The sequence below is a fragment of the Dendropsophus ebraccatus genome, chromosome 4, assembly GCF_027789765.1.
Source record: "Dendropsophus ebraccatus isolate aDenEbr1 chromosome 4, aDenEbr1.pat, whole genome shotgun sequence".
In the NCBI taxonomy this organism is placed as follows: domain Eukaryota; kingdom Metazoa; phylum Chordata; class Amphibia; order Anura; family Hylidae; genus Dendropsophus; species Dendropsophus ebraccatus.
The window spans coordinates 99,959,831-100,104,009 of NC_091457.1; the positions used below are offsets into that span (position 1 = coordinate 99,959,831).

Below are 144,179 nucleotides of genomic sequence, written 5' to 3' on the forward strand. Positions count from 1 at the left end.
GAAAAGATAGGGAAGGGGGGCAAATAGGTGATTGAATCATATTACAAAGTTTTATAACTTTGTAATGTGTTTCAATTACTGGGAAAAAGCTTTTCGCTGGAGTACCCCTTTAATTTTTATGCTAACCCTGGTGAATTTCCTTACAGGCTGTAGTCCCCTCAGAGGATGTTACTCCTGCTACAGTTGCGCTCACCAACTGATTAACTTCCTGTGTCAATTGCCTTTTGAGGGGAGCTCATTATAATAGCTCCGCCCTCTTTCTGGACCTTTCTCCTAGCTAGTGTTGTAGGAGGCAGTTGGTGTTGCTATGGTAACTCCATAAGTGTGGTGTGTAGATGAATAGCTATAATGACAGATCTGTAGCACGGCTCCGCTCTATAACACAATAAAGAACAACGAATATATTAACAAATCTATATCAATGCAATATAGGCTCCATTCTCTGCCCAACCTTAGGGAAACACCCAACTCCTGTATACTGCAACTCCTGCATATTAGGAAAATGGTTGAACAAAATGGTGTAAGTAATACACTGATCAGTTCAGCATTTCTGCCACTAGTTTATGCTGCCCTCATTTAAGGTGGCATAAACCTAGTGACAGATTCCCTTTAACCCTTTGATGACCATCCACTGCCTTTTGACAGGAGGCTGTTCAGGTCCTCAGTCTGCAGTGACATCTTTGGGCCCTATTCCACAGTAACGATAATCGGCCGAATCGGCCCCATTTGGACGATCGGCTGATCGTTCATTTAGGGCCAGACCTAAAATCATCGTTCCCCCACCGCTCATCGCTACGGTTGAATAGCGGTGCGCGGCGGGCAACCGACGATTTCAGAAGCGCAGCATCATACATTACCTGCAGGTCTTCTTCTCTGCGCGGTCTTCATCCCCGGGTCCCACGCGCTCTATCTTCCGAATGGCCGGTCAGCTGACGGAGCGCTCAGCCAATAACAGGCCGGGACCGCCGCGGCCTGTGATTGGCTGAGTGTGGCCTTTCAGCTGACCGGCCATTCGGAAGATAGAGCGCGCGGGACCCGGGGATGAAGACAGCGCAGAGAAGCCTGGACAGGTAATGTATGATGCTGCAAGGGCTGCAAGGACATCGGTAACGATGTCCCTGCAGCCCTCACTCAGCGATCATCGGGCCGTGGAATAGGCCCAGTAAACGAGCGGCGACCTAGCAGATCGCCGCTCGTTTACATCGTTGATCGGGCCCTCCTCGGCCCGTGGAATAGGACCCTTTGGTGTTATTGCAGCAAAGGGTTTGTGGCTCTGGGGCTGATCCTACTCTCCGCACACCCCGCCACAGATGCCAGCAGCCCTGGCACACCCCGGAAACTTGCTTTCTTCGGCGGTGCTCTAGGACGGCTGAACGTCTGTGGAGGAAATTACAAATTCACCCTCAAATCTTATTACTCTGCCCTTCACCTTGCCAATCTTATTTCACCTCCCTCATCTCTTCACTGTCAAAAAATCCAAAACGCCTTTTCGACACCTTTAATTCTCTTCTCAAGCCCAAAGCTCAGTCACCCATCACTGACCTCTGCGCTGAAGATTTGGCCTCCTACTTCAAATCCAAAATTGACCATCCGTTCTGACATCACCTCCCAGCCCCAAAGCCCCATAGATCCCATCCCCTCTCCCACCTTCTTTTCACTCTCTGCTTTTGATCCAGCGACAGAGGAAGAAGTCTCCAAGCTACTCGCCTCCTCTCATCCTACTACCTGCCCTAGTGACCCTATTCCCTCACACCTCCTCCAGTCCCTCTCTCCTGCTGTCACTACTCACCTCACCAAAATATTCAACCTCTCCCTCTCCTCTGGTATCTTTCCCTCCTCATTCAAGCACTCTGTAATTACCCCGCTACTGAAAAAAACATCTCTAGACCCATCCTGTGCAGCCAACTATCGACCTGTCTCCAATCTCCCCTTCATCTCTAAGCTCCTGGAACGTCTTGTCTACTCTCGCCTTACTCGCTATCTCTCTGATAACTCTCTTCTTGACCCTCTACAGTCCGGCTTCCGACCCCTTCACTTCACTGAAACTGCTCTCACCAAGGTTTCAAACGATCTGCTGAAGGCCAAGTCACAAGGAAACTACTCCTTACTGATTCTCCTGGATCTCTCAGCAGCATTTGACACTGTGGATCACCAGCTTCTCCTCTCCATGCTCCGCTCTCTCTCTTGGTTCTCTTCCTACCTCTCCTTCAGTGTATCCTTCTCGGGCTCTACTTCTTCTCCCTTACCTCTCTCTGTTGGGGTTCCCCAGGGATCAGTCCTGGGTCCTCTCCTCTTCTCCCTCTATACAGCCCCCATCAGACAGACCATCAGCAGGTTTGGCCTGCAATACCATCTTTATGCTGATGATACCCAGTTATATACCTCCTCCCGCGACATCTCCCCTGCCTTCCTGCAAAATATAAGTGACTGCCTATCTGCTCTCTCTAACACTATGGCCTCTCTGTTCCTCAAACTTAATCTCTCTAAAACTGAACTTCTTGTATTTCCTCCCTCTAACAAACCTAAACCCGACATCTCACTCTCAGTCTGTGGTACTAACATAACTCCTGTGCATCAGGCTCGATGTCTGGGGGTCATGCTAGACTCCGATCTATCCTTCACTTCCTATATCCAAGCTCTTACACGCTCCTGTCATCTTCATCTCAAAAACATCTCCAGAATCCGTCCATTTCTCACCACTGATACTGCTCAGACTCTGACTGTCGCCCTGATCCATTCCCATCTTGACTACTGTAACTCCCTACTAATCGGTCTTCCTTTCTCCAAGCTCTCCCCTCTCCAGTCTATCCTGAACGCAGCAGCCAGGCTAATCTTCCTCTCCAGCCGCTATACCGACGTCTCCCTTCTGTGCCAGTCACTGCACTGGTTACCCATTAAATATAGAACACAGTTCAAACTCCTCACCCTCACCAATAAAGCTCTCCACAACTCTGCCCCTCCATACATCTCCTCCCTCATCTCCACCTACCATCCTTCCCGTGCTCTGCGTTCTGCTAATGACCTTACACTAACCTCTTCTTTAATCAGAACTTCTCATTCCCGCCTCCAAGACGTCTCTCGTGCTGCACCAGTTCTCTGGAACTCCCTACCCAAAGAGCTCAGACTTATTTCCAACATCCCCAGTTTCAAGCGTGCCCTGAAGACCCATCTCTTCAGGCGTGCTTATAACATTTCGTAATCTCGTCTCCCTCTGCTATCCCCTCTCCATCCTCTCTATAACTTCTTTGGTGCTAGTTACACTATCCTTGTTATCTGAGCTTAGAAAATGGCTTGTTACTGGCTTGCCCAGCCGCCTATAGGCACTTAGAGAATCCATGTACAATGACTGGAACATTGACAAATAAAGCACTTGTTGCCTCTCGTGTTACTCCCAGTCATCATAGTCTGTAAGCTCTTGAGAGCAGGTCTCTAATTTGGTATTTTAATTTATTCATTGTATAATTTAATATATAACCTGTAATGTATTTATATATTTAAATAAGCGCTGCGGAATCTGTTGGCGCTATACAAATAAATATTATTATTATTATCCTATACTAAGAACCACATGTGATTGGATCTTTTGTGATTGTGATTGGATCTTTTGTGCTGCAAATAAAATCATCTTTAATGGCCATACATTGCCCTTTGTGAACTGGTTAACAGTGATGCATTTACTAGACTGCAAGAGTGGTTGTGCAGCCTGGCCACATGGCTGATCAGACACTGTATACAAGCCTGATCAGCAAGATCAGCACTTGTTATCAGCTTCCCGCCCGCGTGAAAGGGCCTGAGGCCTTATGCACACCTTCAGTATTTTTTTCATGTCCATAGATTCTTCCCCTACAATCTGCAAAAAATTACGGATTGGGCATATGTAGTGCATCCGTAATGCATCCGCATTTCTTTAAATCCTTTTTTTTTCAACATGTCAATTATAACCGTATTTTTTTAAACGGAAATATGGATGCCAAATAGGTTACAATCCGTAATATATAGCAAAATCCCATTGATTTCTATGAGAGGATCCTTAAATAAAAACAAGGTTTGCACTAGGACATGTCTTTTTTTTTTTCAGCATTGGTTTGTGTCCTTGTAATTTACTGATCGTGTGAACAGCCCAATAGACAACAATGTGCAATCTAAAAGATCCGTAGATTACGGGACGTATGAAAAAGGCCTTAAACCTTGACACCCCAACATGTGAATAAGGCCTTAGACCTTGACTTCCCAACTTTAGCAATTCAAGAAGTTTGCTACTAATGGAACAAACAAGAAAATTATGGAAACTTGATGATCAGAAACCTATGTTTGAAGGTGGCAAAGAAACATTGTTGAACAGCAAAAGAACTTCATGCTTAGCTGGAGATCTGGAGTGATCGTTGCAGTACCAGCCACTCCACACCCTGAACAAAACAGGGCATTACATCTCCCAATGCAATAGGTGCAGGGCAACTTCTGCCATGAAGCCAAATGAGTTTATTTCTCAGGCAGCAGATTTGTAGTATCTGAAAAGCGGCATGTTCCATCCAGGTGCCCCTGCATCCCAATTCACCGCTGCACAGAATGGAGCGTATGGCCACACAGGTTTTCTGTGTCCACTATTCATTGAATGTCAGTTTTTCGTGCGGTTGGATGGAATCCCAGCCGGGGCATATACTATGAGGGGGGGGGGGGGATTTACGAAGACCGGCGTACAAGTATATTGAGCCCCGCCCTCTTTTCCCCGGCAGGATACACTAAGAGGGGTATTCGGGCGCCAGCTGGCCGGGCGCCCGAATCTGCGCCCAGTGTACCAAATCTACACCTATTTCCAGCATTTGGGTAAAACCATGATAAATGATTATCACCCCCCCCCTGCAAGCTCCGCCAGCCAGCCCATCAGGCGACCCATGTGTAAGGGTGGCGTACGCCAGGGGGAAGGGGTGAATCTGCACCTTTGATAAATGTCCCCCTATGTGTATACGCTCCAGCCGGGATTCCATTCATTCCAATACAATGTATGTTTAGCATAATTCACAGAAAATATAATGAACACACTCCACAATAGTTTCTTTTTAACTGCTTAAGACTTCATTTTCTTTTTTCTTTCACATTGTTAGCATAATTCACGGCCATTGTTGCAAATTGCAACAACGGCTGTGATTTATGCTAAAGATACGTTGTGTGAACATGGTCCAAGTCATCACTACCCGTTTAGATGGAGTACAATGTGTAATGGCAGTATGACCATGAAAAAGATCACCATTAGTAGTTACAATGCATTGACTCTTTCAACTCAGGCAGGTGACATGCAGCTGATGCCTGAAGTGTGCCACTAAAAAGTTCAACTTGACCCACAAACACTAAGCGCTCATGCAGCTCTACTAATCACAAAAAAAATGTTTTGGAAGGCAAGGAGGGAAAAAATTAAAATCACGTTTCCAGTAAGGGGTTAAATTTCATTCATTGAAGCTATATATTTTTTTTAAGCCTATACCAGTTATGTATACACCAATCCCCCTTAAACCTACTAACAGATTGTGCCACCCTAAGCAGTAAGAACTGCAGTCAAACATTTGTAATAGCTTTATTAATGATAGTTATTGAGCATGAACTGCCAATTTAAATGGGCACTGTTAGGCTGCATTCCTACGTTCCGTGTTCCGCAAAGGATCACGGACGTGGAATGCCTGTAATGGGTTTCCCCCGCTTGGGCAGCATCTGTAATTAGATGCTGGGAGCGGGGGAACTGCACAGATATGCGCCGCGCTGTAATGAATCAGCCGTGCGGTGCTGTCATTACAGCGCGGCGCATATCTGTACAATTCCCCCGCTCTCAGCATTTAATTACAGATGCTGCCCGAGCGGGGGACAGTCCACTACAGGCATTCTTCGTCCGTGTTCCGTGAAGAACACGGAACGTGTGAATGCAGCCTTACTTTTATAAACCTTTGACGTGCCCTAGAGACATATCAAAGTTTTTGACTGGATGAGGTCTGATTGTCTAGACCCCCACTGATTGCCAGGAGAGGTGCTCAGTTAAAGGGGTTATCCACATAACAGCAAAAATTTTTATCCTAGCTGGTCTTACTCACCAAGTCCCCCTGAGTATTTTGATCTGTCTCCTTTCTTTCTAGCTGCTGCCCTGTGTGCAGCACCTCTAACTTTACACCCCAAAAGCTGACCCTGTACAGGACCCATCATGATCACCCAAATGTAAGGGCAGGATCTCTGGTGGGATGAGATCACAAAGCTATTATTACCAAATGACATTGATACAACTGTGCCCCCAGACCCTAGCACTATACTTCACTCTGTACCCCAAATTATCCCCCAACACCTGCTCTGTACCCCTCCCCCCCAGTTACTCCCCAGAATTGGCGGTGCTATAGGTCTCCATTGTAAGCTGTTGGGCGGGGTTGTGACAGTGGGATGCTGCCAGCCCAAGCTATGAAGCCGCAGCAGGGGGCGCGGTACCGCATCTACATGGAGTCCTGTTTAACCAGAATAATCTGGAGGGCAGAGCAGGTTGCGCGGAGTCACGTGCTTCTCCTCCATGGAGACGCTGATGACGTGCACTGTATAGCTTGACAACCATGGCGGAGACAGACGGGGAAAGCGTGAGGACCGAGTCCCAGGCCGGCGAGGAGCTGTACGTGTCTGAACTGAGCCCAGAGCAGCTGCGGGCACTTATCCGGGACACCAGGTACAGCACATATAAGAGCCTGTATACGTCCCCCTGTATGTAACTGTATGCCTGACCCCTAGAGGTCCCTCATAGCATCCTCACAGAACGTCCCCAGTTATAGTGCACGCTCCTGGGCGCCCCCTTGTGTTCACTCTGGGGTCTGCTGTCTTGCAGCAATGGCCTCAGCACACTCAAGGCTGAGACTGAGATGTTTGAGAAGTTCTACAAGCGACTGGATCCGAAGGAGCTGACCCCGGCCGCCCCATCCGAAGCCGCAGCGTCTCCTCTGGACTTCAGCCAGGTACAGCGCCCCCTCCAGCAGCAGCTCTCACTACCTTAGACCTCACAACTTTTTGGCCATCCAAAGGGATACATTCGCAAGTTCCATTCACTCTTCAGTAACCCTGTCTGTTAATAAGGACCCGCAACTGCGGACCGGATTACTATGTGTTTCAGTAACTGTCCGCATTTTCAGGGACCGTCGGACGCACAATGGCTTAAACATTTTTGTCATAGAACATGTCCCCAAAATGCATCCGTAACACCTACAGATGTGTATATGGGGTCATATAAACTGCATGTGTAAAATGATGTGTGTGAAAGGGGCCATACTGTCACATGATTCATCTGGATAGAACAATGTTTAGGCTCCAACATGCACCACATAATGGAATAATCTGCACTTTGGCCCTATTATACAGTATATAGAAAGTTTATTCATTCAGATCTAAGGACCCTATTCCACCGGACGATTATCATTTGCATAATCGTTAACGATTAACGATCTCAAACGACCACCTGAAAACGTTCACTCATTTCCATGGAACGATAATCGTTACTTATGATCGTAATTACAATCGGTTTTCTGCGCTATTTATTCGCTATTGCGTTCGTATCTATTGTGAACGACCGAACAATGTCTTATTCAATGCGAATGATTTGCGAACGAGCAATGATAAAAATAGGTCCAGGTCTTAAAAAGCGATCAACGATTTCTCGTTCGGTCGTTAATGGTTAACTGCATTTTAACCGAACGATTATCGTTTAGATTCGAACAATTTAACGATAATCTGAACGATAATCGTCCGGTGGAATAGGGCCCTTAAACAGCAATCAACAATTTCTCGTTCGGTCGTTAATGGTTAACTGCATTTCAACCGAACGATTATCGTTTAGATTCGGATTCGAACGATTTAACGATAATCGTCCGGTGGAATAGGGCCCTAAAAGAGGGATATGTAAGGGGGCAAAGAGGGACATGGTTCAAAAGTAGGGACACTTGGAAGGTATGCTACTGGGCCATGTTCACACACGTAAAAATAAGGGTAAAATACGGCGGTATTTGGATACATATGGCCTGAAATAATGATTATTTTTACATTGTGTGAACTAAGCGTTGTACTGGTTACCTCCCAAGTGTCCCTCTTTTGTAGGGACAGTCCTTACTTTAGACCCACGTCCCTCTGACCCTCTTTACCCCTTACATGTCCCTCTTTTTGACCTAGAAATGAGAATTGGCATTATGAAACTTTTTGTGTTGCTTGAGAAAGTGTCTAGTTACTTGTTGTATAATAGACCCAAACTTGCATATTATTCTATCATGTGGTGCAAATTGGATCCTAAAACTTGTTATATTCAGATGAATCATGTGACGTTATGGCCCCTGTCACACATGAAGACTCATTCAGTTTTATGGCCCCATACACACATCTGTAAATGTTACACATCTATTTTGGTGACATGATCCCTGCCGCAAGAGGGGAAAAAAATCATTACGGGCAGGGGGTAGGAGCAAAATAAAAAAAGACACTGTGACTACCTGTGCCCACTCCCACATTGTGCTGCATCACTGGATTTCTGTATCCCACCGGGTCTCATCTTCTCCTGGAAGATGACGCTGTTGTTATAACTTTCAGGGTATAAACCCACGCACCGTATACACAGCGTATTTACTGCTGCGATACGCAGCGAATACGCAGCAAAAACGCAACAAATACGCAACAAAAACGCAGCAGATTAGATCTAAATAACTGAACTCAGCATTAAATCTTCACCATCAAACTGCTGCGTATTTGTTGCGTATTTGTTGCGTATACGGTGTGTGGGTTTGTACCCTCAAAATGTTTATCAACACTAGATGATAGGCAGGGCTGTATTAACAGCTGCTGCTGCCCTAGGCACTAAACCTGAAGACGCCCCATCTTCACGCACCTATTGGCGATACCAGACCTGACCAATACCACCATACCCCCCACCCTCCTGGAAAAGACACCAGATTTACTGGCAAGTCTGAACAGGAGGAGGGAAACTAAAAAAATAAAAACAAAAAAAATTGTTTTTTCTGTCCTCCTGCTCCCTGGTGCTGCCCCCCTGCAAGGTGCTGCCCTAGGCATCGGACCACGGGTGCCTAGTGGTAAATACGGCCCTGATTATAGGTGATATAAAGCAGGTTTGCAACTTACATAATTTTTTTGTCATTTTTTAGTTCCTGTGTTTTTTTTGTTTTTCAAAGAGACTAAACACAGGACGTCCTGTGTTTCCCAGGTGATCTGTGCTCATTGAGCAGGCAGTCATGTGATCGACGGACGCAGTGAGCCGTGACTCTCTGTACTGGTCGTGACTTCATGCGTTTAGTCTCTCTCTTTTTTTTTTTTTCTTTTTTTTTTTTTTAACCACCACAAGACTAAAAATCTGGCTTCAGGAGACTGGACCTGGAATTCAGATCAGTACAGCTCTGTTTTACAGCATGATAAAAATAATAATAATGAATGTGAATTGCAAACTTGCTTTATTTTACATCCCTTGTTGATTTACATTTTGAAAGTTATAAAGACAGTGAGTGAAGCACCTTCACTGGTATAATTTAGGGTGTAAAGAGTAGAGGAGGAACTGTGTAGTCCACCCATGCCTGTGCATTCTCTCACTCCCCACTCAGGCTCTCCTGGCTCCTTCATAAAGACCTATAATCCTCCATCCTCCCCCTGAGTAATGACCTCTTTACTTATTAAAGGGGTTGGCCACTTCGTAGTAAAATAGTTCAGTGTACAGTATTAGTAGGAGTACTCACTGTATATACTGACAGCAGCTCCCTGTGTACCTCATAGAGCTAATATCAGATTCCCCTCCTCCAGGCTGTGCTGCCCTGCTCTGATGCGTTTCTGTCCATGAGATGGCTGACATGGAGGACCATGTGACCATGCCCCGCCCCCCAATGTCCACCATAGGCATATACAGGCTCAGTGGTGGTCACATGCCCCTCCATGTCAGCCATTTCATGAACAGAATCACCACAGAGCAGGGCAGCCAAGCCTGGAGGAGGGGAGTCTGATTTTAGCTCCATGAGGTACACAGGAGCTGCTGTCAGTACATACAGTGAGTACACTTACTAATACTGTACACTGAACTATATTACTGTAAAGTGGCCAACCCCTTTTAACCTCTAAGGGCAGTAAGGAATACATCTACATCTGCAATAGTGTTGGACTTTGCATGAAAGTGGTATTCATAGGTCAGAGAGGTCAGTGCTGACTGTCAGAGGAGATAGCCGGTGATGTAGCTATAAATTAACTCTTTGTTGTCCTGTTTTGGTGCCTCATCTCCCTCCACCCCTCTCCATAGAGAACAATGAAGACAGGGGGAGAGCTTTAAAGGGGTTATCCAGCGCTACAAAAACATGGCCACTTTTCCCCTACTGTTGTCTCCAGTTCAGGTGCGGTTTGCAATTAAGCTCCATTTACTTCAATGGAACCTAGTTTCAAAACCCCACCCAAACTGGAGACAACAGTAGGGGGAAAACGGCCATGTTTTTGTAGCGCTGGATAACCCCTTTAAACTGCTTTTTCATAATAAAAATGCATTTTTTCGGCTAATAAACCCAGTTTCTTAAAATCGCCTGTACTATAGATATCTCCCAAAAAAATTTAAACAACAGTGACACTTTAAGTTATCAGCTACCAAGGGGGGGGGGGGGGGGGGGGGGGGGTCAGCCTGAATCCATCTAGAAGCAATTGTATTTATTGCCAGATAGAGGACCCTCTGGATACTCAATGTGTGGTATAGTCATTCAGTTGTCTGTCTTCCAATAACCGTTATATGCAGTGTTTAGGAAAGAGCTCTAGGGTAATACCAAACACCTGCTTTATTAATTTCACTATAGTTTTCCAATAATCCTTAAAGAGGATGTACCACCAGGTACATCCTCTTTAATCTGAACTAACGGATCGAGCGGCGCCGTCACGGGGAAGCCGGTGTCGCGGTCGGTTTTTCGGACTGCGGCCTGGTTCCCGTGCACACCGCCGTTCTATGCACTGGAACCAGCCGGTGCTCAAGCACTGGAGGTAGGCCGGGCCGCCCCCAGTGGGAGGGAATTCCCTCCCCTGTATGACGCGGCTCCATTAGAATGAAAAATGGACCACGGCACCGGCTTCCCCGTGATGGCGCCGATCGATCCGTCGGTTCAGATTAAAGAGGATGTACCTGGTGTTACATCCTCTTTAACCCACATCTCGGACAGTTGGAGTCTTTCCTTTACCCTTATGCACTACGTGTGGAGACATATACCCAACGTATTAGAAAAAGTTGTGGCATTTTTGGCCTTTAGAGCCTTTATAGATTTTTGTCCTTCTTGTGTAGATGCGTAGTCGGCGTCGCTCTAAGTCACGCAGCACCATCACTGAGCGTCTGCTGAGCCTGAGTGTGGATCAGAAGTGTGATCTGGTGCAGCGGGAGCTGGAGGAATCCAGGGAGGAGGCACAGAGAGACCGCGACAACACAGAGCGTATTCTTCAGAGCTACAAGGTAAATGAGGCACGTTTATACCGAGGGCGACCACAGGCACTCACTCATCTTCCACATAGGTTATGTTTCTACAAACACATGTGGCTCTACAGAGGCACTGCTTATCTCTTCCTGCAGTGGCAGTTTCACACATACCTCAGCTGCTGCAGAACATCATACATGCCTTGGCTGCTACAGAAGGGGAGGTCTCATATCAGTTAATGGTCTTGGTTCTGGTTTCCGATTTCTTAACATTTTAAAGATCTCTGCTTGCTGTCAGTGACTGTTTGCATGTTAAAATTAAAAACTAGTTTGAAAAATATTTAAGTCAAGTGACTACCCCTGAGGGAACTGTGATGCCATATTAATTATCAATCAGCTTTCCCAGGGACTGATATAAGCCAGATTCATACATCTGTGATATACCATCTGTAAGCTGGCTGTATATTGAGAATGAGCAGTTGTTTGTGTTGTGGGTGTAATATTGATGTACCCTCTGATTACCACCACCAGACCCCCTTCCACCTCCACACACACTTGCCCTGACCTGTTTCTCACTCTCTCTGATTGTACAGGCCACCATTGAAGAAGCCGAGATCCGCAGCTCTGAAATTAAAAAGGCCAAGTATGAGTTTGATCGAGACATCGGCAGAGCTGCAGTGAGCAACAAAAAGGGTCAAGGGGTGAACCCAGAAAAGGTTCTCCGCTACATGGAAGAAAAGACACTGGCAAGGGTCAGTCCCTGGATATTCACTCTATAAGCTGTAGGACTAGTGATGTAAAGGCACACATGACAGTACTAATATACTGGAAAGCAGGGTAAATATGGAGAGGAACATACCACATAAATAATATATTGTGGGGACCAGGATATGGAGAGACACATATAACGGAGAGAATATATTAGTGGCCAGAGCAGATAAACATGACATAGATAATATTTTGTGTAGTATGGTGGGATGTACAGAGGTGCACATTACATTGAAAACATAATAGGAAGTAGGACATGATATGGAAATGTCAACAATATATATAATATATTGGGGAGCAGGGTGGACAGGCACATGACATAGATAATGTATTAGAGAACTGGGTGGTATATAGAATAAAGAGTATATATAGGCACACATGACAGATATTATACTGGGTTACAGGCTGGTATACAAGAGGCGTCTATTATGCAGATAATACTTATTAGAGTACACCATGGTATATATTGCATATAAAGCGTGTAATCCAACTCTATCTTGGCCAGGACAGTCTGGTGGATAAGCTCCGTTTAAAGAATGCAGCGCTGAAAATTCAAAAGAAGAAGTTGCAGATGCAGCTGAAGCAGGTACCACACCTTACAGTGATTCTGATATCAGCAGCTGTAATCATGTCAGCAGATGACAATCCGCTCTTCACTACCTCATGTATCTATAAACTCTGCAACTGCAGACTGACGCTGTGCACTGCATGTGTGACTGTGTCCATTGCTTGGCTTCACATACCACTTAATGGGACACTTCCAAAACTTAAAGTGCCACTGTCATTTCATTTTTTTTTTTTTTTTTTTGCAGAAATCAATAGTCCAGGCGATTTTAAGAAACTTTGTAATTGGGTTTATTAGGCAAATATGCCATTAAATGCATTCAAAAATCCTTTCCCCAGGTGCCCCCTCCCTCCTCTCTTTCATCCACTGCTCATTATCAGGAAATCTAGACTCTTTTACAAAGTCGGGCCCTGTGTAACCTATGGAGAGGGGAGGAAGGAGATTAGTTGCCAGCAGAGAACAAAGGATTACACATTGGGAGCTGCATGAAAGCGGTATTCAGAGGTCAGAGAGGTCAGTGCTGACTGTCAGAGGAAATAGCCGGTAGCTGTAAATTAACTCTTCGTTGTCCTATTTTGGTGCCTCATCTCCCTTAACCCCTCCCCTCTCCATAATGAACAATGAAGACAGGGGGAGAGCTTCAACCTGCTTTTCCATGATAAAAATGCATTTTTTTTCGGCTGATAAACCCAGTTAAAAGTTTCTTAAAATCGCCTGTACTATAGATATCTGCAAAAAAAAATTTAAACGAGAGTGACACTTTAAGTTATCAGTAGATTATACATCAGTAGAGTATACAACGCTGATTATAAATCTGCAGGTTTTATCTTTCTATGTTCTTGCATTCCTTTGCTATAAGCCACAAATGAAGGAGTCTAAGTAGTCCTCTCCATTATACTCTTGAGCTAAGTAGTCCTCTCTATGCAACAACATGCCCAGTTTGTTGGCTTACAGCGGTGAAATACAGAGGAGTAGAAAGCTACAAATTACATATTTGGAATCAGCATCCCTTATGCTACGTTTACACAAAGCGATAATTCGTTTATTCGTTTAGACGAATAAATCGTTAGAAAATTCGTAAGAAAATTCGTAAAAAAAATTGTTAATGCAATCGTTTTTAAGATCGCTTAAGCCCATCTTTTACATAGGGTGAATCTTTGAAAGACTGTTTACACGAAACGATCTGCGAATTTTTAGCAAACGATGATCGACGATTTGAGAACATGTTGAAAGATCAAAATGAACGATTTTTCACTCATCGCTTGATCGTTTGCTGTGTTTACATGGAACGATTATCACTCAAATGCGATCGTTATTGCGAAAATTCGAACGATAATCGTTCCGTGTAAACGCAGCATTATCCTACTTACAGATGACTTTAGTTTAGGGTTTTAAGGAGGGTCAATTGGAGGTGACAGAGTCCCTTTCAGGTTTCCAATTATATCACATTGTTTTAACATCAGATATTGAATAAGACAATAGAAACCTCCCCCTACACTTACGACCCGTTCACACTAGGGAATCAGCACAGAGATTCAGCTCGGAACCCCCGCCTGTGGACTCCGTGCCGAATTCTGCCTGCTATGTCTTTCAATGTGAGGTCTCGCTCACCTCCGCTCTTCGCGTCTCTCCACTCAAAGAATTGACATGTCAATTCTTTGAGAGGAAAGGTGCGTAGAGTGGATGCGCGCAGTTCGCAGGCGGGGGGTACCGAGCGGAATCTCTACACCGAATCCAGAGTGTGAATAGGTCCTTAAAAGGGAAACTATCAGCAGGTTTGAGGCATCTGAGGATGAAGTAAGTGTAACTGTCATTTAAATTTTTATTGCAGAAATCAATAGAACAAGCGATTTTTAACCCCGTCATGACCCAGCCCAAAATTACCTAAATAACGCCAATTTTTTATTTTCGTTTTTCCCTCCTTGCCTTCTAAAAACTCTAGCACTTTCGTTTGTCTATCTACAGGGCCATGTAAGGACTTGTTTTTTTTCAGGAACAAACGTACTTTTTTATGGAACAAAATCCAGTAAAGTAAAGGAGAAACTGCAGCAACTCACCGTTCTGTAGCAAATTCTTCTTTATTGATGGAACAGTCTTGTACAAAAAGGCATCAGGGGGGTGAATGGGAGGATGTACACACGGACATACAGTAGGTAGCGACGATCGTTTCGTGTGGACTAGCCACACTTCATCTGGCGTAAACTGTCTACGTAATGCACTTTACAGTAAAAAGTGACATAACGATATGCAAGTTTACACAGATTCTCTAATATATTATTATTATTTTTTATAAAAGCTTTTTTTTTTTTTTTTTGCAAATAATTATTATTAAAATGGCCCTATAATGGCTCTTACAATGGTTTTATTTTTTCACCTATGGGGCTGTATGTGGTGTCATTTGATCTCAGGTTTTTATTAGTAGTCTATAGGGATGTCACGATACCAGAACTTTGAGTTCGATGCTGATATTAGCTTTTTTTTATTTCGATACTCGATACTAATTCGATACAGATATAATTCCCGCACCTATGTACCACATTTTTATTTATGTGAGTTTTTGATCACTTTTTTGTTACATTCTATAGTTTGGAAGTTGAGCTTTTAGTTTTTTTGTGTTTAAGTTTTAAAAATACTTTTTTTTTACACTTTTTAATTCCCAGGGACCTTTTTAAATCAATTATTAGTCTGATCTATTGATCTATGCTATATAGTATTGCTATAGCATTGCATAAGGCACCCTTCACACCTCCGTGTCAGTTTTCACTGTCAGGAAATCCTGATCAGGAGGCTTCAGGAAACCATCAGGAAATTCCTTTAAGTGACACTGTCGGCCCCTTTTTGCATTCTGACTTCTCTACACAGGTGTAATAGGTAAATTTAGCAGTTTTCATACCTTATTTTATATCATACGTCATGGTGCTTGTTCAAGTAAAAGTGATCTTTTATCAACTGCAGATTGTGCTAAATGGGCGGGGCTTCACAGCAACAGCGCCACTTAGCCCTGCCCACGGCATCACCATTGGTCCGTGAGGGGGTGGGGCCTATGTGCCTATGATGTCATGGAGGGCGGGGCCAACTGTGGTGCAGTGGACGGTCCAAGCTGTTGCCGTCTCCCCAGTAGCACAATCTGCAGTTGATAAAAGATCACTTTTTACTTGAACAAGAACCATGTTGTATGATTTAAAATAAAGTATGAAAACTGCTAAATTTACCTTTTACACCTGTGTAGAGAAGTCAGAATGCAAAAAGGTTTTCCTGAGACATGGCAATATTGATCACACTCGCATACCAGTAGCTAGTATACCATATGCACAACAACTCCCAGCATACCTCCTTGTGCACAACAAATCCCAGCATACCTCCTTGTATGTTAATTGTCAGTTATTTGGAGTTGGTCCTGCTGTGGCCAAGATAAGTAGGTGACGCTAGGGCGTAGGGAGTGGCACACAGAGAACATGGCTGGCGCTCAGCTAGCCACCAGTTGTGTTCTCTGCACTTTACTTTATGGTAAGCTGCGATATTATTCTGCAGCACGATCAGGGCAGCCTGTCATCAGTGAGGGCCTGGTTACGTCCCAGCCCGTACCGATACATCCAAGGTCGTCTAGGGGTTATTTGCTCATTATCAGGCAAAGCCGTCTTCATTACAGAGGAGCAAAGTAATGTGAAGATGGATTTGCTGAGTCCATTATGACCTATGGAGGGGGAGGGGCCAAGGGGGATGAGTGAGCAGGAAAAGGATACAAGCAGCATTACAGTTTGCAGACTGTCTGGGCACATAAAATGCTGGATTTAAGTTCAGAAAGGTCAGTGCTTATCTAGGAGCTTGGTGCAAGAAGATCTCAGGATGTGTGTTTTGCAGGGCTGCCTTTTCTCCTCTCTGTTCTCACTCATCCCCATTGATCCCTTCCCTCTCCATGGAGCATAATAGACACGGAAACACTGCCTCTGAAGGGGGGGGAGGCAAAAGGCTTTTTAAATACAGACAAACCATTTTGCTTAATAAAACCTTTTACCGAGTTTCTTAAAATTGCTTGTACTGAAAAATGACATTTAAATGACAGTTACACTTTAAAGCGACTCTGTACCCATAATCTGACCCCCCAAACCACTTGTACCTTCGGATAGCAGCTTTTAATCCAAGATCTGTCCTTGGGTCCATTCGGCAGGTGATGCAGTTATTGTCCTAAAAAACAACTTTTAAACTTGCAGCCCTGTGTCCAACGGCCGTGACCTAGATTGTGTATGCATTAGGCTGGCACAACCTCTGTCCCTCCTCCCCGCCCTCCTCATTATTAGGAATGCTCCAGGCAGATTGTCTCCTATTCGTCAGCTGTGTGAATACTGAACATGGGCTGAATCGTTAAGGCACCTGTGCAATGTTCAGCATAGAGAAAATGTTCCAGTGGTATTCCTAATGGTGAAGAGGGTGGGGAGGAGGGACGGAGGGGTGGTGCAAAGTTAGGACATAGATATTCTAAGCCACGCTCGTTGGGCACGGGGGTTCAAGTTTAAAAGTTGTTTTTTAGGACAATAACTGCATCACCTGCCAAATGGACCCAAGGACAGATCTTGGATTAAAAGCTGCTATCCGAAGGTACAAGTGGTTTGGAGGGGGGGTCAGATTGTGGGTACAGAGTCGCTTTAAAGTGTAACTGTCATTTAAATGTCATTTTTCAGTACAAGCGATTTTAAGAAACTCGGTAAAAGGTTTTATTAAGCAAAATGGTTTGTCTGTATTCAAAAAGCCTTTTGCCTCCCCCCCTTCAGAGGCAATGTTTGGATTAAACAGATTTTGGATTAAAAGCAGCTATCCGATGGTACAAGCGGTTTGAGGTGGGGGGGTCAGATTGTGGGTACAGAGTTACTTAAAGTCTCTCACTTTGATCTTTGGTGACGTTTCTATAATATTAGCAGTTTATATATGTTAATGAGGTGTTCTGGTACACTGTGCACTGTTTCACCTCTGGCTACTACCACCCCCCTGGCAGGCCCGTTCTGCTGGTATTCATTAGGAGAGGTGGGTAAGCCGAGGGCAAATCAGTGCACTGGGGGGGAGGTAGTCCTACATGCAGTGCTTGAAAACGCTACATTAGCATATGGAATAAACTGCTAATATCACTGAAACAGCACAGAGGATGAAGGTAAGAAATGCACCATCATCCTCAGCACCCTGTGCACTATAGGAATATATCAGCAGGTTAGGTGCTTCACTTATATTCAGCTTTTTCAGGTACTGAGACAACAGATCTCCTCTTCATTATTTGTGACGTCTATGCTGGATCTGCAATAGATAAGAGTGTGTGTTGTCTATAGAGCTTTATTTCTGACTCCTCCATCCATTGAACATTCACCACATGGCTCTCCTTTTCACATTCTCATACTTCTTCACAGTCCATGATATTAAGTTTTATCATATACATCATATAACAAGGGATGCAGGTTGCTTCCTCGATGTAACTTTTCCTGTTCACCATTTACAGAAGGAGGAGATGGGTGAAGTGCTGAATGAAGTGGATTTCCAACAACTAAAAATTGAAAATGCTCAATTTCTAGAACGAATTGATGAACGGAACCAGGATCTTCTGCAGCTAAAACTAACCACTGGCGATACTCTTCAAGTGCTCAACTCCTACAAGGTAACTACAGCGAAAATCTGAGAGTTGTGTTCCTATGGGCCAGGATTTATCGGCTCAGGGTGGGTTCATGCTGTATATATGGAGGGTTGGTACTGTGGCTTTGGATGCATTAAAGAGGTACTCTGGGCAACAGTGAAAAATTGTTTTGTCACAGCCCCACAGAAACTACCCACTCAGCCAGTCAATGACTGCAGTGGTGTCCCGCCTCAGTCACTGATTGGCTGAGCGGGCATTTTTGAGCTGAGGCCCTGACGTTTTGGGACTGGGCGCAGTGACTGCAATGTGGGGGTTTAGGGATGATTTAGTAGGACTTCTTAATTAAGTTCCCCCTCACACCTTTGCTGTATTTTTCCACTTTCCCGGAGTACCCCTTTAAATGGGTTATCCATGACTAAAAGCAGGGCTAGTTTCTTGCAAAAACAGTACCCCACCTGTCCTCAGTTTTGTGTGTTATTACAATTCCGCTGCATTTACTTTAATAAAACTAACCTGCAAAGTCTGGTGGGTTGAGGCTGTGTGTATGGAGGGTGAGGAATGCTTTTCAGGATCATGTTGTGGCTGTACATGTAGACTACAGCTCTGGATGGGTTGTGGCTATGTTTATGGAGGTTTAAGACTATGGCACTGGATGGAGTCTTGATTTCCTTTATAGAAGAGGCTACAGACCACCATGGTGGAGTCGGTTCATCTGGCCAAAGAGATTTCAGTGCGTAATGAGATCCTGCAGAAAATTGAGCTGGAAACAGGACAGGTGGAGCAGGTAACACAGATGCTATGGGTGGCAATTGTTCCAGGCTGTAAGCTTTATGGTTAGGGTCTTTGGTTTATGTTCCTGGTTACTTTTTCAGGAACGAGCAAAAGCTGAAAGTCTTAACAAGAAGCTGAGAAAACAATTGAGTGACTATCGGGTCCCAGACGTTTTGGAGTATGTACAGGAGAAAATGGATCAGGAGGAGCTGGAGAAGAATGTGCGAGCCTGGGAGAGGAAAGTAGAGATCGCTGAGGTACATTGGGCACATATCAGGCATTAGTACATTATAGAGAATGCTGTCAGATGTATCTGTGGTGCTGGTGGGAAGCATGTTCACACGTAGATGGAGACGCCCACTCTATAGGCTTTGGATACCTAAAATGCTTTTTTTTTTTTTTTTTTTTTATTCTTGCTTTATACATATTGTGGTACAAAAACATTTTCCTTTGGTTGTTCTAAAAAAAATTGTCACTTTTGCCTCTACAGCCTATGTAGCTTGCTATCTTTGCAAGTTGCTATCTTTGAAAATAGCAAATAGCCTATATAATTCCTCCCTGCAAACTACCTTTTGAGTGCTGTCTTCATTATGTACAGCCTGTCTGAGCTGTCCTCTCCAATGCTGTGTTTACACAGACAGATTTATCTGACAGATTTCTTAAGCCAAAACCAGGAACTATAAACTATAAACAGAGAACAGGTCATAAAGGAAAGACTGATTTATCCTCTTTTCAGATCCATTCCTGGCTTTGGCTTCAAGAATCTGTCAGATAAATCTGTCTGTGTAAATGCACCATTAGTCTTTGCTGCTGTGTAACTCAATCCCCCCAGCTACTACCTATAACATGGAAAGAGCAGAAAGTCCTCAAGTCCTTCTGACAGAGTTTTAATGAAGGCTGTCTTCAAGATTGCTGTATTTTGCATCCAGGAGACAGACAAGCTGCAGAGCGCCGCCTCAATATTTATAAGACACCAAATTTCCCAGTTTGCATAATATTTAAGGTGATGATTTAACAAAAACAGGGCTGAGGATGAAGGTAAGAAAGGTAAGGTAAGAAAAGCAAGAAGTTGCTTTGTATAGGTGTATTCTTTCTTATAATAAAATATCTAGCAGGGGCCCAATTTTTAAGAGGGGAAGCCCCTGTCAGTTGAGCTTACTTAAAAGAATATTATTCTAACACTTATTTCTACATATTACTAAATAAGCTAACAGACTGTTAGCCCAGCTCACACGTCCATATTGCTGTCTGTGGACAGCACTATGGATGGGAATCTGTAGCTGTCTGCAATAGCATGGATGCAGGTAAGTGGTGCTGGCTGCAATTGCAATCTGTACTAGAGCCTCCCAGCATTTTTCGCAGCACAGATCACCGCCCCATCACAGGTGTGTAAATGGAGCCCATAGAAATAAATGGGTCCATAATCTGTCCGCAGTTGCAGATGTGTGAACACAAGTCAGGGACGCATTGAGAGCCCAGAATCATGTATTTTTCAGGTGGTAACCATGAGGTCACATGAGCCAAATGCAGGAACGGATTCCAAGAATTTTCAGATATAAAGAAATAATTAAGTTTCTAGCTGCATAATACTTATTAACAAACAATAGCTTCTTTAAGAGTGCTTCTTTAGGGTACAAACCCACACACCGTATAAACAGCAGATACGCAACAAATACGCAGCAAATTCGCAGCAGATTTGTTGGTACAGATTTGATGCTGTGTTGTTATTTAGATATAATTTGCTGCGTATTTGCTGCGTATTTGCTGCGTATCGCAGCAGTAAATACGCTGCTTATACAGTGTGTGGGTTTATACCCTTAAGGCAAATAATTACAACAATCCATTCTGATGATGTGGATGATTTCTGATCGTGTCTCTCCTGGCTCCACAGCTTTCTCTGAAGACTCAGCGCAGGAAGTGGGAGCAGATAAAGGCAGCCAGTCTGATGCCAGAATATACACAGCTACATGGAGAACAGTGACAGAAAAAAACAGATATGGGGACATTCAGTACTTGAGGATAATCAAAGTAGGGGCAGCATCTTCAGCTTCTAGGCATTGTGGAAGCTCCTATAATACTTCAGTGTGACTGTTTGTTACCTGACTTGGGTTTTTACTGAATCCATTTTTTCAATGGTTTCCATAAAGGAAGAATAATAAAATACCAGAGCTGTCACATGACTTGGTTCATTGTTAAAGCTTCTTTGGGGACTCTCCATGTGTTCCACTTTACACACATGGCTGCAACAGAGGTGTATTATGGTGCTTTTAATATAAATCCAGAAGAAAAAATAGTGACACGCTCTATTGAACTTCTTCTTGAGAAAAATGTCTCCAGTATACAATGTCCCACAGTGCTTGCAGCCAGTGTTGCATGGTACAGAACCATAGGTTCCCTTTGTCCCACAATCATCTCTCCTAGCATCCCCTACACATGAATGGTTGGTATGATAAAAAAGGTGGTCATTAAAAATCCATTATGAATCAGTCGGGAAGGCCCTGCACTGTATAATGTTGGCCGAACTACCCATAAGCAGCGGGTTTGCCCAAGTTTAGTAAAAAAAAAAGTGCAAGGTCAACTTTACACTTAGAAATGTAAGCTCTCCCTGCGATCTATACATTGTAATCTGTGTATTTGGGTTCCTTGCATGTGAAGATTTAGAAGTAGCCTGATGAAACACGTAATAAGAAGAATCGCAACCAATACTGACTACCATTATTATTCATAGAATTTTTGTATTATGGTGGTTCACAGAGAGGGTGACATTTTCTGTGGCCTGTTTTGCTATGCCCAATGATTGAAAAACAATATTGGCAATAGTTGCAAATACAGTCACTTGCCCTTCCAGAAGTTATAGGGAAAGCTGTGGCTGGGTCATAAATACAGAGCCAGTCATTTACAACATGATTTACCCGTAACAATGGCAGATATTATATCATGCAAATGTATTTTGCGTTATCTCAACACCAATAAGTATGACTAGTAATGTGGAGATCCTGGCTTTGGACACATCAAGATCTTTTTTTTATACATCTGCTCTTATTACACAGCAGTCCCTGCTCACCCTCTTTGCTAGAGGTTACTTCTGTATAATAGTATGGCTTCTTGACTTGGATCTTGTCTTCTGCTTTTTGCCCCTCTGCCCCCTTCTCTCCAGTCCTGGCTGGCAGATATTGTCCCAGGTAGTTGGAGATTTTAAAGCGTCACTGTCACCATTTAAAAAAAAAAAAAAAACATTTGACATGTCACAGAGACATGCTGTGAGTAAGCTCATAACATCATTAGGGCAAATATGGTAGTCCACATTTTAGACAAAGCTCTTGCTTTTTTTATTTGTATAGCGCACACAGATTCCGCAGCACTTCACATAGTTTTGCCAATTATTGCTCCTTAGGGCTCACAATCTAAATTCACCTATCTGTATGTTTTGGCTGTGGGAGGAAACCGGAGTACCCGGAGGAAACCCACGCCAACACGGAGAGAACAAAAACAATGTGCAAATAGAACATGCTCCATGGTGTGCGGAGCAGCTCCTACGAAAGGCGACTGGCCCTCCAAGGTGTCCAGGCTTAACTGTATTGAGCAACGCAGAAAAGCAGACTGTAGTCTGTAAGAAAAGTGAGCGTGAAATAGAGCAAAGAAGAGAAAAAGAAAGGGAGAGAAGAAGAGGGAAAAAAAAAGACATGTCAAAAGTTTTGAACGGTCTGGGTCTGAGTGCTCAGGATCGTACCAATCACAAGAATGAGCCAGAAGAAGACCGTGCTAAGTGGTCCTCTCCCGGCTCTGTGTCACGTGATCAGTAGGGTACTGCAAGTCTATGGAGCCCGACTGATTTCAATGACACAGAGCGGGGCACAGTCCTCTCTCTGGACTGATCCCTACGATGACAGTGACACTTTAACCTCACTTACCAGAATGCTGGTCATAGGAAATCTACATGCACTTATATGGCCCAGGGTGCACTAAGATGTGTCGGTTATACAGTCTCTACACATAATGTCTTCATGTTACCCATATTTATCTCTTTATGCAAAAGAAAACAAGGAGAACGATAACACAGACATCAGGTCTGGATGATTGACCAGAAGCTGCGGGAAGGTCATTGTCATTGTAATAATCATACTGCATACTTTCGGCATTCTGTAGATGAGACTGAGGTGTTGATTCCTTCACTGCAGATCGTAAGTGCAGCTGATCTTCTGGGAGAGACACTGTATTTATGATGGGGATTGTGGGGATAAATGGCTGTCCTGCCTCCATGGTACGAGATGAAATCCATTCACTGTAATATGAGGTGCGAGTGTAGAGCACAGGAACATAGGGCCTTGTACCAGCGCCATTCAAGACTCCAGCCAGCAGCCATCGGTCCTTACCTTTCAGCTGGCATGATACCGGACTACCTCCTGACCCCTGTAAGACCAGACATCTAGTAAACTTCCAGTGTATGCTGACTGTACATATACAACAGTATTTGGTCTCCTAGAGGTTAGAGATGTCTTACCACACAGCCAGGATCACGATGCCCATGGTGCGTGCAGCATTCGGTTGACACGGTCCTCTTCAAGGGGCAAGGGTCCATGTTCTCGACAGACAATCTGCACCAAGATGTAGAGCCTGAATATCCTGTCAGACAGCAGTGCAGAGACCATTATTATCAGGCTCACACAACGTATATGTTCATACAATGTATGGTTTGAATTAATCACGGCCATTGTTGCAAATCGCAACACTAGGAACAACAAAGGAAGGACTTTGCCCTGAGCAGGGCCCTCACTCCTCACGTACGGATAATTATATGTATATCTCTGTAATGTCTGATTTATGTCTATGTATGTACCCCCAGAATTGTAAAGTGCTGCGGAATCTGTTGGCGCTCTGTAAATAAAAATAATAATTATTATTATATAGACCAGCGCTTACATTGACCATGATCATTGTCATGTTAGGAGACGACTGCCTTTCTCCGCTATTTTCCCAAAGTGAGAACATAGCCTTAACAGCAGGGGCGTATCTACCACTGTAGCAGCCATAGCGGCTGCTATGGGGCCTGTCACACCAGGGGGCCCCATGGCCTGCTCCTGCAATACACTAGGCCCCCCGAGCTGTAATCATTTGCAACACCAGGTGACCAAACGGGCCTCCCGGGTTCTGCAAATGTCCCTTTAACTGAAAGCACTCCTGATAAGTGCTTACATTTAGGACTACACTTGACGGCTTAGTGGTCAGTCGGAAAGGCTGGGGGGCCCCAATCAAAAGTTTGCTATGGGGCCCAGCCATTTCTAGTTACGCCCCTGCTTAACAGGGTGTTCTATTAAAAACATAGTAGTATATTATGCTATTCTCTACATAATTTAGGGAAGAGAGGGGGACTAACCAGCATGACAGAGGCCAAAAGAATATTTATTTTGCCTTGATCAGACTAATATACTAATATACCTATATAGACATGTTTTCCATATACAACAGGAGCATATGTACTAAACGTGAATGAATAATGTTATGTGTACAGGGCCTTACTGGTGTCACCCTCTGTTAATCCCAAATTATGTCCCACCCAGAGGCAGTACAGGCTTTTGCCTACCCTCTCACCTGCACCTTTCACATCCATCCACCCTGACACCTTGCAGTTGCTGAGTGCAGAGTTCTTGGGGTCCAGGCTTGGGAAGCAAATCGGTTGAACTCTATAGTCGAATCTGATTTTTTCCTTGGTCATGAGCAGCATAAAGTCATTGCTATGAAGAATCTCGTCAAACTGTTCATGTACAATGACCTTGTGGATGGGGTAGGATGATCTGCTGTGCACATGGAGGTCCAGCTTTGTAATTCCCACCACAGCTGTCAGATCTTTCCTAAAGAGGACAGAAGGAACATATAGGGATTCTATATAAATCCTAACTATAAACCTATAGGCTATGTTCACACAACATAAGAACAATGGTTGTTGCTTGGCCCTCGAAAACAACTGCCATTGTATTAAGTGTCAAACAATGGCCAACGTTGCATTAAAAAATTGCATTGAAATCAATGCATAACGGCCGGAAATAGCTGACATGTCAATATTTCAATGGCGTCAGTAAACAACTGCCGTTGAAAATAGCGGCCATTCTTTTTACAAAGAACGTGTGTGAACATAGCCTAAGGGTCCTTTTACACAGAGAGATTTGGCAGATTTTTAAAGCCAAAGCCAGGAACAGACTATAAATAGAGAACAGGTTGTAAAGGAAAGATTGAGATTTCTCCTCTTTTCAAATCCATTCCTGCCTTTGGCTTCAATAATCTGTCAGATAAATCTGTCTGTGTAAAAGAACCCTAAGGCCCTATTACACACAGATATTTGACTGATTTTTGAAGCTAAAGCCAGGAACAGACTATAAATAGAGAACAGGTCATAAAGCAAAGACTGAGATTTCTCCTCTCTTCAAATCCATTCTTGGCTTTGGCTTAAAAAATCTGTCTGTGTAAAAGGACCCCAAGTAGACCTCATGGAAAGTGGCAAGGAATGGCAGCACAATGTTTTCCGTCTGGAGGCCTCACCTTATCTTCAAAGCTGATGGTGCTGTTATTATCCAGAATTCACTGATAATTGTTCCTACTGCAAGATGGGATCTGATGTGGTCTTGTATGGACACCAACCATGGGAAACTGGAGACAGTGAGTAGTTGCCTGCTCGGTGCATAAGCCATGGGGGTCTTGAACCTTCCGCAGCCTGAAAGAAGCAGAACCACCACTTGTCAGTAGGGATGAGCGAACCGGCCGAGGTTCGGGTTCGTATGAACCTGAACTATTGGCTTCTGATTCCCGCTGTCTGCCCGCTCCGTGGAGAGGGTGGATACAGCCTGAGGACCGCCTAAAAAACTGGGATACAGCCTATGTCTATGGCTGTATCCCAGTTTTCCAGGTGGTTTTGTCCAGGAGGTGCCAGGTCCCTACGCTAATCCATAGTAATTTTCCAGAAGTCTTGCCAATGTGCTGGTGTAATTGCGGGGAGAAGGGCACACTTATCCACACATTTTGGAGTTGTCCCAAACTGGTACCCTTCTGGAGAGAGGTGTGGCGCTTAGCCTCTATCTTTACATACTACCTGGTACCTTTTACTCCGTCATTCTTCCTTCTGCATTTTTCTGACATTACCCTTAAGACCTACCGTCACTCTGTGCTCCACCACCTGGTCAAGGTAACAAGAGCTTGTATAACCGCCCTCTGGTGTTGTCGTGACGCTCCTCACATCTCATTGTGGCTGCACAGGGTGGAGGACATTAAGAGTATGGAGGATCTTAAGGCACAGTTTTATGACTCTTCTGCCCGCCTCTTCCGGACGTGGTACTATTGCGATCAATTTACTGACACTTCTGAGTTTAAAGAGGATGTACCACCAGGTACATCCTCTTTAAGCTGAACCCACGGATCTAACGGCGCCGTCACAGGGAAGCCGGTGGTGCGGTGCCCGGTTCCCGGTAGAATGAATGGAGCTGCGTCATACAGGGGAGGGAATTTCCTCCTATTGGGGGCGTCCCGGCCGGCCTCCAGTGCTTGAGCACCGTCCGGTTCCGGTGCATAGAACGGCGCCGTGTAGGGACCGGCTTCCCCGTGACAGCGCAGTTCGACCCGTGGGTTTAGCTTAAAGAAGATGTACCTGGTGGTACATCCTCTTTAAATCTCTCCGAGCTCAGTAAGCCAGCAATGGCGTTCTTCTTCCTCTACTCCCCCCCCCCTTTTTTTCTTCCCTTCTCCTTTGCCTCCTTGTCCCTCTTTTCTTCCTCTCTCTTTTCACTCTTTTCTCTTTTGTCCTCCCTTTGTTTAGGCTTAGGCCCTTTTTGGATTCTGGCCATTTCCATTTTTACATTACATGACACTATTTGTTGTAACCATCTTGGGGCCATTTTCTTTGTAGTCATGTGTACCCCTTCCCGGCGCCTGATTCTGTTATACAAGGGGCTGCTGATAAGTCTTTGGCTTTGTGTTCTTTTTTTGTTTCTATGATAATGAATGTTACATTACATGTGTATGTAGCTTATGACCACAGTGATCTAGGCACACGAGAAAACAATATGGCGGAATCTAATGCTGCGTTTACACGGAATGATTAACGTGCGAATTCGCATGATAACGGTCGAATTCGAACGATAATCATACATGTAAACGCAGTGAACGATCAATGATTGATCTTTCAACAGGTTCTCAAATCGTTGTTGATCGTTCGCAAAAAATTCGCAGATCGTTCCATGTGAACAGTTGTTTGCCGATTTAACCAATGCGTGAGATAGGCTTAAGCGATCGCAAAACGAATTTCCGTACGATATATCGTACCTTCTAAACGCTGATCGTTATAAAAAAAAACCTGTTACTCCGACATCGTTAATCGTACGATCGGGTGAATTATTGTTCCGTGTAAACGTAGCATAAAGCAATATTCACAGCAAAATGAATGCAGAGGAGTGTTTCTGCAATGAAAGTGTGCAAAGGATATTCATGGTGATATGTCACAGACATTGGGGGATAAATGCTCTTCATATTCTACATTTAAGATGGGTTGCCAAATTTAAATTTGGCCTGCTTCAGCACTAATGTCGAGGAACGTCCTGGACGACCGAGAGGGGTTGTTGTTCCGGAGATCGTTGATGCTGTGGACAACCTCATACTGGAGAATCAGCAAATTTCATCTAAAGGATTAGCAGACATTGTGGGGATTTCTCGGGAAAGTGTTTGTGTCATTATGCATGAACATCTGAACATAAAGACGCTATCTGCAAAGTGGGTCCCCAAATGTTTGACAACAGATCAGAAAACCATGTCAGTGAAAACCTGCTCCATTTGTCAGTGTTTCCGGACTGATAAGAATCGACTTTCTGGATCGACTGGTCACTATGGATGAGACCTGGATTTATTTATATGACCCTGAAACCAAGGAGCAGTCAGAAGAGTGGCAGCACAATGGTTCTCCTGGTCTAAAGAAGTTCAGGGTGCAAATATCAGACATTAAAGAAGCAGTTCACTTTTTTTTTTTTTGCCCCCCCGGGTAGCCAGCCGCTGTCATGTATACTTACAGAAGTTGATCGGTGTCCCGTTCCGGTCGGTCAGTTCCCGTCCCGCGGTGCCGTTCAAATCCGGCGCGCTCACGTCCGCCGGCTGCTGAGAGTCCTCTTCTCTCCCCAGTGATTATACGCCGGAAGTCACTCGCTTCCATGCATTCGCTATGGAAGCGCGTGACTTCCGGCGTTCAAATTACAAGGGAGGGAAGAGGAGTTACAGCGCCGGCGATTTGAATGGCACCGCGGGACGGGAACTGACCGACAGGAACGGGACACCGATCATCTTCTGTAAATATACATGACAGCGGCTACCCGGGGGGGGCGAAAAAAAAAAAAAAAGTGAACTGCTTCTTTAAGGTGTCTGTGTTCTGTATTCATTAAGGTGGCGTCTGTGTTCTGGCATAAGAAGGGTATTCTGTTAGTGGACTACCTTCAAAATGGTTCCACCATCAATGCAAGGTATACCATTGAAGGTCTGGGCCAATTGAAAGCAGCTCTGAAGGCCTCCACTTACAATGCACAAATGACTACGGCAAACTGGTGGAACTAGGCTTCCAGCTGGTTGACCACCCACCTCATTCACCACATCTAGCTCCCTCCAACTATGACCTGTTTCCAAACCTGAAGAAACACCTCAAGAATACCAAATTTGACACCATTTGTGACGCCATGGCTGCTAAGGATGACTGGTTTGGGGCACAACTGAAATCCTTCTTTTTGCAAGGCTTACAGAACTTGGAATACGGATGTAAGAAGTGTGCTGACATCAGTGGAGAGTATGTGGAATAAGTTTTGTCTGCCTATCTTATTTCTTTCTGGGTAAAGCCAAAGACTTATCAGCAGCCCCTCGTATTTGAAAAATGTTAATAAAATTTAGAATTAAAAAAAAAAACAAAAGCAAAAAATACATAAAAGCTTAGCTGTGATTGGTTGCTATGAGTTATAAGAGCAGGGGATATATTACACAGTATGATGAACAGTGGAAGAAACACTTCCTATATTATAGCATTATAGCATTGTCCAGGAGTTTCGGATGATTGACAGCGCTGTTCTCTATGATACATACTGGCAGATGAGCATCCAGCGCAGGCGATAAGGATCATGCAGTACACCAGCATACTGGCCCTAAAAAATACACAAATGATGGGCATTAATAGGGATGACACTTGGCTATACTCCATGGGGCTCACATCCCCTGTCTTTCCTCACCTCATACTCATTTGAAGGACAAACCCTGGGGTCCGATATACACAGGAGGCTGCGCTGTTACAAGCCTCCACGAGAGGGCGCTGCATAACACGCAGCGGCGGAAACGTTATCGCCATGGTAACAACAGACAGGAGCAGCAGCTGCTCTGGGCAAGTAAAGACGCGCCGTGACGTCAGGGGGCGTGTCACCCAGCACCGGGAAAAGCGGGAAATTGAATCTGTCAGATGCGGCAAAACTGAGCCGTGGAGCGGGATGTGGGACTCGTACCTGCCGGTGGAGGCCAGCCTGGGCCGGGAGGAGAACTTCCTGTCACTCGATGACTTGCTGATGTCTCAGGAGAAGCTGCCGTGCCGGGTGGAGAGCGGCTTCCCCCGCCTGGGCTTCCTGGAGAAAGGAGGAGACAGCGACCATATCCCTGAGGTAACAACATGGATCCTGTCACGCAGTACCCCCATATTATATACAGCTGAGATCCTACTGCTGCTTCCTCCCTGCACAGGACACAATGCTGCCGTCCAGTCTTCATTATGGGGAGGGTTATAGAGTCTGTACACATACCTGAGGCCGTCATGCAGGTGATCACTGGGGGGAGGTCAGGGTGAGACACAGGTGCCCCCTCCCCAGGATAGCCCTGGGGCATGGAGTGCTGCCTGGGAGTTACCATGTGCCCAGCATTACCAGGCTTATACACAGGTGAAGCCCGCTAATGCTGATCGCCGTCAAATTGGGGTCCTATTACACGGAGCCATTTTTAACAATAAATGACTAACGATAAACGATCGCAAAGAAGATTGTTTATTGTTAACCTGAAATTGTTCATCATATTACACAAAATGATAATCGTTACTTATCATTGTTACTACGATCATTATTATGATCGTCTACTTCATCTGATTCCAGCAAAACAATGTGCAATTACACTAAACGATAAGTGAACAAATGCGGAATTACAGTGAACGATTAGCGATAATTTTAGGTTGAGATCTAAATCAACGACATACAATTACGAACAATTTTTTTGATCGTGTCCTGCAATTACACAGAGCGATAATTGTTTAAATTCAAACAATTTAACAATTTTTTGCACAATAATCGTCCTGTGTAATAGGGCACTTAGACAAGGTCACATAAGTAATTGGTGTCTAGTTATCGAGACAAGGAAACTCAACAGAATTGCAAAAAAGTTCTAACTTAGTTGCAGATGGGTCTAGACCAGGGCTTCTCAATTCCAGGCCTCACCAACAGGTCATGTTTTTAGGATTTCCCATACAAAGGACACCTGTGCTAATACCTGATGCACTGAGTATAATTATATCACTTGTGAAATACTAAGGAAATCCTCAAAACATGACCTGTTGGTGAGGCCCGAGGACTGGAATTGAGAAGCACTGGTCTAGTGGGATAATAGTGGTCAGCCATAGTATTACCATAAGCTTACTAGGTTTGTGGGCAGAGACATGCTAGGCCCACAGTGTATGAGCCCCTATAGCCATTGCTTTACTGCAAACCCTGGGAGATGTGGGGTCTGCCCCACCATATATCACATTGTGCCCCCACACAGCCCCGCGGTGTCTATATAAGCAGTATGACAGTCCCGTGGTGCTGTTCAGGTGTGGTGTGAGGTGGCTGATGGCAAGGGAGTTTTCATGGAGTTTAGATTGGGGGGGTCTCTAATATGTGTTTTCTGTAAGGTGCGGCTTGTGGGCCAGTCACGTGTCATATGATGCTGAGTGAAAAGCCGCCTTTTAAGATCACCCCAGTCGTTCCTTACAGCTCTGTGCTGCAATATATTTATTAAAAGTTTAAAAAAAAAACTTTTTACAAAACATAAAATCCCAAACAACATCAGAACATTGCTGTCCCATTGGTATAAAGGGACATGCTAGCATCCCCCATACCATCTATCCTTGAAATTAAAGTCCAATTGTGTTGTAATAAATATGATATTGTGGCAAGTATGCACCATGCTGCAATAAGACATACTATTTGTAAGCCTGTTTGCTGTTAAACAAACCTAATAATCAGCCTGTCTGCATATAACAGTAAATGAACACCAACCAGTAAGCTTAGCTATAAACAGATAAGGTGGGATCAAGTACATATTATTCAAATCAATGCTATCCTCTTGTCCTAATATGCGGATTTCAACCTAAACCTGGTGATAATGCTGTGTTAGGGCGGGTTCACACTACGGAATTCTCGCGGACAATGTCCGCGGAATTCCGTCAGCTGACCGGGCACGCGCTTTTCTGCCGGCTCCATAGACACCATTCTATCGGCCGGCGTATTCCCCGATCCGCTAAAAGAAGAGACATGACACTTCTTTCAGCGTATAGTGGAATACGCTGGCCCATAGAATGGTGTCTATGGGGCCGCTGAAAGGTGCCCAGATGTGCGGGCGGACAGCTGACGGAATTCCGCGGAATTCCGTAGTGTGAACCCGCCCTCAGGGTGAATTCACATGTACTGGATCGCCGCAGAATTTCACGCTCCGAGTTCCACAGCAAAATCCGCTGCAATTCTTGATACTGTCATCTTGTTTAGGTTTGCATACTCACAGCGGAATTTTCCTTCTGCTGCGAGTATGTAAAGCCCCTTAACATGCCGCGGCCTGGTGAATACTTTACTAGTCCGCACACTAGCCAGCTTCTGTGGCTCCTGGCATCCAGGCATCCCACTCAGCCAATCGGCGGCTGTGGTGGGACAGTGTACCGATTGGCTGAGCGGGATGTCGGGGAACCACATAAGCAGGCTGGAGCTCGGACGGGTAAAGTATTCACCGGGCCGCGGCAGGTTGATGGGGCTTTACATACTTGCAGCGGAATGAAAATTCTTCTGCGAGTATGTAAACCTATGCAAAATGACTGTACCGGGAATTGCAGCAGATTTCGCTGAGGAACTCGCAGCGTGAAATCCACTGCAATCCGGTATGTGTGAAGCTACCCTCAACTAGAATGATAGTGACTTTGTTCCCAACCCAACCTCTGAGTTTCAAAGGTTTTAGTAGACCCTCTACCATAGGCAATGTATTTCTCCATGGTATAGACTTGTATCATAGAGTCCCGGACCTCTGCCAGAGATGGAGGCATCAGAGCTTTCCATTTTTTGTTGTTGCCACTTTAGTAAGAATCTTGCTAAACAATCACCTAAAAATTACAGGTGCTAATACTGTGTTAAGTCCTCTAGTAAGTTCCCTATGTGTGTCCAGTAGTGAGTTGGCACCGGACCTTCCAATAATTAATGGAAGAGAGACCCTATATAACCGCACGTCTTCCAACAGCTTGGGTCGGCTTGATTTTTCCATAAAATGTACTGTGAAACCAGAAAAAAATTATTTGTGCGCTGAAATAAAAAAGGACAATTCTCTTTATTTTGAGGGGTTTTTGTTTACACCATTCACCCTATGGTATAACTGACATGTTATCTCTGTTCCTCAAGTCTGTACAATTACAGTGCTATGTAACTTGTATAACTTTTTATTTTATTAGATGGCTTTAGAAAAAAAATCAAACTTAGAAAAAAACAGCTAAACTAAAAGTTCTTCAAATTGCCCTATTCGCATCCTTATAACACTTATTTTTTGGTGTATGTGGCTGTGTGGTGTGTCAATTTTTACGCCATGATCTGTTTTTATTCTATCAGTACTTTGCTTGCATATATATGACTTTTTGGTTACTTTTTATTACAATTTTTCTGCATTTGATGTAAACACAATTTACCGTGCAAGATCAGGAATTTGATCATTTAATCCTTCAGACTATTATGCACGCGACAATACAAAATGTTTATTTTCGTTGGTGATTTAAACTTTTACTAGGGCATGGGATTTTTTATTAACCCCTTGCCTCTTCAGACTGTTTTGGCCTTAATGCCCGGGGCCTATTTTTCAAATCTGACCTTTCTCTCTTTATGTAGTGATAACTCTGCGGTGCTTTTAACTATTGGAGTTATTCTGACATTGTTTTTTTTCCGTGACATATTCCTCTTTGTTTGTGGTATACTTTGGTTGATAGACTGAGTAGTTTTTTTGTAAAAAAAAAAAACAAACTTTTATATAATTTTATATTAAATTCTTTTTCTGAGAAAAATAGTTATGTCACAAACTTATTATTACTGCAACATCTACAACATGTCTACTTTATGGTAACGTCATTTGGTGAATGTCCTTTTACTTTTTAGGATGTTAGAGGGCTTTGAAATTTTGCAGCAATTTTTAAATTTTCAGGAAAATTTCAAATTCAGTTTTTTTTAGGGAACAGTTCAGTTCTGAAGTGGATTTGTGGGGCCTGTATGTTACCCCCATAAATCTCTCCGCTGTAAAAACTGCACCCCTCTTAAAGTATTCAAAGTAACATTTCATAAGTGTATTAACCCTTTAGGTTATTCTCCATGTTTCAATGTTTCTAGAAATCCCCCATATGTGGCCGCAGGGCGCCCCCTGACTCAACCACAGGCCACATACATGACAGAAGCCTTGTGTATTTTTGGGGTCTTATCTTATTTTAGGATTTTTATAGCCATTATACCATGTCACAGAGGCCTTGGGGTGCAAAAATATTTGTGTAAGACAAGTTGACCTTTCCATCGGTACCATTCTGGGGGACATGTGACACCCTGATCATAATCAGGCAGTGGTGGCGGGAGGAGGCAACGTGCCGCAGCCTACTCCCGCCGCCCGATCGGTGGTAGGCCACAAATCTCCCCATAGACGCTGAGGTCAGTGGCGTAGCTATAGGGGTCACACGGCGACCGGACCCCTAGCTACTGGGGGCCCACTGCACTCCCTTGCCACTTCCTGCCTCTCTGCAGTACTCTCTAATCAGCTGTGATAGCCGATTCGGGAGAACTGCACTGAGCAGTCTGGGGTCCTGTTTCCTCCCCTATCTGCTCTCCTCTGCTGTCGGGGGAGAAGGGGAGAAAGAACCTGGTGCACGGACCTGAAGTAAGATAGAAGCAGAACTGCAGTCAGCCTGCAGTCTGGGGTCCTGTTTCCTCCACTTCCTGCACTTCTCTGCTGTCGGTGCATGGGAGGAGGAGGAGTGGGAGGGGCGGAAAAACCCGGTGCCAGGACCAGGTGGAAGATGGAGGGGGGAGGCAAGGGTCCGCTGTCTGCTGACAACCAGGAGTTTCTTTATAATAGTGTGTGTGTGTGTGTGTGTGTGTGTGTGTCTGCCTGTCTGTGTATGAAAACTGTGGACATGCAGTGTGGAAGTGTATGTGTATAAAGTGTGTTTCTGTATGTAATGTGCTCAGTAAATGTACTATGTGTTTAAAGTATGTATGTATGTACAGTATGTGTATATGATGCATGTAAAGTATGTGTTTATGATGCATGTATAGTATGTATATGATACACGTACAGTATGTGTACATGATGTATGTAGGTGATATATGTGCAACAGTGTGAACAGGATCCAACAGTATAACGGTGTGAACAGGATCCTATGTTGCACCTGGTTGTTGGGTGTGTTTCACTACAGCAGCTCCACAGTTGTCACAATCACATACCAGTCCATAAGGAAACACACACAATATTTCTTTTCAAATGGTCAAATCTTCATGATTAGCAAATTCCAGCAGCACATACAGATGTACATTAGTAATAACATCCATGTATATCCCCCAGTGCATACGCCGCGGCTTCAGAGAACATCTATTCCTCCAAGTTCAGTCTTTGACATCTCAGACGTTGTTCACAGAGGTGAGATGATACATGTACAACGTTTCAATCCTTGACAAAGAGAACGTTTTCCCTTGAAACGTTGCACATGTATCATGGATCATCTCACCTCTGTGAACAACGTCTGAGATGTCAAAGACTGAATTTGGAGGAATAGATGTTCTCTGAAGCCGCGGCATAAGCACTGGGTGATATACATGGAGGTTATTACTAATGTAATCTGTATGTGCTGCTGGAATTTACTAATAATGAAGATTTGAGCATTTGAAAATAAGTATTGTATGTTATGTATGGTGTATGTATGTAGGTGATGTGTATATGATGTATGTGTATGCATGCACAGTATGTATATGATTTATGTATGCACAGTAAATGTGTGTACTATGTATGTATGTACGGTATGTGTAGATGTGAGCCCCAGAAAGTCAAAGATTGGTACACAATGATTAGAGAATGACGTGGTACAGTACATGGGGTGGAGGCAGTGACAGTTCATTAACACATGGTGGCGCATTAGAGGGCGTCACCTTAAATTCATGGGGGGGGGGGGGGGGGGCCCCCAAGTTAAAATTCTGCAACAGGGCCCATCAGCCTTTAGCATCTATGGGGTCAACTGTCCCGGGGGGAGCGTGGATCCCCCTCCGGGCAGTGGCAGCAGAAGGAGGCTGTGTCACACAGCCTCCTCCTGCTGCCCGATCTCACTTAGGGACAGAGGGGGGAAGCAGAGAAAGCATGATGTTTGTAACACATCATGTTGCAGAAACTACCTGCTTTACATTTTGTGGCAAACCCTTTTTTTTTTTTTTTTTTTTTTTTGGGTTAACATTAATTTAAATTCCCCCGAAGAGACTTCTAATACAACTGCACTGATCACCCATCAGTGATCAGTGATACACAATACAGCACTGATTGATTAGATCAGTGCCGTATTACTCTGGGCTGCTGCAGCCCAGATCTACAGATCTACAGATTGCCGAGCCAGGATCAGTGTCAGTGCGACTCTGAGACCTGGCAGGGTGAGATGAAGGGATTTTTTTTTTTTTTTTTTTTTGATGCCCTGAAATAGTAGTCTACCATCATGTTTGTGTGCCATCTGCCCTGATATCTATGTTCTATAAATATATATAGCCACAAAATGCTGACGTCAGCAGTTTTAAACTACTTATTCAGTATTCTTCCATTAAGTTATACCTACTGCATATCTTTCTGCACTATTATCTTTTTTCACACTCCGCTTTTCCAAATAATTATATATAATGTTATGTTATAACTGCAAAAGTTTTTAATAGTAAACAGCATTTTGCGGAAAAACTGAACGTGGCTGGAGGAAACGGATGTTATTTTTGGATTCAGCACCCCAAAATACATAAAGATCACATGTTATCTTGTAGTCAGCAAAATTGATGTATACCAGTGTAATAGTAAATTCTCTAATACTGCATTTATTCTCCTCATCAGGGCACCAAAATGGAGCTGCCGCTGTGGCTGGTGAAGGGTCTGTATGACAATAAGCGAAGAATTGTTTCTGTTGAGCTTCCAAAGATCTACCAGGAGGGCTGGCGCACCGTTTTCAGTGCAGATGCCAATGTAGTGGACCTGCACAAGATGGGGCCTCATTACTATGGCTTTGGCTTCCAACTGCTCAACTTTGAGAGTCCTGAGAATACAGAGATTGCAAAGACAATATTGCAGGTAAAATGTTAAGATGAACGAGACCATACCTAAACAAACCCTATACAGCCAGTCCAGGTTCTGTAGCAGGGGTACTCAACTAAACAAATCCTATGCAGCCAGGATCAACTCTTTCTAGCAAAGGACCACTTACCCATGCAGAACAAGAGCCAAGGTTTAGAGGGGGCTTGTGGATTTTGCAATGTGAGGTGCATCAAAGTATACTTTGAGGTATTGTGTTAGTTTCCCCATGTGCCTTAAGGGTACAAACACACACACCGTATACGCAGCATATTTACTGCTCAGATACGCAGCAGGTATGCAGTAGATTAGATCTAAATAACTGAACACAGCATCAAATCTGCACCACCAAATCTGCTGCAGATCTGCTGCGTATACGGTGTGTGTGTGTGTGTGTGTATCCTTAATTAGTAATCTTATCCTTCTATTTAGCTTCTTAAAGGGGAACTATAAGCAGGTTAGACGAATAAAACCTGCTGATAGCCCGCTATAGCCTAGGAGATGCCAAGAAGGAAGGTATGTCTCTTACCTTCATCCTCTGCGTCTTTCCCGTGCACTTAGTATTTTACTCCACTGCCCGGTGAGACCATTCGGAGCACTGGCCGTCCCCATAGCGCCAATCTGCCCCTGGATTGATGCTATGGGGTGGGGCAGTGCTCTTAACGGTCTTACTGGACCAAGGAGTAAATGACTAAGTGCACAGAAATGTCGCAGAGGATGAAGCTAAGAGACCTACCTTTACCCTGGGCGTCTCCTGTGCAATATGGGACTATCAGCTGGTTAGATTAGTCAAAACTGCTGATAGTTCCCCCTTAACATTATCTTCAAATATCCAGTGTAGTGCAGGTAGTGATGGAAACAAACAGCTCAGGAACCACCGACTCTGTGGTAGGTGGTGGTTGCTGCTCTGTGCCCATCTTGACCTCCCCTCCAGCTTTCTTCCCCCACTCTGAACAATGAATAAATAATAGGCTATAATTGATGTCAGTCGTCACTCGCATAGCACACGAGGAACATTTTCTTCTTTGTTAAAACAGCACCTAATGTAATGTAATGTAAATCTGCTTTTCAGCCCAAGGCTTACCTATGTGCTGCTGCTAAGAAGGGACGTCAACCCTTCTGCCTATTGTCTGCCTGGTGTTGGGATGTTACTTCCAAGGTCAGACAGCAGAGGACTGGGCAGCTGGTGTCATTGGTCCACAGCTTTACATCTGGGGTGCTGGTTGGCTACAGTGACCCTGATTTATCTACCTGTCTGATGTGCAACCAATCTCAGCTCAGCTTTCTTTTTACCAGATAAATCTGTAGGTAAAACAGAACTGTAATTGGTTGCTATGGGCCGGCCAGACTGTTTTTGTCTTGACAGAACAATAAATCTGTGCCAGTGTTCCCAGGGGACTGAGTTCTAAGGCAAAGACATGGATGTTAAAACAGTGATTCTCACCATTGTCCCTATTATTGGCTGTAAATAGGCTGCAGACATTTTTCAGCCAACCCCAGCATAGGTAGGATTAAAATGGGATGATTTTTATTGCCAGAATGTCCAAAATCAGGTAATTGTGGATGTCTTCTTATTGTACAGTGTATGTCGTTGTTTTCCAGACCTTCATTGGTCGGTTTCGTCGCATTATGGACTCTTCCCAGAATGCTTACAATGAGGACACATCTGCGCTTGTGGCGAGGTTGGATGAACTGGAGCGAAGCTTGTTCCGGGCTGGACAGAAGGGCTTGAATGCTTTTCAGAGCTGGGAACGAGGGACGGCATCACAGATTACAGCATCTAATCTGGTGCAGAGCTACAGGAAGAGGAAATTTAATGAGCCTGATACGTAAAGGCTTCTCATAATCCCTACTGTCATCTAGGGTTCTTGTGTCCCCATTGTGGTTACATTATAAACATAAAAGAATAGAGGTAACTGTTCCAGTGGGAGGAGCTGTAAGGCTAATTTGTTCTGAGCTGCAGGCAGAGATGGGCCTTCTGGCTGCAGGATTGATCAGCCTTCCTGGAAGACGCTGCACTTAGCTCTATATATAGCAGAATGGATTTCCTGCTGACTCCTGTGCACTGCCTAAAATTCATACGTGTATATACTCTTATTATTGTGCAGTATAAAGGATCATTCACAGTGAACTGCTGTCTCCTTCTTATACAGTATACAATAATCACAATTAGAATAGAAATTAATGTTAAGGAAAGACTGTAAATGAGGCATTGCTAGAAATACCCTGAGAACATGGCATTAGAGGTGATGTAGGTGGGGCACAGTGTTGTGCAGGCTTAATCATTGCAGGAATTCGTACATAGCAGGCACATGAATATAGGAGATGCATAGCCTGTTAGGCTGCAGAAAATCTCCTTACTTTCCCAGTATTCAGTGTAGATCTGGATGTGCTCTTGGGGCATTATTAGATGGACCATGCCTGTCTGTAAAGGAGCACTGATTTTGGTGATTGGTGCTTGTTTCCAGAGCCTTCCGCGGTTCGTCTATGTTGCCCTTGCCTGCAGTTAGCCACTGCTCATACATTCCTTATTACATGGGGAGTTGTGCAGCCCATGACTGATTTCCTAGCAGGTCAAAAAAGGTCTGATCAACCGACTGAGATGTGTCTGTCAGCTGATTGCTAGTCCTATTACACAGGGCCTTACCTGTTCAACCAATGAGTGCCCCATGTGATAGGGCTTATAGTGTAGCCTTGCTCTCTATATAGCTATGTTTTGGATTGCATATTGAGTTGTATTTTAAAGCCTAAAAAATACAGTGGATCCAGATGAAAAATAAAGTATACAGCGCTGTGTGTCTAAACAAGAGATAAGTAAATTTACATTAAGTTTGTGGCTCGCCATTTGACTCCCAGTGAATGCGGCCCAAGGGTTGTCTGGAAAACATGGATACAGCCGATACGCAACCCTTGAAAAAAAAATAGGGCAGTCACCACCCTTAGAGGATGCTCATCAGCATTTTATTTTCATAACAAATTGCAGATTAGACACAGCATGAAACATACCCTAACATATTTAATGTATTGCCTATCTTTCCAAAAGGAGGAAAAAATGAGTTGCTGTAATTTAACACAAAAGTTTAGGGTTCTTCATTCAGTCTCTGAAGCCAAAGCCAGGTACCATACATGGAGGATATTTTATAAGGAAAATTTGCAAATCAATATAGCTAACCCTGATCTGCCCAGTAGGTAACTGATCAATGCATGATGGTATCCAATCCATACATTGCAGATTGTCATTTGCAAAACAAAACACGTGTACACAGCATGCCATCACTGGTTTTATTGATAGGTTGCTATTGAGACAAATATATTGTAAATTATATGACTACAGTCTGCGCACCTGTACCCATATGGATGACTAAAGGTCTCCATACACTTTGTATTTCAGTATAAGGTGTATGGGGCTCTCCTGAGACTCCCAATACTGACCAACATGAATGAGAAGGGATTAAATGGTAGTCATGGAAAATATTTATTTCCCCCCTCCAGAAAGGGTCCTTGGTAGAGATGAGTGAACTTACAGAAAATTGGATTTGCAAACTCACAAACAGAGACAGACACCAACAGCTAGGAGATTTCTGGAAAGGTCTAGACCAGGGATGTCAAACTCAGGACCTTTAGCCGTTGCAAGTCCCATCATGCTAAAGCTTTGGCTGTCCAGGCATGATGGGAATTGTAGTTTTAAAACAGCTGGAGGGCCTGAGTTTGACACATCTGGTCTGGACTTTTTTTTAAAAAAAAAACAACTTTTCCTGGACACCTGATGTACTTATAGGGTAAATGGATGCCTATAGAGGACAGACATTCTCATACTATAGAGCAGGGACTTCGGCTGTCCAGGCTTGATGGGAATTGTAATTTTGCAACAGCTGGTGTGCCGAAGGTTCCCCCATCCCTGCTATAGAGTGTCCTCCCTCATGCATAGGGGGTACAATGTCATTGTTCTGCCATGAGCTCTTTGCTCCTAGAATAGTAATGACAGCCCCTGACACTATGCAGACATCCTTATCGTGAGAGCCCGTCTGATTGGCTTCCCTGAACTATGAAGTATTTCTGGACAGGAGAACATGTAAGATAAGTTTTGCTCTCCCATCACCTGACACTCTAAGCTATGAATGGGACTGTAAAACCGGGTTACCCATAAAGAGACAAATTTATGACATACAGCATACTACACCGATTAATGTGTAGGTTGGCAGCTGTGTTAGAGCAATAGGGACATACAGGACATGCAAGTATTTGTAGTACCACATGGCAATGGTCATGATTGAGCAGAGTTCATTATTCACAAGGGTAAGATGATTTTACACTGCCTACACTGAGAAAGCTGTGGCCTGCAGCCTAGCAATGACTACCAGCTTGGCTGGGAGCAGATTGTGCTATCAGTGTGCAGCTCTAGAGACTTCAGGCTGACAGCACTGCCCCTTGTCGGCTGACTGATGGATATTGATCACTGAGCTTACAGGGTGGGGGCCTCTGGCTGCCCGCCTTAGCAGGATGAATTGCAAGTTGTTCCGTCATGACATTCTGATGCAATTTTTTAAAAATCTTGTACAAAAATAAAAATTGCATTAGTCTTAACAAATCATTGTACTACTTTTTTTTTTTTTTTTTTTTCTTCCCTGACTTTTCTGTCTTTATAGTTTTTGTATGGTCACATTAAAACAGCCTGGCCTATCATAGCGGAATCTCCATGGGAGCCACGGAACAGCTGTCTACACATGGCTACCTTAGTGATGATCTCTAGTCGTATGTCAGGGCTCTTTAAGGGTTCAGGCACTGACTTACAACAGAGGCGTCAAGCTCACAGCCCTTCAGTTGCTTCAAAACAACAATACCTATAAAGCCTGACCAGCCGAAGCTTTAGCTGACCAAGCATGATGGGAATTATAGTTTTGCAACAGTTGGAGGGCCGCATGTTTGCCACCTGTTACTTACAGGAAAATTAGCTCTAATAGATGGCACTAGGAAGCAAGCCATTTCCCTCTGGAGTAGAGCTACTTTCCCTATGGAACCTTTCTATAAGGCTCCATATGCCAGCTGGGTGGTGTCCCAACCTGAGACATACAACCCCTCCTAACAGGATGAATGAAGATACAAGAACTAAAGAGATGAGAAGTAAACCTCCCAGAGTTGACCTTGGGAGTTTTTCCGGTACAGTGGGTGGCATTCAGTATACAGGGAAGAATCCAAAGCTCCTAGGATCTCTGAATCGGCAATGGTCACAGACTTCAGGATGTTAGAGCATTTTCTTATCACTGCTCTGTGGTCTATAGTGAACTGAAATAGTGTTCTCTGGTTAATAACCAAGACACAAGGATATACCCAGCTCTAGCAGTGCATTGATGCATCATAAAACACAGCACTAACCCCGACATGTTTCAAACTCAAGCTATGACTAAAAATGGACCTCTGTGTGAAACGCGTCTGCGTTAGAGCTGAGCTTTATAGCGGCTCGATATATGTTGTAACAAGTTTAGAATACAGTTAAAGTTTTTTTCTTCTTTGCTGGAGTACAATATACATCCTTGTCTCTGTTCTCAGGACTCGACCTGCAGTCTTTGTCCCATACTCCATCCTTGTGACCAGGTTACAATCCTAAATGGGAGCAGTGAGCTGACTCCTACTTCTTTCTGCTTTTCAGTGCTCTCTGGTTACAGCCCTGGATGGACACAACATTCAGGTGCCAGAAATGGCTGCCATCTGGGTACGGACAGCTGCTGTATAAGAACCAAGACCGGGCCAAAGTAGTGGAGCCCGATTACTACTGTAAAGATTAAACAGTCTGGAGTCGGGAGTCTGGATGTAAGGATAGCCTGGTATTGGAACAAATAACTAATGTCATATGGGGGTTCCTATGTGTTACCCCTGGGTGTCTGTAGAGAGTTGTGTATGGGGGAGACCCCCATCAATCTATAGGGGCCTCGGAACAGACTCTGAAAAGCTTACACGAGGTTGGATTTAGAACTAGAGATGAGCGAACCGGGTTTGGGTTCGAGTCGATCCGAACCTGAACGATTGGCATTTGATTAGCGGTGGCTGCTGAAGTTGGATAAAGCTCTAAGGTTGTCTGGAAAACAAGGATACAGCCAATGACTATATCCATGTTTTCCACATAGCCTTAGGGCTTTATCCAACTTCAGCAGCCACCGCTAATCAAATGCCGATCGTTCAGGTTCGGATGGACTCGAGCATGCTCCAGGTTCGCTCATCTCTATTTGTCACATTCTCAAGAACGAAGAATCCCTGCAACACAGCAAAAGAAGCCAAATGAACATTAGAAAATATAAGCCTGTTGCACATATACTAAAGATTTATACACCTCAAGCATTGCCAGAAGCTGACCATGCTGGCGGCACCCCCCAGCCATACACTGTATCCCAATGGCAGATGCCAGAAGGAGCTAATGCTGCTAGGTTTCCTGATGTGAGGAGAGGTCTAACAGTGGCTATTCCCCCTCAGCACACACAGCAGAGCCCAGCCAGTGGATGTGGTAGGAAGGAGTAGCTCAGTTACTGCCATTATAGTCATTGGGGTGTTCTGTCCATAGCAGTGTGCAGTTTCCACTACAGCTAGAGAGTGACAATGCTGGATACATAGCGTGCATTATGTATATGGAAGCACAGTGTCCCAGCAGCACTGAGTGTTTAAGCAGAGCCGTGGCAGCTCCCCTCTCTCACATCCCGGCTCCACCTCATGTCGCAGGCCCTCCCCACTGACGCAGCCGCCTCACGCCTGTTACTCCCGCTGTCTGTTCACCTGCCGGAGGCTGCGGACCGAGGGGCCCCTCCTAGTAAGCAGCGGAGCCCGGGGGTGACAGTGAGTATACCGGGGGTGTTCGGGGGCGGCTTACCGCAGATGTACGGTGCTGATGCTGAGGATGTTGTGCGCCCCCCCCCTCCCCCCAGGTTGCCCGGTGTGTCTGCACTGACTGGGTCACTCCCTCCGTCTCCCTCTCATCCCTGACTCCACCGCTGTCACAGCCGCACGACAATGAAGCTGCTGCGACACAAGATACAAGTCTGGGCAGGTAACGGGCTCTGTGCGACATCTGTGAGGAGCCGACATCACCCGACAGCCTGCAGGAGCGGGCGCGCAGATGGGGAGGGGGGTGCACGGCGGAAAACAGACACAAAGAGTAATGACGTCACATCAGCCTAGCTACATAGATAGGGAGGGGGCGTGTGACGTCACAGTTACTGGACAGCAGCCGCTTCTGGCAGCGTCATTATAGGAGTAGTTGTATGTTAGTATGTGGTGGAGAGGTGGATGATGGTATGATGGGTTATTATAGGAGTAGTTGTATGTGATGGAGATAGATGGTGTGATGGGTTATTATAGGAGTAGTAGTATGTGGTGGAGAGGTAGATGATGGTATGATGGGTTATTATAGGAGTAGTAGTATGTGGTGGAGAGGTAGATGATGATATGGGTTATTATAGGAGTAGTAGTATTAGTATGTAGTGGAGAGGTAGATGATGGTATGATGGGTTATTATAGGAGTAGTAGTATGTAGTGGAGAGGTAGATGATGGTATGATGGGTTATTATAGGAGTAGTAGTATGTGGTGGAGAGGTAGATGATGGTATGATGGGTTATTATAGGAGTAGTAGTATGTGGTGGAGAGGTAGATGATGATTTTATGGGTTATTATAGGAGTAGTAGTGTGTGGTGGAGAGGTGGATGATGGTATGATGGGTTATTATAGGAGTAGTTGTATGTTAGTATGTGGCGGAGAGGTGGATGATGACGACATGTTATTATAGGAGTAGTAGTATGTGGTGGAGAGGTAGATGATGGTATGATGGGTTATTATAGGAGTAGTAGTGTGTGGTGGAGAGGTAGATGATGATTTTATGGGTTATTATAGGAGTAGTAGTATGTGGTGGAGAGGTAGATGATGGTATGATGGGTTATTATAGGAATAGTAGTATGTGGTGGAGAGGTAGATGATGGTATGATGGGTTATTATAGGAGTAGTAGTGTGTGGTGGAGAGGTAGATGATGGTATGATGGGTTATTATAGGAGTAGTAGTATGTGGTGGAGAGGTAGATGATGATTTTATGGGTTATTATAGGAGTAGTAGTGTGTGGTGGAGAGGTGGATGATGGTATGATGGGTTATTATAGGAGTAGTTGTATGTTAGTATGTGGCAGAGAGGTGGATGATGACGACATGTTATTATAGGAGTAGTAGTATGTGGTGGAGAGGTAGATGATGGTATGATGGGTTATTATAGGAGTAGTAGTGTGTGATGGAGAGGTAGATGATGGTATGATGGGTTATTATAGGAGTAGTTGTATGTTAGTATGTGGCGGAGAGGTGGATGATGACGACATGTTATTATAGGAGTAGTAGTATGTGGTGGAGAGGTAGATGATGGTATGATGGATTATTATAGTAGCAGTAGTATGTGGTGGAGAGGTAGATGATGGTATGATGGGTTATTATAGGAGTAGTAGTATGTCATGGAGAGGTAGATGATGGCATGATGGGTTATTATAGAGTTGTAGTGGTATGTGGTGGACAGGTAGATGATGGTATGATGGGTTATTAAAGGAGTAGTAGTATGTGGTGGAGAGGTAGATGATGGTATGATGGGTTATAGGAGTAGTAGTAAGTGGTAGAGAGGTAGATGATGGTATGATGGGTTATTATAGGAGTAGTAGTATGTGGTGGAGAGGTAGATGATGGTATGCTGGGTTATTATAGGAGTAGTAGTATGTGTTGGAGAGGTAGATGATGGTATGATGGGTTATTATAGGAGTAGTAGTAGTATGTAGTGGAGAGGTAGATGATGGTATGATGGGTTATTATAGGAGTAGTATTAGTATGTAGTGGAGAGGTAGATGATGGTATGATGGGTTATTATAGGAGTAGTAGTAGTATGTAGTGGAGAGTTAGATGATGGTATGATGGGTTATTATAGGAATAGTAGTGTGTGGGGGAGATGAGATGATGGTTTGATGGGTTATTATAGGAGTAGTAGTAGTATGTGGTGGAGAGGTAGATGATGATATTATGGGTTATTATAGGAGTAGTAGTATTAGTATGTAGTGGAGAGGTAGATTATGGTATGATGGATTATTATAGGAGTAGTAGTATGTGGTGGAGAGGTAGATGATGGTATGATGGGTTATTATAGGAGTAGTAGTATGTGGTGGAGAGGTAGATGATGGTATGATGGGTTATTATAGGAGTAGTAGTATGTGGTGGAGAGGTAGATGATGGTATGATGGGTTATTATAGGAGTAGTAGTATGTGGTGGAGAGGTAGATGATGGTATGATGGGTTATTATAGGAGTAGTAGTATGTGGTGGAGAGGTACATGATGGTATGATGGGTTATTATAGGAATAGTAGTGTGTGGGGGAGAGGTAGATGATGGTATGATGGGTTATTATAGGAGTAGTAGTAGTAGTATGTGGTGGAGAGGTAGATGATGGTATGATGGGTTATTATAGGAGTAGTAGTATTAGTATGTAGTGGAGAGGTAGATGATGGTATGATGGGTTATTATAGGAGTAGTAGTATTAGTATGTAGTGGAGAGGTAGATGATGGTATGATGGGTTATAGGAGTAGTAGTATGTGGTGGAGAGGTAGATGATGGTATGATGGATTATTATAGGAGTAGTAGTGTGTAGTGGAGAGGTAGATGATGGTATGATGGGTTATTATAGGAGTAGTGTGTAGTGGAGAGGTAGATGATGGTATGATGGGTTATTATAGGAGTAGTGTGTAGTGGAGAGGTAGATGATGGTATGATGGGTTATTAAAGGAGTAGTAGTATGTAGCGGAGAGGAAGATGATGGTATGATGGGTTATTATAGGAGTAGTAGTATGTAGTGGAGAGGAAGATGATGGTATGATGGGTTATTATAGGAGTAGTAGTATGTAGTGGAGAGGTAGATGATGGTATGATGGGTTATTATAGGAGTAGTAGTATGTGGTGGAGAGGTAGATGATGGTATGATGGGTTATTATAGGAGTAGTAGTATTAGTATGTAGTGGAGAGGTAGATGATGGTATGAGATGGGTTATTATAGGAGTAGTAGTATGTGGTGGAGAGGTAGATGATGGTATGATGGGTTATTATAGGAATAGTAGTGTGTGGGGGAGAGGTAGATGATGGTATGATGGGTTATTATAGGAGAAGTAGTAGTATGTGGTGGAGAGTTAGATGATGGTATGATGGGTTATTATAGGAATAGTAGTGTGTGGGGGAGATGAGATGATGGTATGATGGGTTATTATAGGAGTAGTAGTAGTATGTGGTGGAGAGGTAGATGATGATATTATGGGCTATTATAGGAGTAGTAGTATAAGTATGTAGTGGAGAGGTAGATGATGGTATGATGGGTTATTATAGGAGTAGTAGTATGTGGTGGAGAGGTAGATGATGGTATGATGGGTTATTATAGGAGTAGTATTAGTATGTAGTGGAGAGGTAGATGATGGTATGATGGGTTATTATAGGAGTAGTAGTATTAGTATGTAGTGGAGAGGTAGATGATGGTATGATGGGTTATAGGAGTAGTAGTATGTGGTGGAGAGGTAGATGATGGTATGATGGATTATTATAGGAGTAGTAGTGTGTAGTGGAGAGGTAGATGATGGTATGATGGGTTATTATAGGAGTAGTGTGTAGTGGAGAGGTAGATGATGGTATGATGGGTTATTATAGGAGTAGTGTGTAGTGGAGAGGTAGATGATGGTATGATGGGTTATTAAAGGAGTAGTAGTATGTAGTGGAGAGGAAGATGATGGTATGATGGGTTATTATAGGAGTAGTAGTATGTAGTGGAGAGGAAGATGATGGTATGATGGGTTATTATAGGAGTAGTAGTATGTAGTGGAGAGGTAGATGATGGTATGATGGGTTATTATAGGAGTAGTAGTATGTGGTGGAGAGGTAGATGATGGTATGATGGGTTATTATAGGAGTAGTAGTATTAGTATGTAGTGGAGAGGTAGATGATGGTATGATGGGTTATTATAGGAGTAGTAGTATGTGGTGGAGAGGTAGATGATGGTATGATGGGTTATTATAGGAATAGTAGTGTGTGGGGGAGAGGTAGATGATGGTATGATGGGTTATTATAGGAGTAGTAGTAGTATGTGGTGGAGAGTTAGATGATGGTATGATGGGTTATTATAGGAATAGTAGTGTGTGGGGGAGATGAGATGATGGTATGATGGGTTATTATAGGAGTAGTAGTAGTATGTGGTGGAGAGGTAGATGATGATATTATGGGCTATTATAGGAGTAGTAGTATTAGTATGTAGTGGAGAGGTAGATGATGGTATGATGGGTTATTATAGGAGTAGTAGTATGTGGTGGAGAGGTAGATGATGGTATGATGGGTTATTATAGGAGTAGTATTAGTATGTAGTGGAGAGGTAGATGATGGTATGATGGGTTATTATAGGAGTAGTAGTATTAGTATGTAGTGGAGAGGTAGATGATGGTATGATGGGTTATAGGAGTAGTAGTATGTGGTGGAGAGGTAGATGATGGTATGATGGATTATTATAGGAGTAGTAGTGTGTAGTGGAGAGGTAGATGATGGTATGATGGGTTATTATAGGAGTAGTGTGTAGTGGAGAGGTAGATGATGGTATGATGGGTTATTATAGGAGTAGTGTGTAGTGGAGAGGTAGATGATGGTATGATGGGTTATTATAGTAGCAGTAGTATGTGGTGGAGAGGTAGATGATGGTATGATGGGTTATTATAGGAGTAGTAGTATGTCATGGAGAGGTAGATGATGGCATGATGGGTTATTATAGGAGTTGTAGTAGTATGTGGTGGACAGGTAGATGATGGTATGATGGGTTATTAAAGGAGTAGTAGTATGTGGTGGAGAGGTAGATGATGGTATGATGGGTCATAGGAGTAGTAGTAAGTGGTAGAGAGGTAGATGATGGTATGATGGGTTATTATAGGAGTATTAGTATGTGGTGGAGAGGTAGATGATGGTATGATGGGTTATTATAGGAGTAGTAGTAGAATGTAGTGGAGAGGTAGATGATGGTATGATAGGTTATTATAGGAATAGTAGTGTGTGGGGGAGAGGTAGATGATGGCATGATGGGTTATTATAGGAGTAGTAGTAGTATGTGGTGGAGAGTTAGATGATGGTATGATGGGTTATTATAGGAATAGTAGTGTGTGGGGGAGATGAGATGATGGTATGATGGGTTATTATAGGAGTAGTAGTATTAGTATGTAGTGGAGAGGTAGATGATGGTATGATGGATTATTATAGGAGTAGTAGCATGTGGTGGAGAGGTAGGTGATGGTATGATGGGTTATTATAGGAGTAGTAGTGTGTAGTGGAGAATTAGATGATGGTATGATGGGTTATTATAGGAGTAGTGTGTAGTGGAGAGGTAGATGATGGTATGATGGGTTATTATAGGAGTAGTAGTAGTATGTGGTGGAGAGGTAGATTATGGTATGATAGGTTATTATAGGAGTAGTAGTAGTATGTGGTGGAGAGGTAGATGATGACATGATGGGTTATTATAGGAGTTGTAGTAGTATGTGGTGGACAGGTAGATGATGGTATGATGGGTTATTAAAGGAGTAGTAGTATGTGGTGGAGAGGTAGATGATGGTATGATGGGTTATAGGAGTAGTAGTGTGTGGTGGAGAGGTGGATGATGGTATGATGGGTTAATATAGGAGTAGTAGTATGTGGTGGAGAGGTGGATGATGGTATGATGGGTTATTATAGGAATAGTAGTAGTATGTGGTGGAGAGGTAGATGATGGTATGATGGGTTATTATAGGAGTAGTAGTATGTGGTGGAGAGGTAGATGATGGTATGATGGGTTATTATAGGAGTAGTAGTATGTGGTGGAGAGGTAGATGATGGTATGATGGGTTATTATAGGAGTAGTAGTAGTAGTATGTGGTGGAGAGGTAGATGATGGTATGATGGGTTATTATAGGAGTAGTAGTATGTGGTGGAGAGGTAGATGATGGTATGATGGGTTATTATAGGAATAGTAGTAGTATGTGGTGGAGAGGTAGATGATGGTATGATGGGTTATTATAGGAGTAGTAGTATGTGGTGGAGAGGTAGATGATGGTATGATGGGTTATTATAGGAGTAGTGTGTGGTGGAGAGGTAGATGATGGTATGATGGGTTATTATAGGAGTAGTAGTATGTGATGGAGAGGTAAATGATGGTATGATGGGTTATTATAGGAGTAGTAGTATGTGGTGGAGAGGTAGATGATGGTATGATGGGTTATTATAGAAGTAGTAGTGTGTGGTGGAGAGGGAGATGATGGTGTGATGGGTTATTATAGGAGTAGTAGTGTGTAGTGGAGAGGTAGATGATAGTATGATGGGATATTATAGTAGTAGTAGTAGTATGTGGTGGAGAGGTAGATGATGGTATGATGGGTTATTATAGGAGTAGTAGTAGTATGTGGTGGAGAGGTAGATGATGGTATGATGGGTTATTATAGGAGTATTAAAATGTAGTGGAGAGGTAGATGATGGTATGATGGGTTATTATAGGAGTAGTAGTATTAGTATGTAGTTGAAAGGTAGATGATGGTATGATGGGTTATTATAGGAGTAGTAGTATGTGGTGGAGAGGTAGATGGTATGATGGGTTATTATAGGAGTAGTAGTATGTGGTGGAGAGGTAGATGATGGTATGATGGGTTATTATAGGAGTAGTAGTAGTATGTGGTGGAGAGGTAGATGATGGTATGATGGGTTATTATAGGAGTAGTAGTAGTATGTGGTGGAGAGGTAGATGATGGTATGATGGGTTATTATAGGAGTATTAAAATGTAGTGGAGAGGTAGATGATGGTATGATGGGTTATTATAGGAGTAGTAGTATTAGTATGTAGTTGAAAGGTAGATGATGGTATGATGGGTTATTATAGGAGTAGTAGTGTGTAGTGGAGAGGTAGATGATAGTATGATGGGATATTATAGTAGTAGTAGTAGTATGTGGTGGAGAGGTAGATGATGGTATGATGGGTTATTATAGGAGTAGTAGTAGTATGTGGTGGAGAGGTAGATGATGGTATGATGGGTTATTATAGGAGTATTAAAATGTAGTGGAGAGGTAGATGATGGTATGATGGGTTATTATAGGAGTAGTAGTATTAGTATGTAGTTGAAAGGTAGATGATGGTATGATGGGTTATTATAGGAGTAGTAGTATGTGGTGGAGAGGTAGATGGTATGATGGGTTATTATAGGAGTAGTAGTATGTGGTGGAGAGGTAGATGATGGTATGATGGGTTATTATAGGAGTAGTAGTAGTATGTGGTGGAGAGGTAGATGATGGTATGATGGGTTATTATAGGAGTAGTAGTAGTATGTGGTGGAGAGGTAGATGATGGTATGATGGGTTATTATAGGAGTATTAAAATGTAGTGGAGAGGTAGATGATGGTATGATGGGTTATTATAGGAGTAGTAGTATTAGTATGTAGTTGAAAGGTAGATGATGGTATGATGGGTTATTATAGGAGTAGTAGTATGTGGTGGAGAGGTAGATGGTATGATGGGTTATTATAGGAGTAGTAGTATGTGGTGAAGAGGTAGATGGTATGATGGGTTATTATAGGAGTAGTAGTATGTGGTGGAGAGGTAGATGGTATGATGGGTTATTATAGGAGTAGTAGTATGTGGTGGAGAGGTAGATGATGGGTTATTATAGGATTAGTAGTGTGTGATGGAGAGGTAGTTATATTTGTTGTATTTGACCTTTCTGGGAGGTCAGTACAAGTACAGCTGGATACCTAATGTGTCTGGGTTTTGTGGAAACTTTTTATTCATTTATTGATTTTTTTACATAATTTTCTATCATTATACTTTTTTTTATTTTCAATCCCCAGTTCTGCTTGAGGGCTCAGTTTTTGAGCAGTTTGTATGGATACCATTTTGGGGTAGATGATTTTTTTTGATCCCCTTTCATTCCATGTTTTGTGGGATGGGAGGTTACTGCAGGTCTGACATTGTGCAGTTCATTTACAGCAGTCATTATGCAAGATAAACACCTTCATATCTTAATAGTTCGGACATTTCCATGTGCGGCAATGGCAGATATAGAGGGGCACTTCAGTGATCTTTTTTGCTTTTCAAATGAACAGGTGTCAAAAAAATTATACAGATTTGTAAGTGACTTTTATTTAAAAGATCTCAAGGCTTCCAGTACAGCTGCTGTATGCCCTGCAGGTAGTGGTGTATTCTTTCCAGTCTGACACAGTGCTCTCTGCTGCCACCTCTGTCTGTGTCAGGAACTGTCGAGAACAGAAGAGGTTCTCTGTGGGGATTTGCTACTGATCTGGACAGTTCTGGACAGTTCAGGAGATCTAGAGAGCACAGTATCAGACTGGAAGGAATACACCTCTTCCTGCAGGACATACTATAGAAGCGGTAGTATGTGGTGAAGATGTACATAATGATATGTTAGGAGTAGTAGTATGTGGTGGATAGGTAGAAGATGATATGTTGGTATTGTTAGGAGGGGATAGGTAGGTGATGTTGATATATTGGGAGTAGTAGTATGTGGACTAGGAGAAAAGCCAGCATAGGAGTTCACTGTTCCACCATTAAACTCAAGTTCGGCATATGCCAGCCCACAACAGAATCCAGCAAAAGCAACAGGTCACAGCGCATACAGCGGGTCAACAGAATCTGCTTCAAAAAGGTGCTTTATTTTACACCCATCAGCAAAGAATAGCAAAGCTTCGGCATATGCAACTGCCTTTCAAAGGGCTTTTAAAAAGACAGTTGCATCTACCAAAACGTCGCTATTGTAGTTGTAGTATGTGGTGGAGAGGTAGGTGATGGTGATGTGGTGGATATGTAGGTAATTGTGTTGACATGTTGGGAGTAGTAGTATGTGGTTGATGCCTGATGGTGGGTGGCCTCCTCGAATTGTGTAGCTGAATGCAAAAAAAGAATTTTTTTTTTTTGCTAGAACGTGGATTCAGTGTCCAGTTACATTGAAGAAACCCATTAATCCGACATCAGACTCTTGGTCCAGACACACTGTGCCAGGAAAGCCACCGCTTTTATCACTTTTTCTTTGTGCTAAAGTATGTGGTGGATGGTATATGTTGGGTTATTAGGAGTAGTAGTACATGGTGGATAGGTAGATGATATGTAAGGAGTAGTAGTACATGGTGGATAGGTTGATGATTATATGTTGGGAGTAGTAGTATGTGGTGGATGGTAAATATTAGGTTGTTAGTAGTAGAAGTAGTATATGGTGGATAGGTAGGTGATATGTTAGCAGTAGTAGTGGTACATGGTGGATAGGTAGGTGATGATATGTTGGGAGTAGTAGTATGTGGTGGATGGTATATGTTAGGTTGTTAGGAGTAGTAGTACATGGTGGATAGGTGTGTGATATGTTGGGAGTGGTAGTACATGTTGGATAGGTAGATGATGATATGTTGGGAGTGGTAGTATCAGGGGGAGAGGTAGGTGATGGGTTGGATGTGGGATGTGCTAGCTAGGAGGAGTCCTGGCAGGATCTCTGGGAGTTGGTCTGTGGCATGGGAGGTGGAGTGAGGGTTCTGCATGCGGATGCCGGAGATGTTTTCCTCCCTGATATCTCTGTGGCATGGGGAGGAGAGAGGTGAGTGTCCAGCTTGTGTAGTGTTGGGGAGGGGGTGATCCTAGCTCCATAGAGGAGAATGGCTTGGAAGTGTGATGGACTCTGGATGGGGTAAGTTCTTCTGAATTGTGGGGGCTAGAGGATGCAGGAAGACTGGCTGCTGCATTCCCCCTCAGCCTGGAATGAGCAGTTTCACACATCCTGATCCATAATCTGCGCATCTCACACTTCTCACTGTGACATGGAGAATGACTCAGCAGCAAACAACCTGCTGCCCCCCTGTGTGCTCAGCACCGACACTACCCCCACCCACTAAGAGACTTTATGTGACGCTTGAATTCTATGGCCATAAGTATAAGTTAAGTTTACCAGGTTCCTGTGTTCTATCAGGATTTGCATCCATTATGCCTTAGGTGCATTAGTAAAAGCCGATAACAAGGTTGGGCAATAAATCATTGTGAGTCAAGAAGTATTGTGTTCTGCTCTGTGATTGGCATGTCTATAAAGTGTGCCAACAGTGAGCCACAGTTCTTTAGATGGCAATGATATATTAAGAACCAAAGACTACAGTCTAACCTTTACCAAGTCTGGTATATTCATCTGTCCACAACAAAGTCAGATTCCTGGGTCAGGCTGGTGTGGGAGTTAGCAGCTGCTGTCCTGCACCCTGCGATGGTGGCTTTATGTTACTATAGCAGACACCTTTCTTTAGAGCTCATAGTTACATGGCGGTAGCAGCAGAGGCATGTCCAGCAGGGATAAGGATGCTATATACAGATGGATGGTGGGCCAGGACCCCGCCACACATTCCAGTGGGTGACAGATCACAGATGTAAATCCGCAAAAGTACAGTATATTTCTACTTTATACAAGTAGGGCACACTATATATCAGTGGAGAGAAGTTGACGCTTTCTAAACTCTTTCCATAGACTTAAATGAAAAAGAGCACATCTTTATTAAAGGAGAAGTCCGGCGAAAATTTTTGTATTGCCCCCCCTAAAGTTATACAAATCACCAATATACACTTATTACGGGAAATGCTTATAAAGTGCTTTTTCCCTGCACTTACTACTGCATCAAGGCTTCACTTCTTAGATAAAATGGTGATGTCACGACCCGACTCCCAGAGCTGTGCGGGATGTGGCTGCTGGAGAGGATGATGGCAGGGGGATGCTCAGTGTCCCTCCAGGGCCCTGTGTCTCTCAGTGTCCCCCTGCCATCATCCTCTCCAGCAGCCACAGCCTGCACACCATGTTATCTAGGAAGTGCAGCCTTGATGCAGTAGTAAGTGCAGGGAAAAGCACTTTATAAGCATTTCCTGTAATAACTGTATATTGTTGATTTGTATAACTTTTGGGGGGCAACACAATGCTTTAATAAAAAAATGTCACCGGACTTTCCCTTTAAATTATGTGCAGATCGCTGCTGCACAGTTTTAGCAAATTGGAGTATTAGGACTCCTGTACCCCAGATAGGTTAGGGTCCCAAAGGTAGGAATACACCTTTGGTCTGGTCCATTTGGTTACCGTAAACAGTTCCCTCACCTTTATTTATCCCAGTAAAGTATCTTGTAGAAAAATGAACTTAATGAGGGAGATTTATCAAAGGGTGTAAAATTTAGACTGGTGCAAACTGGCCACAGCAACCAATCACAGCTCCTCTTTCCTTTCACCAGAGCTGGAAGTTGAGCTGTAATTGGTTGCTGTGGGCAGTTTGCACCAGTCTAAATTTTACACCCTTTGATAAATCTCCCCCAATATCTCCCCACCTTCGTTACACTGTCCATCAAAGATTACAAGCGTTTTTGCACCTAAAGGAAGACACTTTTATCAAACATATTTAGGAAATATGCACCAGACAAAGTAGCTGATGGTGCCGAAAATGATGATGGCACCTACCCAAAGGGGTTAACAGAATCCCTGTAGTACTGGTCCATTTACCCTTGCAGGATGGGGTCACTCTGTTGAAGAGGCCACGTGTCTTCATCTTATCAGCATACCTTGTCCTCTATGCAGCCAGCAGCTATGGACATGACAGGTCAGGTATGCAGGCCACCACTTGACACATCTGTGATTGTAGATTCTGTACTTCAGGTCTACTGACAGCAAGTGTCAGGGATTGTGAAGGTAAGGTCTGGATGAGACAGAGCAGTGTGGAAGGAGGGCAGTCAAGTTTGGAAGGGACAGAGCAGTCTGGAAGGAGGGCAATCAAGTCTGGAAGGGACAGAGCAGTCTGGAAGGAGGGCAATAAAGTCTGGAAGAGACAGAGGAGTCTGGAAGGAGGGCAGTCAAGTCTGGAAGGGACAGAGCAGTCTGGAAGGAGGGCAGTCAAGTCTGAAAGAGACAGAGGAGTCTGGAAGGAGGGCAGTCTAGTCTGGAAGAGACAGAGGCGTCTGGAAGGAGGGCAGTCAAGTCTGGAAGAGGCAGAGGAGTCTGGAAGGAGGGATATCAAGTCTGGAAGAGACAGAGGAGTCTGGAAGGAGGGAAATCAAGTCTGGAAGACACAGAGGAGTCTGGAAGGAAGGCAGTCAAGTCTGGAAGAGACAGAGGAGTCTGGAGGGAGGGCAGTCAAGTCTGGAAGGGACAGAGGAGTCTGGAAGCGGGGCAATTGATAGATGAGAAGAATGAGGGAGAATGAAAGTTCTGTAAGTGACAAATAGGTCCAGCAGCAGAGTGTTCCCTCCATTTGACAGAACCTTTCACACTTGAGTGATAAGATGATGTCTGTTTATGGGGTTTTTGTCAAGTGTCAGTACATGCCTGGCCATTGCAGAGACATATACCAGTCAGTCATAACATAAAAACAACCTTCCCAATATTGTGTAGACCCTCTTATGCTGTTAAAACCTGAGGTATAGACTCCGGCATCTGGCAGCAGATGTAAGTTGTGAGGTGGGGCCTCCATGGATCTAACTTGTTCTAGGTCATCTCCCATATGCTTGATCAGATTGAGAACTGGGGAGTCCAAATCTTTAACTCTTTGTCATGTTCCTCAAACCATTCCTGAGCTGTTACCACAATGTGCTAGGGCTCCTTATCCTACTGTAAGAGGACACTGCCATTAGGGCAATACCAGTACCATGACCAAGTGTACTTTCAAGCAGTACAGTGCTCCCTCAACTTACAATGGCCTCAGGATACAATATTTTCAACATACAATGTTCCTTTCCGGACCATCGTAAATTGAGACCAGACTCAACATACAATGCTACAGACAGTCAGGATCTGTGGCATGTGTAAAAACTCTAGCTAATTGACCAATGAAAGTGGCCATTTTACTGGTAAAATCCTAGTATTAGTTAAGTACAAGCAATGGTTGGATGTCTGGTATCTCCTCTATCCAGTACAGTGTGATACTACATGTCCTGTACTGCTGTGTCTAGTATCTCCTCTCTACAGTACAGTGTGATACTACATGTCCTGTACTGCTGTGTGTATCTAGTATCTCCTCTCTACAGTACAGTGTGATACTACATGTCCTGTACTGCTGTGTGTCTAGTATCTCCTCTCTACAGTACAGTGTGATACTACATGTCCTTTACTGCTGTGTCTAGTATCTCCTCTCTACAGTACAGTGTGATACTACATGTCCTGTACTGCTGTGTGTATCTAGTATCTCCTCTCCACAGTACAGTGTGATACTACATTTCCTGTACTGCTGTGTGTCTAGTATCTCCTCTATCCAGTACAGTGTGATACTACATGTCCTGTACTGCTGTGTGTCTGGTATCTCCTCTCTACAGTACAGTGTGATACTACATGTCCTGTACTGCTGTGTGTATCTAGTATCTCCTCTCCACAGTACAGTGTGATACTACATTTCCTGTACTGCTGTGTGTCTAGTATCTCCTCTGTACCGTACAGTGTGATACTACATGTCCTTTACTGCTGTGTCTAGTATCTCCTCTTTACAGTACAGTGTGATACTACATGTCCTGTACTGCTGTGTGTCTAGTATCTCCTCTCTACAGTACAGTGTGATACTACATGTCCTTTACTGCTGTGTCTAGTATCTCCTCTCTACAGTACAGTGTGATACTACATGTCCTGTACTGCTGTGTGTGTCTAGTATCTCCTCTCTACAGTACAGTGTGATACTACATGTCCTGTACTGCTGTGTGTCTAGTATCTCCTCTCTCCAGAACAGTGTGATACTACATGTCCTGTACTGCTGTGTATCTGGTATCTCCTCTACTCTTTACCTGTGCCAGGATAAGTTGCTCCTTTGGGCACTAGGTGAGGGCAGCTTCATTTTATGTTTCTGGGACCCCGTGTGACCTGTATAGGACCTAAAAATGCTTCAGTCCTCTACATAGAAAGAAATTTACAGTCTCTCGTAGCTCTTTCTGACTGTTGTATGTAAGGATTTGCTTTATCCATATTAGATAGCTGCTTATTTTCCTTTAAATTTTAATTTGTTACTCATGTTGGGAGATTTCGAACCAATTACCAGTTTTCCATAGAGTTTTGGTCTCAACATACACTGGTTTGAGCATACAATGGAACCAACTAATATTGTATGTTGAGGGACCACTGTATATTGCCCAGAGCATGATTGCCTCTGGTGTCTTGCCTTCTTCCCAAAGTGCATCCTGTTACCATCTGTTCTCCAGGTAAATTACATACATACATTTGGCCATCCACATGATGCAACAGATAATGTCATTCATCAGTCCAGGCCACCTTTCTTCATTGCTTCAGATGACCATATACCCATTTTGGTCTTTTTTGGTTATGGAGAGAGGTCACCTTTGCTATTCCACCCCGTATGTTTTGACTCTCATCACCAGCACAAATGTTTTTTCACTACTTTTGACTGGCGCCATTATCCCATAATAATTCGTGTTATTCATTTTACGTGTCAGTGGTTTCGGTTTTGTGATCAGTCGGTGTATATTGCGTTTTTGTGACAATTAAGGCATCATTTTTTCAGCTGAAGAGGTGTAAAAAGTCATGTCAAGTCTCTGTCAGTTCTGTCTTTTCAGAGAAGTGATATAATATCCTGATGATTTGTAGGTTTGCTGCTGCCAGAATTAAGCCTTTCTGGGATGAGTGAGCTCCGATTTCCTGAAGAGAAGCCTTTACTGAAAGGGCAAGACACCGAGATGGTGAGTGTTGTGTCGCTACTGCTGGTACCTTTGTTTTTCCTCTTCCAGATGACAGATCCCTTTACTCCAGGAGTAGGGAAACTTGGCTCTCCCAGGCATGATGGGGGTTATAATTTTGCAACAGCTGGAGGGCAAAGGTTCCCTACCACTCCTTTACTTACACACATTTCACAGATCCTTTCCCTGCCCACTTTTTCATCCATTTATTTTACATGCATTATTATTCCTGGTTGTGCTATAACAAGTTCTTTCTTCTTCTGATGGCAGGAATCTGCAGACACCTTCCTCTCTGCAGCAGACACTGACTGGAAGGTAAGGTGTTTATACAGCCATTTCATTCGCTGCACTCCAGTGTCTACTTTACTTCTAGTGCTCTTTACTAGATCCACCCTAACTGAACCTGTATTATGATCATGGTACTGGTAAAGGTTTCTCTGTAATGGTGACAGTACTGGTACTGCCGTCAGCATTATGAGAATTGTACTAGTTAAGATGTTCCTATTATAACAATGGTATCAAAATGCTACCAATAAAAATGTCTGTATTATGATGACAATGGTACTGATATAGGTGTCTGTATACTCTTACAAGTGTTTGCATTATGAGAATTGTACCAGTACTAGTCTCTGTATTACGATGATAAATGTCTGTATTATTACTTTGGTAATAGTGGTACAGGTGTATGTAATTTAATAGTGACTTGCTGAATTAGTACTGATACACATTAGTACTGATGTATTGTGGTACCATATTGTGGTAATTATACAGGTGCCATTATTAGCGGTCTATATTACCAGTACTGGGGGTAGATTATCATCAGGGTAGTTTTCTCTGTGTTCTAGGATTTATTTATGTTGTTTTAATCAGAAAATAATACAGAATAAACATAAACAAAAGAAGAAACAACCATTGTTAACAATTTGCCACAGCAGATTCTGCACAACCTAAGCGACTGGTGTACAGGTTGGTATATGGAGGCATATATAGAAGAGTGTGTGAATCAAAAAAACGACACCTTAGGGTCCTATTAGAAAAATTGGTGTTTTTGTTTTCTCTGGTTAACGATAAACGATAATCGCAAACGAGTGCTTTTGTAACCTACCTGAAATCGTTAACCACAATAGACGGAACAATGGTCATTAGTTATGATTGTATGATTTTATGGTCAGCTCAAAAGATGCGAGCAACAACACACAAACAAATGTTTATTTGTCGTTTCATCATTGTCTGCATACACACAGAAAAATTATTGTTTAAATTTGAGCGATATAGCGATTTTTTGCACAATATTCTTTCCACGTAATAGGGCTCTTAGGCAAATAGAGTGAATTGTTTCAAGGGAGTTCACTAGATCCTCAAGAAGAAAATAGGTAGTCCATTGGGTCACATCCAAGGGAGATGGCTGGTTTGCTCCTCGTTTCCCGCTCGCTGCCACCGCTATTCCATGCGGCAGCAGCGAGCGGGTGAGTCCGGGGGTTGGGGGTGGGGGGGGACAGGGGGCTGCCCGGGTGATCGCTGATCATCCGGCCAGCCCATAGGATATAGCGGTGGTCTGCTGCTGCCGCTCCTATTCCTCGGAGCGACGGCAGCAGATCATTGCTATATAAGTCATTTGTCTTTCAACATGTTGAAAGACAAACAACTTCAATCGTTGCCTCCTATTTCACAGGACGATTATCGCGCGTAACGGCCAGTATCGGCCGAATAATCGCTCCGTGGAATGGGGCCTTTACTCTATGTGCGGTTCGCCACACCATCCACAAGCTTAGATGCTGCACATTTGATATATACCTATATAACACTTGTCTGTGTCTCCTTTGTGCTCTAAAATCGCTTTTTTTTTCATCACTGGACAGTGCATCTGTTTTTAACCTTTCTTCCATTGACTTTCATTATTTAACCCCTTAAGGACAGAGCCTGAAATGGCCTTAATGACAGAGACAAATTTTATGAATATGACCAGTGTCACTTTATTCATTAATAACTTCGGGATGCTTTTACCTATCCGGCTGATTCTGAGATTGTTTTCTCGTGACATATTGTACTTTACATTTCTGGTAAATTGGAGTCGATACTCATAACGAATCTTTATGAAAAAAAACCCAAATAATGTGAAAAAATGTGAAAAACTGCATTTTTCCAACTTTGAAACTTTTTTGCGTATACAGAAAGTGGTTATACCACATAAATTATATATTAAATAGCATTAGCAACATGTCTATTTTATGTTGGCGGCATTTATTAAACGATCTTTCATTTTTTTTAGACAATAGGAAGCTTAAAACATTAGCAGCAAATTTCCAAATTTTCAGTAAAATTTCAAAATCAGATATTTTTAGGGACCTGTTCAGGTTTAAAGTGTATTTGAGGGGCCTGTATGTTAGAAAGCCCCACAAAGCACCCCATTTCAGAAACTGCACCCCCCACACTCTGCAAAAGCATATCCAGAAAGTGTTTTAACCCTTTAGGGGAGTCACAGAAATAAAAGCTAAGTGTGTAAGAAATGTGAAAATTTTAATTTTCTGTGCAGAGATTTTATTGTAATCCAATATTTTTCATAATTATAAACCTATTACCAGAGAAATGCACCCCAATAATTATTGCCCCGTTTCTGCAGTTTATAGAAATACCCCATATGTGGCCCTATTGCGCTATTTGACGCAACCACAAGCCTCAGATACAAAGGAGCGCCTAGTGAATTTCAACGCCTCCGTTGTATTTGGTCATTTCTGACTGTACCACTTCAGGTTGGCAGAGGCTCTGGGGTGCCGAAACCTAAAAAACACCCCTAAAGGGACACCATTTAGAAAACTACACCCCTCAAGGAATGTAACAAGGGGTGCAGTGAGCATTTGGACCCCACAGGTGCTTCACAGATTTTCCGAACAATATGGTGTGAAAAAAGAAAAATTTATTTTTTACACTAAAACGTTGTTCTAGCCTTCAATTTTTAATTTTCTTAAAGGGATAAGAGGAAAAAAAAGACACAAAATGTGTAGCGCAGTTTCTCCCGAGTACGGAAATACCCCACATGTGGCGATAAAGTGCCAAGGGGGCGCAGGACGAGCCTCCAAAGGGAAGGAGCGCCAATTGGCTTTTGGAAGCTGAATTTCACTGGAAAGGATTTCAAGGGCCATGTCGCATTTACAGAGCCCTCGTGCTGCCAAGACACTGGAAACCCCCCACAAGTGACCCCATTCTGGAAACTACACCCCTCAAGGAATCTAACAAGGGGCACAGGGAGCATATGGACCCCACTGGTGATGGGCACAAATGTGGAACAATGTGACGTAAAAGTAAAAAATTCCATTTTTTCACTTTCATGGCACAAATGTGCCCGTCATCAAGGGGTCCATATCCTCATTGCACCGCTTGTTAGATTCCCTGAGAGGTGCAGTTTCCAGAATGGGGTTACTTGTGGGGGGTTTCCAGTGTTTTGGCAGCACGAGGGCTCTGTAAATGCGACATGGCGTTCATCATCCATTCTAGCCAAATCCAACCTCCAAAATCCAAATGGTGCTCCTTCCCTATGGAGGCTTGCCCTGCGCCCACATGGCGCTTTATGTCCACATGTGGGGTATTTACGGACTCGGGGGAAATTGCTCTACACATATTGTGTGTTTTTTTTCTCTTTTAACCCCTTGTGAAAATGATAAATTCAAGGCTAAACCAACATTATAGTGTAAAAAATGTAATCCTTCATTTTCACGCCACATTGTTCCACATTTGTGCCCGTCACCAGTGGGGTCCATATGCTCACTACACCCCTTGTTACATTCCTTGAGGGGTGCAGTTTCCATAATGGGGTCACTTGTGGGGGGTTTCAACTGTCTTGGCAACACAGAGGCCTTTTGAATGCAACATGGCCCCTCAAAATCCATTCCATCCAAATCCAGCCTTCAAAAACGAAATGGCGCTCCTTCCCTTCGGAGTCTTAACCTGCACCCGCATGGCGCTTTATGTCCACATGTGGGGTATTTCCGTACTCAGGGGAAATTGCTCTACACATTTATTGTTTTTTTTTTATCTTTTAGCCCCTTGTGAAAATGAAAAAATCATGACAAGATTAATGATTTAGAGTAAAAATTTTACAAAAATTACACTAAATGTTGGTCTAGCCTTGATTTTTTCCATTTCCACAAGGGGTTAAAAAAGAAAATGAACACAAAACGTGTAGGGTAGTTTCCCCTGAGTACGAAAATACCCCATATGTGGGCATAATGTGCCATATGGGCACAGGGCAAGCCACCAAAGGGACAGAGCGCCATTTAGAGGCTGGAATGGAGGATGGAGGCCATGTCGCAATTACAAAGCTCCTGTGCTGCCAGGTCAGTAGAAACCCCCGACAAGTGACCCCATTCTGGAAACTACACCCCATAAGGAATCTAACAAGGGGTGCAGTGAGGATATGGACCCCACTGGTGACAGTCACTTACGTAGAACATGTGCCGAGAAAATAAAAAATACCATTTTTTTCATTTTCACGTCCCAAATGTGGCCGTCACCAGGGGGGCCATATCCCCGCTGCCCCCCTTGTTAGATTCCTTATGGGGTGTAGTTTCCAGAATGGGGTCACTTGTGGGGGGTTTCTACTGTCCTGGCCGCACAGAGGCTTTGTAATTGCATCATGGCATCCTCTAATGGGAATGGCGGCCATACCTACTTAGCTGGGGAAAAGGGACCATTCTAATTTATTTGGGGGTATTAGGCCAATTATTAGTTTATAAGGTTGAAAATGACAGGTGTCCATCAAATTCAACCTGTGTTGATCCAGAGGAAGGCAAAAAAACCCTCGTAAGGCAGACGACAGTAGCCTCATCACAGGGGAAAAATTCCTTCCCGACTCCATAATGGCGATCAGAATAATCCCCGGATCAACGTGACCCCTGAAATAGGAATAAGGGACAGAATTTAGATAATGTAGAACTCCAATGACGTGTGGTACGCCTTGGAGCGATCCAGTATGCAGAGGCCGGGGGGATCAGGACAGGTGTCACACTGGAAAATGGCGTCCTTCCTGATCCCCCTGTTACCCCACACTCTGCACTTCTTCTGGGGTCTCCCTTTCTCCAGTGTGGGGGACGTCACCTGGAAAATGTTGTCCTGGTGCGATAGGCGGTCATTCATATCCAGAAGCGCTGGGGCTGCTCCATGGCTGCTAAATATTAGAGCTCTATTACTGCTTCTGATATGTTCGGATCGTGCCGCAAGCTACAGTAGCTCGGGCAGCGAGGGACCAGAAGAGGGGGTGCTGGTATAAAAGTTATCCCCGTACAGGTGGTAACCTTTATCCAGCAGTGGGAAGATCAGTTCCCGGACGATCTTTCCACTTGTTCCGAGGATGGGGGGGCATCTGGGGGCATTTGGGGGCTGGATTCAGGTGTCCCTTCCTACATACACTCTAAGGGTACGTGCACACTGCGGAATCGCGACAGATAACCCTTCGTGCATTCCGCAGTTGGCACCCGCCGGCGGAGTGATGCAGGCGCACGTCTCCACACGTGTCATAGACTCCATTCTATGCACGGGCGGATTCCGCTCTCTGGCCAACGTATTCATTCTTTGGATGGACGACGGAATCCTCCCGTGCATAGAATGGAGTCTATGACACGGGTAGAGACATGCGCCCGCATCAGTCCGCCGGCGGGTGCCAGCTGCGGAATGCACGAAGGGTTATCCTTCGCCATTCCGCAGTGTGCTCCTACCCTAAATCTGTAAGTGTACCCTGAGGTACGCTCACAGAGTTTGGAGAATTTCACACCATACCGTGATCTCTTATTGGGACGGTACTGGCGGAAAAGACGTGTCTGGGGGGCAGCGTACGCTACGCTACCCCCAGACATGTCACTGGATGATGAGGATGAATGGAGGAAAGAAGGATCCCCCCCATTCATCCTCACTGGCTGTTTCGGTGTCGGAGGCAATAATAACGTATCCCTCTGACGCTGAAAACACCCTGGGGGCCATCTTTATACGGGGATTGGTATATGGGGTATGTAGTGGTGTAGTCTCAAACTTTATTCAATGTAGTGTGGTGTAATGTAGTGTTTTTTACGTGTTTTTTTTACAGTAAGTATAAAAAAAAAAACCTACACCAACAAAGGCGTTGCTGATAAATGCCGCACTTATGTGCGGCACTTATCAGCAGACCGTGGCAGTAGGATATAGAAAAAAAACACCCTACGCCAAAAAGGAGGAGTTGCTGATTAGCAGCGCACTTTCGTGCGATGCATATCAACACTCAGCGGCGATAGGGTGCGGAAAATAGAAAAAAAAAAAATTGGAAAAAAAAAACAACTTTTTCTACATTCTGAACATCCCTGTAGCTGCTGATAAGTGTATTACACATATCAGCCGCTAGAGGGCAGCAGAGCGCAAAATCCGGAAAATGACGAGGCTGGAGCCGAAAATAGCCGAAAGAAGACGACGGGGACCGCCGGAAAGATCCGAAGACGCGCCGGAAAGACGGAGGACGCCGCGAATCCGGAAGACGCCGTTCAGGACCCCGGGACAGGTGAGTAATGTACAAATACCTGCTCTGGACCCCTCCGCTACCTAGCGGAGGGGTCCAGGGCAGGTATTTATTATTTTGTGGGACTCTGATCGCCGTGCCACCGGCCCGTTCACGGCGATCGGGCCGGTGGCACGGTGACCACCATTACTTTTTACAGTAATGGCGGTCGGTGCCGTCCTCGGACAGCACCGACCGCCATTTTTTTCAGGGTCATCGAGTCACCGATGACCCGGAAAGGTTCTGATCGCCGCTATTGGCTGATCTGAATTGATCAGCCTATAGCAGCGATCGTAAGCACGGGCGGTGTTAACCACCCCCCGTGCCGAGAAGCTATGATGGCCTGCTATGATTTATAGCAGGCCATCTTCCCCGATCGCTGTGTGCGAACAAGCAGTGATCGGGGAAACATCGGGCGTAAATTTACGCCCTGATGCGCCAAGTACCAGGGCACGAGGGCGTAAGTTTACGCCCGATGTCGTTAAGGGGTTAAAAAAAAATGGATCACAAAACGGATCAAAAAGCATCCATTTTTTTAGTGTCCACAAAAATGTGGTTGACCATGTTTTTGTGTATCCTAAAAAAAAAAACGGATGAAGAAAAGCTTGTGTGGAACAGTTTATGCAGCTTCATTATAGTGCTAAATCTTCTGGTTAAGATGCAAGCCCATTTAGAGCCCAGAAACACATGTATTTTCAGGGGGTCACCATGAAATCACATAAACCAAATGTAGGAAAGGATTTCAGTTCTTTTTTAATAGTGAAGAAATAAGAGGCATCCACCTCTGCTTGGATGTGTTGGGATAATGCAGGACAGGACCAAAAGCACATGTCATTGCCTAGGAAAACGTAAAATGTTACTTTTAATAATTAGAATAAAATGCCACCAATGAACACTGTGAAATATAACAAAAAATACCATCACCATACAAATTGGTGCCTGCTGCATGAGCTGACATGCAAAATGTAAAGTAGGCTATTGGACACTGGATGGGAGTCTCTATGCCTAAACAGGAGAGGGGAAGGACCAATGATAGAAATTAGATAGTCACTATCCCTAAGTGAAGGTTCTGGAGTGGCCATCTCAGTCTCCTGACCTCAATATCATTGAGCCACTCTGGGGAGATCTCAAGTGCACAGTTTATGCAAGACAGCCCAAGAAGAATGGGCAGCCTTACCATCTGAGAAATTAAAGAGCCTCATCCACAACTACCACAAAAGACTTCAAGCTGTCATTGATGTTAGAGGGGGTAATACTCGGTATAAAGAACTGGGGTATGTAAACTTTTGAACATTTGGATGTTGTTGTTTTTTTTGTCGTTATGGTTTAAAAAGAGAAAACACAGTAGTTTGACAATAAATGGCTTCACTCAACCACTAACCATGAATGGAAAAAAAAGTTTTTTGTGTTATCATTCATATTCTCTGTAAAAAGGACAAGAAAGCAAAAAATCTGCCGGGGTATGTAAACATTTAAAGGGAACCTGTTACCGGGGACGCGGGCACAGAGCCCGCCCGACCCCCGGGTGCAGCCCCCGGATACTTACCCTTTCCGACGAGTCCCGTTCCTGGAGCCGGTCCCAGGACGAAGATATCAGCTCCATTCATTCTCTATGGGCGTCGGACTCATCTCAGCGGCGCGCATGCACAGCTTCAGGCACTGATATCTTCGTCCCGGGATCGGCTCCAGGAACGGGACTCGTCGAAAAGGGTAAGAATCCGGGGGCTGCCCGGGGGGGTCGGGCGGGCTCTGTCCCCAGTGACAGGTTCCCTTTAAGCGCAACTGTACATCTCACATGATGCAACACATGATAGAGCTCACCAAATGCTGCCAATGATAAATCTCAAAGCACATACATTTTGTAAATCCAAGGGTGTAGAAGACATATACAGAGTGGTCCAAAAAAATTTATCCACTGTTTTAAAGTCCATAACTTGCAAACTAATTGACGGAATTGTCTCATATTTGGTAGTGTACTAGTTTGTAGTTCCGGCAGTCAGCACACAAGCGTTGTATTGTTTTGTCAGATGACAGTCGCCGGATAGTCTGTGTTGTGTTCGTAGTTGCACCTAGTTACTCGAGTAAACATGGCTGGTGCAAGGCTTACATTCGATGAAAGGAAGTCAGTTTTGAAGGGGTTTTTTAAGTACAAAAACATTAATAAGGTTCAACGGCAATGGCGAAATGAGTATCAAACAGAGCCACCGACACGTTTAACGATTCGTCGCATTCAAAACAAATTTGAAGCCGAAGGCTGTGTTAAAGATGTACACAAACAACGATCTTGACGACCTGTAACAGTAACAAGTCCAGCTAACTCCCGTCGTGTGTTACAACAATTCACTCGCTCACCACAGAACTCTTTGAGACAGTGTGTCCGTGAAACCGGAGTGAGTCACTCAAGTGTTCTGCGAATTTTGAAGACAGCAAAGTGGAAGTGCTACATCCCACGATTGCTACACGCAATGAACGAGAACGACCCAGATCGTAGAATGGAGTACTGCGAGTGGTTTAACAACATGGTGCGCAACGATGACAAGTTTGCAGAGATGATTGTGTGGTCTGATGAGGCACAGTTCAAACTCAATGGTACAGTAAATCGCCACAATTGCATCTACTGGGCTGCCGAAAATCCGAACATCCATGTTGACAAAGCCGTTAATTTTCCCGGAGTAAATGTGTGGTGTGGGTTGTCTTACCGGGGCTTGATTGGGCCATTCTTCTTTGACGGCACAGGTACCGGTGAGGTGTACCTTCATAAGCTTCAGACACCCATTTTACCTGCCATCCGAGACCTGTATGGAGACGGAAGATTTTACTTTCAACAGGATGGTGCCCCAGCCCACTACCAACATCATGTTAAGGCATATCTCGACGAAAATCTACCAGGAAGATGGATAGGCTGTAGAGGTGCTGTGGAGTATCCACCACGTTCCCCAGACTTAACTCCTCTGAACTTTTACCTGTGGGGAACACTAAAGGACATTGTTTATCGACAAAAGCCACGTACATTGGATGAACTTTGAGAATCCACCGTACATGCATGTGCAAATATCGAACTGAACACGTTGCAGTCAGTAGTTCGTGCTGCAGTTCGGCGGCATTGTTTGTGTGTGGATGTGAATGGTGACCATTTTGAACACCTACAGTGATATCTTTAAGTTGGACTTTAAGCTACACTTTCACCAAATATGAGACATTTCCGTCAATTAGTTTGCAAGTTATGGACTTTTAAACAGTGGATACATTTTTTTGGACCACTCTGTATGTGTCAACCCATACCCTTTATTATGGTATCCGACCGGATATAAATTCTGCAGACTAGTTAAAAATATAAGCAGATAAAGGATAATTCAGGTCTCGACACGTTTCTTTTACTCCCAAAATTCATCAGGAGACCATATGAGGAGAAGAAGCCTGATGCCACGATATGAAGCATCTAACAATGCGGTGCATGATAGACAGGCGGTGCGATGGTGGAGGCCAGACGTCTATACCTAGAGGGCCTAGCGCACTTCTATTTTTATCCGACCAACACCCGTCCCCTCATATCAATAGGTGGATGGATTAGTCACTTAAATCTATGTCCAATCAGAGTTAGTATTTCACTCCCCAGATCAGGGCTGACGTGTAGTGATGCTTCACGTAACCTTGGGGGCACCCACGCTTTTAACAACTAAGATGCTGACCTTGCAGAGGAAAGCGTCTGTGTACTAGACGGCAACACACACATGAGGGGAGTCCATCTGCGTGTTGGGATCCTATATGCAAACAAAATGCATGTGGGACTCTCATCCCTTCTGTGCATACGAGATCCCAGGTTACTTAGCTGATGCCTCGCACCCCTCATGTGACTTTGACGCATGTGTCTGTTATCGTCCTGCTGGTATGCTGTCATTAGGCATCATAGCAGGGTCCCATGGTACGCATGCGTGACCAGGATAGGGTTTTACTTTGCTGCGGAGGACTGAAAGATGTACTGTGCAGCTGTGAGAACTTCTACTTGTCACTGATGAACTGGACTGCTCTGCACAGACGTGAATGTCCCGCAGGCTCACACAACTCCAGGCTGCATAATGTTCACTTAGCGGTGACAGGTAAATATTAAATCACCAAGTCTCCCTTGAGCATTGAGGGCCGTAAATCTCTATGGCCATGTTCACACAACGTATGTTCAGCAGTAATCACGGCTGTTGTTGCAAGGTGCTGAAGGCTGAGGGAATCCCGGCTGGAGTGTATACACATAGGGGGAGATTTATCAAACATGGCGTAAAGTGAAACTGGCTCAGTTTCCCTTAGCAAACAATCATATTCCATGCTTCATTTTCCAAAAAGTCTGAGAAATAAAAAGTGGAATCTGATTTGTTGCTGGGGGCAACTTAGCCAGTTTCACTTTATACCATGTTTGATAAATCTTCCCCATAGTATACACTCCTGCCGGGATTCCTGTCAGTTCATACAATGGAGCGTGCGGCTCCGGTCGCACACTCCATTGTGTGCAGCGGGGAATTCGGATGCGGGCGCACACAGATGCGCCCACATCAAAATTCAGAGGCGCTAAAGATCATCCGGCCGATACTGCAGTACCTACCGGGATGATCTTCTCTGAGACGGCCAATCTCATACAAAGTGTGAACATAGCCTAAAGCCGCAAAAGAGCAAGTTTTGAGGTCACCATTATGGTTTTTAGCAGTACGTTCGGCTAGTGGGGTGTCACGGCCAAACATACTGAATTCCCTTAACATTTTTTCTACATAATCTTTAGGGCAGGGGCATTGTGCTAAGTAAAGGACATCTTTGGTTCGGCAATTTACAAAGTCCCTAATGTTAAATGGTTGACCTGTGGTTGAGGCAGTATTGATTTTTGTTTTCCTCATAAAATCACAGGCTTTGCACCCACTGCATTTAAATTGTCGGTCTTTGTAGCCAGGTACCATGCCTTGATGGCCCTACATAGTGGCTGTGGACCAGACGGTCTCTGAGACTCCAATTCTTGTGATCAATGATTAGAGGTCGGTCTGTTATCACTTTCTGGAGACTTTGATCTGCCAATGAAATAGGCCAGTATTTGGACAGGATGTGATATATCTGGGGGTAGATCATCATAGATCCCTATGATTTTTGAAACTCCTTCAACATTTGCCCTACTTTTAGGAGTAAGAAGGGAGGAGCCGTCCTGTTTTCGTTCTACTTAAATGTAGTTTTAGGGCCAAATATAGTGAGACAGTCAGCTGTCACTATTGAAGAGTCGTATAGGCGACTTAAAAGGGAACTCCACATAAGGAAAATTTGTTTTCTATTAAAAGTGCATTAAAAGTTATATAGATGTGTCTATACAATGTATTACCATATCTGTACGGTTCTGTTAAACTGGTAGCTGATAGAAATCCAGGAAGTGAAGAAAAATGGCCTCAGTGCCTATTCACATTGTCTCCTGCTCCCACTGCTCTCCCACCTTAGGAGACAAATATTCCATGCCTCTGTCTCACATTGTGTGTGTTTGCTTAGTGTAGGCTGATGATGCAGACAGGGGTCAGAGCGTGATGTCACAGGAGGCTTGGCTGGATCCCCCAATCCCCTGAGTGATTCACCATCTCTGACCGGCCAGAAGCAGCTGCTGCAAGGACTGTGGACTGTGATGAACAGCTGAGGGAAAGCATTGCATTCTGGAACCAGTACTGCATTCTGGGAACTGCTCCACCAGGAAGTACAGAAACACAATACAGAACAAAACCCCCCAAAACAAATGGATTTTTGGTAGTTTCAAAACTGGGATAGATAGGTAAGTAATGCTATATGCTTCTGCCGAAGTTTCATTCTTTTTAACCTCTACCTGGAGTTCCACTTTAAGAAGTAGTATCCAAGAGTGCCCCCCCACAGTGTTCATTGATTGGTGACATTTTATTGTAATTATTAAAAGTTAAGTTTTACGTTTCCCTAGGCAGCGACTTGTAAGCAATATTGCGGAACAGTTTATAATGGTAGGCAGGGATTTGATCTGGAGCAGAGGCACAACAAAAAGGCAGATTTAGGGCCCTATTACACGGCAAGATAATCTGCCGAATCAGGACAATTCGGCAAGATTATCACTGTGTGTAATAAAGACAATGATCAGATGACGACAACGATCATCAGCTGATTGTGTCTTTTGGCACTGACCTAAAATCATCAGCCACCGGGCGCACATTGCTATATGTAATAGTGATGCGCAACCGACGGCTGAATGTATCTGTAAAAAAATAAATAAATAAAGCTCAAAACCATTGTGGTATTATTACCTCTGCCCAGTCACCAGTGTTCTCTTCTTCTCACTCCCCTCATCTGCCAGTTCAACTTCAGAGCTGGTCTCTGAAGTGACAGGCTGCTCAGCCAATCATTTCTTGGCATCCACCCCTTTCTTGGTAAGGGCAGATATCCAAGCCTTCAGAGAGAAGAAAATTTGCAATAAATTATGCATAGAAATATGTGAATCCAAAAAATCTTTGGATGGCATGGAGGCTCCTTGGAAATCCATTTGTAGACTGGTGTTGGTAAAGAAGTATCTCAAGAATGATAGGTGGAAACTAAATGATAGGTGGAACAGGGCTGTGGAGTAGGTAAGCCATAGCTCCAACTCCAACTCTGATTCCTGATTGTATCAGGGATCAACTCCGACACCATCTCCTTCATAAATTGCCAGTCAGACGCCAGGGGAGTTATATAAGACACTGGTGTAAAGTAGATCTGAAGGGTCAGCCATAGTGATATAGAGGGGGTTGCCTTAGTGATCTTAAGGCGTCAGCCATAGGCCCAGATTTATCAGCTCTCTGTCAGCATCCACGCTCCTGAATCATTGCAGCCCCACAGGAACTACCCACTCAGCCAGTCAGTGACTGCAGCTCTGTCCTGTCTCACTCATTGATTGGCTAAGCAGGCCTTTCTGATTAGGGCCATGATATCACAGGTTCGGGAGCCCGCCAAGGACCATGAGCCGTGACACTGAACTACGGGGGCAGGTAAATAGGATTTTTTTTATTATGACCCCACCACCCCCTGTTCTGCCTTTCTCCAGCTCCAGCAGACATAGCACACACACACAGCCTGCTGCAGCCATTGCACACATTCACACAGCCTGCTGCAGTCATAGCAAACACACACAGCCTGCTGCAGCCATGGCGCACACACACACACACACACATCTTGCTGCAGCCATAGCACACACTCGCAGCCTGCTGCAGCCATTGCACACAATCACACAGCCTGCTGCAGTCATAGCAAACACGTACGTACACAGCCTGCTGCAGCCATGGCGCACACACACACACACACATCTTGCTGCAGCCATAGCACACACACGCAGCCTGCTGCAGCCATTGCACACATTCACACAGCCTGCTGCAGTCATAGCACACACACACACAGCCTGCTGCAGCCATGGCGCACACACACACACACACACACACACATCATGCTGCAGCCATAGCACACACACACAGCCTGCTGCAGTCATAACACACACACACAGCCTGCTGCAGCCATAGCGCACATACAAAGCCGGCTGCAGCCATTGCACACACAGCCTGCTGCAGCCATAGCGCACACGCACACACACACACACCCTGCTGCAGCCATAGTACACACACTTATACACAGCCTGCGGCAGCCATAGCGCGCACACACACACACACACACACACACACACACACACAACCTGCTTCAACAATCGCACACACACACACACACACAGCCTGCTGCAGACATAGCTTATGCATGCATACAAACAGCCTGCCTGCTGCAGCCATAGCACACACACACACACAGCCTGTTGCAGCCATAGCACACACACACAGCCTGCTGTAGCCATAGCACACACACACAGCCTGCTGCAGCCATAGCACACACAGCCTGCTGCAGCCACAGCGCACACACACAGCCTGCTGCAGCCATAGTACACACACTTATACACAGCCTGCGGCAGCCATAGCGCACACACGCACACACAACCTGCTTCAACAATAGCACACACACACACACACACAGCCTGCTGCAGACATAGCTTATGCATGCATACAAACAGCCTGCCTGCTGCAGCCATAGCGCACACACACACACACACACACACACACACACACACACACACAGCCTGTTGCAGCCATAGCACACAGACCCACAGACTGCTGTAGCCATAGCACACACACACACACAGCCTGCTGCAGCCATAGCACACACACAGCCTGCTGCAGCCACAGCGCACATACACAGCCTGCTGCAGCCATTGCACACGCGGCCTGCTGCAGCCATAGTGCACACACTCATACACAGCCTGCAGCAGCTATAGCCCACGCACGCAACCTGCTTCAACAATAGCACACACACACACAGCCTGCCTGCTGTAGCCATGACACACGCACACACATCTTGCTGCAGCCATAGCACACATTCACACAGCCTGCTGCAGTCATAGCACACACACACAAACACACAGCCTGCTGCAGCCATAGCGCACATACACAGCCGGCTGCAACCATTGCACACACAGCCTGCTGCAGCCATAGCGCACACGCACACACACACAGCCTGCTGCAGCCATAGTACACACACTTATACACAGCCTACGGCAGCCATAGCACACACACACACACACAACCTGCTTCCACAATAGCACACACACACACACACACCCTGCTGCAGCCATGGCACACACACACATCCTGCTGCAGCCATAGCACACACACAGCCTGCTGCAGCCATTGCACACATTCACACAGCCTGCTGCAGTCATAGCAAACACACACACACAGCCTGCTGCAGCCATGGCACACACACACACACACACACACACACACATCTTGCCATAGCACACACACACACAGCCTGCTGCAGCCATTGCACACACTCACACAGCCTGCGGCAGTCATAACACACACACACGCACATACACAGCCGGCTGCAGCCATTGCACACACAGCCTGCTGCAGCCATAGCACGCACACACACACACACACACACACAGCCTGCTGCAGCCATAGTACACACACTTATACACTGCCCGCGGCAGCCATAGCTCACACACACATAACCTGCTTCAACAATAGCACACACACACACACACACAGCCTGCTGCAGCCATGGCACACACACACATCCTGCAGCAGCCATTGCACACATTCACACAGCCTACTACAGTCATAGCAAACACATACACACACAGCCTGCTACAGCCATGGCGCGCACACACAACGCACACACACACATCTTGCTGCAGCCATAGCACACACACACAGCCTGCTTCAGCCATTACACACATTCACACAGCCTGCTGCAGTCATAACACACACACAGCCTGCTGCAGCCATAGCGCACATACACAGCCGGCTGCAGCCATTGCACACACAGCCTGCTGCAGCCATAGCGCACACACACACAGCCTGCTGCAGCCATAGTACACACACACACACACACACACAACCTGCTTCAACAATAGCACACACACACACACAGCCTGTTGCAGCCATGGCACACACACACACACACACATCCTGCTGCAGCCATAGCACACACACACACACACACACAGCCTGTTGCAGCCATTGCACACATTCCCACAGCCTGCTGCAGCCATGGCGCGCGCACACACACACACACACACACACACACACACACACACACATCCTGCTGTAGCCATAGCACACACACAGCCTGCTGCAGCCATGGCGCGCGCACACACACACACTAACATCCTGCTGCAGCCATAGCACGCACACACACACACACACACAGCTTGCTGCAGCCATGGCGCGCGCACACACACACACACACACAAACATCCTGCTGCAGCCATAGCACGCACACACACACAGCTTGCTGCAGCCATAGCACACTAAAGAAAAACACACAATCTTCTCTAAGTGATAAATCACCATATTGACTGCAGTAGTTAACTGCTACACTACTAAAGGCCTCTTCTCTTCCTTTTTCTTTATAATACACAGGATATCTTCATATTACACTGCTGCTCATATAGAATCATTCAGCATCATTTATCTAACTCCAGCCAAAACTAACTCTGACTCAACAGCCCTGCTCTAAAATGCCTTTTTCAAACCTTTTTTTTTATTATTCAGAAAAAGCTTTATTCAGAATTCAAAAAATACAAATGCAAAGAACATCATGCGGTGCAGTACATAGACCAATGCATATCGAAGTGGGTAGTAACAATGAATGATAATATAGAAAGAAAAAGGCAGAAGCTGTTCTTAAACATAGGGAAACATCATGTATAGGTTTGAGGTAATAATACACAATAACAATCAATGTAACAATAGAGGCAATGTAACAATGTACAATAGAAGCGATAATTGTTAGCTCTGAGTTTCGATCACATTTTAGCTGTCAGGTCTAGAAGTGTATAGATGAAAGAGGCTACCTGGCATGCAGAAAGGAAAATGTACAGCAAACCAGGCTCCGTGGAGCATAGAGAAGTGTAGAGCTGACAAGTCAGGGGGATGGGGTCAGAATGTGAGTGATATAATCATCTGACTTCATCATCCATTTGTACTTATCTAGAGAACTGAGATGAATGTAGCCAGGGAGACCATACAGTGTCATTTTTATCTGGGATACCCCAAAGTATATGCGTTTTTGATAGGGTAACGGACTGTCAATTCACATAACCCAATAGGACACATGTCTTTCAAGCTTAAAGGGGTGGTGTCATGAAGAAAACTAGGTCTATAGTAATGTATTATGTTAAAACATATTTCAAATGTACAAGCATTTCCTAAAATGTATTGTTTGAGAGACTAACTACTCGCCCATGTGCTGCTTTCTCTCCTAATCTGTTGCCTTTGTTAAAGGGGTACACCAGTGATTTTTTTTCCCCCAACTCAACTGGTGTCAGAAAGTTTTATAGATGTGTTACTTCCATTTAAAAATCAAGGCAATTAGGCAGGGACAGTGGGTGGTTTCAGATCAGGGCCCACTGTCTGGTTGTGTGTGTCCCATTCTGACACAACCAAAGGTATTGTGGGAAAGTGTCTGCACTTTCCCCTTTAATTTTTACAGTAATTTTACCCATTCTGCGCAAAATAGTCTTTTCCAGAAAGAAGAAACTGCCTCTATCGGGTGAGGTAGTAGACTTGCTTATAAACCCCCTCTTCAGATTGTCATTAAAGAGATTATCCAGGCTTACAAAATCATGGCTGTTTTTTCAAGAAACAGCATCCTGTCTTGGAGTTTGGGTGTGGTTTTGCAGCAAAATCCCAATTACCTAAATCCCATAGAAAACCTATGGGATCAGTGGAGTCGCTGTGTGCAGAGGCTCGTAACTCTGTACATCAGGACCTCAATGACCTGAGGGCCGTCCTTCAGGAGGAGTGGGATGCCATGCCTCAGCAGACATAAAGGCGACTTATGAACAGCGCAATACATCGCTGTCCAGCTGTAATTGATGCTCAAGGCCACATGACAAGTTATTCTGACAGTGACATTTTTTCATGATATAATGTCACTTTGGCATGCAGTTTTTCCATACATTTCACAAGCCAAATATATATATTATATATGCATACTTATAATAGGTGTAGTGGCTGTTGTGGGGTGTATATGTGTTACAATATTTCATGGGTATAATGGTAGTTATATATGATAGAATTTGGTGGGTGTAGTGGCAGTGTGTGTGTGTGTGTATAAATATATATATATATCTGTTTGATGGGTGTAGTGGCTATTTTAGATGTATGTGTTGATATATGATGTAGTGTAGAAACTGGGGTATTATATTAAATATAATATAATGTGTGTAGTAGATTTTTTGGGGTGTATAGTAGCAGTTCTGTGTATTTCATGTTGGGGCCTCACTATAGTGGGCTCAGTTTCTTGAAGAACATTGCTAAGCAGGGATCCAGTTGTGCACATCAGATGTAGGGGGGAGGGGGGTGCTCAGTATCTCACCCAATCACCCAGCGTCTGTCTCTGCAGTAAAAGGAGGGAGGGGGTAATGAGGCAGAGGAAAGGGTGGGTTTATAAAGCTGGAGATACTGCACAGCTGAGCTGCCTCTGTCTGTCCTTGTCTCTGCCACTGCACATCCAGCTGAGTCTGCTTTACCTGCTTCACAGAGATGCCAGAGTGCTGGGATGGGGTGAGTACGGGGCGGGGACAGGCGCTCCATTTATTGTCTGCTGGATGCTTCATGTTGGGGCTTCACTAGTTCCTCAAGGTCACACATAGATGCCAATGTCACAGCTGCAGAGTAGAGATCTGAGAAGATGAGTGGTGGGCAGTGTCCTTATTATGCTAATCAGTCATGTCCTGGCATTGGGGTGAAGCTCTTCAGGCTGCCTATATGAGAATGTGAGAGGGTGTGTGGTGTTGCCCAGACTGATCGAGGTGAGGGGTGCTACTATTCAAAAGGACATGTGCAGCCGCCATACATAAAGCCAAGATGCTACAGGGTCGGAGGACAGATGTGTGATCTGTTTGTCTGCATCAGTTCTGTTATAGTGGTAGACCGAACTACGTTTATTATAAGGGACAGATGGTGTGTGGGAGGGCTGTGCATTGTATATTACAGGAGGAGATTTGTACTGTGTATTGTAGAGGGAGGACTGTGTGCTGTACATTGTAGAGGGAGGACTGTGTACTGTATATTGTAGAGGGAGGACTGTGTACTGTATATTGTAGAGGGAGGACTGTATATTGTAGAGGGAGGACTGTACATTATAGAGGGAGGACTGTGCACTGTACATTATAGAGGGAGGACTGTGTACTGTATATTGTAGAGGGAGGACTGTGTACTGTATATTGTAGAGGGAGGACTGTGTACTGTATATTGTAGAGGGAGGACTGTGTACTGTATATTGTAGAGGGAGGACTGTGTACTGTATATTATAGAAGGAGGAACTGTGTACTCTATATTATAGAAGGACTGTGTACTGTATATTATAGAAGGAGGAACTGTGTCCTGTATATTATGGAAGGAGGAACTGTGTACTCTATATTATAGAGGGAGGACTGTGTCCTGTATATTATAGAAGGAGGAACTGTGTACTGTATATTATAGAGGGAGGACTGTGTACTGTATATTATAGAGGGAGGACTGTGTACTGTATATTATAGAAGAAGGACTGTGTACTGTATATTATAGAGGGAGGACTGTGTACTGTATATTATAGAAGGAGGACTGTGTACTGTATATTATAGAAGGAGGACTGTGTACTGTATTATAGAGGGAGGACTGTGTACTGTATATTATAGAAGGAGGACTGTGTACTGTATATTATAGAGGGAGGACTGTATATTATAGAGGGAGGACTGTGTACTTTATATTGTAGAGGGAGGACTGTGTGTACTGTATATTGTAGAGGGAGGACTGTGTGTACTGTATATTGTAGAGGGAGGACTGTGTGTACTGTATATTGTAGAGGGAGGACTGTGTGTACTGTATATTGTAGAGGGAGGACTGTGCAGTTTATATTAGAGAGGATTGAGTATAATATAGGGAGGTTTCTACAGTGTATTTTGTAGAAGACGCAATTTATTTTGTACATTATAAAGAAAGATTGTGTGGTGCACACTATAGAGGAAGAATATTTATAGTATAGATGGAGGGCTATACAAATGTCTGCTGAAATGTTCATGTTCTTTGTCCCATTTTTCTGTTTTGTTGTATTACATCCTAGAATTAAAATTAATTTTAACATTATATTTGACAAAATAGTCCAAATTGTTACAGTGAAATAAAGAAATACCTTGTTTAAAATATAAAGCATTGTGAGTGGATATGTATTCACCCCTTTCCTGTAAAACCCCTATATTAGATGTGTTACTGGAGAAACCACAAAATGAGTTGAATGAAGTTCCACGTGTGCTAAGTGTCTGTTACTTAAAGGGGTTATCCAGGCTTAGAAAAACATGTCTGCTCTCTTCCAGAAACAGCACCTCTCCTGTCCCCAGTTTGGGTGTGGTTTTTGAAGCTCAGTTCCATTAAAGTGAATGGAGCCGAATTTTAATATTACACAAAACCTGAGGACAGGAGTGGTGCTGTTTTTTTGTTTTTTAAATACAGATTTTTTTTCTAATCCACTTTTTAGTTTCTAATTGTATTTATTTATTAAATTTTTTAATTTTTTGTTCCATCTTGCCTGAGCTGTTTTTTAATAGAGATATGTTTCACAGCAAACCCCATGGACATAGGCAGCAATAGTTTGGAGTTTGAATTCATCATCTATCACTGATGTGCTGGAGGAATTGTAGGCTCTCTCCTTCACACAGTCTGGAGTAAACTGGTCCACTTCTGGAAAGAGGTGTGGCGCCTAATCTCTACCTTTACAGACTACCTCGTGCCTTTTACTCCAGTGTTCTTCCTCCTCCACATCTGTGACATCCCCCTTACAACTTATCGCCACTCAGTGCTCCGTCACCATGTCAACCCCGCAAGAGCTTGCGTACCTGCCCTTTGGCTCTACCGTAACACCCCCACCCCACACACACACACACACACTTCTATGTGGTTGCGCAGGTTGGAAGATATTAAACATATGGAGGATCTCATGGCCCGTTCTGACCGCTTCTTCTGGACATGGTACTATTATGATCAGTTTACAGTTTTCTGAGTTCAAAAACCTTTTAGCTCAATAGCTCGATATTGGTGTTCTTCTTCCTCCCCCCTCCTTCCCTTTTCACTGCTCTTCTGCTTCGTTTCCTTTCCTTTTCCTCTTCCGTGTGGGCCTTGGCATTTCTGGTTTATTGCACCTTATGAAATTACCTCAAAAGAAAAATATCCAGCAGCACAGGTATACAAAGATGAGACTTAGTGAGCATTAATTATGCAGTAGGTGCACGCCTCAGCTTACCGGACCAGGGTAAGTGACCATACCCAAGACAAAATATGCAGGAGACAGCACCTCAAAAAAAGTGAGAAGTTAAAAAAAAAAAAAAAAAAAAAAAAAAAAGCATTGGTGTGAATAAACTCCTCACTTTTTTTGAGGCGCTGTCTTCTGCATATTATGAAATTACCTGTTACTGGTTGTTTTTGTTGTTGTGTCTATCGCATGTCAGATTGCTAATGGCTTTTCTGCCCACATCCTATCCAGCGCTTGATTGTGTTAGATTTCAAAAACTTTAATAAAATTGAGAATTTACAAAAAATAAAGTAGTGTAAATTCAAATAAAATATAACCACCAATATGTACCAAGATCATCAAACAAGTGGAAAAAAAACAATAATCACAATAAGATCATGTGGTAAGTGTATCTAATCAAATATATAATATGCAAAGAAGGGGTCCGAGGAACCTCAGTTACGAGTCTCAAAACACAGGAATAGCCAGATATCCCTCTCTCTAGAGAAGGAAGCCTGTTGCCACGGGGACCCCTTCTTTGCATATTCAAATTTTGTAGGGGGCAATCAGTACTCCATTTAATTTTTTTTTTTTTTCTGCTGGATCTCCCTAAGCTCAGTGATTGGTGTGTTTTGTTTGTGTATATAAAAAACATAATTTGTTTTGGGACTGCTCTTGTAATCTAAATCCACTCGTACACCAAAGCAAATTTTCCCATAAGAAATCGCTGATATGCAGACAATTGGTTCCATGCCCCAAAGTTATTTTTTATTCTGAATAACATGTAGAACAGAACAGCTGAATATGTCATATTATAAGTTACTGTTCAGTATAGCAATCAGCATGTGGTGTATAATGCATAAACCTGAAAAAAAATCAGCAATTTGTAGATACAGAATAGAGATGCCGGTCCCCATAATGCAGTAGTGTACTACAACAGGCTAGAATAGAGAAGCAGGGCTGCTGCCAGAGGTCTGTGTGGTCACATGACAGCAATGGGGAAGGGGTGTGTGTGTTCAGCCTGGACCAATCAGGAAGTGAGAATCTCAGAGCTGTGCAGGAGGACAAAGACAGAAACTTTATATACAGCAGTTTGAATTGCTGAGTGTAAGTGCAGGGACATTATAGCAGCAGTGTGTATAGCTGAATGTGAGTGCAGGCACATAGCAGCAGTGTGTATAGCTGAGTGTGAGTGCAAGCACATTATGGCAGGAATGGAGACGATGGAAAACTCAAGGGCTGTCAGAGTCTGCATGGAGCAAGGAATGAGCAGGGAATAGGAATGAGCAGGGAGACTTCCTGGGTCAGAGTACAGTGCTCTAGATCACCCTGTACAGCCCCCCACCCCCCCCCCCCCCCCCCACACACACACACACTCCCACCTGGTACAGGGAGCTCTTAAACCAAAGCAATGCTCTTAAACCAAGTTACAATTTTGAAAAACTGTGAGCTCCTCTTGCAAAACGCTCTTAAACATATATATATATATATATATATATATATATATATATATATATATATATATATATATATATATATATTATACATACATAATACCTACAGACAGCATGGCTAACACCCATATAGAACATGCCAACAGTAGAACGCAAGTGTGCATGTGCCATACTACTACATCACGGGCGAAATCCTCAGCCAGATGGCGCTTTTGTGCAGGCCCTATGGAAGTCGCTGACGCCATATTGATAAAAGGAAAAAGGATCCACAAAGTGTTATTGGGCAGATGATCTAAAAAGGAACATGTCTGATGATAAAGGGATTAATTCTGGTTCTGGTATGTCCCTTTGGTCCGCTCCTAGTCTGGTACCTTTGTTTCCTGTATAGGCCGCTTACTCTGTATTATATATAGTATACACACCCACCGGTCCTTCTCCCACTACTGGAGTAACATACAACCCTCGCAGATATGTATAAAACTACTTTACTAACAACATAAAGATGACAAGGACATTATACATTATATACAAATACAATACATTACATAGAGAACACAACCACACACAGCTGCCTCCTTTCCTACCCCCCTGGATACCAAGCACCATGTGACCAATGCTGTGTATGTATATACAGTATAACATATATCCAGATCCTACACCGTATCCTGGATCTATACTTACTAACAAAGCCACATCCAGCAGCCGACCACTAGTACATGTACATATAGAAACTCATGCATAAACAGCATATATATCTATAGCAACACACACTTATACCTAGAATATCTATATGTACACGTATACAGTCTACTGTGATGCTATTATACTTATATTGCTATATACACACACAGAAGGCCCACATATCCTAAGTGCTTGTTCGTCCAGGGCCGCAGGAAAGAGAGAGAGACCTAGAGTATTACATGGTTTATATCCCCTAGGAATTGTCCCCACCCATCTATGGACTCCACCCTAAGACCACTCATATACCTTACAGTGGGGGCATGAAGAATGGTGACCAACTAGTTAAATTAGATTCTTCCTGGACTCTGGGCCTTTGAAATGCTAATGTCCAAATGGCCTTTGGACACACTGAGAGCTCAGTGACTGCCTGCTATCAGTATATACTATATACCTGGCACAGGTATATAGTATATGTGGTCACAGCTCCTGTAACATATCCCCCTGTTGTCGGTATACCGACACACTATGTAGGAGGCCTAGACACCTATCTACTGATCTTCTGTGTGTGGTGGGGCTTACATTTAACATAAGCTACATACAAAAACAAATAGAAAAATAATAAAAACACGAAAACGAGATTGTCCTTCAGAAGAGGCGTATTGGGCTCAGTCCATATGCAAACACAGAATAAACAAGTTCATTTATTCATCTCGGGTCAGTCTTTGGGCATGGATGGTTCTGGTTATCTCTTTGTCTTGGAAGGGATATCCTCTGGTGCCTTCACGATGTATCTGGGCAGATGATCGGTCAGTTTCTTTGGTTAAGGCTTTCTTTATTTGCTCTGTGCATCTGTTTGCCTGAAATATCAAAAGAACACTACGCTCCTAGGCGGAGTGCGAGGTTAACACATCTCCTCTCTGCGTACAGTTCATTGTCCTCCCAGGTAATATGCCAGTTATGTTAGTCCATCAGGAGATTTGATGGTCTCCAACTGTGGACAGTATCTGTACATTAGCAGTATAGCATACCACTCTGTAACACATGGTACCCCCAGTGTATACGGTATAAACCGAGGCTGGGGACTTCCACCCTCTTGTAGCTCCCTCATGGACCGGCTGCCCCAAAGATCCGTGTCCGACCGGACGGTCGTTGTTCCTTCAAAGCGCCTGCGGTTCACTGTGGTATTACCCACTCCCTCGCAGAATCCTCAATAGGGAGAGCTATGCCCCACGGCCTATTGGTTGCGCCACGGACTTTATAGGTTTGCGCCATAACTGCACCGTATGTGCCCATGGGTCACTGCTACCCATTGTGGGATCAGACATGTCAGTTTGACCTGACCAGCTGCCTACACATTAGTGCTCACACATAGAGAGTACACTCAGTAGGCAGCCAAACTCCATCTGATCCACCCCTCTACCCGTATTAGATTACTAGGGTGCCATAAACTAGGAACAGTGGCATAACACAATTGGGAGAGTATTAGAGCTTTGACAATTAACAGGCTATACAGATGCACAAAAAGAACACTATCTTTATTTGATGTGCAGGAACTAAACAAGCGTCATGCTGATCAACAGTATAGGGGTCAGTCTTGGCCGCCTATGAGGCCTGCAGCAAGTTAGCTGGCTCACAGACACTGACCCACCAATATTATTGCAAGCCCCTTCATTGAAACACAGGAGTATCTTGAACCATCCAATATTACAAGGATACAATGATTTTAGAACCATCACATTACCTCAATGTATTGTTTACTACTAACAAGCCCAATAGCCATTGTCTTCACATATGCAGATTGCCAGTGATAAAACAAGAGTCACCATGTCTGGGTGACTGGCCTGGCCCCTGTGGGGCAACACTTGTGAATTGCACCACTACATCTAGCCAGGACATGGGTCATAAATACCTGAGCATATGTTTTATAGACCAGCCTTATCTGAAGAACATAACAAATGGACTGTACACAACAAAGAGTCCTAAAACAGTAATTCCAATCCGATCCCTCCCTCCTTCTTGGTGACTATCTCCTCTCACCACACATGGAGGATTCATGTTTACCACACAATAATCACACTTTCTGGCCATTATAAGAGGTATCCCTGACATTTAATCTTAGGGCCAGATCTTTAGGGATCCCCACTCAAAAATCTGCTATAACAGATCCCCATTGGGGGTATCTGTTGTACCAGTGTCCATGTCTGGTGTTATTTCATGCATTGCCTGCGCATTCACAAGGGAAATATGTCTCATTGTCTGTCTTTGGAATTGCTTGTAAGGTTGTGAGACCGCCCGCCTTACAGACTTGTAAACCCTTTGTGGACAGACCCGTTTTATATAGCCATATTGCAGACAATGGAAGCAACGAACATTCCCCCATTTCCGCAGCTGGGGTACATTGGGATGCCCAGGTATATGGCTATGAGCTCTACCCTTTGCCGCATGGCCATCTTGCAATTTGCGGGCGACTGCTACCTCTTTACTCATAGGAATGGACTCACCACTATTTAGCAGATCCTTTCTAAACTCCTCAATGACCATGGCTGCTTCAATGAGTGATGGCTCTTTCATTGCATTTACACGTATTGCAGCATGAAGATATGGAAACTTCTCCACAAACATGCGGATCATGCCTTGTGGGCTTCCTACATTATGATCCTTTGTCACCCTCCTATACATAGCTTCAAACCTCCCACACAGAGACAAGGGCTCATCATGGATGGTCGGCCTGAAGTTACTTAGGATATCTGGGGTGACATCTGAATGCCCTGTTGCCAGTCTTATGAGGATGGAAAGTCTGTCTTCCTCATCATAAAACTGCCCATTTCTAGGGTCACTTCTCCCTATGGTCTCATATCTTTGATGAAGATGTGTAGGTAACCATAGTCTGAACAGTTCCATGCAATGTTCAGGAGGGACAGAAAATTTTGCACAGTGTCCCTCAAAAATATCACAGGAAGTGAACGGATTTATCTTTGGATCATATTGAGGAATCCGTTTACATATCTTCATGAGGAATTGTATCTTCTCCATATTATGGAAAGAATACAATTCTGCTGCTTTACTCTGATGCATTTGGAAGTTGGAAGTGGTCTCTAAATTCTCCAAACCACTTCCTAATTCACCGTCTGCATCACCAGCCGTAGCTGCCGCACCATCACAACCAGTCCCGTTTGGGTCAGGCCTTGTGGAGGTACGACCTGAAGGGATCACAGGCATAGACTCATTCATCCCCCTGTTTGCACTCAAAACACAAATTTGTTTTGAGGGCAAGTCAGTGTGTGATGAATCTTCTATGGTCTTCTGCATATTACATATTTTCTCATCCCTTTTTGCTATCTCGCTTTTTAAGTTAGCAATTGTTGCATCAGTAGATGCCAATCTTTCCTTATAGCCAGTAATGTCCATATACAACTGTATAAACACCTTATCCACATCTGTATAGTATCTTTCCTTATCGGCCATGTGAGCCTGTAGCACGCTGATCTGGCTATCTTTCTCTACAATTTGCTCCTTACTTTCTTTCAGTTCTGTCTCTAAATCACAAACCCGTTTATCCTGTTCCTTACAACACTTACAATGTACCGTCTCAGAGACATTAGTGTCTGCCATCTCCATCTTACACAGGGCATCCTCATAGATGCACACCAGCTTAGCCAGCATGTGTAACCGCTTAGAGGACTGGTTCATCACACTGCGCTTAGCAATATGGAGTTTATCATAGGAATGAGCCTGCTCTAACAGGGATTCCCATAAACTCTTAGCAGATCCACAAGTGCTCAACATTACAGGGTTAAACGTACTACATTTACTTAACTTATCAAAAGTTACACATCCTGCCTTGTCACTCATTGTTATCCCTGCGATCTGTGCTACTCCTATACAGTAAGTGGTGAAGCCTTTGATCCTTTCCCCAACCAGCAGGATATTACTGAAGGACAATACAAAGTGTACAACAATACAGCCAGAAAACAAAGCAACCACCAGTATCCTAGGAGCCTCACTACATAGGTTCTCTGTTATTAATGACACTCACACTAGGCCTCAGATGGAACTGTGCTACCTGTCCGAACCTCACCAGTCTACAAACCTAGGCTCACAGTATAACAACAATTTCAGCACTATAACCTAATAGAGATTCATTAAAACAGTTGGGCCGGGCTCGCCATTGATAAAGGGATTAATTCTGGTTCTGGTATGTCCCTTTGGTCTGCTCCTAGTCTGGTACCTTTGTTTCCTGTATAGGCCGCTTACTCTGTATTATATATAGTATACACACCCACCGGTCCTTCTCCCACTACTGGAGTAACATACAACCCTCGCAGATATGTATAAAACTACTTTACTAACAACATAAAGATGACAAGGACATTATACATTATATACAAATACAATACATTACATAGAGAACACAACCACACACAGCTGCCTCCTTTCCTACCCCCCTGGATACCAAGCACCATGTGACCAATGCTGTGTATGTATATACAGTATAACATATATCCAGATCCTACACCGTATCCTGGATCTATACTTACTAACAAAGCCACATCCAGCAGCCGACCACTAGTACATGTACATATAGAAACTCATGCATAAACAGCATATATATCTATAGCAACACACACTTATACCTAGAATATCTATATGTACACGTATACAGTCTACTGTGATGCTATTATACTTATATTGCTATATACACACACAGAAGGCCCACATATCCTAAGTGCTTGTTCGTCCAGGGCCGCAGGAAAGAGAGAGAGACCTAGAGTATTACATGGTTTATATCCCCTAGGAATTGTCCCCACCCATCTATGGACTCCACCCTAAGACCACTCATATACCTTACAGTGGGGGCATGAAGAATGGTGACCAACTAGTTAAATTAGATTCTTCCTGGACTCTGGGCCTTTGAAATGCTAATGTCCAAATGGCCTTTGGACACACTGAGAGCTCAGTGACTGCCTGCTATCAGTATATACTATATACCTGGCACAGGTATATAGTATATGTGGTCACAGCTCCTGTAACATCTGACAATAAGGAAAAATATGCAGGAGAATAATGAAATTGGGCTATATTAGCCAAGCATACAATGTTGTTACATCCTGTCACAGATATTATATAAAAAGAGGTGCGTTCTATACATAGGGATATATGGGGAGTCACACATCGCCATCTAGTGGCGAAAGTCAATAACTGACCACACTTGTACCAAATACATTAAACATTGCCAACTAGTGGCTACAGCAGGCAGCATCTCGGGTCACGAGTGGAAAGGATGTTAATACCCAAACCACTTCTGTTGGACTACATAGAGGCCAAGCTTATACACCCCATAACACTGCCCATGGTTAACCAGTGGGTATACAGCATATCTGGGGAGTCTCTACCACACCACCTCGTTCGTCCATATGTGACTCCTTAAAGCGATGCAACAAAGGTCAGTAATACTAAGTAAACGCAATATGTTTTAGGTGACTGCTCCCAATAGAAATGTTGACTAAATGACTCCGTATTCCAGCTTCAGTTGTCTGTTGTCCACACACCTGATAAGATCAAGAACATAATCCTCCATCCAATGGTTTATTGGTGGCTCAAAAAAACAAAACAATATAAAGATGGCAGCCCTAGACATACAAAATATTAAATTACAGAACTGTTTAGAAAAAATACAATGATATATGGTTCATCTGAGAAAAAAAGGAAAAATAATAATTTATAAAAACTTAATCCTAAACAGATATGTAAAGATGTCATGGGTATGTATGTGTATGTGTCCATCTTACATCCTAAAATCCAAATTCAGGCCCTGCTGTGTCAAGCTATTCAACCTGTATATCCATTTCAGCTCTCTCTTCTTAGGCTGTGCCACCCTATCACCTCCACGTCCGCTACAAGGAACCCTGTCAATAATGGCAAATCTTAAATCCTGTATTATATGTGAAGCTCCCACTAAATGTTTTGAGACTAGAAGGTCCATTCGTCCAGTATGGATTGTGGAGCCATGTTAGCTAATCCTGGCCCTGCAGTTTACTGTAGTCAATTTGCAGGGACATGTCAGTACATAGATAACTAAATCAGAAAGGCATGTAAGATATTGCATTATCTTAAATTCACGTCCATTTTGGGGTGTACAAAAATGGGTCGTTTTATCAAGAATGTACAATTTTTGCACAAATAACGGCTGATGTTTGTGCAACTATGTCCGGTTTTATGAAATACGGCCGTGTTTTTTACGTAGTGTGAACCCGGCCTAAGCATAGGTAACATCCAACACTGAGAATCCCTATATAGGTCTGTACTGTGGTGCTGGTGGGTCCCATATCAGCCTTCACTAATGTATCTTTAAGATTATTGGAATGTCTATATACCATCCTTGGGTCATTGGCACACTTTGTAATGGAGGAAAATGCCTCAGGACCTGCCATTCTATATGTATAATGTGAGATACTTGAGTACTGACATCAATGTTAAAGGGAAACTGTCACCCCCCGTGCCGGGGTGACAGGCTCCCGACCCCCCCGCTACAGCCTCCAACGCTCATAGAGAATGACGGAGCGCTGGACTCTTCGTCATTTTCTATGAGCGTTGGACTCAGCGGCTGATATCTCCGTGACCCGACCGGATCCAGAAGCGGGACCCGGCGGGATCAGGTGAGTATAGGGGGCTGTAGCGGGGGGTCGGGAGCCTGTCACCCCGGCACGGGGGGAGACAGGTTCCCTGTAAGGGCCGACCCACCCTTAGTGGGAGGAAACACTAGCCCCTCTATGATAGGGTTCCATTGATCTAATGGAGTCACGTCATAGAGGGGCTAGGGTTTCCTCCCACTAAGGGTGGGTCAGCCCGCCTCCAGTGCTTCTGCCTGGGCCTGGTGGTACAGTCACTTTAACCAAGGTGTGATCTTTTTCACTAATCTGTTAGTGTCAGTCTGTCGTATAGTGGTAGGTTTACTTTGTTTTTTATTTTCCGACACCCACCTGCCTGCCCTTTTTCAATTTTGTCGGACTTCCTCTTTAACCCTCTACATGCTGCAGTCAATAGTGACTGTGAATATTAGGGATCTGACAGAAGGAGGAATCTCTATCTGCCATCTGTCGGCAAAGACCCCAGGACTGCTATAGTTGCATGGCCTAATACTGTACACTACCTGTCAGGGTAACATTGTTTAATACCAAAGTATTAGAAATTCTTTTGTATATCTGGCAAGGGCAGAACGCCCCACAGTTTCCATCCCTGGGGTCTCTGGTGACCATGGGGTTCTGGTGACTGATGCTGCCCAGATCAACTCGATCTTTCGGGCCTTTTACCAAGACCTTTACTCCCCCCACTGTCCTCCTGATCCCTTGGCATATGCGACCTTCTTGGACCAGATCCCCTTACAGTCCCTGACTTCCTCACAATCCGAAGCCCTTGACTCCCCTCTTACGGTTGAGGAGATAGTGGAGGCCATTAAATCCATGCCTCTGGGGAAGACGCCGGGTATGGACGGTCTAGTTATAGATTGGTATAAAAATAACGCTGAGGCTGTGGCCCCCCGTCTCCTTAATATGTATGGAGAATCCTTAGAGGTGGGCCGCCTTCCACAATCTCTTCGGGAGGCCCTTATTGTGCTGCTCTTGAAGCCGGGCAAGGACCCACTATCCCCTTCCTCATACAGACCTATCTCTCTCCTCACGATAGATGTTAAAATTTTAGCTAAGGTACTTGCGATGCGGCTTAATGGGGTCGTGCACTCGGTGATACACCCTGACCAGACCGGGTTGATGCCGGGTAGAGCCACGGATATCAACATCTCCCGCTTATTTATGAATATAGCTGCAAGTGCGTCGGACGCTGTCCCTGGGTACGTACTTAGTCTTGATATTCACAAGGCCTTTGATTCCGTAGAGTGGCCGTATCTGTGGTCTCTGCTCGGCGGGATGCGGTTTGGTCCGCGGTTCCGGGCCTGGGTTCGGTTGTTACGGTTGTTATACGCGGAGCCCACTGCCAGGATCCACACCAACCTTGATATCTCCTCCTCCTTCTCTCGGGCGGGGGACGAGACAGGGCTGCCTGCTGTGACCCTTACTTTTTGCCATCGCCATTGAGCCGTTGGCGGCGGCTGTTCGTGCCTCGCCCTCGGTCAGGGGCCTCCAGAGAGGGTCCATTGTTGAGAAGGTGTCGCTATATGCGGACGATACTCTGGTGTACCTTGCAGATGTTGGATCCTCTCTGGTGGCTCTAATGTCGCTCATCCATGACTTTGGTTTCCAGTCTGGTGGTGAACTGGTCTAAGTCGGTCCTCATGCCCCTGTCACCCTCTCTCCCCTTGCCTACCACCTTACCGGCTGTTGGTGACTTGCCAATTCCGATACCTGGGTGTGGAGGTCACAGCCTCAATAGGCAGTTACATGTCTCTGAACCTAACACCTCTCCTGTCGGTCACTAATCTCCGCTTACAGAAATGGGGGCCCCTTCCGCTTTCCCTACTAGGTAGGATTAACATCTTCAAAATGATCTTTCTTTCTAAATCTGTTTCATGCTTCCCCTGTCTTTCCTCCTAAACAGTTCTTTACAGATTTGGCCAAGATTCTGAGATCCTTCTACTGGCAAGGCAGGTCTCCTAGGATTGGATACTCTGACCTCCTCACGCCTAAACATCAGGGGGGCCTTGCTGCTCCTAATATGTACCACTATTTTCTAGCCTCTCAATTGATATATGCTAACTGGTGGTTAGACCTGGATCTTAGCAATGCAGCGGTGGCATTGGCCGGGGCGCTGGTGGGCTCCTACGAGGGTTTGACGAATACCCTTTATAGATACACCCCCTCTTCACCTTGGGCCCCTCCTCTAGCTACGGTAAAGAGGGTATGGAGAGTCGTGCATAGGCAGATGTCCTCACCCCCCTTTTCCCCCCGTACACCCCTGTGGCTCAATCCTCATCTCCCGGAACTCTTGGGCCTGCAGGGTGCTTCTCTTTGGGGTAAACATGGGGTTCGCTATTTATCACATATATTTTCATCTGATAATGTGTTCCGCTCCTTCTCTGCCATGTGTGAACTCTATGGGATACCCCGCACAGCGTTTTTTCATTATCTGCAGCTGTGTCACGCTGTTCAATCCCAGTTTGGCAGCCTTACGGTTCTCCTGGAGTTCACACCGGCTGAGAAGCTTCTAGGTTCCCCTGACCTGGATAAGCCTCTGACGCATAGTTATTTACTATTAAGCCCAGAAGACTCATCCCCTTTTCAGAAGGCATATAAGAGATGGGTGGTGGATATCCCCTCCCTGGGGGAACAGCAGTGGAAAGAGGTGGTGCACATGTATTATCCCACGGTGGTCAGCGCTAGAGACCGGTTGATTCAGTTTCGCTTTCTAATGCCAACATATTGTACTCCGGAGAGACTCGGGAAGATGGGGGTGTCCCCATCGGATACTTGCTTCAAATGTATGTCGGATGTCGGCACTTTCATGCACGATGTATGGTCATGCCCTAAAGTCTTTTGGCGTTCAATCTTGCAATTTCTGTCCGATCACTTTGATTTCCCCTTTGTTTGCACTCCTTCTGTCTGTCTGTTAGGACTTATTAATGGAATCACACAAAACAAATACTATAGGATGTTCATCAGATTTCTTTTATTCTGTGCAAAAAAAAATTATAGCCATGGAATGGAAGTGTACGGATGTCCCTTCTCTGGCTCGTTGGAAACAGATGGTTAATAAATACGTCCCGCTTTACAAGGCCCTCTACGAGCATCGCAAATGCCCCCAGAAATTTAAGAAAATATGGATCCACTGGCTCATGCTGGATGAGACGGCCGATGTTTGATCCTTTCTTTGGCTTCTCTGGCTGGGGGGGGGGGAGGTGCGGCGCTGTCCCTGTATGTGTGTGCTTGAGTGTGCGTGGTGTTATTTCTGTTCCGTCCTTTCCTAATTAATCATGATTGTTGTTTTCTGACAATTTGGGTATTTAAGATACATTTTCGCTATCACCCTTTATTACTGTACTACTGTAGCTGTGGCTCGCTCTATCCCATTGAGTTTCCTGAAGATGTGTCTGTCTAACATGTGACGGGCGGATTGTGCCTGGATTTGTTTCTGTATGTCTTTCCTTTATGAAAAAGAAAAAAGTTTAAATAAATTCTTTAAAAAAATAAAATAAATTCTTTTGTAGTTTGACCCCTTCATGTCCCTGTCAGCTTGTGGCCTAGGTTCCCGACCACTGATCTTCTCTCTGAGAGCAGTGACCAGGCTTTGAGGCACTTGAGGCTGCACTATAGCCGACAGTGTGATCCTGGCATAAACTCTAATTATTAACAGTCATATAACCAAATAAATCTAATGGAGCCGAGCAAGATGGCCACCACAAACACAGAATTTGGCTAGGTTCACACTGTGTTTTCAGCATCCGTTTAACGGATCTGTTTTTTGCAAAAAACAGATGCATTTGTGTGCATCCGTTTTTGATCCTTTTTTCCATTGACTTCCATTATAAAAGAAAACGCATAAAAACGGATCCGTTTTTTTTGACGCACAATAAAGTACTGTTGACACTACTTTTTTGACCATTAAAAAAAACGGATCCGTTAAACGGATTGCAAAAACGCAGTGTGAACCCACCCTTTGGCTGACAAACTAATGAACATGGCTGAAATACTGCAGTCAGGCAATATCACCAGAAGCTGATCAGTCAGGACCCCCCACCCACCCTGCAATTGGATAGTTATAGGATAGGGATGGGGGTAACCTTGCCTTCAAAATAACACACACACATTAATGTCTAAACCCCTGGAAACATCCCTAAGTGAAAATTGCCTAATGCTGCCTTTACACGGAGCGATAATTCGCCCAATCGTTCGTTTAACGATTTTGAAGCAATGATTTGGTTTTTATAATGATCAGCGTTTAGACTAATAAATCGTTAGAAAAATCATTATTGCGATCGTTTTTATGATCGCTGAAGCCCATCTTTTACATAGGGTGAATCTTTGAAAGACTGTTTACACGAAGCGGTCTGCAAATTTTTAGCGAACGATGAACAACGATTTGAGAAAATGTTGAAAGATCGAAATGAACGATTTTTCGCTTGTCGCTTGATCGTTTGCTGTGTACATGGAACGATTATCGCTCAGATGCAATCGGTATTGCGAAAATTCGATCAATAATCATTCCGTGTAAACTCAGCATAATTGTGTCTAATTAGCTATTTTTCCTCCCTGTTGTCACGTAATTTTTTAGTGTTATAAGCTCTCAGGTGTGAAAAGGGAGCAGATGTGTTACATTTCATGTTCTAACTCTGTCATACTGGTCAATTGAAGTTTAACATGGCAAAATAACTCTCTTGAGGATCTGAAAAAAACTACAGAAAGCTGGCCTAGGCTACAAATAGATTACCAACACCCTGAAACTGAGCTGCAGCGTGGTGGCCAAGAAAAGTGATTTAACAAGATCCGTTACCCTCAGAGCAGGCCCATCTTGGACCAAAGAAGTGCACATGCTCAGCGTCATATCCAGAGGTAGAATGAGTGCTGCCAGAATTGCTGCAGAGGTTAAAGTGAATGTACCAATGGCGCGGCCTTCTTTTGAAACTCCGCCCAGTCCCTGTGCTAAGCGCCAGTCTTTTCCAGAGCACTGGCCTGCCCTAGAGCCCACCCCAGTGTGGCGATACCCCCTCTCTTATGTAACATAACCGGTCAGCCTGTCAGTGTTTGGACCATAAGCCACACACAGAATCAAGTTGGTCTTCATGGCTGTGTTCCCAGAAGGAGAAAAGTCTGTAAAGAGTTTGCTGAAGACTATCAAACTAATGCTGCGTTTACACGGAAGGATTATCGTTCGAATTTTCGCATAAACAATTGCATTTGAGCAAACGCTCAAACAACAAGCGAGAAGTCGTTCATTTTGATCTTTCAACATGTTCTTTAATCGTCGTTCGTTGTTCGCTGAAAATTCGCAGATCGCTTCGTGTAAACAGTCTTTCACTGATTTACCCTATGTAAAAGATGGGCTTAAGCGATTTTAAAAACAATCGCATTAACTATTTTTCTTACGAATTTTTAAACGGTTTTTCTAACAATTTATTCGTCTAAACGCTGATCGTTATAAAGAACAAATCGTTGTTTCAAAATCGTTAAACAATCGATTGGGCGAATTATCTCTCCGTGTAAATGTAGCATAAGGGCGTGGATTACTGTTCATTGAGGGAATCATGAATGCCAACATGTACTGGGACATACTGAATCCAAGCATGATCCCCTTCCTTCGGCAAACACCCCTCCAAGACCACCACTGCCTTGCAAAAGAAACTAAGGGTAAAGGTGTTGGACAAGCATGTCCTCTGACCTAAACTCTATTGAGCATTCACCAACCCTGTGATCTCTAGTGAGCTCTATGCCCAAGTAAGTCAAGACAGTGCTGGGAAATAATGGTGGTCATACAAAATATTGGCACTTTGGGCACAATTTGGCCTTTTTTTTTGCTTAGGGGTGTATTCACTTTTGTTGCCAGTGGTTTAGATATTAAAGGGATACTCCAGCGAAAAGCTAATTCTTTCAAATCAACTGGTGTCACAAAGTGCCAGAGATTTGTAACTTACTTATATAAAAAAAATCTCTAGTCTTCCAGTACTTATCAGCTGCTATATGTCCTGCAGGAAGTGGTGTGATCTTTCCAGTTTGACACAGTGCTCTCTGCTGACATCTCTGTCCGTGACAGGAACTGTCCAGAGCAGTAGCAAATCCCCTGGAAAACCTCTCCTGCTGATACCACTTCCTGTACAACATACAGCAGCTGATAAGTACTAGAAGATGAGATTTAAAATAGAAGTAAATTACAAATCTCTGGCACTTTCTGGCACCAGTTGATATGAAAGAAATACTAAATTCTTTTAAAAAAGGTGGCCTGTGTACTGTACATTGTAGAGGGGGGGCTGTGTACTGTACAGTATAGGGGGAGAACTGTATATTATAGAGGGAGGACTGTACTGTACATAGGGGGAGGACTGTATTGCAGAGGGAGGACTGTGTACTGTACATTATAGGGGGAGGACTGTACTGTTTTAGGGGAAGGACTGTGTACTGTACATTGTAGAGGGAGAACTTTGTACTGTATTATAGGGGGAGGACTGTGTACTGTATATTGTAGAGGGAGGACTGTGTATTGTACATTATAGAGGGAGGACTGTGTGTACTGTATATTGTAGAGGGAGGACTGTGTGTACTGTATATTGTAGAGGGAGGACTGTGTTTACTGTACACTGGAGAGGGAGGACTGTGTACTGTACACTGGAGAGGGAGGACTGTGTGTACTGTACACTGGAGAGGGAGGACTGTGTGTACTGTATATTGTAGAGGGAGGACTGTGTGTACTGTATATTGTAGAGGGAGGACTGTGTGTACTGTATATTGTAGAGGGAGGACTGTGTGTACTGTACACTAGAGGGAGGGCTGTGTGTACTGTACACTAGAGGGAGGGCTGTGTGTACTGTACACTAGAGGGAGGACTGTGTGTACTGTACACTAGAGGGAGGACTGTGTGTACTGTACACTGGAGAGGGAGGACTGTGTGTACTGTACACTGGAGAGGGAGGACTGTGTGTACTGTACACTGGAGAGGGAGGACTGTGTGTACTGTACACTGGAGAGGGAGGACTGTGTGTACTGTATATTGTAGAGGGAGGACTGTGTGTACTGTATATTGTAGAGGGAGGACTGTGTGTACTGTATATTGTAGAGGGAGGGCTGTGTGTACTGTACACTAGAGGGAGGACTGTGTGTACTGTACACTAGAGGGAGGGCTGTGTGTACTGTACACTAGAGGGAGGACTGTGTGTACTGTACACTAGAGGGAGGACTGTGTGTACTGTACACTGGAGAGGGAGGACTGTGTGTACTGTACACTGGAGAGGGAGGACTGTGTGTACTGTACACTGGAGAGGGAGGACTGTGTGTACTGTACACTAGAGAGGGAGGACTGTGTGTACTGTACACTAGAGAGGGAGGACTGTGTGTACTGTACACTAGAGAGGGAGGACTGTGTGTACTGTACACTAGAGAGGGAGGACTGTGTGTACTGTACACTAGAGGGAGGACTGTGTGTACTGTACACTAGAGGGAGGACTGTGTGTACTGTATATTGTAGAAGGAGGACTGTGTGTACTGTATATTGTAGAAGGAGGACTGTGTGTACTGTATATTGTAGAGCAGGGGTGAGCAATTAATTTTCCTATGGGGCCACATGAGAAAATGGAATGGTTTTTGAGGGCCCGTCTAATCTATGCTCAGTACAACACCATGACATCACATGTATACATCATGCCCAGAACAGGATGGCGACATATATAGCAGTATATACACGGTGGAGTATATAGCTGCTATATAATCCACCATATGTATACACTGCTTTATACTCCACTCTGTGTAAATACTGCTATATTTTAGCAGTATATGCACAAGGTGGAGTAAAAAGCAGTGTATACACATACATCTTCCTCCACGTCCCCGTTGTCCCTCCTCAGGGTTGTCTGCCTCCGTCTTTCATCTCCAGCTCTGAGGAGTTGTCAGGCTACGTTGCAGAGGCCATACCAACACTTGATCTGGCGGGTAGAAGAGCGCGGAAATCTGCACTGGGGTCCTGAAGACCTCTCACACATTGGGGCGCTTGGAGACCATGTGACAAGAGGGAGAGCAGCAGTGGTACAGAAAGACACAGGTGCTCTGACGCAGGCTGTACAATGCTCAAGTCTGTTCTAGAGGGAGCGCAATGTATTGTTTATTAAGAAAGGAGGCTGTGTGGTACATATTAACTTAGGCTGGGTTCACACTACGTATATTTGAGGCTGTATGTTTGAGGCTGTATAGCAACCAAAACCAGGAGTGGATTAAAAACACAGAAAGGCTATGTTCACATAATGTTGTAATTGAGTGGATGGCCGTCATTTAATTGCAAATATTTGCTGTTATTTTAAAACAACGGCTGTTATATTGAAATAATGGAAGTTATTTACCGTTATATGGCGGCCATCTACTCAATTTCACCATTGTGTGAACATATCCTTTCTGGGTTTTCAATCCACTCCTGGTTTTGGTTGCTATGAGGACCTGACATGAGGACCAAATACAGCCTGAAATATACATAGTGTGAACCCAGCCCCCGAGACGGTTATGTGGTGTATATTTAATATGAGTTGCAGGTTTCTGGGTATGAAGGACATATCTTTAGATTTGGGCAATATTAGTGCTGTCTTTTTGTCTATGGTCTACTGTGTCCTGACTTTTCTCAATATGTCGCTGCATTTGTCATTATAGGAACATGACATTGAGACGCCATATGGCATGCTGCATGTTGTTATACGAGGGACTCCAAAAGGCAATCGTCCAGCAATACTTACTTATCATGATGTGGGCTTAAACCGTAAGTGTCCTGTCCCTTTATACCAACTGTTTGGATGTGTGCAAATACATCGAATTTCTGGGGGAATTTAAATTTCACTGTATATACTGTTAGCCTTATCTAGGTAAGGTTTTATGTAGCATGTGCACAACATACAAAAAGTTGCACGCTAGTATGTTCTTCTAGCACAGAATGCTGAGGATGATATTCATAAGGAGGCAGCGAGCGGATAGGGTGGATCAGTGCTCTGAATGCAGTAGTCTTCTAACCTGCTGTTTCCCATTAAATAAAACTATTGTCTGACTACTCACTTAAGCCAGAAAATTAACACTGGACACTGTGGAGCTCTCTACTGTAAGAGCAGTCACACTATGGAGCTCTCTACTGTAAGGGCAGTCACACTATGGAGCCCTCTACTGTAAGAGCAGTCACACTATGGAGCTCTCTACTGTAAGAGCAGTCACACTATGGAGCTCTCTACTGTAAGGGCAGTCACACTATGGAGCTCTCTACTGTAAGAGCAGTCACACTATGGAGCTCTCTACTGTAAGAGCAGTCACACTATGGAGCCCTCTACTGTAAGAGCAGTCACACTATGGAGCTCTCTACTGTAAGAGCAGTCACACTATGGAGCTCTCTACTGTAAGAGCAGTCACACTATGGAGCTCTCTACTGTAAGGGCAGTCACACTATGGAGCTCTCTACTGTAAGGGCAGTCACACTATGGAGCTCTCTACTGTAAGAGCAGTCACACTCTGGATCCCTCTACTGTAAGAGCAGTCACACTATGGAGCCCTCTACTATAAGAGCAGTCACACTATGGAGCTCTCTTCTGTAAGAGCAGTCACACTATGGATCCCTCCACTGTAAGAGCACTCACACTATGGAGCTCTCTACTGTAAGAGCACTCACACTATGGAGCTTTCTACTGTAAGAGCAGTCACACTATGAATCTCTCCACTGTAAGAGCAGTCACACTACAGAGCCCTCCACTGTAAGAGCAGTCACACTGTGGAGCCCTCCACTGTAAGAGCAGTCACACTATGGAGCTCTCTACTGTAAGAGCAGTCCCACTATGGAGCTCTCTACTGTAAGAGCAGTCCCACTATGGAGCTCTCTACTGTAAGAGCAGTCCCACTATGGAGCTCTCTACTGTAAGAGCAGTCACACTATGGAGCTCTCTACTGTAAGAGCAGTCCCACTATGGAGCTCTCTACTGTAAGAGCAGTCCCACTATGGAGCTCTCTACTGTAAGAGCAGTCACACTATGGAGCTCTCTACTGTAAGAGCAGTCACACTATGGAGCCCTCTACTGTAAGAGCAGTCACACTAGGGAGCCCTCCACTGTAAGAGCAGTCACACTACAGAGCCCTCCACTGTAAGAGCAGTCACACTACGGAGCCCTCCACTGTAAGAGCAGTCACACTACGGAGCTCTCTACTGTAAGAGCAGTCACACTATGGAGCTCTCTACTGTAAGAGCAGTCACACTGTGGAGCTCTCTACTGTAAGAGCAGTCACACCGTGGAGCTCTCTACTGTAAGAGCAGTCACACTATGGAGCTCTCTACTGTAAGAGCAGTCACACTATGGAGCTCTCTACTGTAAGAGCAGTCACACTATGGAGCTCTCTACTGTAAGAGCAGTCACACTATGGAGCTCTCTACTGTAAGAGCAGTCACACTATGGAGCTCTCTACTGTAAGAGCAGTCACACTATATATCCCTCTAAAGATCGTCCTGGTAGCTCCCTGCAGCCCCCCTAGCTCCTTCCCACTTGCTGTCTGTGTGTGTAATAGCACCGACAGCAAAGGGGAATGAGGAGCAGGCAAACACTGACCTGACAGGTTGATGCTTGTTTGCTACTAAATATTGGCCGTCTAATTGGGCCTGCAGAGTCCTCTACTGTAATAGCTCGCAACATGCATCCACCCCGTTGTCCCAGAAGGAGCCAGAGGGAGAAAGTGAAGCACCAGGGAGCACCTTTAAGTGAATGAAAGCTTAGCTGCATTAACCCAGAATGGCACTACACAATGCAAGAAACCATCTGTAGGGTTCCAGGTGTCCGCACCCTATCAATATGATACTGACCTATGTCAAGGATAGATCAATAAATTTTGCCTCCCCCCCCAAAAAAAAAACAAAAAAAAAAACACAGTAACAGCAGTTTGAGTAATTTGGTCATGCCCATAATTCCATACATAAGAAACCTACAATGAGAAAATAAAAACTGGTTTGATTAAAAAAAAGAACATATTCACTAGTTTTGAGTAGTAAAAAAAGTCCTGTCTTTCAGATAAGCTGTGTTTCAACACCTTTTTCAACTATGAGGACATGCAAGAGATCACTAAGCATTTTGTTGTGTGCCATGTTGATGCCCCAGGTCAGCAGGTGGGAGCTTCCCAGTTCCCCCAAGGGTAAGTAACATCCATTGTACTTTCTGATAATGCAGTCACTTCATTGCATTTCTCTCCTGCTGATAACCCACTACCTATCTAGTTACCAGTATCCAACCATGGAGAACCTAGCGGCCATGTTACCCAGCGTCCTGCAGCACTTTGGGTGAGTTCACAATTATCAGTAACGTGATCAGACCTTACCTAAATGACCATGTCATCAGACCTCATTCACACAACCATAGACAAATGCTCAGACCTCACACACAACCGTGAAAATGTAATCAGACGTCATGTACATAACCATGAACATCTGATCAGACCATATACACCTGATTATAGATATGATGTAGACTTTAAGTACATATTGTTTCTTACTATGTTTCACAGCTTTCAGACAATCATTGGGATTGGAGTTGGAGCTGGATCCTATGTTCTTGCAAAGTTTGCTGTAAGTTGGCCATGATTATTATCTGAGGAGTAGAACAAATAACAAATGACAAGTACCATGCCTACAGAGTGCCACCTCTGACTTAATCCTTTCTTTTCTTGCAGCTGATTTTCCCCGAGATGGTTGAAGGACTTGTCCTGGTGAACATTGATCCCAATGGAAAAGGCTGGATTGACTGGGCAGCATCTAAGGTATGGTAGCAGTAAGAAACGTATTAATGTCACCAATTCCACTATTTCGGACCTGTCCGCTTTCGACACCTTGGCTGTTGAGGCAAATAGACAAGATGTTATAGAATTATAAGTAGCATGGATTTGACCTCTGAACCCCCTCAGTTTTACTTGCCTTCCCTTCTGACTTCACCACATACTGATCTGTTACGGTTTTCTCTACACAGCTGTCTGGACTGACAAGTTCTCTTCCTGATACCGTGTTGTCTCATCTCTTCAGTCAGGTATCATTACGCTGCATTATACAGTCACACCTGTACTAGTCACAGTATGGCTGCCACTAGGTATTGTGGCCCCCTATATTAGAGCTAATGGTTTACCACCACTAGGGACCCTACACCAATGTAGAGGCAACAATTTGGCTACCATTAGTGATGCTGCTACCCTTTAGAGGTAACAGTATGGTTGCTCCTCAGGAGAGGTAGCATTAAAGTGGTGCATGTTGTGCTGCTTCTTTACTTATTTTTTAGCATGTTATAAGATCTCAATGTTTATAGTTTGGTATTTTTAGGTTGAACAGAGCCCAGACTGCCAGTAGTGCTATCTAGTGGTGTGCTACCCTTTGTGGTAACCCTTGTCTCTTGTTCTAGGAGGAGCTAATGAATAATACGGAGCTGGTGCAGAATTACCGCCAGCAGATCGGTAGCTGTGTGAACCAGAACAACCTGCAGCTCTTCTGGAACATGTACAACAGGTGAGAGGCCCCTGAGCCTACACGTAAACCATGATGCAGGTGGGGATGGGCATATGTAGCACGGCAGCTGGAAGGTTACATAGTGGATTATGACGGGCTGTGTAGTACAGGTCACTTCAGTGTACTGTCAAAGGGTCCTTCTTGAATCATCCATGTTATACCCTGTTTTGTGGGACATCTTGTATCTCACTATTGTTTCTTATGTTTAGTCGAAGAGATTTAGAAATGAATCGTCCTGGGACTGTTCCAAATGCCAAGACTCTGAGGTAAGTCACTGTACATAATACTCAACACCCAGACTTGCAGAAAACTGCCTGAAAATGCTTAAAGAGAATCAACCAATGTGCTGCCATACCATTTGTTTTGTGTCTTCTGTAGTAGCATTAGCTGCTGAAACAAAGTCAGCGCATGAGACAGGGAGAGAGCCAGGAACTAGTCATCAGCGCACTCTATGGGGGTGATTGACAGGAAAAGAGGCCAGTAAGAAGGCTCTTTTCCTGTCAATCACCCCCACAGAGTGCGCTGACAGACAGAGACATGTCACGGCCCAGATGATTAGATCCAGCCTCCTTCTATGTCTCGCGTGCTGGAAAAAAAACTTTGTTTCAGCAGCTAAAGCTACTACAGAAGACACAGAATACATGGTGAGGCAGCGTTTTAGCACATCTTTTGGGTGTTGGTAGTAGCATTATCTAGAAAATCTGAGTGATTGGTTTGCTTTAAGTGTCTTAAAAGCCCCTTCCAAATACAATTTGTCCTCCTGAAAACCCTCCAAGATCTGCCTGACCCCTAAACTGCAATGTTTCTTTTTATGTGACTTGTTGTCTTGTCTCCTTGCAGAGCTCCAGTGATGCTGGTTGTTGGAGATAACTCCCCAGCTGAAGACAGCGTGGTTAGTCCCAGTATTCGTCTGTAACTGGTTGGGTGGCTTAAATATAAATATAGGAGCTCTTTAAGCACTTTGTAGGATAAACCAGGTCTTAGCTAGTATAGGACATTCTTCAGTGGTTTGTTAAATACCCTGGATATATTTTTTTAAAGGGAAACTCAGCAGGTTAGAAGTACCTTGTAACACATGGGGTACTGAGGATGAAGGTAATTTTCTTACCTTTCTTTACCTTTAATTTTTAGCACTGTTTTTGTGTAGTTTGTAGTTTAATCCATATGCTAATGATGTGAATTGCAGGAGTGGAGACAAGACTACTGACCTCAGGGGACCGATCCACCACTCAGCAGTGATGAGCGCCAGAGTGATGTCACTGCGGAATTCCATTCCAAATGTTCATTAGAAGGGGCGGGCTGTCTGTACCAGGCGCGCAAATTAATTGCTCGGCACTGGATCCAAGCAAATGCACCCACCATCACGGAACTCATAGCTAGACTTAATGTGGTAATACGCTTAGAAAAAGAGTATATCAAAAAAGAAAGGCATCCAAAAAATTTGAAAGTATCTGGGGCCCTTGGCTCGACGCGCCTGGCATACCGTCAGGGGATCTCAGGTGTAACCTCTGTACTGTATGCACAGGAAAAAAAAAAGCGCTGCGGAATCTGTTGGCGCTATACAAATAAATTTATTATTATTATTAACCCAATGGAAGCCTTTTTACTACTGGCAGACCACAAGGCTACGACTAATAGCCGCACTAGAACACAAAGTAGAAGTAGAGAAGCTACACGGTAGATGACAAGGTCACCCTGGTTGTGGGTGTCCCAACCTTTATGCATAGTTCAGTGTAGGAAGCTTCTTACTCACGTCACTGAATGTATTTTTGTGCCTTGATATTGTATAACGGACAATGCTGGAGATTGTTGCTTTGTATGTTCTTTTCCATGACAAAAGTCTTTCTCTATGCAACCTGAACAAAATTGTTGCCTCCAAAAGAATGCTACTCAACCTTGCAAAAGGGAATTTGTTTGGGTTGGGGGGTGGATGTTGTTATATGTGGGGAGGGGGGAGGAAAGGGGGTGTTTTGTTTTGTAAATAATACATGTTTTGTGTGTGAAAAAATCTATTAATAAAGAAAATCTCATTTAAAAAAGAAGGGACGGGCTGGCTGGGGGTGGATTGGTGCACCGAGGTGGTAGTCACACCCTTAGTGCGCCAAACAGCCTCATTAGCACATGGCTGAAAGGGAAACTATCAGCAGGTTCATGCAAACAATATCTCCCTGCAGCTGTGTACCTCATCTTTCCATCACCGCTCTTCTTTTCTTAGTCAGCCCCTTCATTTTCGTAAGCTTTAATAAAAGAGAAACATGAAAATCAGCTCATTAGGAGCACTGGGGGCATTCCTGGACACCCCCTTCCTAGTGCATCGTTCAGCCCTCCCACTGCCTCCTTCGGTCATGCCTCTCTAAGGACCTGCCTGCTTATGCATTATTGAATATGCATAGGTAGGTGTGACCAGAGGAGGTGCAGGCGGGACGAATTGTGCACTGGAGGGCGGAGGAACACCCCCAGTGCTCCTAACAAGCTCATTTACGTATTTCTTTTTGATTAAACAGCGGCACCAACTAAGAAAAGAAGACCAGCAGCGGAAAGATGAGGTGCACAGCTGTAGGGAGAAATCAGCAGGATAGTTTTCCTCTAAACTACAAAGTACACAAAAACAGCGCTGAGGATGAAGGTAAGAAAGTTACCTTCATCCTTAGTGCCCCATTTACTATAGGGAGATATCAGCAGGTTGGATGCTTCTAAACTGTCTCCCTTCAAGTAGATCACTATATAGCAATAATTGATGCCATACATAGTCACACCTGTCACAAGGTACATATCTGTTGTCTGTTCTACTCCATTAGGCAGAAAAATGCTAACCCTGTCAGAAACCACTTAGGTCTATGGATACATTTGCTGTATGTATTGTGAAGTTTCCTGATACATATGGCAAATGTAGTGGTGTGAAAGAAATCTTACAAAATGTAATCTTAAATTTAGCACATCTTTATCTCTGTGTGCCTCGTGGTGCATAATAAATTTAGCGCATTTAAAAAAAAAAAGTGTCTAACTTTGTATACCTACTATAGGCTGGCTCACTTCAGAATAATATTTTATGCTGAAGTGTTGTTGCATTTAAGCTGCCTCTCTCGCTCTGAAACCATGCTTTTTCACTCTAAGCCATGTCCCTTATCACACAAACCACAAAAAGGGTCCACAGCCCTAATGGGGTAAAATAAAATGTTTTTAAATCAACTGGAGTCAGAAAGTTGTACAGATTTGTAATTTTTTTCTATTTAAAAACCTCAACCCTTCTAGCACTTATCAGCTGCTGTATGTCCTGCATGAAGTGGTGTATTCCTTCCAGTCTGACATGGTGCTCTCTGCTGACACCTCTGTCCATGACACTTCCTGCAAGACATACAGCAGCTGATAAGTACTGAAAGACTTGAGATTTTTAAATAGAAGTAATTAAGGGTGCGTTTACACAGAGAGATTTATCTGACCGATTTTTTTTTTTTAAGCCAAAGCCAAGAATAGACTATAAACAGAGAACAGGTCATATAGGAAAGATTGAGATTTCTTCTCTTTTCAAATCCATTCCTGGCTATGGCTTCGAGAATCTGTCAGATAAATCTGTCTGTGAAAACGCACCATTACAAATCTGTATAACTTTCTGACACCAGTTGATTTCTTTAAAGGGGTACTCCAGTGTGGGGCCTATTTTTGGATCTGACCGGGGAGGAGGTGGCTGAGAGAAAAGACGTCCACTCACCTCCCCGGATCCAGCAGCGGGTCCCGTATCGCGACGCTCCGGTTCACGGCCACTTCCTGGTGTCTGACGCGGGCTCGAGACGTGACGTCTCAAGTCCGCTCAGCCTGTCAGTAACAGAGGCGGGATCAGTTTCAAGTCCACTCAGATCAAAGACGTCACGTCTCGAGCCCGCGTCAGACACCAGGAAGCGGCCGGTATCCGGGGACCGGAGTGCCGCGATACGGGACCCGTCGCTGAATCCGGGGAGGTGAGTGGACGTCTTTTCTCTCAGCCACCTCCTCCCCGGCCAGATCCAAAAATAGCCCCCCCGGAGTACCCCTTTAACTTTTTTTCTCTGTAGTACGCTTTTAATAATTCTGCTCCTTTCTGTGTTATGCAAACTTGTCACAAGTTGCTTCTTACTGAATTCTGTTTAATTGACAGGTTGAATGTAACTCTAAGCTTGATCCAACAACCACAACATTTCTGAAGGTACGGTGCCTTATCCATCACTACCTTTCATGTCTGGTATCGTCTCCCTGTATATGACCTGGTCCCCTTGTATGTGACCTACTCTCCCCTTGGTTTGTTTCCTATCCTTGTATGTGACCTACTCTCCCCTTGGTTTGTTTACTATCCTTGTATGTGGCCTACTTTCCCCTTGGCTCGCTCGCTCTCTTTCTCTCTCTCCCCCCTCTCTATCTCTCCCCCCTCTCTATCTCTCTCCCCTCTCTCTCTTTCTCCCCTCTCTCTCTCCCCTCTCTCTCTTCCCTCTCTCTCTTCTCTCTCTCCCCTCTCTCTCTCTCTCTCTCTCTCTCTCTTCTCTCTCTCTCTCTCTTTTCCCCTCTTCCTTCCTTGTATGTAGTATTGTCTTCTCTTGTCTGGTCACTCTTTGCATGTGGCTATTTTTTACTTACATGCCAGACCAATCTTTCTTTCATTGAATATAAGACAACAGCCAGGGAAATAAAGTAACTGTTTAGAGGGGGTCCACACTAACATGTTACTTCCTTCTATTCTCTATTAATTTTGCTCTTCTTACATCTTGTCCCACCCAGATGGCAGACTCTGGCGGACTTCCTCAGGTTACTCAGGTATTTTTGATTAATTCTGCTTGACTTGATTCAACCTTGACACCATAACTTCATTATATATTTCCACTTTCTTATGCTCCCTGTCATTCTGTACACACCTGCATCAATCATCTACAAGGGGCTCTGCTGTGGTGCAGTGAATGCTGCAGGTGGATCAGTATTTGTTATTACGGTTTATAAACCTGGGAGGAAACAGCCTTTGGTGCTATACCCCACCGATTAAAGCTGAGTTCTCGTTGTGTCTGTGCTCTATGTTGCTGGAGGATTCTAATAGTGACTAAATTCAGTCCACCTGCCAAACTTAAACTTTTATTTTGCAAAACTGTGGTCTGCTGACCATTGGAGTCACGGTAATAAGATGATATGTTCAGGAAAAGGAGTGAGCATAGTCACTAGTAGGCTAGATTTGGTTCAATAAAAGGGGTATTCCAATCTGGGATCCAGCACTACAAAACATGGCCATATCCAAGGGTCCAGATGGGAGTTTATACCTCTTAAGTGATCGAGCATGCCACACTATACGTCAGTATATCTTTTTCCTAACCAACAATCTCCTGTGGTGCTAAAGATGTGCAGAGCAACAAAAAGCAGGATAATGTCTCACAAAATTGGGATCCATTACTCTGCACACATCCCTAGAGCATCATTGCTCAGAACACATCTGTGTTGATGTTTGTAAACCCTGGTTCTTTCTCATCAGTGGATGTCACACCCATTCATTTCTTTACAATTTTCACTGTAATTTTATCCAATGATATTAATGAGCGCAGTGATAACAATGGCTAAAATCTGTTTACAGCCTGGGAAGCTGACAGAAGCTTTCAAATATTTCCTTCAAGGAATGGGATACAGTAAGTGCAGCTCTGACAGATAGTGGCCCTTGGCATGTGGGTGTCTGGAGGATGGCAGCCCTTGGCATGTGGGTGTCTGGAGGATGGCAGCCCTTGGCATGTGGGTGTCTGGAGGGTGGCAGCCCTTGGTTTGTGGGTGTTTGAAGGGTGACGGACCCTGGTCTGTGGGTGTTTGGTGAGCCCAGGTGTATGGGTGTTAGGGGGTGGTGGTCTCGGGCTTGTGGGTCCCTGGAGGGTGGTGGCTCTTGGCGTGTGGGTGTCTGGAGGGTGGCAGCCGTTAACTGTGGGTTTCTCAAAGGGCGGCTGAATCATGACGTGTTTCTCAAGTCTTTTGAGGCTAGTCCTTTATGTTTCTTGTCTCCTCACTGTGTACTTGCATCATACACTACATGTGTCTCTGATTTCTTCTCTGTGTCTCCTTTTATCTTACCCTTCCGCTCTGTCTCTTTCACTATACTCACTCAGACTTTACTCCACTTCTATGAAATCTCTGACTGGCCCTTTGTATTTCTTTTACTGTTATGGCATATTACTACCTGTTGTCTCAATGTCACATTTCTGTGTCTTTTCCTCCCCCATCACCTGCCACTGGACTCTTCACACCCTTTCCCTGCTTTTTCACCCTTCCTTCCCTCGCCCTACCCCCTCCCCAGTTGCCTCCCTGAAGGATCGGAGACAGAGTGCCAGCGCAGGTATCCCGTCACACCATATGCTGAATACGTTCACTCCTTGTACAGATTGCATGCTCCGCAGTCCGCTGTGTACCACCTCTGAATGTTCTGCCTGGGCTGCTTGGGTGGATCAATGCAGCTGCTCTGTGTTCGCCATTGTCAGACAACTCTCTGCGCCATAAGCTTATATCACACACACCCTCAACTTATTCCACAAATGTATAAAAAAAAAAGAAAAAAAAAAAGGGAAAACTCCAGGCTTCACGTCACCCCATCCTGGGATACTTTGCTAACAGAATCATGAAACATGAGGCAGCATTAAAATGCTCCTCACATCAATATATGGGTCTGCATTATGACTTCTGGTGGAAGTTAAGTTTGTCACTTGGCATAAGTGTCTTAGCTGGGTATCACCATGATGGTGTTACACAGATCTGTAGGTAACCTATCATGGTGAGCAAAAAACTATGGAATAAGTCAGCTTTGCTACATCTAATTATATCAGTCATATAACATACTGACACTGCCACAAACATTTCGTAATGACCATAACACCCACCTGGCAATATTCTCTATAGTCTCTAAGGGCCACATTTATCATCCGGCGGACGGATGATTTTTGGCGGAAAGTGCCGATTTGCGTATTATTTTATACGCAAATGGCCGATTTGCGAATAAAATAATCGCAAATCGGCACTTTCCGCCGAGTACGCCAGGGGGCGGAAAGGGGGCGGAAAGTAGGCGGGAAGTGGGCGGAACGGAGGGCGCGGACTCAAAGAGTCCGCGCGATTTATCATCCGTTCCGCCCAAATGTACGCCGAAAACCTACTCCAGTCCTCAGCTGGCGTAGGTTTTCGGCGGTGCGCACCGGCGCGCACAGGATTTATGTACAGGCAGTCCGCCTCTACATAAATCCCCGTACCGCCGGAGCTGCGGGGGCATTTTTAAGTCCGGCGTAAAAAACGCCGGACTTAATAAATGCCTCCCTAAGTCTCTATAGTCTCCAGGGGTCATTGGGACCTAGGATGGTCCTCACTTCACTTAACATCCCTTGCAGAAGATAATGTGGAATTAATTTGAGAATTGACTGGTACACAGAATAAGGGATGTAGAACTTTAAAATGGAGCTGCTTAGCCATAGATGGGGTCATAGTCCAGCCTGTTGCACCCCCAGTCCCAATCCAGCCATTGCTTTCCCACAGCCCTGCATGGGAGGTTAAAGCCTTAAGCCTGTCCCTTTGTATCAGGTCTACCCTGTAACCAGTACTGTGTAGTTTGCATTTCTGCTGCCAGGTAGTTTTATCCTATTTTTACAATTTGGGAATGTTAAGTTATTGGGTCTAAATTTGACTTTTTTACTCTGTTTCCATAGTGCCCTCAGCCAGTATGACCCGACTTGCCCGATCTCGCACAGCGTCCCTCACCAGCGCCAGTTCTGTGGATGGAAGTCGTCCTAGGCCTTGCACTCAGTCAGAAAGCAGTGAGGGCATTGGTCAAATTAACCACACCATGGAAGTGTCCTGCTGAAGACCCCTGGAGCAGCACCTTACTCCATACAACCCTTCTTTCTAGCCCACTCATTACCCATCTCTTCTTTACTGGTTTCTCTTCCTGCACCCCACCCCTTTAAACAGCGTCTGGCGTTTTTTGGGGAATCCAAATACCAGAGTGACAGTAGTTAATCATCATCTGGTGTGTGCTCTTCCCGCTCCCCTGTGACTGGATGTGAGACGGGGGTAAGGGCAGATAGTGATCAGGTCAGTGGTGACTGTGAAGAATAAGGAGAGGTACCTAGTTCAATGGTGGTGGCAATCAATCTTTCCTCTGGCTGCAGCCAGGAGCTCTTCTGGCTACCAGCGATGGGAAGGACTTGGCTATAACCAAACTAACTTGGCGTGACAATAGTGGAGCATGGTGTAGATGGCCATGCTCCTATAATTCCTTCCCCAACCCAACTGTGGTCAACTTAATAGTGTCCAATACCAAGCTTTTATGTGAAATTTGTATTATAAGAGGAGGAGATAACTGGAGGTGGTGTGATCTCCCAGTAAAGGCAAAATACCATTTTAGAGAATCTTATTGAGCTGATCTGGATGACTGTAGGGAATCCCATAAAGGTCATTTTGCATGGCAAAGATTCTACAGAAGTGACCATGATCGCTGTAGGGAAATCCTATAGAGAAAAAATGGATTATTGCAGGGGATCCTCTAAAGGTGATCTGTATGGCCGTAGGGGATCTCTTAAAGTGGATGACTTCAGGGATCCTATAAAGAGCCTATTCTAGATGTCTAGGGTACTTTATAGTTTTCTGGAATTGGATAAGCACAGAGTTTGACTTGTGCATGTGAATGCCATACCCAGAATTCCAGTTGGAAATCGAATAGGGTTTCTCCATTGACAGTGGAGCGTGGCTCAGCTAGAAGACACATTTTGTGCTGGTGAATGCTTGCGAGATTAGCAGAGTGAGTGAGGGGCCCGTCCCTGTGTCCATCAAACCAATCTCCTGTTTTACAGTTGTGTCCTGTCTCCTGCGTTCCGTCATCTTGATGTCCCCCTTCCCCCATCTGCGTCTTCTGCCGGTCTATCCATCCATGGTTGTGAGTCATCACTCCTCAGTTGCTGTGACCTAGAGGGTAATGAATCCTGTCTAGGTGCACAGTGACTCTATACTCATATGTTCTAGTTACGGATCTGTGTCTATTGTGGCGGTGAATGCTTGTAGCTGCGTTTAAGCCATCAGTACAATTACTTCATGATAGTAAAGGATGAATTCAACAAACCTCAATAAAATAGTAAATCTGTGCAGTTTGTCGTGTCTGGAGTTTTCTGCCCGAGGACCCCCATCACGGGGCCCTTCTGTCTACCACATTGTGTTATCCTTAGAAGGGGGATTTCCATAACTCATTGCTGACCAATGCAGAGCAAATCTTGCATATTGGGCATCTTGTTGTTCGTGTGCAGTCTCCATTTTCTTCTTGGGCTGCTCTATTCAGGTCACAACACATCTTCCTAGCACCTAAATGAGCTACAGCAAATGTATCAGAGGGGAGTTATGGAGCACTCCTTTGACAGTATTATTTATTTATTTTTTTAAACGATATTTTATTAGTGGCTTATGTAATATTTTTTTTTTTTCTCCAAACAAATTTTTTATTGTGATCAGGGAAAAATAAGGAACATCTTCCAAAAAAGAAAAGAAAAAAATAAAATAAAATAATAATAATAATTACAATTAATGCTCCACTTGCTGATCAATTCTGACAACACAAGGTTCCTCAGTTCTAATTCTATCCTAGTTTTTGATTAAGTTTTTGACTGCTAATCATCTGTTGCCTACTACAAAATGTTTGTCCCCCCTTTGTTTGTTTGTTTGTAGGAGAATGTGATATTTACGATCTGTTATTTTTTTTGTTTGTTTTTTTTTGTTTTTGATGTTTGCCCTATTTTATTTGCTGAGTTTATATTGGCACAAAACTATATAAAACAAGTGATCTTGATCAATGCAAGGGACATCGTGGCTTATGTAATATTTGAACATACATATTGAAAATTCATTACATATTCAAAAAGAAAGTCGCTCACAGGCAACAAAGGATTGTATGTTTACAATATCCTACAGATACAATGAGCCTTTGTAATAACCTTAAAAGATATATTATCATATACAATACAACATAGTCTTACCAAAAACATAAGTAGAAAAACAGTAACCTATAATATCACCTTAAAACATGGTATAGATGTCAGATATTCAAATATGCTACCAATAGAATGGAGAGAATTGTCTATAACAGAAAGGGAAAAGCTTAAGATACTTGGAGTGCTCCCAGAGTTCCCTTTTGGGCGGCCATGCAATACCAATCAGTGTCCTTAAATTGATTAATGATAGAGTCTCTCTCTCTTCTATAGTAAAATCATGAATTAGAAATTGTGTCCATTTGGACATAAATGTTTTTGTTGATTTTTCTTTGGTGCGCAATACATCCAAAAGTTCCCAATGAAAGATCTCCTTCAGAGCAGAGATTACCTCAGAAATGTCTGGTAGAGTATCCAGTATCCAGTGTCTTAAACATTTCAGGGAAACTAATAGAGTTAAATGAATTCCTTTAGAAGTAAGTAATTTAGGAGAGGGAGTAGTAGAGTCTATATCAATAAAATGAAAAAGATAACTAAGAGGGAGAAGTGGTATGGCATGGCCCCAAGTGGACAAAAGATAGAGCCGCACAGAGTCCCAAAATTCCTGCACTCGCATGCAGGCCCAGGCACAATGAAACAAGTCTGCTTTAGGAAGTGAACATTTCGGGCAACTGTTTATGTGAGCAGTGTGGGAGTTGGAAAAAGGAATATTAAAGGCATATATAGCCTTGTGTATAAAGCGGAAATGTATTTCACGTAGAACCACATTAGGTGTGGCAGAATGCATTAGTTGAAATCCTCTCAATATTTGTGGGTCAGATCCTCTGAAAAAATTACGGAGGACCATTTTTTGAAAAAAATTTGTCTAGATAAATTCTTTTGAGAGCGTGATCTAAGTTCTCCATATGTATGTGATAAAGAATTATGAACCGGTGGTGTTGGGAATAGATTATCAAATTCCATATCACTTTTTGCTTCTGCTATGTCCCGTACTCTGGAAGTAAGAAATTCAATTATAGAATCGTATTGAGGTAAATTAAATGAAGACAATTTATGTATAATCTGATTTTATTGGCAACCATGCAAAATAACAGATACACATTAAATCACATGCAATAAACTGCGACCTGCAAGTCGCATGGTGTCAGGTTTTCTAATATAATAAAAGAATACAAATAGAAGCAGCTATCAGTTATAGCATAATGCTGCTAGAGGTGCCCAGGGCACCAAACAGAACCACCAGCAAAAAGTAACATTGATGGATATGCAGGTTGGAAGAAAAAAGGGAAAAGAAGGACAAAAGAAAAAAAAAAAAAGAGGAAAAAAGGAAAACAAAGATGAAGAGAAGATCAGAGGGAGAGAGGGGGATGGCAGGGGGAGGAAAATGGCTACCACAGTCAGATAGACTCGCCAATCCCAGAAACACAGAATCTCCGGATGTCAGAATTTAGCGGATAAGAGCAAGGAACTCCTCTGAATCCATGAACAAGCGCCAAGGAAACCATATTTTCTCAAATTTGTCAGATCGATCATGGGCCTCAGCCACTAACTCTTCTATTCTGCCAAGGTCTCTAAGCTCACTCATCCATTCTGCCAGGGTAGGTACAAGGGGAGTCTTCCAGTGTCGGGGGATGACCATGCGGGCAGCAGTCATGAAGTGTCGCAAGAGTCCCTTTTTGGACTTAGAGAGAGAACCCGGTAGTTTAGATGATAAAGTCAGTTGGGGAGAGTTGACGACGGTCTGTCCAGAATACGCATTGTAGATTCCCAAGACTTTGTCCCAGAAGTCACGGATCCCCGGGCAAGCCCACCAGATGTGCAACATATCACCAGCCTCCGTTAGGCACCGCCAGCAGCGGTCCGAAGCCTCAGGGAACATTTTATGTAAGGTGACCGGGCAGTAATACCACCTCGAGATAATTTTGTAGTTCTTTTCCTTAGCTTTAGCAGCCATGGAAATGCCGTGGGTTAGTTCGCATATCGTCTGGATAGACTGTGAATCAAGAGAGGTGTTGAGGTCTGCTTCCCATTTATCAAAGAAAGAAGCTCTGTCAGGGTTAGCGGTACTGATCAAGATCTGATAAATAACCGAGATGCAATGCGGAATGGCAGATGTGGAGACAACTAGGTTGTCGAAGTTAGTGAGTCCCGGGTTGTAAGTGTCCTGTGGGAAGAGGGCCTGAATGAAAGAGACCAACTGATTATGTTCCAGCCAGGACAGCCGACTTCTTGCAGACTGGGCTTGGAGAGAAGCCAAGGAAGAAACTGTCCTGCCTGTCATGCAGTCACGTATTCTAGGACTGACAGATCGGTCCCATAACAGGAACGTGTGTGTCTGCCATCCGGGCTGGAATTTCGGATTCTGGAGAATAGGGGAGAGTGGCCCAGGGGTAACAGATAACCCCCGTTTAGCAACCCATCTATCCCAGACACAAAGCGTATGAGATATCAGAAAAGGGAGACCTGAGAAAACCTAACGGTCCTCAGGAAGTATCCAGGGAAGGATAGAGGGGTCAACGGGGCACAGGGAAAACATCAGGTCCACCCATCTCTTCAGACCTCTGCCGTGTACCCAGTCCAGGACCCCACGCAGAACCGCCGCCTCATGATAAGAACGCAAATCAGGGAGACCCATGCCACCCAGGGATATGGACTGCGAGAGAGTTGAGTATTTGATCCGTGGTCTGCTCTTGCCCCAGATAAATTTTGAGATGGCACAGCGTAGGGTCCTGAAAAAGGCCACCGGCACGACAATGGGTACAGTCTGGAAGATGTACAGCAGTTTTGGAAGGACATCCATTTTTACAATAGCCATCCGCCCAAACCAGGAAGCTGGTTTTAAGAAGTAAGAGGTCATTTCTGACAAGACCCTATTCAGCAGGGGAGTGTAATTCAAGGCAAAGAGAGAGCTAAGAGCGGAGGGGACTCTAACACCTAGATACACAATAGAGTCCGCATGCCATTGAAAAGGAAAGGAGGCTCTGACCACACCAAATGTCTCTTGTGGGATTGAAATGTTGAGACCCTCAGTTTTAGACAGGTTGACCTTAAAATTACTAAGGTCACCAAACCGCTGAAATTCCTGGAGAATGGAGGGAAGGGAAGTGATAGGAGAGGATATATATAGAAGCAGGTCGTCCGCATAGAGTGCCAATTTGTGGTGGTCCTGCCCAAACACTGCCCCCTTGATTGTGGGATTTTGCCGTAGGGCCACAGCCAGGTGTTCCATTGTGAGAATATAAAGCGTGGGAGACAAGGGACAACCTTGGCGTGTACCATTGTGAATCGTAAATGAGCTAGAGAGTATGCCATTGGCCTGAACACGGGCTGACAGGCAGGAATACAACGCCATGATCTTATCTACGAAATGCGAACCAAGTCCCACCCCTGCCAGGACCGACCGCAGGAACCCCCAATGCACTCTATCGAAAGCCTTTTCCGCGTCAACTGAGAGTAAGCACAGAGGGGATCCCGAACGGCCAGCCCACGACAGCAGCGAAAGCGTCCGTAGGGTATTGTCCCTTGCCTCCCTGCCCGGGACGAAACCAACCTGGTCGACATGGATGATTTGGGGGATAAGGAGACTCAGACGAGTTGCCAATACCTTAGCGTAGAGTTTAAGATCACAGTTGATAAGGGAAATAGGGCGGTAATTTTTGCAGTATTTGGGATCCTTACCAGGCTTGGGCAGGACCACCACATGCGCCTCCAAGGATTGGCGAGGGAAGGGACAGGAAACAGAAACGTCATTAAAGCACTCAGTCATAAACGGAACTAACAATTCCTTAAATGTTTTGAAAAAGCCGGCAGTAAAGCCATCAGGCCCCGGACTCTTATCCCCTTTAGTATTAGTAATGGCTGCCCGAAACTCATCCTCCGTGAGGGGAGCTTCCAATTCCTCAGCCGACTCCGCAGGAACGGTAGGTTATGCCGTGTCTAGCAGATAAGCGGACACCCTAGTCTCCATTTCCTCCACTGGCAGCTCCGAGAAACGGCCCTTAGTATTATAGAGAGAGGAGAAATAGGAGCGAAAAAGAGCTGTGATTTCTTTGGGATTATGTACCTCCTTGCCATGGTGATCAAGGAGACTAGGGATGTGTGTAACCTGCGTTCTCGGATGAATCAAGCGGGCCAAAGCTCTGCCGCTCTTATTGGCATGTTCATAGAGAAAGCTACGATACCGTTCCTGCTGAGAGGAGGAAGACTGAGCAAGAGTATCTTTTAGTTGTTCCCTAGCCAGGGTCAGTGCAGTCCAGTTCTCATCAGTGGCATTTCGTTTATGGGCTGTGGAAAGTGCTTCAACCCGACCTAGCAACGCTACAATTTTTGCGCTCCTCTCTCTCTTAAGCCGAGCCCCATGCTGAATCAGAGTCCCCCTAACAACACACTTAAGAGCCTCCCATTATAGAGGTAGGGGGGTGTCATCAGAAGCATGATCTCGCAAGAAGTCCTGTATTGTCTGTGACACAGCCGCTTTGCATGCCACATCCCGAAGAAGTGACTCATTCAGTCTCCACGACCATTCCCTGGGTACCAACCCCGGCAATTGCAAGGACAAAAAGATAGGAGAATGATCCGACCACAGGGCAGTGCCTATGCTGGCCGCAGGGCTCAGAGTCAACGCAAACTGCACCACAAAAAACATGTCCAGTCTACCATATGTGCGATGTGCATCAGAATAATGGGTAAAATCCTTATCCTGAGAATGAAGGATTCTCCAAACATCAACTAGGTTATGTAGACTAAGGGTCGACCTCGCCAACGCATATTCAGAGCGCGGCACGGCGGTCCTGCCGGAGGAGGTATCCAGGGAAGGATCCATAACCAAGTTAAAGTCCCCACCCAGAATCAACAAACCGTCAATAAAGGTGGAGGCAGTCCTAAGTATAGTACGCAACGTGCCACCTTGGTTGGAGTTGGGAAGGTATATATTTCCAATAGTGTACACCCGGTTTTGTATCTCGATTTTGAGGAAAACATATCGTCCCTGAGGGCAAACCAGAGTATCTAGCAATTTATGTGGTAGGGACTTATGCAAAGCAATGGAGACACCTTTGGATTTGGTAGTAGGATTAGTGCTGTGGGACCAGACATTATAGTAATTGAGACGCATGCGCGGAGTCTGTGAGGTCTTAAAATGCGTTTCCTGCAATAGTAAGATATGTACTTTTTGTCTATGCATAGAGTAGAGAATTTGAGCCCGCTTCTGCGGGACATTCAGTCCTCTGACATTGAGAGATGCCAGCTTAATGTCCATCCCAGCCATCCCCCCACCTCAGGAGAAGACCCCAAGAGGGGAAAAGAAAAGAAAGTAGAATAAGAAAAAGAGAGAGAGATAAGAGGAGAATCGAAAACACAGAGCAGAAGACTGAACCTGCAGTCGGAAATAGAAGGTTCCCCGTAGAGGAAAACCTCCGTATCCAGGTAGTAGCTACACTACCGGGAAAAAACCCAAATGGGTACAAGAACGCCTAAAGCGTCTTAAACTAATGAGAGACAGACTAACAGAGGAAGGTCTGCGAGTCCGCGACAGGGCACCAAAAATGGAAAATTCTAATAAACAATACACTTTTCAGAAATGCAGGCAAAAAAAATGTAAGCATAACAGAACAACTCTTGGTGGGCGGCCAGGCCAGGCCACGAAACCCCTCCCCGCATAAAAAGCACTCGATGTGGGAAACATATTATCTAGAGTAAGTACATATTAACTACGCTAAACACAATCAAGTTAGCCAGAGAAAAATAACATATGGTAGCCAACACCAAAAAGAAAAGAAAAAGATACATCCACAGCATGGAAGGCTCTGTGAGGCATGAAGATGCCGGATCCGCATAGCGTCCTCAATCATCCGGGGCAGCAGTTCCAGATGGGCGAACAGGCCTATCAGTAGGAAGTGGCAGTAGCGGATCCCAGTCTGGCAAAGTTATATGAGGAAGATCCAATGCCATCAGAAAGGCCGGTAAATCTTCTGGAGTATGGAGCTCGACCCGCTTGCCATGTCTGCGAACCACAAGCTGGAATGGAAAGCCCCAAGTGTATGGTATATCACGTTCACGGAGCAGCTCCAATAGCAGCTTGAGGGAACGTCGTTGGGACAGCAAAGCTCTGGACAAATCCTGGAGAAAGATCAGTTGAGCTCCATCGAAGTCAACAAAGTCCATGTTGCGCACCGCCTTCATGATCTCATCTTTTATTCTGTAATGATGGAGCCTACAGATGACATCACGAGGCCTATTCACATCATGAGAGACCGGGCCCAGTGTACGATGAGCTCTGTCAATTTTAAACTCTGCGCCTGGTGGACGTTTGAGGATGGAGGCGAATAAATTTTGGAGAGATGGGATGAGATCGGTTGCTCTAGTCGCTTCTGGCAACCCTCGGATACGGATGTTATTCCGGCGACTCCGATTTTCAGCATCATCATGGAGTCTGTAAAGGTGCCGGGTCTGACTCTCCTGATTAGCAAGCGTAGCCTGGACATTATCCACAGTGGAGACTAAGGAATCGTGGTCAGCTGCGACATCAGAGATTTTCGTCTCCAACGTATGGACCTCAGACTTAAGAGAATTCAATTCCTGCTTGTAGGAAGTTTCCAAGCATTCCACAAACTTTTCCATGTCCGAACGCGTAGGGAGTAGTTTCATGTATTCTTTCCAATCCCACTCCATATTGGCATGCACGGGGTTAATTGGTGCAGCGGAGGTCACAGGGTTAATGGAAAGCACAGTGTTCACAGTAGTGCTGGGTGAGGTAGCACACACAGGGTTAATGGAGGCAGCAGTGTTCATAGAGGTGCTGGATGAGGCAACACACAGGGGATTATTGGAGAAAGCAACGCTCCCGGGGTTAATAGATATAGCAGAGCCAGCACTGTTCGTCATACTGTCCCTAGTGGAGGAGAATGGTAGTGCAGCAGGAGAGAGTGAGGACATATTGCAGCCCAGATGGTGCTGTGTCTGCGGCAGGCAGTTCTCCCCAGCTCCCACAATCCGGGTACCGATGGTCTCCTGCTCCTGAGACTCAGCCCCAAAGATAACAGACGGCCGGGGGGTCAGCGGAGGCCGTGCAAGGAGGGAGTCAGCGGGGGCAGCGTCAGACAGCTGGCAGGGAGCCGCCGGAAGTCCCGCACGGACGGAGCAGTGGGGGCCCGGTGTCACGAGTGCGGGGGGCTCCGGGACCGGAGCACGTACCTCCTCCGCTGCCGATAGCAGGACGTCTTCCGGGCTGCAGGAGCTTCGTTCCGGACAGGTACGAGCGGCGGCAGCGGACGCTCTGGTCACGCGAGAGCTGGGGAGTATGGAGGCTGCAGGCTGGTCAGCTAGGCCGCGGTTCGCGGCGGGGAAATACCGCTCCAAACTGCCGCGGGCGGGCCGGGAACGGGCGGAACTGGTGCTGGGTCTTGACTTTCGCCGGCCACCCACCATTTGAGGGTGTCTTGGTGCCGATTAGAGGTGTATATGGAGGCTGTTTGGCGCCCTGTCAGCGGAGCCTACAGAGAACGTGTCTTCACCCCTCCATAGCCAGGCCACGCCCCCAAATGAAGACAATTTAAATCGTGTTCTGACGATATCCCATGATAAGAAAGTGCTGGAATTAGTATCCAGCAGATCCCCAACAGAAGAAACATGTGCACTCTGCCACTTCGAATAGTCCAATTTGTCTGAGTCGGTTGGGTAAAGTGATGAATGCCACAGAGGAAATCTTTTCGATAGGCAAAAGGGTAAACCATATAATTTTCGTATCGCCTTCCATGTGGCAATGGTGTCTTTAAAGATAACACTTCTCTTAATTTCTGGGGGTAGTTCTGGTAATTTAGCATGTAGCAGGGTGGGTAAAGGCCAAGGTGCTGCTAAAGCTTTCTCAATTAAAATATTGGAGAAATATGACGTGTCCATAATCCAATCTTTAGCATGGCGAAAGAGAGCAGCTAAATTATATAATCTAATATCTGGGCATTGAGCGCCACCTTTAGAAGTAGGGAGACAGAGAGTGGAATAGGTAATACGAGGTCTCTTTGATTGCCAAATAAATTAAGTGAAATATGATTGGAGTAGGGAAACGTCAGAATGTTTGAGTAAAAGGGGTATTGTTTGCATTGGATATAACAGTTTTCCAAAACACACCATTTTGATTAAGTGGGTACGGCCTAGGATTGACAATGGTAGAGATTCCCATCTCTGGAGATCTTGTTTTATTCTCTTAATTATAGGGCGATAGTTCAGGGAATATAGTGAGGAGGGAGTTCTGCCAATCTGGATTCCAAGATAAGTAATATAGGATTTAGCGATGGAGACCCCCGCAGGACCCGAAGTAGACCTCTTATGTGGAGTTAGGTAAAGAAGTTGACTTTTATGTATATTGATTCTATACCCAGAGAAGGAACCAAAAAATTTTAAGGCATCTAATACTGCCGGAACATGTAGATCTGGGTTATCTAAATATATTAAAGTATCATCAGCAAAGCATGTAACTTTGATGATTTGGGAACCAACCCGTATGCCTGAGAAAAAGTCAGAAGAAATAAGATATCTAGCAAGAGGCTCCATCGCCAAATTGAACAATAGAGGGGATAGAGGGCAACCCTGTCTGGTACCTTTTATAAGGGAAAGCTATCTGAAAGGAAACCCGGGGTATGAATTCTAGCTTTCGGAGATGTGTATATTGTGGAAATAAAATCTTTGAATTGACCTGTGATACCAAATTTTGTTAAGGTCATGTCCAGCCACTCCCAGCTGATATTATCAAAAGCCTTTTCGGCGTCAATTGCCAACAGACCTGGAGAGTGGCTGGAACGACCCCCAGATTGGACACCAGACTGGGCCGCTAGTACCGTTCTTATATTAGTGACACCAGAACGTCCTTTTATAAAGCCAACTTGATGGCTGCCTATTAGTGATGGTAGGATGTCTGCCAATCTATTGGTCATAATCTTTGCCAACAATTTTAGGTCTACATTTATTAAAGAGATTGGCCTGTACGAATTAGGAGATGTCGGATCCTTCCCCTGTTTATGTAGTATTTTGATATATGCAGTATCTCCCGAGGGAAGCATGTGATGGTCAGTCAGAATAGTTTGGAAAGTAGAAAGAAGAATGGGGGAGATGACAGAAGACATAGATTTATAAAATTCCGCACTATAGCCATCAGGGCCTGGAGCTTTGTTATTTTTAAGTGTAGAGATAGTGGCAGTAATTTCCTCCAATGTGACTGGGGCGTTGAGAGAATCAAGAGAAGGGGTATCAAGAGAAGGTAGAGTTAATGACTCTAGAAAGTTCTTACCAGCAGCTAGATCAAGCCTATCTTTGGAATATAGTGAGCGGTAAAAGTGTTGTAAAAGTTGTGATATGACTTTAGGATCTTTTTGTATATTACCCGCTGTATCTTTGAGAGCAGGGATATGTGTAGTAGGTCTACGTCCTTTAGCAAGGTTAGCTAACATTTTCCCTGATTTATTACCATAGCGGAATAAACGGGATATGTATTGATCTCTATATATAGCATTGAGTTTTTCCTGTGCAATTTCGAAAGCTTGTCTAGCTGCTGTCCATTTAGATTTATTGACATCTGTAGGGGAAGACAGGAAAAGAGTGTATGTAGAGCGCAGATCTTGGGAAAGTTGAAGATAGTTTTTACGTGCTTCACGTTTCTGGGCAGCCACATAAGAAATTATTTGGCCCCTTAGAACAGCTTTTGCAGTCTCCCAGAAAAGTATTGGGGATTGTGTATGTTCAGCATTGTTAGAATAAAAGTCTGACCACCATTTTTTTAATAGTTTGATAAATGATTCATCATTAGCTAAATGAGAAGGAAATCTCCAAATAATATCGGATCCCTTCTGAAAAATATCTCTTAATTGTAAACTAACAGGGGAGTGATCCGAAATTACTATATCATGAATTTCAGAGTCTTCTACTCTGCCAAGAGAGTCCGGTGAGACTAAACAGTAGTCTATTCTTGACCAGGCCGTTTGGGAGTGAGAGTAAAAAGAGTATTCTCTACCATCTAGGTGTAGATGATGCCAAGAATCAGATAGGGAGGTAGAATTAAGGAAGTTGGATAAAATATTATCTGATGAAGTATATACAGTAGGGGTCTTAGTTCTTTTTCTATCTTCAGTTGTATTAAGAACAGTATTTAGATCTCCACCAACTATTTTAAGATTATTGTCATCTTGTAGAATGAGGTTTTCCAATTTTTAAAAAAAAATCAGGTCTCTGAGTGTTGGGACCATAGACGTTATATATGCTATATTTGCCCGCTGGAGTGTCAATAAGAAGATGACATATCCTGCCTTCATCATCTTGATATTGAGATAATACCGTACAGGCTAAATTTTTATGTGTAAGAATAACTACCCCGCCTTTACGGTTAATAGCTGGTGAACCATAAACTGCACCCACCCAAAAACATTTGAGTCTGAAATAATCTGATTCAGTTAAATGTGTTTCTTGCAATAATACTATATCGGCCCTAAGTCCCTTAAGGTGTTTCAGTATAGAAGTCCTCTTAGATGGGGAACGTAGTCCCTTAACATTCCAAGTGATTAATTTCATACAATATTAATAGAAGAGGAGGTGTTAAGAAGAGACCCTGGAAGCACAATAACATAGTGGGTAACCCTTTCAGGCAGAAAAAGAGGATAGCATGTAGCATTTTCAGACAAACTAAAGGTGATATACCTAAGAATAAAACAGTTAACAATATAAACTAAGCAAATAAAGTGAGATGTGGACTTCCCTTTTTTCGTATTGTCCAATGTTCGGAGCATTCGCAAACTCCGCATTATGGAGAAGAAATAAAGAGAAAGAAATAACTGGTGGAGAGGTCACATCAACCTCCGCTCCACTAAATGAGTATATATTAAAATTAAAGACATACACATCCCTACCCTCCTGAGAAAGGTGTGAGTTGTCACAGGGAAGCAAATAAATAAAATTAAAAAAAAGGAAGAGCCAGTATATAATGATTAGTACTTAAAGAAGTTGTACTTAAACCTAAAACCATACAAGGTGGAATTATACATATACATGCACACACACATATACATATATACATACATAAATACATACTTACACACAGACACACACACCACCAAATGCATTACTACCTAGACTAAAAAAAATAATAATGTAGTAACAAGGTGTCCCTAATATAGTATTTAGTCAACATATATAGGGCTAAATAGAGAAAAAATACTCAGTTTTAATGAGCATCATAGCGTCCAACAGAATAGAGATGGAGTTCATAATCATTCCATTTTTTCTACCGTGTCAGTAGGACCATCCAAACGTCGTCTCTTGTGCTTGTCTTGAAAAGGTGGAGTGAGACCCTTTACATCTTTAGGCTGGATTCACACGCTGTAACTGTGCGGCTGTATTTTTTATGCGGCTGTAAATGTGCGGGTGAAACTACTGCCGTGGGAAAAAATAGACATGCGGCTCAAAACATACGGTCATTTACTTGGAAATCTGGTTCAACTAAAAATAACAAATAAAATGTTAAGAAAGTGATGCAAACACCTCTGGATGCATCTGGGAAAGCAGGGAAACAGTTTACATGAATCGCTATTACCGGGGTTTGCGATCCTCTGCACTATAGCCGATGTCTCTCATGGTTAATATATTGAATTAATAAAACACATTTTCTGTCTAATAAAGTCCCTTTTATTGTTCAATAATTAAATGTAAACGATTCCATCATTTTGCAATTAAATATACTGTTAAAATAAATATATATATAAATAAATGTATATTTATATATATATTTATTTTTTGACAGTATATTGAATTGCACAATGATGGATTCGTTAGAATTAAATTATTGAACAAAGGAACTGTATTTATTTAAACGAAAATGTGTTTTCTTAATTAAATATTAATTAGTACAGGAAGCTCTATAAGCCGGTAATTCATATTCCCGGCAATAGAGCATTCTGTACTAATCATCACTTTACTTTACTCAAAACATCAAATGTTTCTTCTAATTATGTTGTGACAATAGCATTATTAGAAGAAACATTTAGAATTATATGTGCGCTCAGCTGATTGGCTGTTCGGCTGAGCGCACATATAATGAGCCGGTCCGCAGTACAGTGACTTCATTGTGCTGCGGACCAGCGAAGAGGACACATCGGGGTGAGTATAGAGCTCTCCCCACCCCCTCCCCAGCACTGCACCCCTCCCAGCAAGGAAGGGGGGTCAGTTAACCTCTTCCTTGCTGGGATGGGTGCAGTCTGACATCAGTCTGGCCCCCCGGGGGTTAAGGGGGATGCAATACATCCTCCCTTAACCCCTTGGGGGTCAGACTGTAAGCAGCGATCTGTAAAGATGCTGCATACTGTAAGGAGCACAACACCGCTCACAATGATGGGTGTTGTGCTCCTGTTTGTGTTTTTTTTGTGTGTTTCTCCCTTTTTGTTTTTCAGATATCGGTATCCTGGGGATTACGTCGGATTCCATGGACTACGTCGATGACCAGCGGTTGTTCTTTGAATTTTTTAAATAAAATGGTCAATGAGGGGTGTGGGGGTGTTTTTATTTGAATAAAAAAAATTTTAAACTTGTGTCTTGTCTTTATTTCTTTACTTTTTAGACTTAGTAGTGGAAGCCGTCTAATAGACGGAATCCATTACTAAGTTGGGGCCTAGTGTTAGCCGGTATAAAATGGCTAACACTAACCCCCTATTATTACCCCAGTACCCAATGCCACCAGGGGTACTGGGAAGAGCCGGGTGCCAGTGGTCCCGGAGCGTCAAAATTGGCGCTCCTGGACCGGGCGGCAGCAGGCTGGTAATATTTAGGCTGGGGAGGGCCTAAACCAATGGCTCTTCCCACCCTGGTGTTACCAGGCTGCTGTCGTTTGGTTTTTAACCCGGCTGGTTATAAAAATAGGGGGGACCCTATGCGTTTTTTTTTTTTTTAAATAAATAAATAATTAAAAAAAAACGCATAGGGTCCCCCCTATTTTTATAACCAAATCTCCTAGAAAATTGATAGCTCACAAAAATATAATAAACAATATCAACTTTATTATTAATTCATGTGAAGTTCATAAAAGCACACATATGACTTCCAAGACATACAAACAGATTAAGCAGGTGACATAGGCAGGCCACAGAGATCACCCGGACAGGGATAAATAGTAAAAAGAAGCACGGTACAATTAATCAGCGTACCAACCATGGAGCAGAATTACTACAAAGTGCATAGTGCCACGGATGCAATGTCCAATAAATAAATATGCAGCAGCAATCAGGGTATGTATTAAGGTGCCAGAATACTATGTATTACATGTAAACATTCTAGTGAATGAACGGCTACTACCCACATATGCACATATTGAGAGCGACAATGCCCAACCAGCTTCTCAAAGAAATTCACAAGCTAATGCCCAGTATACCTCCAGTCCGGGGACAGCGTGGTCCTCCTCCTTCCCCAACGCACGTTTCGCGTTCGCTTGATCACGGGGCGTGGCTACACTCACTACCCTCCCAGTTAATATACCCATAGGCCATGCTTCCATCATTGGACGCTTCCGTCATGCGTCCCGCGTCATCACGCCACTGACGTAGCGCCGCTCCGTCCGTCCGCCCACCCCCACGTGACAAAGTCACATGACGGTTGGGCAAACAAACATCAAGGCGACGCGTTGCCATGGTGCGACGTACGCCCGACGCACTGAGTTCAGCGTCCCATGTAAGAACAGCTGCTGGAACCCACCCAGGCATATAGCTAAAGTGAATGAGAAGCTGGTTATCATTGCCGAGTCAAGTATATAATATATATTGGGTGGACATAGTAGAAATAGGCATGTGAATTGGAAATAACCGGAGTGGATATAAAAAGTGGACATATTTTTATATATATGTATAAAATATAAAATGTGTAATATCAACTATATAGTGCAAATATTAGATATAAATATGAATTTCATAATAATAGCTACAGATATATATAGAAAAAAATATATAAATATAATATGAAAGTGTTAATGAGTGATAAATAAAAAATAATATGTATATATAAAAATACTAAATAATATCAACAAAAAAATGTGGATGTGTAAATAAAAACTATAAATATATTTAAATACATAAAGAAAAATATATATAAAAATAATTACTACAAAAATATGTGTTATATAAATATATATACAAAGCTGCAGTATACCTACTACAATATATGAAACTGCAGTCTATATATTAGTGACACGCTGACATGCTGAAAACCGAATAGCATAAATAATTTATATGTGCCTAAGTGACAAAAAATATACATAAACAAATGCCAAATATGAGAAGTGCTAAAGAATAAATAGGAATAATTCCCCCCAACCCCCCCCCCCCCCCCCGCCCCCACCCCCTTTTTCTGCCCTCAATTGCTCTTTGCCCGCCTAAGCGAATGAGAAGCTGATGCCCTGAATTCAGAAGAAAATTTTAATATAAAGTGTTTGACTGCCTGCATATGTGGTTTTTCATGTCTCTATTGATGACACATTGGGAGTGGTATGGTTATGTTGGATCACTGTTTAGTGGGGGGGGGGGGGGGGGGGGAATTATTCCTATTTATTCTTTAGCACTTCTCATATTTGGCATTTGTTTATGTATATTTTTTGTCACTTAGGCACATATAAATTATTTATGCTATTCGGTTTTCAGCATGTCAGCGTGTCACTAATATATAGACTGCAGTTTCATATATTGTAGTAGGTATACTGCAGCTTTGTATATATATTTATATAACACATATTTTTGTAGTAATTATTTTTATATATATTTTTCTTTATGTATTTAAATATATTTATAGTTTTTATTTACACATCCACATTTTTTTGTTGATATTATTTAGTATTTTTATATATACATATTATTTTTTATTTATCACTCATTAACACTTTCATATTATATTTATATATTTTTTTCTATATATATCTGTAGCTATTATTATGAAATTCATATTTATATCTAATATTTGCACTATATAGTTGATATTACACATTTTATATTTTATACATATATATAAAAATATGTCCACTTTTTATATCCACTCCGGTTATTTCCAATTCACATGCCTATTTCTACTATGTCCACCCAATATATATTATATACTTGACTCGGCAATGATAACCAGCTTCTCATTCACTTTAGCTATATGCCTGGGTGGGTTCCAGCAGCTGTTCTTACATGGGACGCTGAACTCAGTGCGTCGGGCGTACGTCGCACCATGGCAACGCGTCGCCTTGATGTTTGTTTGCCCAACCGTCATGTGACTTTGTCACGTGGGGGTGGGCGGACGGACGGAGCGGCGCTACGTCAGTGGCGTGATGACGCGGGACGCATGACGGAAGCGTCCAATGATGGAAGCATGGCCTATGGGTATATTAACTGGGAGGGTAGTGAGTGTAGCCACGCCCCGTGATCAAGCGAACGCGAAACGTGCGTTGGGGAAGGAGGAGGACCACGCTGTCCCCGGACTGGAGGTATACTGGGCATTAGCTTGTGAATTTCTTTGAGAAGCTGGTTGGGCATTGTCGCTCTCAATATGTGCATATGTGGGTAGTAGCCGTTCATTCACTAGAATGTTTACATGTAATACATAGTATTCTGGCACCTTAATACATACCCTGATTGCTGCTGCATATTTATTTATTGGACATTGCATCCGTGGCACTATGCACTTTGTAGTAATTCTGCTCCATGGTTGGAACGCTGATTAATTGTACCGTGCTTCTTTTTACTATTTATCCCTGTCCGGGTGATCTCTGTGGCCTGCCTATGTCACCTGCTTAATCTGTTTGTATGTCTTGGAAGTCATATGTGTGCTTTTATGAACTTCACATGAATTAATAATAAAGTTGATATTGTTTATTATATTTTTGTGAGCTATCAATTTTCTAGGAGATTTGTGCTGTTTAAGATAGCCTTATTTATATATTTTTTGGTCTGTGTAGGAGAGGATAATTATTTTCTGTGTTCTTTTGCAGAAATTGACCATGGATCTAAAAGAGAGGGATTCAACGTGGTTGACCCAAATAGATGGTATTTTTAAAACAGATTGGCAGGGTGGAAGCAGTGATGGTGGGCAAATTCAGGAAATGCAAAACACCTTAAAACAGCTATTGCATAAAAGGATGCGAATTTGGTGGAATAAGGCTACCTTGGAAAATTATTTACTTAAAAATCTAATACCAAGGGGTCTGCGTATACAAGTCTTCCCATCATTCCCTGTGGAGGACACCTTTGTCCGGACAAGATGGGAAGAATCATGTAACACATGCTCTAGAAATTTCATTGAATTGTTAATCGGGATGAATAAGAAGAGCCTTGAGGCTTTAGAAGGAGAGATCGCAGAAATCCAAGACAAACTGTCAAAAGAGATGTCACCAGGGAATATGGAAAAATTTAAAAAAGATCTGGACTCACAATATCCAACGTGGGAGAGTGAAATCCAAAATCAGAAAATGAAGAAATTTCAGAGAGATCTGGGAGATTTTCAGGCTAACAAAGTGTATAAGTGGCATCATGGTAGAGTGAGACAACAAACACTGTCAAGAGCGTCATCAGTCACTTCCATTACATCTGTAGAGAGTGAGACTCCAGCTGCACGAGGTCATGATTACCAACGATATCGTGGAGCAAAGAGAAAGAAGGAGGACACATATAGACGAGGAGGTGATCAGAAACGACCCCTCAAGGTAAGTGATCAATCTCAACAGATACAGGTGATTAATCTATCAGAAGTGGTTCTAACACCACCACAATTGGAGGTACTTGGGTTGGGTCTAACATTCTCACCGACGGCCTCCTTTGATACATTTACAGCACTAAAAGACCTACAGTTGTTTGCACGGAAGTTGATTTTAAAGAAGTTACATGAAAAACCACATATCTCTGATCCCACCTGGAACACACAGGAAGCAGCAGCGATCTCAATTCTGGAGGAATTGTTGGAGGAGTCATCTGTAAAAGAGGAAGATACAGGTAAGGAAACACACCAATTGACCCCTAAATCTAAACGGTTCCCCCCACTAAATTTGTGCCCCAGTGTCGATATCTTTGTGCAATTGGTGAGTGAGGATTTTAAGAAAATGACATCTAGGGTGACGAATGATAATCTTACGAGGGAACAAAGAATTGCACTGGTAGAATTGAAAGGGATGAAAGATGTACTATTCAAACCAGCCGATAAAGGGGGGAACATAGTGGTCTGGCCAGTCCCAATGTATGAGAGAGAGGCATTGAGACAACTACGTAATCAGATATGTTATAAAAGATTGACTTTCAATCCCACAAAAACATTTCAACTGGAATTGTCATATCTGTTACAGGATGCCATGATGAACGGCGTCATCACAAAACAGAGTTTTGATTGTCTATTTGTAGAACATCCGAGAATGGCATGCTTTTATTTACTACCGAAGGTGCACAAGGATTTGAAGACACCACCAGGACGACCTATTGTGTCGGGGAATGAGAGCTTATGCGAACCACTTTGTAGGTACGTGGATACGTACCTTAAACCACTGGTGGAGGATTTGCCATCCCATATTCGTGACTCTGGGGATGTCCTAAAAAAACTGGACCAAGTGTTCCTTGAGAAAGATATGTGGCTAGTGACATGTGATGTGGAGGCATTATATACCTCCATATCGCACAAAGATGGTCTAGAGGCAGCTGAATATTTTTTGAGAATGAGCGCCATTGATCCCAAAATGGTGGAATTCCTGTTGAGCTCTTTAGAGTTCATATTAACACACAATTTTTTCATCTTCAAAGAAACACTGTACCTACAGCTCCAGGGAACTGCGATGGGGGCGGCTTGTGCGCCCTCATACGCAAATTTGTTCCTGGGGCTGTGGGAAAGAGACATTTTTTTGACACATCCAGTCGCCAATATTGAAAAGGTCCACTTTTGGACAAGGTTTATTGACGATGTCCTTTTGATTTGGCAGGGTACAGAGGAGGATTTACGACAATTCGTGACAGATTTGAATAATAACAATAAAAACATCCGACTTACCATGAAACATAGTCAACAATGTGTGGAATTTCTGGATATCCTGATTAAGAAGGACCACTCCGGGTATGTACAGACTGATCTCTTCAGAAAAAGTACTTCAGTAAATTCCCTGCTTCATGCTTCATCATTTCATCCTGAGCCCACGAAGCGCGGGATTCCAGTGGGCCAGTTTTTAAGGGCACGGCGACTTTGTTCTGACAATGCCTCCTTTCTCCAACAGGCCGATGATCTATCAAGACGTTTTTATGAAAGAGGCTATAGCAAAAGAAGTGTCAGGAAGGGCCTGGATCGCGCCAAATCCGTACAGAGAAAAGAACTGCTTATCCCAAAGAAGAAGAAAAAAACTACCCAACAAGATGTGGTGAGATTCATAACCCCTTTTAATTCTCAGTGGTACCAAATGAAATCCACTCTTGAAAAACACTGGCCAATTCTGCAATCGGACCCCAACATAAAAAAATGGATTGGAGACTACCCGTCAATTACGTACCAACGGGCGAAAAATCTGAGGGACGAGTTGGTCCACAGTTATCATAGAGGGGTATCACTGAGAAATGTTTTTGGCTCCAAGGGACCCAAATGGGGTTGCTCACCATGTGGTAGGTGTGTCGCATGCCCCAATGTGGAGAAAGCGGAGGAATTCACATCAAGTGATGGTTCCAAGAAATTTAAAATCACTCAACACATTGATTGCAAATCAGAAGGGGTTATTTATTATGCTAAATGCCCCTGTGACTTAATTTATGTGGGACTAACCTCACGACAATTAAAGATCCGCGTGAGAGAACACGTTCATGATATTGTGAGAGCCAGAGAAGAGGATGACTTGACTACATTGAAACCGATACCAAGGCACTTCAAGGTAGCACATCAATGTGACCCAAGTGGATTGAAGATTCGTGGAATAGATAAGATATACATAGGAAACCGAGGCGGAGATTGGAAGAAGAGATTGGCCCAACTGGAAACCCGATGGATTACAAAGATTGACTGTATACGCCCAAAAGGATTAAATGAAGTCCTGAGTTTTGCCCCCTTCCTGTAGATCGTAGGTAGTACATATGATGTTGGTACTACTCTTGTTGTTTGTTTTTATATTCATGATTTTAATATATTATTTCTTTTTATTATGTTTTTAGATTGTTGATGCTTTTTCTGCCCTCAATTGCTCTTTGCCCGCCGAAGCGAATGAGAAGCTGATGCCCTGAATTCAGAAGAAAATTTTAATATAAAGTGTTTGACTGCCTGCATATGTGGTTTTTCATGTCTCTATTGATGACACATTGGGAGTGGTATGGTTATGTTGGATCACTGTTTAGTGGGGGGGGGGGGGGGGGGGGCCGGGGGGGGGGGGGGGGGGCCGGGGGGGGGGGGGGGTTGGGGGGAATTATTCCTATTTATTCTTTAGCACTTCTCATATTTGGCATTTGTTTATGTATATTTTTTGTCACTTAGGCACATATAAATTATTTATGCTATTCGGTTTTCAGCATGTCAGCGTGTCACTAATATATAGACTGCAGTTTCATATATTGTAGTAGGTATACTGCAGCTTTGTATATATATTTATATAACACATATTTTTGTAGTAATTATTTTTATATATATTTTTCTTTATGTATTTAAATATATTTATAGTTTTTATTTACACATCCACATTTTTTTGTTGATATTATTTAGTATTTTTATATATACATATTATTTTTTATTTATCACTCATTAACACTTTCATATTATATTTATATATTTTTTTCTATATATATCTGTAGCTATTATTATGAAATTCATATTTATATCTAATATTTGCACTATATAGTTGATATTACACATTTTATATTTTATACATATATATAAAAATATGTCCACTTTTTATATCCACTCCGGTTATTTCCAATTCACATGCCTATTTCTACTATGTCCACCCAATATATATTATATACTTGACTCGGCAATGATAACCAGCTTCTCATTCACTTTAGCTATATGCCTGGGTGGGTTCCAGCAGCTGTTCTTACATGGGACGCTGAACTCAGTGCGTCGGGCGTACGTCGCACCATGGCAACGCGTCGCCTTGATGTTTGTTTGCCCAACCGTCATGTGACTTTGTCACGTGGGGGTGGGCGGACGGACGGAGCGGCGCTACGTCAGTGGCGTGATGACGCGGGACGCATGACGGAAGCGTCCAATGATGGAAGCATGGCCTATGGGTATATTAACTGGGAGGGTAGTGAGTGTAGCCACGCCCCGTGATCAAGCGAACGCGAAACGTGCGTTGGGGAAGGAGGAGGACCACGCTGTCCCCGGACTGGAGGTATACTGGGCATTAGCTTGTGAATTTCTTTGAGAAGCTGGTTGGGCATTGTCGCTCTCAATATGTGCATATGTGGGTAGTAGCCGTTCATTCACTAGAATGTTTACATGTAATACATAGTATTCTGGCACCTTAATACATACCCTGATTGCTGCTGCATATTTATTTATTGGACATTGCATCCGTGGCACTATGCACTTTGTAGTAATTCTGCTCCATGGTTGGAACGCTGATTAATTGTACCGTGCTTCTTTTTACTATTTATCCCTGTCCGGGTGATCTCTGTGGCCTGCCTATGTCACCTGCTTAATCTGTTTGTATGTCTTGGAAGTCATATGTGTGCTTTTATGAACTTCACATGAATTAATAATAAAGTTGATATTGTTTATTATATTTTTGTGAGCTATCAATTTTCTAGGAGATTTGTGCTGTTTAAGATAGCCTTATTTATATATTTTTTGGTCTGTGTAGGAGAGGGTATTTTTATAACCAGCCGGGTTAAAAACCAAACGACAGCAGCCTGGTAACACCAGGGTGGGAAGAGCCATTGGTTTAGGCCCTCCCCAGCCTAAATCTTACCAGCCTGCTGCCGCCCGGTCCAGGAGCGCCAATTTTGACGCTCCGGGACCACTGGCACCCGGCTCTTCCCAGTACCCCTGGTGGCATTGGGTACTGGGGTAATAATAGGGGGTTAGTGTTAGCCATTTTATACCGGCTAACACTAGGCCCCAACTTAGTAATGGATTCCGTCTATTAGACGGCTTCCACTACTAAGTCTAAAAAGTAAAGAAATAAAGACAAGACACAAGTTTAAAATTTTTTTTATTCAAATAAAAACACCCCCACACCCCTCATTGACCATTTTATTTAAAAAATTCAAAGAACAACCGCTGGTCATCGACGTAGTCCATGGAATCCGACGTAATCCCCAGGATACCGATATCTGAAAAACAAAAAGGGAGAAACACACAAAAAAAACACAAACAGGAGCACAACACCCATCATTGTGAGCGGTGTTGTGCTCCTTACAGTATGCAGCATCTTTACAGATCGCTGCTTACAGTCTGACCCCCAAGGGGTTAAGGGAGGATGTATTGCATCCCCCTTAACCCCCGGGGGGCCAGACTGATGTCAGACTGCACCCATCCCAGCAAGGAAGGGGTTAACTGACCCCCCCTTCCTTGCTGGGAGGGGTGCAGTGCCGGGGAGGGGGTGGGGAGAGCTCTATACTCACCCCGATGTGTCCTCTTCGCTGGTCCGCAGCACAATGAAGTCACTGTACTGCGGACCGGCTCATTATATGTGCGCTCAGCCGAACAGCCAATCAGCTGAGCGCACATATAATTCTAAATGTTTCTTCTAATAATATTATTGTCATAACATAATTAGAAGAAACATTTGATGTTTTCATTAAAGTAAAGTGATGATCAGTACAGAATGCTCTATTGCCGGCATATGAATTCACGGCTTATAGAGCTTCCTGTACTAATTAATATTTAATGAATAAAACACATTTTCTTGGAAATAAATTCAGTTTCGTTGGTCAATAATTTAATTCTAACGAATCCATCATTGTGCAATTCAATATACTGTCAAAAAATAAATATATAGATAAATATACATTTATTTATATATCTATTTTTTTTAACAGTATATTTAATTGCAAAATGATGGATTCGTTAGAAATAAATTATTGATCAACGAAAGTGTCTTGATTACAAATAAAATGTCTTTGATTAATTTAATATATTAACTATTAGAGGCATCGGCATTCGGCATCATTGCCGGCTATTTTTGAAGTACTCCGTACGGACCGCCTGTCAATCCACGGCCGCATGTCCAGCCGCAAACAATGGTCTTGTTCATTTTTTACGGGTCCGTTTACGATAGGGCCGTAGATTCAGAGATAGTGTGCACTGTGCAGCCGCATATCCTATACTTCCCAGCATACACACGAACCATCAAAAATACCGCCGCACAATTACAGCCGCACATACAGCCGCACTCTTACAACGTGTGAACCGAGCCTTAAGGGAAGAAATGGCTTCCTCAGGAGAACTGTAAAGAGAGGCTGAACCATCCGATTTGAAAACTTTCAGTATGGCAGGATAAAGAAGAGCAAATCGTATTTGATTTTTTACCAATGTCGAGCAAATGTGTGCAAAAGCTTTACGTTTTTGAACCACTGCTGCGGAGTAGTCATTAAACATGAGGATTTTGTGGCCACGAATTGCAACATCAACTGTAGATTTTTTAAAGCTTTGTAAAATGTTGTTTTTATCATTATAATTCAGATACTTGACAATCACTTGTCTGGGTTTCTGTTCCTTTTGATTTGCATCTTGCTTTCGTTTCGCTGGTGGGGGTCCCACACGGTGAGCTCTTTCCACAGTAATGTGACCTGGGATACCCAAGGCTTGGGGAATTTCTAGAGAACATATAGCATGTAATTGCATGGCTGGAATGGATTCAGGTAAACCTATAATACGTAAATTGTTGCGCCTAGAGCGGTTCTCTAGATCATCAGTCTTTGTTTGCAATGAAGCTGTGACATTCATATTCTGTTGTAGTTTTATTTTTGTAGAATGTATTTCATCTTCTAACAGGCTGACTCTCTCCTGAAGTTCAGTAATGTGTGAGGTATGCGTTGCTATATCTCCTTGTATGGTTGCTAGGGAGGAAACTATAGTGGCCTCAAGAGAGGATTTTATGTCATTTAATATTATCTTGGACACTTGAATTGCCAGGGCCTTGCAAGACATATTTAGTCCTGGTATTATGGTGTCACAGAGGTCCGGCACTGGGGTTTGTGAGGTATGTGTTTCCTCTGTGTGTGCCTCAGCAGCAGCACCTCTTGTCGGCGCCATCTTAGGTGTCCCTGTGACAGAGCTGTGAGGTAAATAAAGGAGGGCTTATGGGGAGGTGTATAACTGGTTCCCCGCTTAATGAAGTGGTGCCTCCGACTCCTCGGCACTTAGAGAAGTCAGAGGTGTGGTTCGGCAGGGCCGGTAATGTCAGGAGTCAGAGCGGGGAGCGATATTATGAGCGGAGGGTGGAGGAGCTCACTCACACTGCTGCCATCCCATACGCGCTGGAACCGGAAGTCTGACAGTATTATTTTTGTTAAAAGAACCTATTCCTAGACTCTTGCTGCCTCAATAAAGGCAGTATAAGACACTGACAGGAGAAATCTGTCAGTAAGGTCCGAGAACCTCATTCCCTCATTGTTTCATGATGCTCGTGATTCAGGCAGCATGAGACCAGGATGGTTTCCCTATAAAGAGTACGGGTCATTACAAACAACCTTGCATACTCTGACATCAATATCTAATATATTTATAATTCAATTAATAAAAAAAATTGTTCTTTTCTTTGTGTAATTCAAAGTTATAACATTGGCCACTAGGTGTCACTGTTTAAGCTCCACTACTTGATAATCGTTGTTAATAATAACAGCTCTTGCTGGTAAACAGGAAGTGAGGGTGAGAGATACAATGTTCTGCTTCCTGATCACTGTCAAAAGTGCTGTTATTATTGGCATTCATTGACAACGGGTAGAGTCAACTAGTGGTCAATGTTATAACTTACACACAGAAAAATTTTTTTTTTAAATGAAGTGAATTACAAATATGTTAGATATTGACGCCTCTGTCAGAATATGCAAATGAAGTATGGTCCTGCCAAGGTAAAAGAAAAAAACTGAACTAGCCTTCCAATACCCTCTGCAATTTTGCTGCACAGCACTTCCTTGTGTCTGTGCCTACACAGGGAGGGCAGGGCTATGCTCAGTGATTGGCTGAACAGGCAGTTCCCTCTGCCAAAACTGACATTAAGAAAAGCTGAGCAGCTGGATTCAGGTACCATGGAATGGTAGCGAATCAGGGAGGGTGGGTTTTATTTCCACCTGGAATGAGCCTTTAATTCCTTCCTGCACCACAATGTACAGTTACATCAGCAGCTGAGGGCCAAAGCTAATAAGCAGCACAGACCAATCTCCACTGACAGCTATCAATGTTGACAGCCGCATTTAAACATTATAAATTCCTGTCATTGGTGGCACCGTGGCCAGATCTTGGGAAGCCGATTCATTGTAAAAGTAGCCTGGGGCCTCTGTTAAGGAGTGTTTACACAGAGAGATTTATCTGACAGATTTTGGAAGCCAAAGCCAGGAACAGGCTATAAACGGAGCAGGTCATAAAGGAAAGATTAAGATTTCTCCTCTTTCAAATCCAGTCATGGCTTTGGCTTCTAAAATCTGTCAGATAAATCTCTGTGTAAACGCACCATAAGGCTTTGGTTGATGCCATTGCTCAGCGATTGCTACTACCTGCCTTTAGCAGGCTGTAGCAATCGAGTAGAGATTCAATGCATTATTCCAGTACATGCATTGATCTCTTTAAGCAATCAAGGTATTGCTAATGGATGTCCCCATGAGGGACAAAAGTGTAAAAGTTGTTGAAGTAAACCCATCCCATAATAAGATTAAATCACCCATTTTCCTGTTTTTCAAATTAAAAAATATATTTGCTATCACCCGAATAATTAAATAATAACATTCCTGATCTTTCAAGGTAGAGATGCTGGCTGCCTTTGATCCCAGTTTCGCAGGACTGGATCCAGATTTTCTAGGCATCTGTGTGGAGTGGCACGAAGATCTAAGGCAGCCGGCGTATAAGCAGACTGCCGAGCAAACAGCTGGCACATAATCCAACTTGCCCGTGTCTAGTCACCTCTTTCTGCCTTTCTGGCCTCTCTCCCTACCTGTGCCTGCCAGTAAAAAAAACTTTTTCTGTTATACAGCCTTCCTTAACCCTTTGAGGACCAGGCCCAAAATGACCCAGTGGACCGCGCAAATTTTGATCTTAGTGTTTTCGTTTTTCCCTCCCCCCTTTCTAAGAGCTCTAGCACTCTCAGTTTTCTATCTACAGGCCATGTAATGGCTTGTTTTTTTACAGGAATAGTTGTACTGTGTAATGGCGTCATTCATTTTACCATAACATGTATGATGGAATCCCAAATATATTATTTATGAAGATATAAATAGGTGAAATAGAAAAAGAGAATGCAATATGGTAATGTTTGGGGGGGTTCCTGTGTCTACGTAATACACTATATGGTAACAGCGACATGATACAATTATTCTATAGGTCAGCCTGAACACAACCATATGCAGGTTACACAGATTCTCTAATGTTATATATATATATATATATTTTTTTTTTTATGAAATCCTTTTTTTTGGCAATTAAATATTAATAAAATGGGCCTATTGTGTAGCAGTTTTATTTTTTCACCTATGGGGCTGTATGGGGTGTCATTTTTTCCGCCATGATCTCTAGTTTTTATTAATACCATATTTGTGAAGATCGGACGTTTTCATCACTTTTTATTGATTTTTTTAAATATATAATGTAACATAAAATCGGTAATCTGCGCATTTTTTTCCCTCTTTTCGTGTACGCCGTTCACTGATCACAATGACGCTTGTTATATTTTAATAGATCGGACAATTACGCACGCTACGGTATATTATATGTTTATCTATTTATTTATTTTTATATGTTTTATTTATATAATAGGAAAGGGGGGTGATTTCAACTTTTATTGGGGGAGGGGTTTTGGGGTAGTGTAATAGTGTTTTGAACTTTTTTTTTTTTACACATTTGAAGTCCCTTTGGGGGACTTTTACATACACTAGTTTGATTTCTACACTAATAATTGCTATGCCATAGGCATAGCATTGATCAATGTTATCGGCGATCTGCTCATTGAGCCTGCCTGTGCAGGCTCAGTGTAGCAGATCGCCGATCGGACCGCACGGAGGCAGGTGAGAGATCTCCGGCGGTCCGTTTCAACGATCGGGACCCCCGCAGTCACACTGCGGGGGTCCCGATCGGTAAGTGACAGGGGACTCCCCCTGTCACTTACACTTAAACGCCGCGGTCGCACCGCAATCACGACGTTTAAGGGGTTAATGACACGCGGCAGCGCGATCGCTGCAGCGTGTCATTACCGGTGAGGTCCCGGATGCTCACTGCAGCCGGCCCCCACCTCCTATGAAGCGTGCTCCGCTCCGGAGCGCGCTTCATAGCGGGAGACGTACAATACAACAAAGAAGGACAAAAAATTCATAGCGGGAGAAACACCCAGGACGTAGAGTTACGTCATGGGTCGTCTGGGGACAGACTTCCATGACGTAACCCTACGTCCAGGGTCGTCTAGGGGTTAAATGGGTTGGCCACTTTATAGTAAAATTGTTCAGTGTTTAGTATTAGTGTTTTAAGTCTATATACTGACAGCAGCTCCCTGTGTACCTCATAGAACTAAAATCAGACTCCCCTCCTCCAGGCTGCGCCATCCTGCTCTGTGGTAAGTCTGTCCATAAGATGGCTGACATGCCCCCCCCCACCACCACCACCACCACCACCACCACCACCACACACACACACACACACACACACACACACACACACACACACACACACACACACACACACACACACACACACACACACACACCATCTACAGTAGGCAAATACATGCTCAGTGTTGGACACTGGGCCAGGGCAGGGTCATATGCTCCTGCATGTCAGCCATCTTATGGACAGACTCAGCATAGCCTGGAGGAGGGGTGTCTGATTTTAGCTCAATGAGGTACACAGGGCGCTGCTGTCAGTAAGTGCAGTGAGTACAGTTACTAATACTGTACAATGAACTATTTCACTATAAAGTGGCCAACCCCTTTAAGCAGCATGTCAAAAAGCAGCCCTCCAAAGGCTCAGATCAGCGTTGTCATTTCTGCCGAAACAACCGCAATTACACTACAAATGACTTGATAAAAATAACAATCAACTTTTGTAACACTTTTCCCAGGAATTAATTACAAAAATGGTCTAATAACCTTCTAAAGTTACATTCTACTGGAAATTACTAGAGAACCCCTGCCACATATACAGTAGTTACTCCCCTGCATAAACACTCTTGGAAATGTTGGGCAGGCAGAAGAGATGAGCAAACCGGTGATAAGGTTACACTTTGATGTTGATCTGACTCTATGGAGCCAGATCCTCTCCCAGGATGGATGGTTTCCAATTGATGATTAGAGCTAGTAACCTGCAGTATTACCAACTCGTCACTTATAAATCACAGACACAGATAAGACAATGTATCAGGATTATAAGCCTGGGTATAATGGCCAAACTTTATTATGGTAATCATATTTTATAGTCAGATAAAATATAAGGTGTTAATAAGGCATATATGAGGCGGTGCTAGTGATTTAGTTATTCATTATTATTAATCAAAAAGGTTAGAAAGGTTAGAAAAATACATTCTCTGCAAAGATACTTTCACATTATTCCCACTGTAACAGACAGTCAACTTTCCTCTGAGAATGTCCTTGAACGCTGATAAAGATGTCTCAGAGTGAAATAGTTCTTGAGACAAAACATTCTTTCTAGTGTCCATATCAGAAGTTTTCCAAGGTAAGAAATGTCCCAACTATACGTTAACCCTATCAGGGACTCTCTAATGTGCTGGAGCTTCTAATTCAGAGGCCTATATATATGTAGTCATACAGGTACGCTGCAAGCAGGTAAGATCACATCGCTGGCCTTGTCACCAGGTTTGAGTCGATCCGAACCCGAACGATCGGCATTTAATTAGCTGGGGCTGCTGAACTTGGATAAAGCTCTAAGGTTGTCTGGAAAACCTGGATACAGCCAATGACTATATCCATGTTTTCCACATAGCCTTAGGGCTTTATCCAACTTTAGCAGCCACCGCTAATCAAACGCCGAAAGTTCGGGTTCGGATCAACTCGAGCATGCTCAAGGTTCGCTCATCTCTAGTAGATTATCAGAGAGACAATGGTGGGAGGGAGGGTCACAGATAGGTATTATAAGATGAATGGAAGGGGCAATGTTCAGGTGCAGACAGGTATTATCGGATAACTGAAAGAGATGTTGGGGAGTGATAAGGCTAGGTGATGTGGTTTTACCTGCTTGCACTGTACCTGTGGGACTACACCTATATATACAGCTCTCTGAATTAGATGATCAGAGCGTGATAGAAATATGGTCTGGAAGGAACAAAGTAATGTAAACTCGCTCACAATGACATTTTCCAGGTACTCTGACGCATATGTTAAGTTTGCAATACTTGAATACACTGCGCATGAGTAATAACGCCCCATATTTTCTCTATAAAAGTTAACATAAATCAATAAAGGGGGCGCTGCCCCAACTTATGTTACTGATACCTGTATCAGCTGTCTGTGATTTTATGTACTGCAGTCACGCTATCAGCACTTCACTGAAATGGAGTCACACTATCAGCACTAGGAATTGCAGTGCTCCTATATACCATGTATTACGGTAATAGCCAGGACTAGTTAGTTCCAGGCTCCAGAATGTGCCAGGAAGATCATAGGGTGACACCTACATGTGAGACTAACTAAAGAATGCCAACTGTTAACCCCTTCAGGTCCATTCACCCACTGTTAACCCCTCAGATCCACAACTGTTCAATTTCCCCACTGTTAACCCCTTCACATCCACTACAATCTAATTCATCCACTGTTAACCCCTTTAGATCCACAACACTTCAAATCATCCACTTTTAACCCCTTCACATCCACCACAGTTTAATTCATATACTGTTAACCCCTTCAGCTCCAGGAATATTTTATTTTTTTCTAACTATATGTAATTTTTAACACCTGAAAACCAGGCTCATTTTAATTTATTTCTCTTATTTGTCTTAGACATAGAGGAACCATTATTACTGTAGGGATTCGGAGTAATGTGATGGTAAAGTGTCTATTTGGGGCTATATGCCCCACTATTTGAAGTCCAATAAAATCACGAAATCAAATTGTTATCCAATTTCGCTACCATATCCTAGAAGAGCGCTTACTCTCGTACAGGTTCTGTGATTTTCAGACATTGTTACTGTAGGGATTCGGAGTAATGTGATGGTAAAGTGTCTATTTGGGGCTATATGCCCCACTATTTGAAGTCCAATAAAATCACGAAATCAAATTGTTATCCAATCTCGCTACCATATCCTAGAAGAGCGCTTACTCTCATACAGGTTCTGTGATTTTCAGACATTTTTACTGTAGGGATTCGGAGTAATGTGATGGTAAAGTGTCTATTTGGGGCTATATGTCGCACATTTTGAAGTCCAATAAAATCACGAAATCAAATTGTTATCCAATCTCGCTACCACATCCTAGAAGAGCGCTTACTCTCGTACAGATTCTGTGATTTTCAGACATTTTTACTGTACGAATTCAGAGTAATGTGATGGTAAAGTGTCTATTTGGGGCTATATGTCGCACATTTTGAAGTCCAATAAAATCACGAAAGCAAGTTGTTATCCAATCTCACTACCATATCCTAGAAGAGCGCTTACTCTCGTACAGGTTCTGTGATTTTCAGACATTTTTACTGTACGGATTCGGAGTAATGTGATGGTAAAGTGTCTATTTGGGGTTATATGTCGCACATTTTAAAGTAAAAAAAAATCACGAAATCAAATTGTTATCCAATTTCGCTACCATATTCTTGAAGAGCGCTTACTCTCGTACAGGTTCTGTGATTTTTCAGACATTTTTACTGTACGGATTCGGAGTAATGTGATGGTAAAGTGTCTATTTGGGGCTATATGCCCCACTATTTGAAGTCCAATAAAATCACGAAATCAAATTGTTATCCAATTTCGCTACCATATCCTAGAAGAGCACTTACTCTCGTACAGGTTCTGTGATTTTCAGACATTGTTACTGTAGGGATTCGGAGTAATGTGATGGTAAAGTGTCTATTTGGGGCTATATGCCCCACTATTTGAAGTCCAATAAAATCACGAAATCAAATTGTTATCCAATCTCGCTACCATATCCTAGAAGAGCGCTTACTCTCATACAGGTTCTGTGATTTTCAGACATTTTTACTGTAGGGATTCGGAGTAATGTGATGGTAAAGTGTCTATTTGGGGCTATATGTCGCACATTTTGAAGTCCAATAAAATCACGAAATCAAATTGTTATCCAATCTCGCTACCACATCCTAGAAGAGCGCTTACTCTCGTACAGATTCTGTGATTTTCAGACATTTTTACTGTACGAATTCAGAGTAATGTGATGGTAAAGTGTCTATTTGGGGCTATATGTCGCACATTTTGAAGTCCAATAAAATCACGAAAGCAAGTTGTTATCCAATCTCACTACCATATCCTAGAAGAGCGCTTACTCTCGTACAGGTTCTGTGATTTTCAGACATTTTTACTGTACGGATTCGGAGTAATGTGATGGTAAAGTGTCTATTTGGGGCTATATGTCCCACTATTTGAGGTCCAATAAAATCACAAAATCAAATTGTTATCCAATCACACTACCATGTCCTAGAAGAGCGCTTACTCTCGTACAGGTTCTGTGATTTTCAGACATTTTTACTGTAGGGATTCGGAGTAATGTGATGGTAAAGTGTCTATTGTGGGCTATATGTCCCACTATTTGAAGTCCAATAAAATCACGAAATCAAATTGTTATCCAATCACACTACCATATGCTAGAAGAGCGCTTACTCTCGTACAGGTACTGTGATTTTTAGACATTTTTACTGTAGGGATTCGGAGTAATGTGATGGTAAAGTATGTATTTGGGGCTATATGTCCCACTATTTGAAGTCCAATAAAATGACGAAATCAAGTTGTTATCCAATCACACTACCATATCCTAGAAGAGCGCTTACTCTTGTACAGATTCTGTGATTTTCTGACATTTTTACTGTAGGGATTTGGAGTAATGTGATGATAAAGTGTCTATTTGGGGCTATATGTCGCACATTTTGAAGTCCAATAAAATTACGAAATAAAATTGTTATCCAATCTCGCTACCATATCCTAGAAGAGCGCTTACTCTCCTACAGATTCCAATCACACTACCATATCCTAGAAGAGCGCTTACTCACGTACAGGTTCTGTGATTTTCAGACATTGTTACTGTAGGGATTTGGAGTAATGTGATGGTAAAGTGTCTATTTGGGGCTATACACCTGATAATTTGAAGTCCAATAAAATTACGAAATCAATTAGTTCTCCATCTTGTTCTTGTTGTTGGACGCTCTCGGTAGACGACTTCCAATCCCAGGAGGGACCAGCTTCATGGCTGATGGAAGATAACCATTAAGAGACTTTTTTCAGGACTGTTCTTCTATTCTAGTTTAATAAGTCTATGTTCCTTTTAAGTTTAGGTTAGGGACTCGCAAGAGAATGACGACCCTTGATGTGGCTTGCGAGCTTACGATATTTCTTGCCTATTTTTTTCTTCTAGTTTTCAACGGTAAAAGATATCTACTAATACCTCATTGAAGATTGGACATCGAGCCATCAAGGAGCCCCACTAGACTAAAGCTGCTTTCACATGCTGCAGATTTTAGGCAGATTTTCTACAGCAGATTGTCTGTTGCCAAACCAAAGTCAACCTGAAGTTTCAAATCTGCTGTAGAAAATCTGCATCAAATCCGCAGTGTGTGAAAGCACCCTTACTATTCTGCAAGTCTTCCCAAGTGCATTATAGGGCCATGCAGCTGCCACTGACTGACAGCTACTTACCGCCCTAGCGGTCTTGTCTCTGCCACCTAATAAAGAGTGCTGAGGGGCCTGTGTGAGCTGCTGGCGCCTGCTGATGCCCCTCCCCCGTGCCGACTTCTATGCTTTTATAGAAGAAGTCTGGCTAAAACATTTTTGTATTGTTATTGTATTGTCATCCAAAAGTTATACAAATCCCCAATATACACCTATTACGGGAAATACTTAGAAAGCGCTTTTTTCTCTGCACTTACTACTGCATCAATGCTTCACTTCCTGGGTAACATGGTGATGTCACTTCCGTGATAACATGGTGATGTCACTTCCTGGATAACATGGTGATGTCACTTCCTGGATAACATGGTTATGTCACGACCCGACTCCCAGAGTCGTGTGGGCTGTGGCTGCCGGAGAGGATGATGGCAGGGGGACACTGAGGGATACAGGGCACTGGAGGAACACTGAGCATCCCCCTGCCATCATCCTCTCCGGCAGCCACAGCCCACACAGCTCTTGGAGTCGGGTCGTGATATCACCATGTTATCCAGGAAGTGACATAGCCATGTTATCCAGGAAGTGACATCACCATATTATCCAGGAAGTAAAATCACCATGTTACCCAGGAAGTGAAGTCTTGATGCAGTAGTAAGTGCAGAGAAAAAAGCGCTTCCTAAGCATTTCCCGTAATAGGTGTATATTGGGGATTTGTATAACTTTTGGGTGACAATACAATAACAATACAAAAATGTTTTAGCCAGACTTCTTCTATAAAAGCATAGAAGTTGGCACAGGGGAGGGGCATCAGCAGGCGCCAGCAGCTCACACAGGCCCCTCAGCACTCTTTATTAGGTGGCAGAAACAAGACCGCTAGGGCGGTAAGTAGCTGTCAGTCAGTGGCAGCTGCATGGCCCTATAATGCACTTGGGAAGACTTGCAGGATAGTAAGGGTGCTTTCACACACTGCGGATTTGCTGCAGATTTTCTACAGCAGATTTGAAACTTCAGGTTGACTTTGGTTTGGTAACAGACAATCTGCTGCAGAAAATCTGCCTAAAATCTGCAGCATGTGAAAGCAGCTTTAGTCTAGTGGGGCTCCTTGATGACTCGATTTCCAATCTTCAATGAGGTATTAGTAGATATCTTTTACCTTTGAAAACTAGAAGAAAAAAATAGGCAAGAAATATCGTAAGCTCGCAAGCCACATCAAGGGTCGTCATTCTCTTGCGAGTCCCTAACC

The 144,179-nt window shown here is 43.7% G+C and overlaps 4 protein-coding genes across 13 annotated transcripts; 3 read left to right on the top strand and 1 right to left on the bottom strand.

The window, feature by feature from the left end:
- The first annotated feature begins 6,535 nt into the window (after nt 1-6,535).
- On the top strand, nt 6,536-21,312 carry CFAP263 (cilia and flagella associated protein 263). Of its 2 annotated transcripts, XM_069968637.1 has the most exons (9): nt 6,537-6,688; nt 6,845-6,971; nt 11,303-11,467; nt 12,022-12,180; nt 12,702-12,782; nt 18,244-18,399; nt 19,052-19,159; nt 19,248-19,403; nt 21,038-21,312. In XM_069968637.1, the coding sequence occupies exons 1-9, from the start codon at nt 6,579-6,581 to the stop codon at nt 21,125-21,127; spliced, it is 1,152 nt and encodes a 383-aa protein (XP_069824738.1). In that variant the 5' UTR covers nt 6,537-6,578; the 3' UTR covers nt 21,128-21,312. The 2 variants fall into 2 exon arrangements, with proteins under 2 accessions (XP_069824739.1, XP_069824738.1); XM_069968638.1 differs by lacking the exon at nt 19,052-19,159 and having other exon boundaries at nt 6,536-6,688.
- A 1,835-nt stretch (nt 21,313-23,147) lies between these two features.
- PRSS54 (serine protease 54) lies at nt 23,148-29,510 on the bottom strand. 3 transcript variants are annotated; one of them, XM_069966401.1, is made up of 6 exons: nt 29,409-29,510; nt 29,242-29,300; nt 25,681-25,852; nt 24,736-24,995; nt 23,648-23,769; nt 23,148-23,556 (listed from the first exon to the last, which is right to left on the bottom strand). In XM_069966401.1, the coding sequence occupies exons 1-6, from the start codon at nt 29,498-29,500 to the stop codon at nt 23,164-23,166; spliced, it is 1,098 nt and encodes a 365-aa protein (XP_069822502.1). In that variant the 5' UTR covers nt 29,501-29,510; the 3' UTR covers nt 23,148-23,163. The 3 variants fall into 3 exon arrangements, with proteins under 3 accessions (XP_069822502.1, XP_069822501.1, XP_069822499.1); XM_069966400.1 differs by having other exon boundaries at nt 24,742-24,995; nt 29,385-29,510; XM_069966398.1 differs by having other exon boundaries at nt 29,385-29,510.
- On the top strand, nt 29,493-39,753 carry GINS3 (GINS complex subunit 3). Its single transcript, XM_069966402.1, has 3 exons — nt 29,493-29,804; nt 36,523-36,756; nt 38,359-39,753. The coding sequence occupies exons 1-3, from the start codon at nt 29,499-29,501 to the stop codon at nt 38,587-38,589; spliced, it is 771 nt and encodes a 256-aa protein (XP_069822503.1). The 5' UTR covers nt 29,493-29,498; the 3' UTR covers nt 38,590-39,753.
- A 3,654-nt stretch (nt 39,754-43,407) lies between these two features.
- On the top strand, nt 43,408-110,187 carry NDRG4 (NDRG family member 4). Of its 7 annotated transcripts, none has more exons than XM_069966407.1 (17): nt 43,408-43,578; nt 58,383-58,474; nt 58,742-58,786; nt 97,228-97,333; nt 99,606-99,726; nt 99,809-99,871; nt 100,096-100,156; nt 100,261-100,347; nt 100,554-100,610; nt 100,977-101,080; nt 101,290-101,346; nt 101,921-101,972; nt 105,213-105,260; nt 105,827-105,862; nt 106,662-106,713; nt 107,367-107,405; nt 108,757-110,187. In XM_069966407.1, the coding sequence occupies exons 2-17, from the start codon at nt 58,415-58,417 to the stop codon at nt 108,909-108,911; spliced, it is 1,143 nt and encodes a 380-aa protein (XP_069822508.1). In that variant the 5' UTR covers nt 43,408-43,578; nt 58,383-58,414; the 3' UTR covers nt 108,912-110,187. The 7 variants fall into 7 exon arrangements, with proteins under 7 accessions (XP_069822508.1, XP_069822505.1, XP_069822504.1 ...); XM_069966404.1 differs by lacking the exon at nt 43,408-43,578 and adding an exon at nt 43,690-43,789; XM_069966403.1 differs by lacking the exon at nt 43,408-43,578 and adding an exon at nt 53,303-53,387.
- Nucleotides 110,188-144,179: the final 33,992 nt, after the last annotated feature.

Bases quoted from the DNA above. Each gene is read 5' to 3' on its own strand.
- NDRG4 (XM_069966403.1), top strand. From the start codon at position 53,330: ATGCGGATGCCGGAGATGTTTTCCTCCCTGATATCTCTGTGGCATGGG. The intron at 99,872-100,095 runs GTGAGTTCACAA...TATGTTTCACAG, and splicing joins AGCGTCCTGCAGCACTTTGG to CTTTCAGACAATCATTGGGA. The intron at 107,406-108,756 runs GTATCCCGTCAC...CTGTTTCCATAG, and splicing joins GAGACAGAGTGCCAGCGCAG to TGCCCTCAGCCAGTATGACC.
- PRSS54 (XM_069966398.1), bottom strand. From the start codon at position 29,500: ATGGCGATAACGTTTCCGCCGCTGCGTGTTATGCAGCGCCCTCTCGTG. The intron at 23,770-24,735 runs GTGAGAGGGTAG...GCTGTCTGACAG, and splicing joins GATGGATGTGAAAGGTGCAG to GATATTCAGGCTCTACATCT. The intron at 23,557-23,647 runs GTAAGACATCTC...CTGGTCTTACAG, and splicing joins ATCGTGATCCTGGCTGTGTG to GGGTCAGGAGGTAGTCCGGT.
- CFAP263 (XM_069968637.1), top strand. From the start codon at position 6,579: ATGGCGGAGACAGACGGGGAAAGCGTGAGGACCGAGTCCCAGGCCGGC. The intron at 6,972-11,302 runs GTACAGCGCCCC...CTTCTTGTGTAG, and splicing joins CTCCTCTGGACTTCAGCCAG to ATGCGTAGTCGGCGTCGCTC. The intron at 19,160-19,247 runs GTAACACAGATG...TTACTTTTTCAG, and splicing joins AAACAGGACAGGTGGAGCAG to GAACGAGCAAAAGCTGAAAG.
- GINS3 (XM_069966402.1), top strand. From the start codon at position 29,499: ATGGTAACAACAGACAGGAGCAGCAGCTGCTCTGGGCAAGTAAAGACG. The intron at 29,805-36,522 runs GTAACAACATGG...TCTCCTCATCAG, and splicing joins ACAGCGACCATATCCCTGAG to GGCACCAAAATGGAGCTGCC. The intron at 36,757-38,358 runs GTAAAATGTTAA...GTTGTTTTCCAG, and splicing joins TTGCAAAGACAATATTGCAG to ACCTTCATTGGTCGGTTTCG.